Source organism: Phalacrocorax aristotelis, chromosome 1 (assembly GCF_949628215.1).
Source record: "Phalacrocorax aristotelis chromosome 1, bGulAri2.1, whole genome shotgun sequence".
Lineage (NCBI taxonomy): Eukaryota > Metazoa > Chordata > Aves > Suliformes > Phalacrocoracidae > Phalacrocorax > Phalacrocorax aristotelis.
Window position 1 is genome coordinate 190,543,330 of NC_134276.1, and position 144,179 is coordinate 190,687,508.

At 38.3% G+C, this 144,179-nt stretch overlaps 1 protein-coding gene across 2 annotated transcripts; it reads right to left on the minus strand.

Moving 5' to 3' along the window:
- Positions 1–6,876: 6,876 nt before the first annotated feature.
- TFEC (transcription factor EC) lies at positions 6,877–77,098 on the minus strand. 2 transcript variants are annotated; one of them, XM_075081105.1, is made up of 8 exons: positions 77,035–77,098; positions 46,687–46,938; positions 44,314–44,409; positions 26,353–26,467; positions 25,430–25,486; positions 20,926–21,001; positions 12,787–12,934; positions 6,877–11,836 (listed from the first exon to the last, which is right to left on the minus strand). In XM_075081105.1, exons 2-8 carry the CDS (start codon positions 46,798–46,800, stop codon positions 11,456–11,458), a joined length of 987 nt encoding a protein of 328 aa, XP_074937206.1. In that variant the 5' UTR covers positions 46,801–46,938; positions 77,035–77,098; the 3' UTR covers positions 6,877–11,455. The 2 variants fall into 2 exon arrangements, with proteins under 2 accessions (XP_074937206.1, XP_074937207.1); XM_075081106.1 differs by lacking the exons at positions 44,314–44,409; positions 46,687–46,938; positions 77,035–77,098 and adding an exon at positions 37,714–37,798.
- Positions 77,099–144,179: the final 67,081 nt, after the last annotated feature.

Consider the following 144,179-nt stretch of genomic DNA (forward strand, 5'->3'; position numbering starts at 1 on the left):
GGAATTAGCATGACTTTGTAAAGGTTCTTGTAAATTGAGCAGCAGCCATCACTGGCAATAAGCTGTTTTCTGCTCTAGTCAAGTATCTTTATTTAAATATTAAGGAAGAGGTATGACCTTTGGCCTCAAAGATCACTATGATACAGCAATAGCACAATCTATTAGCTGTCAATGAAGTATTATGGCCCTGGCTCTCTCAAGACACCTATTTGTGGACAGTGTTATAATAACCCTTCCATTAGGCATCCCCAAGGCAAATAACCTTGGCTTTAACAGAGTCAGTTTAAAATTCCTTAGAGTAACATTAAGAGAATATCTGGTTTGTGTCAGTTTAGGATCAACTACCAGCATTAGTCCCCTTCTGTAAATTGTAAGTAGCTGTGGATTTATTAGAATTATTTTATACATGCCCACAGGTAAATATTAAATACAAAGGATGTGAAAACTCATATTGCTTTCTACTTCCTACATGGAATATATATAGATTAATAGATACCTGACAGGTCTGAGCATTTTAAAACACGATCCATTTTCTACTGTATACATTTCATTTCTTTTGTTGATGGAAATTACACAGTGCTACTAGAATTAAATTGCACCAAAAAAAAAAAAGAAAGAAATAAAATAAAACGGTAAACCTGATAAAAAGTAGTCTAGATAACAACCCTGTGAGTTGGCACGTCATCCTATCTAAATAGTTAGGTACAGCTACAATAAGATTAGGGGACTGTCTAAAAAGCTGAGACATTTTCACAGCTGTGTCTTGTTTGTCTCCACTGCATTTCCCACTCCTCAGGTATCAGTATATTTAATACTCAAAGTTAAGTCCAAGACCAAGTATTTTTAAACTTGTGGGATGTTCAAAACAAGTCTTTTCTTCAGGTTTCCTCTGTTGTTTAGACAAAATAAAGCTGATTACGCTCCCCTAATATCAGCTGAAGTGCTTTGAAAACTATAAGAGTTTCCCTACTTATATAAAACCAGCTAAGGTTGGTTTTTTTGCACCTTCTGCAAGAGAACAGCTCTAAAGCTACGCTCCTTCAGAGGTAACAATCAAGGCCAAACTCTATTTAAGTATTTGGAAACTCAGAGGTATCTGCAAGTATTAAAAATAAACTACTAAAAATCCTATTAACATTTCAAGTATTTTGGCCAGTATACTGGTCATAGTATTTCCTCTGAATCCAGCTTAAATGTGTAATACAGATGGCTTTTGTTGCTGAAACACACAAAACAATTGAACTGAATGTTGTGAAATCAGAAAAAGTTTAGCTGGTTCTACAAGTACAGCTTCTACAAAACTTTATTTTCTGTTGACTTTTAGCAGTAGTAGATCATTCCTTTGGCAGGAATAAAAGCATTCATGTGATGGGAAACTACACGAGCAGTCCCCCAGTGAGGTTCAGTGCCTCCACACCTCCTCCCTGTCCCCAGAAGGGCTTTGATGGAGCCAAGACAGTGATGGATCCCCTCCAGCCACTGCCCCCAGGACTCCTCTGCTCAAGGAAGGTTTGCACATTGCAGAGGAAGAAAGCACCTGAATTAAAGAAACTCAGTGCTAAATTGGCCAGTTCTCTCTGCTTAGTTTTGAAGAGTCCCCTTTCCACCCTCACCACCTGCAGTTCTTGACCTCCTTAGAGGGTTTTATAGGAGGAAGACAAATAAAGAGAAAAAAGCTGTGGAAGCAGTAGTCTACCATGCTGTGATCCACCTCCTAATGGGTGCATTGGGATTTATCCCCTTGCCTAACAAAGGCAGAAGAGACAACTTCTACCTGGGTCATGACTGGAAATATTTAAAACTCTGATGCAGAGTCACGCTACAGCCAAGAGTATTTGGCTGCTGTACAAACGCCATCACTACCCCTGGGCGACTACCCTTCAGGACCAATCCTTCCAGCCAGGGAGCTCTGCTTTCACCCAGTGGGTCCTGGCACGGCAGCCAGCCACGCCAGCTCCCGAGTCAGACTGGACAACACCAAAATTTTGCAACAGCTCTTGGCCCTGACATTCTCAGAGTTAGAAGCTGTGGGTCCAAAAAGTACAACACAGTGAAAGATGGCCTCACCTTCCCTGTGACTCTGACAAGCTTATTTCAAACCAGTGCTAGGAAACTCCACAGTTTCAAAGCGAACAACTAAGTTGAGGATTACAGCAGTTGTCTTCAAGTGTTCAGTTCTCACATATTGCACACTGTGAAGGCAATATTCACTGTCAATAAAGGGCACTTGACTTTAGGTTCATTCTCCCTTTAGCACTCCTCTTACAGTGATATTGGATACAAAGCCATTTTCTTTCATAGGGCAATACATGGCAGAATCTAGGATGTAATTTAAGGGGCTCCATTGATATCATAAATTACCAGAAGTCTGCTGAAGCAGTTTATGAATGGCAGTAAAAGTCTGAAACTGAATTACATCATTAGAATCAGGCACCACATACATGTATTATTATTTATAATACAGACCTAAGTATCCCCATATTTTATAGACGAGGAAGATACCATAGGACCTTGTGCTAAATAGTAATAGGACTTCCACAGCCTCTTAGTAGCAGATGTGCTCCAATAATGGAACAGAAAATTGATGTTTATGAAGTTACTTCATAAAGGAGGAAAGACACCCTGGTCTCAGCCTGGGAAAGTGTAATATCACTGCAATGCTTTCTACAAGGTCAGTTCCTTGTGCCACTCTCTGAGTAACATCTTTGGTCCATGTACCAGAACTGAATTTGAGGAGGACACTGAGGATCTTCATTATTTTGGTACACAGAATCTGTGTCCATATTTTAGAGTACATATATAAATCTGATTAGGGCAATAGCTGTCAATCAGATCGCTGTCTCTGTGCTTTTAAATTCTCTAGCTGGAACAAGCACTTCAAAAATACAGTTATGCAAAGACAGAAAGAATTATAAGAAAGCTGTAGGCTCACAGAAACAGTCTGTGAACCATCCCCAATCACTTGTTATCAGTTTGCTTAAGAATTTAGTTCCCCAAAACAAATTAATGCATGGCCTGTACTGAGACTCCAGACATCTCCGTCAGAAAATGGGCTTTGAAGGGGAAAGACCAAACAGGCACATTTTTACAAATATTTTAATGTGAAATATACTTACTTCTCTGCCTTGCTACACTGGCAACATAGGACATGAAGCTGATAGCTGCAATAATAAGCATTTTTTATTGGCCTATCAAAAAGATAATTTTGTAAGCTCAGGCATAAAAACCTATATTTAGAAGAAAGTCCCCAGTAAATACAACAGGCCCTTGATGTAATGTCTGCTCCCACCCCACCAGCAAGGTTATCAAGAGCAGGCCACGTGCACCTCCTGGTAACACTGAAAATTGCTGACAGCCAATAACCATCCATTTTGGGATTTCATGGGCCTAACAGAACCAAACATCTATTTATTTCTGGATTTCAATACACTGAGCACCAAAACTAAGTTAGTTCCTCTGAAATGGCAAGGCTTAAAGGGCAAATAAGTTTATTTTCATTCCCACTCTTGGTAATATTGAGGATCAAGATATGTAGAAGACCATTTCTGGTCTTTTAAATTATCACATAATTACTTGTCACCAGCAGTACATTGGCATTGTTTCACAGCTACCAACCTGTTAAACCACTGACCAACCTGCCAGGTTCAGCCTGAGGCAGCAGCTGGTCTCTGACAAGCACGAGGAGCTGATGCTCCACAAATTTGCACCAGCCTCTGGAGAAGGAAGAACATAAGGATGGGAAGAAGGATTATTTGTGGTTTATCCTCTAGAATTTGGCAGTTTGAAAAGGAAGAGAATGATGTGAGAGAAGGGGGTGAGGAGAGGTACTTGTAACTTACCCCAGTGGAAGCTGCAAATATCCTGAAATAAGCTCTTTTCTTCTCCTGTGGGAAGGGACAGGCTCTGCCAGAGCCCAGCCCAGTACTCCTCTCCCTGCTTTTCAGGCTGACGTTTGCCCTTGAGCAGAGAACTTCCTTTGGGCACACCAGATCCCATTAGTGATATTTTGGGATCAAGAATGTATTTTCTTTTGTTTTCCATGCTCCTTAACTTCAGTTGTCTCAGGCTTTGCTTTCACTTGCCCAAAGGATGCTCTACCCGCTGCAAAAAGCAAGTCAAATTTAGTGTAATTTAGAGTGTAAATTCCCAAGTGGTGACAATGCCCCTTGAGTGTTTATTGCAGAAGTCAGTTCTCTGATCCATGCTTACAGCTGACCGCGCTTACTGTACTTTGCAATAAGACTGAATTGCTTTGCGTCAGTTTGTTTTTATAGCGAGCTGGCTGTATATATTAGCTGTCCTGCAGTAAAAATGATGGAATGGTATTTCTGCCATGGCTTTGGGTATTCACTTTACACTACAAATGGGTCTGTAGCAATGCAGGTTCCTCCCCATAATGATAGGGAAAGATGCCCATCCCACGGATCAACTAATTGATAAAAGGACATTATATTAAGAATTTTTAATGTTACCATCTCATGTTTTAAAAAGGCACATTTCCTTTAACTCAGTTTACTCCTGGGAGAGTAAATATGTCAAATAGTTTTAGCTAACAGATTTTTTCCAAATTCTGTATATTAAACTTAAATAATTTGGAAACTTTTGGTAACTGAAGGCAAGTCCATTACAAGTAAACACAATGTACAAACGTTCATGTAAAATGCTTTAAAAAAAAAAACAACCACACAAAATTCATGTTAACCCACCATTAACACAAAATTAGTGTTCTCACAGGGTTTGTAGTAGGGAGAGCTCTTGGCCTGCACTGGGCTTTGGCTACCCTCTTGTTGAAACCCTGCTCAGGCTCAGTGGGAGGAAGCCTGGGAGGTGGGCAGAGGAGGTCAGGCACGTTGCCAAATCCTTGCTCACTATCATAGGCAAACAGACTGTGTAACCTCAGGTTTGTACTTATGGATTTTGATCCTCTGAGCAGGGTTGCAAGGTGACCCTGCTCTGGGTTTGAGGCAGGACTGTGAGGAGACCTGTGCCAGCTTCGAGGAAGACATCCAGGTGGAAAGTGAGGCTGGGGAGAGGTGTTCCTGCCTGGAGAGATGAAAGGACAGGGCTCACCACCAGAAGCTTTGGTCGTTTGACTCTGCCAGCAGCGGGACTGGTTGCAGAAAAGAGTGATTGCCATCACAGCCGCCTGCGTTGCACAAACACACAGTCCTGGGACATCCTTGGGGTATCAGTGCGGGGTGACTTAGGGCACATAAATGTTACATACTTGAACTCCAGAGGCCTGAAGGAGAAAGTAAATTTCTAATTCAAGGAGTAAATTTTTAAAATGCAAAAGCACTTTGAGGGAGCCATTACTTTTTGAATGGTTCCTCTTTTACAAACACAATACCCGTTTAGGAATGTTTACGTTTTGATTCCAGAAAACTAGTAGATATGGTGTCACTTGAATCAAGGCACTTAACAGAAAACACTGTTTATTGCCTCCTTTCACACAAAGGGAAGTTTCCAACATTAATCTATCTGCTAATTGCAGCAAACTGTGATGTAGCTTTTTGGATAACCTAGAACAAAAAAAAATATTTTTTTTTAATAAGTGAAAATTAACATTTTAAGTCCCACATAGAAATCAAACAGGAAAAGACCTTCAGTCTAGGGTCTAGGCGCTGATACAAGGAATGTTAGATTTTCCAAGGAAAGAAGACGATTAGGGTAACTGGCCATCCAAATCTTTTGAGGTCTACCCTGCCAAACCCTGATATGCTGCTGTAAAATCAGAGAGTAAAAATAATAGTAATGAAACTTTCAGAGGAAACTACATGGCAGGTAGGGATGGCAGCATGCTATAGTGCATGAAAGAAATTAATGTATTAGCCACAATTTTATCACTAACTACATATACTTAGGTACAGAGATCTTATTTGGGGGAAAAATGCCGTTTGGAAAGTAAGTGAGATGATATATCTCAATGTCATTAAAAAAAATACTGGTTACTTATGATTTGGGGCATTTCCCCTTCTTATACAAAGTGTTGCCTATCAAACTCATGAGCATATGAATCTTTCTGATTATACTATTGTTCAAGCTGCCTGTTCATAACTCAGCCTCTTATTCCATTGTAATGCTTGAATGATTCACATACAATGTTTCCAATCCATTTTTCCTATCTCGTGAAACTTTTTAACAAAATGTTAGCATTTGCAGGCACCAGATGTTTTGACATAAGGAGAAGCAATATGTAAATTTTAATCCATGCTAGGAACAATAGCCTGGAGGCACCTTTTTCTTATTACATGAATCATATACTTAACCACAATGAGGTGGATTATATCAAAATCATCACCGCCCTGAATATAGAACACTTGTCTTGTGGTTACCAATTAATGAAACTGATATATATTTAACTTGATGGGTACCAGTGATTTAACCAATAAGCTTTAGCATACTTCACTGCTGCAGCCTCCTTTATAATTAGACTCTTGGTCTGATTATTATCACAACTTCATATGTTTTCCCCTAATCTCCCATTGGTTGTCAGTACAAATGATGCTGACATTAAATCTGTTTGTCTGTCAGTTGCAAATATCACTACTTTTAATCAAGCAGTGTATCACATAGTGCTTTTCTAATCTCTGAAATAACTTTTGATTTTATTTTCTGATACTGTTTATTTAATCATTAAGTGTCTGAGTCTGCAACAGGCTGAGCATTGCCTTTCTTCAAAGAGAACTGGGGACTCTCAGTCCCTCACAAAGGAGCTGAGTACCTTTTATGATCAAATCCTAAGTGCATAATAAATATGTAAAAAAGCAAAGCTTCTTTCCATGGCTAATCACTGAACTTTAAATAAAATTTATAATAATATTCTGTTTTAATACTGATAGGGGTGTCTTAATGATTTGATGCAGTAAAGAGCCTGGAGAACATCTTTATTACAAATAGAATGCTTATCTGATGTACACAAACAATGAGCACTATTTTACATGAAACAATGAACTATTACAAAACTACAGCTGAAATATATATTACTACTCCACAACTTTTGCATCATTTCATGCACAGAAAGCACCAAATATCTTCTGAAGAAAGCAGCACTTTTGATATTAGGAATTCAAAATGCAATCCAAATCCTTACTTAATTCATTAAGTAAGAGTATCTTTTAGTGCCAAATGCTACCTAATTATCAGCTTTAAGAAAATGTTTTACATCTTAAAATACAATATTCTGTTTATCCTAGATTGTCTGGGGAACATCTAGTACATTAAAAGGTTTTTGTAGAGCTTCTTAGTGATTTAACTGATATCATCATGCCTGCTAGCAATTTTGCAACATTCTGAAAACACTTTCCATAAATCAAAGCCTTAGCAGCAGGAATAAGCAGATGGCAGGAGACCATATTAAAGAATGTATCAATTATTTTTATTAATGGGAGGCTACTGGATCATGATGTATCATAATGGACTAAATGTTTAGCAGTTGTGAAGTGTTTTGTCTGTTAGGTATCTCAGATGTTCTTAGCGGATGTTATTATATTGTCTTGTGATGGCATTCTTTGAGGGACTGGATAGTGAAGTTTCACAAGGGACATATAAAAAGATGTTTTAATTTCAGTCCTTTAATTGTATTCATATAATAAACATAAAATACCAGCATGTATAAAATGTAATTTTAAAAAGATTTCATGTACAGTGCATAATAAAGGACATTCTATCTGCATACATTGACTTAGAAAACAAGATACGGTTAACAATGAAAAATAGCAATTATTATAAAAATATTCTACAGTCTCATAATAGTAATGTAAATGCCTTTACTTATCTAAGAGACTTAACATAATTTTAAATTACAATAATTTTACATCCTCCATTCATATATACAGCCCTATTAAAGTCAAAATGTATTATAATAACAATGTTCTTATTAAGATTAAATGACTGAATTATACTTAGTTATTTTACTATATAAAGCAACTGTGTTCCTGTTTGTTAAAACTGTTCGCACTTTCTGTAGCTTTTCACACTATCCATGCTATGCACAATGAAATAATTTAGGTTTCTCTTCTTAGTATAGTATCTATATCCATTTCATGAATTAAACAGGATGTTAATATTTCAACTCCCTTTCCTTTTGTGTAATTATCAGTCCACTCTTTTGTGTATTCTGTAGGAATATGTCCACCAGCTTCGAACAGCTGTTACTGAAAACAAGCAAAAACTCTTCATTTAATACGTCTTGACAAAAATAGCCGGTTCCCCTTACCCCCTGCCCTGCTTGAGGTCAAACTCCATACGTCTTTAAATTCTTTTCTAGGCCCAGAGCCACAGACATATTATGTACCTCTTTCATGAGATTTCCTTAAACAGATCTCTGTGGGAAATAGCTAAAAAGTGTATTTCGCTTGCGCCACATTTTAGTCCAATAGAACTCACTTGGGTAGAAAAGAAATTCTGCCTGAGGAAGGACAGCAGGATTTGTCCCTGTAGCCATGAAATCCCTTTCCTCTGTGCAAGATGGTAGGACCACGGTCTGCTCTGCTCCAACAGTCCTCTCAGCTTCCCAACAAGCTCACCAAATCTGGGGTGGGAGAGGGAGCACTTACTCCAGAAAGTCTGGGATATGGTTACCAGCACACACATCCAAATGCCTTCCGTACCACCTATTCACCCCCACAATGTCCTAGATTACTGTTTCTTGCACCCTGCCACTTAATTTTAAGGGTGATGTTGTAATACACGTTATAGTTATTAGCTAAATTATTAATTCTGATTACTTCCTATGAGAAAAAATGTAATAGTAGTGAAACAACATCGCCATAATACACACCTGCAGGTGTGGATACGTTTAGTGTTTTGGGCAGTGGGGTTGGGGATTTTGTGTGAATGAAGAGAGCTTGAATATGCTTAATGATAGATGCAATGGCGGAATATTGCAAAAGAAGCATTCACAATTTTCTGTTAAGTTTCTCATGCAAGAAGAGAGAAAAAATCTGGTGCTTCAGACTGGAGCAATTGTCAGAAGGATGAAAATCGACTTAAAAAAATTTAATGGAAACACTATAATGGTTTTTATTAGAACAGTGCTTACAGAAGTGATGAAATTCAGGAAGTTACTTAAAGTCAATATAGTTCAGAAGTATGGTCTAACTCCCGTGTAAAAGTTCAATGGGAAAACCATGTAATACATTCATATTTAATTTCTTTTTCTCCATTATGAGCAATCCACACTGGTGTATTTAGAACTAATGTATTAGAAACTGCAGTACAAGGACAAATGGCATATGCTGTCAACCAAGTATCCCCTCCTTTCATCAGTTGAAATGCATCCTACACGAGACATAATGTGGGCAAAAATTTTACTTTTAATTTATCATATTTTGTGTTCAAATGTCAATATTAGCTAGTCTTTGGTAAAACTATGACAAAGTTGTTCCTCTTCTTATAGAAGCACTCCAATCAAAATGCTGATCAGTACTATCAGTACTTTGGTTAATTCTCAGGTGCCGTTCCACCCCTTTTGTCCACATTAAAAAAAAATTACCAGAAGGTGGGTGTTGTTATTATTTTTAACCATGCAGTGGAAGCATATCTTAGCTGCTTCTGAGGGTCAGGTGTGTGCTGGGTTGTCTGGGACCCCACACATGAGTAACATGATCAGTTCTGTTCTGTTCAGCTTACATCCAAGTAGTTTGCATAGGCTCATAGAAATCCTTGAGTTTCCTAAAAACATAAATATTCTTGTGAAATTGGATACTCCATCATCCTTCATAGCCATCCAGACATAATTTATTATCCCACTGATAACTTTCCATTTAAAAAACTACTGTGTCACTATCTGGGTTGGTCAGGAACGGGCTGCAGCCCTGGAGGAACACAAACTTCTCAAGGACTGTGAGGAGGACCCAGGTACCAATAGCAGAAGAGGCAATAGGAGGAAACGATTGCTCTGTTCTTGGGTAATAGGTTTAAACACTTTTTAAAAAGTTAACACAGAGACAACAATCCATTTTAATCTCTTCTTACTCTTTCCAATCCTGTGACACTTCTGGGCCATGAGGCAGGCTCAGTGACAGCAAAATTAATACACACTTTTGAAACATATTTTGAATCATTAGAGAACTCCCTAATGTGATCTTTTGGCTCTGGTTGAGGAAAAGCTATGAAGAACCTGTGCCAGCTTATTTTCCCATGTATTAATATTACAATCAGAATGATTGCACTTAATGTCCTCCAGGAACATGCATCACCCTCCAGAATTTCACTATGTGTAGAAATGATATGCCTTCTACCTGCCCTCCAACTGCCAAGCCTTTACTGAGTCATCAAAACACATTTTCTGAACGCCCCTTCCTAGCAAGCTAGTTATGAGCAGCAGAGCATCACATCAACAATTCTTCAGTTTGAAGAGTCTTCCTCTTCAGCTTTTCTGTAGTGAATCCAAAGCCAAATTTGAAATGTTTGTTTCAAGTGTATGCAATGGGAATCTTGCCATTTCCCTCCATTTCCAAATGGATTAGAGGCAAGCATACAGATGGAGTCCCTTTGGAAAAACCTTACTGTGCTGCCAAAGGACACTGAAAGTGTTGTCTAGGAGCACACTGTCATGTTTTTGAATTCTAATCTCTTCCACACAAAAAAGAACACAGTTTGAATATTCTTGGAATAAGCAGCTGACATAGCACTGTCACTGGTAGTGTTTTTTTTAACTTGTGCTCGTTGTAACACAGAGCATTTCTATCAAATTGTACATCCATACAGTCTTTCTGCTGCAATGTCGCATCTTTTTCTGAGTTTGTTTGAGTCTCTGTCATTGTGTTAGTTTCCATTTTTTTTTCTGCATCATTAAAATATATATTAAAAGCCTGTTCTTTTTCTACAAAGGAAATAAAAAAAGATGGAATTCCATGAAAAGTTTATTGGATTGTCTCCTTTTAAAGAGAAGCCTATGCAGTTTAAATGTCATGCTCACTTCACTTGTATGAAAGCATTGCCATCTGTTTTTTCAGATTTAAAACCTGTAACATCTCTATAGTTCCCAGCTAAAATAGTTCCCTGTTGCTTCACATTTTGTAGAATTTTTAGTTATATAAAAAAAGAGAAATTAAAAAGTGACTAAAACTCATGTTTATAGCAGAGAATAGTGAATGCAGATTGAAGGGAGAGTTTGAATACACTTTTATAACATGGGCATTCCTTTTGTGGTAGCCATTCTCATAGGGCTGTAAAAAGTCATGGAACAATAGTAAAAACATGCCAGTGAAGAAGGATTTGTGCAAATGTCAGCTGCGAACAGAGGATGTAAATTTGGGACAAAGTGATATGAGTTCATGTCCATCTCAATTTCCTGTGAAGTAAGTGCTGATTTAAACCCTTGTCATGTAGTAACTTATCTTCACGGTGGCTCTCCTTATTCATATTTAAAATAAGCATAAACACCATGCTTATGTTCAACTCAGTCTTCTAGTAAGTGGTTTAGAGAAGTATGAGGCCCTTTCTGCTTTTATAAATCATCTCCTTCATCTGTGCTAAAGCTGCTCCTCCTGCTGCTCTCCTTCGATGCGGCTGGGGATGTAGAGGACAAGAGTGGGTCTGTTCCAAATGGTGACACGGTGTCATCCAGTAAAATTTCCTCTAGCCGTTGCTCTTCTTTTAAAGCTGCGCTGAAGGACAAATCCGTGAAGTGTGAAAGTGGATCAGAAAAGGCTGTAGATCCATCGCAAACATCAGAATTTTGTCCATGTGCCAGAGGCATTTGTTGAGAGTAGTCTACAGAGTTCTCCTCTGGATAAGACTGTTGCTTGATGACCTGTGCAGCTAAATCGACAGCACTGAGTGAAGACATGACTGGAAGGCCGTGTGCACGTGCCTGGATCTCTAGTTCCTAACATTTTTAAAAAAAACAGTTAGATAATGACTTTAAAAGACAAAACAGTGTTTTCAGAACTATCGCAATAAGTCTAAGGGTTGTACACGCAAATTAATTTTACCTTTTGTCCAGTTGTGAGAGCACATCTTAAAATATGAAATTGTTAATCCATGAACATTTGCCACTCGAGTATTTTTATTTCCCTTCCTGTCATTAAGCAACTGTCCTACAGGAACAGGAGGTAGGGCAGCCTCTTTAAAACCATTGCATACTGAATCCAATAAAGGTGACAGAAGAACATTGCAACTTTCTCATTTGTTGTCCACTGCTATCCAGAGGAACAGAAGATACTTTACTTGATTATGCTTATGATATACAAATATATGTGTAAATCACCATATATAAGGTGATTGATTTTAAGTCTGTCTGTCTATCTATCTATCTATCTATCTTTCTATCTATCTTTCTATCTATCTATCTATCCATCTATCTCACCTTCATATGCGTATGTATTCAAATCCTGCATTTCAAGTCATGCAGGACCATATTCTGCCACTTCCAGATGTTACATGGCACACTATACCCAAGGAATGTGTGAAATCGTTAAAAGGGAAAATGAAAATGCTAAAGGGAATTTTGTGCCCAGTATTGATTTTTGGCTGCAGGGATATATATTTTTCTTCCTTTTTTTGTCTTCCTCTGGCTCTAGTACATACATAAGGAAACTCTTTGTACAAATACTTTACTAACTTTCCATGCATTCCTTTATGTAAGGTCTAATTATCAAAGGAATTTCCTAGAAATCTAAAAAATACCCCCTTCCCAATATACACAGCAATAAATAGGGAAAGCCAGTTCATTTTTAATAAATGTCATTTGGGGAAAAATCATATAGATTAATAAAGCTTGATGAGGGGTAAGTACTGAGAAAGCTTTGTAGTTCATGGCAATGCTCTTATACAAACCTGAATTCGGAGTAGAAGTCTTCTGTTAGCATGCTCTAATTTCTTCTGCCTGTGTTCTAATTCTCTGGCTCTCTGTTGTTCTTTTTGTAGCCACTTGATGTACTCCACTGATGCTTTTAAAATAGTTCCTTTGTTCCAGCGCATATCACTGCAGAATGTAGAGATAACCTTTTCACAATTGTGCATGTCAGCAGAATTCATAAGAACTTACAAAATCTTTTACATTAATATGAAATAATGATTTACATGACTATTATTCACTCTTAGATATTATTGCTTCTGAATGGAAATTTTAATAGAATAGTTAAGAAGCCCTTATATAGTAAAATTAATCCCAGAATGAAAATAAGTGTCAAAAGAAAGTAATAAAGTGACTTTTTGTGGAAGAGCTAAATGCAATATCATGATTCTACCATTACAGTTTTTATATTTTTAGTGAAAATTGCTTTTATTATTAACTCTAAGATTAAAATCTATGTGCAGTATTTCTGCATTAATGAACTAGGAAATATACATTACTGAGGACTTAAGCCTAAATTTTTAAAGATCATTTTGAATATACTACTCCTTTTACCTGACTTACTAATGAGGTTGCTTTTATGCTTGTTGAGAAAAAAACGGTCTGTGCTGAATGCCTCTCCTCATTGATGATAGACCAGACAAATCACACTTTGGTAACCATAATTGCTATGGAATGACAAAAATCCCATTCAAAAATCTTGAAACAATATAAACCAAATTAAAATCCACAGCTACATGCAGACCCTAACTCAAATAAAAGCCTTGCAAAAAAATAAGATTAAACTTGTCCATCATTCAGGAAAACATGGTTTAACTTCCAGCTTACAACGAGTCTTACTAACAACAGTAGACTTGTTCAAATGCATATATTTAAGGACTTTCATGTACCCTTCTATCGACTTTCCATGTATTCCTTTATGTAAGGTCTCGGAGGCCTTGGAACAAGAATTAAGTTTGTTGAAAGTGTTTAATTTCTAATAAAGTTCAGTATTTTATGATACAGGATGGGCCCACTACATTAAATATAGACAGAAGGGTTTTTCCAAACTATGCACAGCACCGCAAAATGGCTTAGACCAAGCAGAAGATTGGCAGAGGTTCTGGTCCTTTAAAGCAACCTGAAAAGGGAAAAGCTATTTAAACCAGTAAGACTGAAGTTGGGAGTAACAAGTAATCAGATTAGTGCATTATTTTTTTGTACCTATTTGGAAAACATATACACTGCATTTATAGAGTAAAAAAAATATTAATTATACTCTAGTCAATCACTTTCCATTATTACTTGATTGCTTTAGTTCATGAGACTTGCTCCTACTCACATGTGCACCTCTGGAGAGTAGAACTGTGATCTGGTGTGGATTTGCTGCAGAAGTGCCTATGCTTTACATTCAGCCTCTCAGAGTAAACACCTAAGGAACTTTGCACCCTTACCCCAAGGCTAAGCACCCTTACAGACCACCACTAAGGCAGTTGTCTTCCTAGTGAATGCACAGGGCAAAAGCCAGGCAGGTACAGGGTTTGGGGACCCAGACCACCCAGCCTTTCCTGAGGCACTGTACTAGGGATAAAACCTTATGGAGCTGACAGCTTTAAAGATGCTCAGAAGAATATGCAAAATTATTTGTAATTGTAATAAAGCATCACAGTGTTTAACCATATCCTAGTATTTAGTTCATTTGCTAGAGATTTGGGAGAACCAGCTTTTTGACCAGATAGGGCTCAGATTCACATCTCTGTCCTCTCTGGGCAGCACGCAAACCGTGGGGCTCCAGCACACTGGGACTTCCCCTCGCCTCAGTGACATGGGCCAGGAACGCACAGCTTTTGGGATTAGAAGGAGAGGAGGTCAGAGAGAAAATAATTATTGTCTCAGACCCTGCCGGCTACAAAGCCAAAACATCAGAGGCTGTGCACTGAAGTGGGCATGTTGTCTCATTTAGACCATCCTTGGTCAAAGAAACTAAAGCAGAGGTAGGAGTGGGAGCCAAGAGCAGAACCTGTCTCCCTTGTGACAGCTGAATCATCTCTTGGCAATTCTTCTGCCTCCTCCTTCCTTTCCCTGTACACCTTGCCCAGGAGGGAGGACATAACATTTTCCTGCCAGCATCCCATGGACTCCCTCCTAGGAGAGGGCTTTCTCCTTCCACGTGGGATCCCTATGTTCAAACTGTAAAGGTTAAGGGAATTTTTAGTACACATGATGCTTATTTTCTGGACAAATCTTTACTGCCATCACCACATTATTAATCTTGATTTCTTCAGACCTCGAGAGGCAAAATACTGAGCGGTCCCTCCTCTACGCCCAAATTGCAGTGGAGCTTGAAAGGCAGCGAGGTGCCTCTCTGCCTACACCAGAGCACTCCTGAATAAATCAGAGCAGATGAAGTTAAGAGAAAAACAACATTTCAACCCGGGAATCTCCACTGCCATCTCAGATATGACCTATACGTGCTATATCCAGCTCAGAATTACAGTAGGCTTTTGTTTTTATTTCAGGTGAAAACAACTGATTCAGGACATTTTCATGGCAACTTTGAAAAGCGCTACAGTGACAGAAAAACCTATGTCATAAACTCTGGAGAAACACGATCTGCATAGGTAAGGCGGGTCAGCTCCTCTGAGCATGTAATTAAGACAAAACCAAGCCAGTTTTGGACTGATGGTCTGAACATAAAAATGTAGCACTATGAAATTAGAAATTAATCCATAGCTGGCAAAATGGAAATAATTAAGACATGCAACAGCAGGAGAAAAATATGCATATATCACATATGTGGCAAATATGTCATAGTGATTTCACAAAAAATCATGTCAATTATAAAATATTATGAATTCAAAATCTAATTCAGACAAAAATATCTTTGTTTAATTTTTCTCATTGACGTATGAATTCATGGCTGTATTTGGCATCTTTTTGTGATGAAAGTTATTCATGTTACACATAATTGACAACCTTTGTGATATTGCTTAATTTTAGTTCATGTTACCTTGAGAGCTTGAATTTTTACATATATGGTAATGATATTTTTTCTCATAAGTTGAAATAAATCTTCACTAGAGGGCTAATTCCTGGATTCAGACTGCCAGAGAGATGGATCTGGTCAGCGTCTGCATGAGATACGTATGAGTAGGTATCTCTTGTGGTAGTATTTACAAATCTGAGACACAAAACCATCATGGATATCTAGGATGAAAATGCTGTGGTTACTATTATCATTTAAGAAACTGTTATTTTATTGTGTATGTGTGCGTGTGGCTGTGCGTGTATCCCACATATCTTCTACATCTCTACACATATATACATATACTGGTTGGTGTCTTATTAAATGAGGAATACTGAAGTTAAATCTTCCAATGTCTGAAGGCAACACAGCAAAGGATCAGCTGGTGACCTTAGAAGTAAATGTGCCTTTCACTCCATGTCTCTCTATACCAGGAGCAAAAGAAAATACTGAAGATGTCTGTGCTGGTTCTGCATTGCAGACACTCTCCATCCATTTTAGCCCAGAGCACCATACAGCAGTCACAGGACTATGGAGAAACAGAGGCTCCATGCAGATGTGCAGGGTTGGAAGGGCAGCAGTATAACCAGTAAAGATGAAGGCAAATAGCACAGTACCTGCATAGCAATAGTCTGCAATGCATCTAGCGCTGCTTAGCAGGCAGGCAAGCAGATTCATCTATGATGGGAAGGAAAAAACACCTCAGCATTTGAAAACTGATTAAATCCAAGCACAGAAAGTGCATAAGAAGAATTCAGAAATTCTCTGACCAGTCTTCTATTATTCCTCTGAAAATGATGCATTCTAAATTGGGTGCAAATAAAGTTAGCTGAAAAATTATTAAAGTGGCACTAGGAAATTGTTTTTTGCTCTTAAGAGATTGATATGTTGTGCTTGCTCAATATATAATACAGATAAAATCTGAAATGACAAGGCCTACAAACCCATCTGAGAACCTTTAAAAACTGAGCAGCCACTGGCAGTTGTTAGTCATTTCACTGGAAACAGCTTTATAAGGACAGACAAAACAGTTGCATTTATAACTCTTTTGAACCTACAAAGTTCGATATGGAACAACTAGTCTTGGGAGATGGCAAGAATTCTTTTCTTTCACTGCCTATTAATTCCTTTCTTTTTTTTTCCTTATACTTCATTTTTATTGTCAATACCATGGGAAACTACACGTGAAACAAGTCAGTTGAGAGCAGTAAGAAGTTTTGCAGGTCTGGTCATCAGCAATGACCTCTGCAAAGGAGAATTGTGTCTTTGTTTCTGTGTGTGAATTTGGTACAATAATTCAAAATTTTTAGCAAGCTAGGCATGTGTTATCATCTAGTTTATTTAAAAGAGATCTACCACACTTAACATGTTTTACATGGACAAGTAACAAATAAGTAAAAAACACATTGTGTTTTATTAGTCCCTGAACCCTATCTCCTCCTAACTTTGCCAGTTGAATCTTTCTACAAAGCTCAGATGCCCAGACCCAAACATGTAACTCTAGGAGAGTTTCTCATTCAGAAAGGAAGCATAGCCATGACACTGATCTTCAGCTCATTTCCATTAAGGTAACTTGTTGAAGTCAAAGGAGCTTCACTAGTTTACACAAGTTGAACTCCTGTAGGAAGGACAAGAGCATCTGATCATCTAAGATTGAATCTAATTAACAAAAACGGAGGTTGGTAGGGGGTGATAGTCACGGAGTTTGCCAGCCACAGACTATTTACTAGTAATAAATACATCTGTGAAGTTGAAAGTGTGTTTGCAGACCATTTCTTTCCCTACTTCTGAGAAATTAGCTTTAAACTATGCTTGCTCAAAGAAATACTTTGAAACCTTTGTACTTGTTTTGATGACCTGCACAATTACAAAGTGTATTCTCCTGAAAGGGGTACCAAGTTTCCATTTTATAATAGGATGAGTGTACACAAGATTTTCCTTTACAAGAAATGTGGCCATGCTGGCTGTTAGTGGGTCTGTCCACAGACAACACATGGGTCAGGCACAGGCAGAGGTAGAGAGCAGAGGGAGAGCGAGGCCAACCCACAGCGGTTCTCACATCCTGGTTCTGTAAAACGACTAGAATTCTTAAAGGAAATATTTTTTTTCCTTAGTATTTCTGGCAATTCTTGTCCAGCTTCCATAAAACATTTCTTGAATAGGCATTTCCAGACTCTATCACAATGTGAAGTCCTGTTAACCACCTAAAACTGGGTTCTGAAAAGCTGAACACAAAGGAATCATGAATGGAAAGGTAGGTATATTTAAAAAAAGCAGGTTATGAGTTTTTCAGCAAAATATGACTGGGTATTTTGGGCCTTTTTTTATTCTATTTTTGAATTATTCTGTAAAATTGTTTTGCATTTCTGAACAATCTACCACTTGGATATCTAAGCACTGAAAATTAAACAAAAGAGTCAAAGTTCTTTGCAACTTATCTCCATTTTCTACTGCTGATGAAGTGAACTTAAAACACCCATTCATTTAAGCAATGTAATCCACACTTTTCATAATTAAATTTAAAAAAGAACGTGAAAAGAATAGGGGTTTAAGCCAGTCAAAAGAAAGTCCCTGAGGAAGCTCTGCAGGAGCCAAACAAGTCCACTATATAACTAACAAAACAAAAGCGAAATAAAAACCCCACGCCCCACTTCTAAGAAATATAAATCATAAAAGGTTCCCAAGTAGCATCAAAAATGTCCTTTTCTGTTCCTGATTCTGAATGCAATCTTCTCGAAGCAAGCCTACTGGGACAGGCATGCTAACCACAATGGCTTAGTTATAGTAGTATTTGCTCTTTAATGCAAAGGCTGATTTGCTTCACTGTCTTTAGTCCAAGCATCAGTAAGGTTTCTCCTTTTCCAGCTAAGTTCCCACTATAAGAAGAATCTTCTAAAATCAATATATGAGGTGAAAATGCTATGTGTGATAAAATATTACAGATAAAGTATTGTAAGAGATAACACATCTCTTTCTTTCAAAGAAGAAGAGGGCATATTGGGGGCACAGTAAAGTGTTATAAAGGAAAAAGCAAGAACTGAAAGAGAGGGTAAGGACACTGAGTTATGATTCGGCAACACAGGACCATACCAGAAAGAAATAATAATTTTGATCTGCTCAGACAACAAAACAAGCTGGTCAAATTAATGTGTTTCCACCTACAAATATATAAAATGTGTTTACATTTCTTTGGATTAATTCAGTCTGGCACCAAACTATAGCAAAGTTATGTTATAACCTAGTTTTTCAAAAGCATCCTGCACCTTTTCATGCCTTTTTTTTCTGAATACAAACTTGAAAGTCTTTAAAAAGGCCTATTTTGAAAAGGAGGGCTGATTACCAGCCTTTTGAAGACAGCAGACCCCAGAACAAGAGACACTTAAATTCACCTTGTGCATTTGTAAACATAAGCCACTTTGGGGCTGTCACACTGTTGAACTCAGTCATGGGTTTGCAGACTAAAACAAGAAAAGGTGATATCTTCAGGATCCATACCTGAAACTTTTCCATCAGGCAACAACACCAAAATCTGTGGGTAGAATCCATCATTCACTTCCTAGAGCAAAGTTATAGGTCCAGATCATACATTTTAATAAGACCTTAAGTGATTGCTCTAGGTATTAATGTTCGGAATAGGTTCATAAACTAAAGCTAAATCCAGATCAAAGCATGTAACTGAAACACCTCTGTAGGCAACCAAAAATCGCAACTGGAATTTGTACCTCTGTCCATTTCTAATTGCAGTATATCTTGCTTCCATTATTGCTTTATAGCTGCAAACCAACAGTGCCATCCACTGTTTTTCTGAGAAATCTTTCAATTATTTGCCCAAATGGTCTTGAATACTGAAAGATGCACCAGCAAAAGTAAAACTCTTCTACCACTCTGTGTTTACAATGGATCACATGTGGCCAAAATTGTATTTAGGTACTTAAAGCACTTCTTAACTCAGTTGTAATACCTAATTCTATATTAATAACAAGATCATGCCCATTTAGCTCATCTTGGGTGGATACTGTAGAAGGAACTGAGCTTGTGAATGCTCTAAAATTGATGTGGTATGTTAACTTTCTCTCTGGTGATTTCACTCCAAGTGGCCTGTTATGCCAGCCTTCTACTTATGTAAGTCTCACACAGCTTTATATTGTTATAGAAATCCTTAATATAAAAAAAAGTTTCTTAGTCTTAAGGAAAAAAAAAGGCTGAAATATCAATAGATGTTTTCATCTGAAGTATCATGCAGGTCTGTATTGACATGCAAATGATAAAGACAAAATCTCTATAATCAATTTTATGCAAGTCACAATCATGCTAATGCATGGTCTTAAGGCTTCCCTGAGTGACATGAGAAATCTAAGGCTGAAGTTCAGCAGTAAATATGACACTGAATTGTTATTGTTAATCCTGCAATAGGCTTTCCTACCGAGGCGGCTTTTTTCATATTGATGACAAATATAAGCTTTAAGGGAATGCTGGTATAGATTAAGCAATATGCATTTTGTCTTACTGTAAGTATATGCATTAGTATAAAATGCTATTATTATAGCATTTATAGCAATTATTATTTTTATCCTTGCATTTTAAGACTGTTGTTTTCCTTGCACTGAGTGGAGAACTTTAGAAAAATGCTTAGACTACAGAGCCTTAAGCTGATTTTTTTTTCTTAGGCAAAGGACAGAGTGACAACATGCATTTTGTTTTATCCCACTAGAGGGCCCATGGCAAGGGCTGAAAGCATCACTCCTTCTCCAGAGATGCTACACAATTGCTCCCAGGGACAGAACACTGGACTTTCTGTTGCTTGGCTTATCTTGCATTTTTCTTCTTTTTGGTTTTCTTTGGGTTTTGTTTTTTTTTTTTGCTCCCTCATGTGGCAGTCTCTCTTAAACACCCTGGAATTGCTTTCATTTTATTAACCTTTCACATAAGTTTTCCCAACAGGCACCAAAAATCTGTCAAAGGTTTGTTACTTTGACAGCCTGATCTGAGCCAGTGACCCAGCATGGAAGATTTTGTCTCCCATTACTCAATTCTATAGCCAGTATATGCAACTGTCTGGATTTTTTCCCTGTATTTAAACTATAAACATTATTATAGGAAAGACTGTTGAACTCACGGATCATTAGACTTGGGGATGAGTGTGCCAAGCTCCTTGATTCGGTAATTAATATTATACCTTCTTCTTCTCTCAACTGTTAAAAAGAAAAAGTTACTATTTTTATGGTGAAATATTCTTGGAGAAATTCAACATAAAACATTTTAGTTAGTTAAAAACAAGTTAGTCAATGTGCAGAAAATTTCTTCCTCAAACAGAAATTCCAACATAGTCTCTTACCTGTCTCTGACTTACTCTTAGGACAAACTCCATGATTAGTACCATCTCTGTACCTTACCCTACACGTAGGTTTCTCCCCCATTTACAGATAGGCTCCTAGAGAATGAAATAGCCAAATATTGTCTAAATGTGAGCTAACACTTCTTTTTTTTCTGATGTTTATGTATCCTTTCTCCACTCTGCTCCCACACAATGGAGTTTTCAGCTTAGTGGAGTTTGCTAATGACTTCAACAGGTCCACAAGACAACTCATCCAGCATTTCGTATTTTGTCACAACTCCTGTTACAGATCATGGTTAACAGCTTCTTTACCCCTTGTATTCTGTTGTCAGTGTTGCAAACCACAGAGAGGACATATCTGCAACCATATCCTTTCACCAGAACTGAGAAAGACTGACCAGAAACACTTCATCTCCAGCACTTCTGTTTCCTTCAATGATGGACAGCACAAATGTTTTTACAATAACTTTTAAAACACACAGAAAATAAAGAAAAAACTCATTTCTGTATTTAAATTTATGCTTCTCCTAAGACAAACTATGTATGGTATCTTGGTTTAGTTAGAAAGATAAAAGAGAAGATAAGCCTCTTAAAGTCTGTTTCCCCCCTCCCAGCTCTCAGTCTACTTTATCAGCATTGGACTGGTATCCACGCTGGAGTGTGTGCCCCTTCTCTGCACACCTTCCTGCTTCCCATTTCACTAATTTAGAGAAAATTCTTCTCTGATTTCTCGCCAGTTTTTCTGCAGCTGCTTTTATATGCAGGAACCTCACATTTTCTAGTGGATAGGCCTGAAGGACGTCTCGTTGTGTCAGGGGATTTCTTGTATGTACCCATCTCCTGGGTAGCCTAGTTATGGCAAGACTGAAAGACAATGTGGAAATCCTGTACAAATGGCCAAAAGTTCTTTTTCTATCAGAAAAAAAAAATGTTTTGAGGAGGAAGAAGGGCAAACGCTGTAGGAGTCCTGTTGTGGTTCTGCTAGTTGTCAGAAACCAGCAGTGATGTTCCACTGGCATAAACTTGAACTTTAGCCCACTCCCTCCACATTGTACCTTGACTTAATCCAGACCTCACTGAATAGGCAGGATTCTGCTTTGGTACATCACTGGCATTGCACTGAGCCATTTCTGTTATTCCATGCTTCTTGGAAAACCTTACCTTTGTCTTGGTATGCTAACGCAACTATACCCTGTCAGACCAGAGCTGAGCCATGTAGAGCAGCCTAGAACATGGATGCATGCTCCCCTCATCCACGTATGGAGATGTGCACTTAAAGTTGGATGTCCTAATTTTGAATATAAGTACAAAAAGCCAGTGCTTAGAGCCTGGTATAGCTAAGTTAGAAATGTGCAGTCAAGGGAAGCCCAGTGGGTCTTCCTAGGCTGACTTCAACCTTCTCACAGTCATGTGAGCACATCGTTTTCAGTCTCAGCCCCACCACATAGATCACTTTTAGTTCCTTACTTCCTCCAATACATAAGGGTATTTTTCTTCCTGTCTTTGTGAGGCTTTCAGGTTTGTGCAGCAGTCAGCCATTTCCTCCCGAGCTGATTCCAGCTCAGGGAACACCCCAGGTGTTATAATTTACCCAGGTGAAGCGCTCTGCCTTGGTGAGACGTATTATCTTGTCTTACTCTCTCTAGAAACAGGAATTTCACTCAACAGATTAAAGCATCTCAGGTTCTGTAGTCATGATTCACATATTCAGGAGACAGGGTTGTAATCCTCCTGAGCATACTGTTAAGTGACCTCTTCATCCCATTGGCATGAATGTGCTGTATCTTGTAGGAGAGCACAGTGTATGTAAGCACATAGCAACCGAGCAATTTAAAAGATGTATTTCAGTTATGTTGGCAAAATAATGGCAGAGAAAAAAGAGTTTAAAAATGTGCATTAACTATACAGTCATATAGCATAATAGCTGTTGTTTAATATTTACAGTGTAGAAAATCTCTGCAAGAGACTTATCAAAAAATAGTCAACTAAACATTGGCTATAAAAGAAGGCAAAGAAAAATTCTCTTTACAAGTGGAAACTTACAATATTATTTTTATTTTATACTTTTATATTTTTTTCCTGAAAATAAACTCCAAAAGATTATGCTAGTGAATTAGGGGGAAAATTTCGAAGCTTGGAAAAGTGTTTCAACAGAACTTTCCTGATTTACGTCTGTTGCAGTTGCAGTGGTATCCTAAGTTATCAGTAATATTTCAAGTACTAAATTATATAAAAACTAAGCCAGAAAATTAATTTTTTAACTACATGGACAGGATAACCATATAGCAAGCAAACATTACACCCTTAATACTTTATTGGGGGGGGGAGGGAACCAAGCACAAAACAAATACATTTAGTAATGGTTTAAACTCTTGCTGTTACAGGAAGAAGAGGCTCCATTTTTTAGATCTAAATTCCTTTTCAGCATTTCACTGTGGATCTGGTCTTTCAAAAGTAATATTTTTCTAGTTCTTCCTTGGTATGAGGAGGTATAAGAATATTTCTGTAAAATGTAGACCTTAATTCAACCTGAAACATTAATGTTTGTAAAAATCAGGTTTCAAAAACTGTTTTTTCAGATCATGTCTAAAAAATCTGGTACTGATAAAAGAGTAAATCACACTAATAAATCCTTTATATGTAATGGATTAATATGTCCAAGCCATCAGATAGTAGAGCTGTCTCCAGAGTGACTTTGAGCTCTGAAGTATACACCTGGAGCCAAACCAGAAGAGATGTTGCAAGTCTGCATGCCTTCAGCTCAGCTGCCAGTGGTGAGGGACATTTCTCAGTCATGTCTTCTGTGTTCAGGAAGGATGATCTCAGAGCCAAAATGAACAGTGGAGGCAACGGTAAGTCCTAGCATCCCTAATGCATATGTGTGCCTGTCTTTTCCCTTCTCACAGTTCTAGACAACTCCAACCAACTTCCTTTCCTCGTCCAGCAAAAACTCCCCATTCCTGCCCAAACAAGAGAAGCAGCAGCTGCCCTGGCACTTCAGAGAAGATGTGTTAGCAACAGGCCTAATAACCTACATAGTCTATCTGTAATCCACAAAAATATACAGACAGAAATAAGGATGCCTTCTGGAAAGGCTAAGAAGCAGAAATTTGACCGCAGTGGTTGCTAGCACATTGTACCAGTGGATGCATACTTCCAAGTAGATAATTTCATGCAAGTAAGGCCATAAATCCCTCTAAGATTAACAGAATAGCCAAAGAACAAGGATATAAACAAGAAAACAAAGATATAAATAATGACTATTAGTTAATTACCAGTTTAGGTTTAAATTCATGGAATCATAAAATATCTCAAGTTGGAAGGGACTCATAAGGATTATCGAGTTCAACTCCCAGACTATTTCTGTTGGAAAAAAAGTGGAAAGGAGAACTGGAAAATGTAATTGCTTTATTCAACACTTTTTAAAAAGAATCCTTCAGGGTTTTTTATTCCAAATTACCCTTTAGAGGGAAAAATTGCCTAGTTTTATAGGCAATCTTCTTTCAGCAATAAAAATGATTTATTTCCTACGCTGGATAAATCAAAATGTTGTTTATTTTTATGAGTTTAATATTTAGACACTGAACTATGAATTTCACTATGTTAAAAGCCTAAACCACAGAAGACTATTCCTCTAGAACTGAAATGCCTAAAATCTGTAGGTAGCTGCACTGTTGTCCATAAAGGAAACAGGAGTATACCGCAGCCTACAGAGGTTAGGGGGCTTGTGTATCAGAGCAGAGTCAGAGCACCATGAGTCTCACCTAGTCCTGCGCTGATCTCCTTTTGCAACATACAATTTCCACAACTTTAAGTGCTTAACTAGTGTTTAGAGGTTGTCTGATATCCTCTGTACATTTTTTTTCCTTCCCATCACCCACAGAGAGATACAGCCTCTCACTTGGGTGCTTCAGTAAGGTGTGAAGACTCTGGATTTTCACTGTTCTGTTTTCCATCATCTGCCTCCTTTCTTGTCTGTTTTGCACTGTAGTTCTCAGAGACAACATCAAGTAAAGTGTGAAGGATACATCTACAACTGTAGAGTGAAAACATAGTAGCAGGAGATGATATGGAAAGAAATTAATTACAATATCCTAAGTATTTTGAAAGACAAAAGTCAAAGACAAATTAATTTCAGGGAAGAAAGCTGTGTTTGCAGACTTTCAATTTGATTACGCTGCTAAGATGCTGATCTAGACGAGTAGAGGCATGATAACTAATGTATATTATGTCGGCATTCCCCATATATTCCATTTAATGAGATGGAAGATGAACATATACTTACTGAGGTTGTGGTTATCCTTTTTTTGTCTCTCCTTTGCCATTGCTCGTGTATCTGCTTCTGACAGAAAGTAACATTTATTAAAAGAGTCCTTAAGTTGCAATTCCAGTACTTCTTTCACCTTTTCAAAACGGCCTCTTGTCACAAAGAGCAGCCTTCCAGTTTTTTTACTTCATTACTCTTTTTATTATTAAACAAGATCATAAGCAAATCTATATTCTACCAGTACTAAATTTTTGAGCAAGTCTGGCAGGTTGCTTAAGATTTTTTTACTGCACAATTTTATTTAAGAACATAGAAATGCTATGGAAGGGTATTTTTCTCCAGTTTGCTGTATTTTACATTAGGATAAAACTTACAATACACTAATGTGAATATGGATTTGTATATCCCATAATGCAAGAGTTAATCAGATTTGTTAGATATTGAACAAACTCACTGTTTCCTCTGAGTGACACTAATAAACTGTACATGGTTGTTAGCATTCTTTGGATTAATTGAATGTAACTTTTAAAGTTGTTAATCCACTAATATAGATTTACCTTGAATAGCCTTATTGTAAGGTTTTAAAAGAACCATTTGTTCTACCCTGGAACAAATTTAATGGATGATAATTTATTTATACCGTTGATCAGGAGCCAACATGTGGAAGAATCCACTGTGTTTCCTAAAATAATTAGGTTTATTAGAAGCATGATGTTATAAAAAACAGAAGCAAACATGGTTTCTGAATTGCTTAAGAGGAGCACAGAAAGAAAACATTTCGCTTTGGTCTTTGTTCTTTTCCTTAAATGAAACTACAAACTTCAATATTCTCAGGAATTTAATTATGGACATCTATTTTATGGGTAAGATTTATTCAACTTTTAAGAGAAACACCATCATTTCTGAAATTATAAAATACTAATATCTTAGCGTTCTTTTACCTGTGAGTTCCCTTTTTACTGGTAGATTAGCTGGGCAAGAAGCATTTGTGAGACCCATATTAGCTGGTGCCATTCCCTGGTCACTGTTATATATATCCAAAATGCTGCTAGATAGCTTAAGGGGTAGGGGAGGAAATAAGAATAAAAGAAAATATTAAAATAAGTTAAAGACTTAAAAGATTAAAAAATATGATTCAAAGAGCAAACTTCTTTGAATACGAGTCTGGTGTTCTTTAGAAGGAGCTGTGTACATGAGTCTAAAGGGAAAGCTTGCCATTATGTAGCGTTAAGTAAAATTGAGAAGTGAAGGGTCACAGTCTGCCACTGTTCCACAAGCAACTTTCGAAGTGCTGTTTGCTTGGGTTTCAGATGCAGACTGATGGCAGGATATAGCCCCCAGTGCCTGGTTTTTAATTACTTCTATACAGTATTTTCCAATAACAGGATTACCACAACTGCACTTCAAACATGAATTAGGTTGAAAGTAAAAATAACCTTGCTGGTTTTGACCTACTCCCCAGTGATTTTTTAACCATATCACTAAACTCTGAACTGATACTTCATACTGTGCCTGGTCTAGCAGTATAAAGACTCAGTGACCCAGTTAGATGCAATAGTTAAAATTAGAGTGGACAGAACATCAAAGAATATGCTTTAAGGAAAGAAACTGTGCTGTTGTCAGGATAGACCAGATAACTTAATGGTTTTAACATGCATAACATATAGAATCATGTATACCATTATCCTTATTACCTTCCAAAATGTAATACGTTATTGAAATAAACCCATAGAGCGCACTTCAAGAGAAGTAAGGCTAAAGTATGTTTCTATGGATTCCAAATAATTACCCAAATATTACTTTGACTTGAATAATTTCACACATCTGAAGTAACTAAAATATGTAGAAGTTTAGTAAAGAACAGTTCAGGCTCTGCTCAGTTTCTATGATCATATAACCAACCTTTCAGCATTGATCATTAGCTTATATATTTCTGTATGTTCATGTGAAAAGAGTCCAAGTTCAGGTTCAGAAAAAGGTTTGTATTCTTACTGCCTTCTAAGACGATAAGAGCAACAGTTGGGGTTTTTTTTCATTTTATTATGCATACAAAATTTGTGCAGACAATTATTTTTCTTTCAGGGCCAAAATACAGGACTCAGACATTGAGTTTGGGTCCACCTGGCCAAGAAACAAAAAGGAGGAAAAAGTGGGTGAAAAAAGTGAGGAAAATTGTGAGTAAAACTACTGACTTGAGACAGAAATTAATGAAAGGAAATAAGGAGTAATTTAGGAAAATTGCTTTTCATAGACAAGAAAAGATGTTTTTACAGATCTGCACCTATGGATCCTGAAACGCCCTGGCATTTTTCAGTCAGGTCATCAAGACACCAAACATAGGTCTGCTGGGAACCAGTTTTTTTTAGAGTCTAACAATTTCTCTTCTCATAGAGACTGTGAGCTTCACCACAAGTTATTCTGACTGGAGACACTTTCCCAATGACTTGCTCAGTGTGAAATTGTTCCACGGCAGCGGTTGCTATATTTTTACCTTAAATTTGAAATTGTAAATAAGTTTTATTATAAAATATTAATTTTACTAAATTAGCTAATAACTTTAGTAAATTGTCTGAAAAACTGGTTTATGTTAAGTTCTTCTAGTTGTATAACCCACAATGAAATGAAGCTATCAGGATTCTTTTTGAATACACATAAATAAAATGCTTATTTTTAAAGTAATTTGCAAAGGTTTATTACTTAGGAGAACAGACAATTCTCAAATACCATTAGAAATCATAACACCAAGTCAGTTTGGAAAATCTCCTTACATATTTGATCTCTCAATGAAAATACTTTTTTAAAGAATGTTTGGAATTCGGTTGAGTATTACTCAAGAACAAGCTATGTTTAATATGCAGGATTTGAACGCTAAGCACACTCACACATTAAGCACCTTTGTTTCATTCCTTAGTGGTAAACTGACAAGTATTACAGAATTCACTGGCAGTTTTAGCTTTGCATTTTCTTTGTTCCACGGATAGTATAACTATACTACAAGAGTGAACTCATATTAGCTCTAGACACATATTTAATGACTTCCTACATTCATGTAAATGAATTTGGCTTATTGAAATTATATGAAAACAGAATTTTCATATTTAGTGCTGATTTTAAAAACTGAGACTCAGTGTCACTCCTACACTTACTGCAATGGACTTTGGATAAGGCTGTTATGTGGGTTAGGCTATCATTTTTGTGAAGTGCTTGGAAATAGTAACCACTGAAAATAATATGATCTAATAAATGATCTCACAAATGAGAAATGCATATCTACCACATTTTTCATATTTCACACAGTGTGTATGTGAGTTCAATAATTTGCATTAAACTGGTGGCAATCTTTAATTTATGAGATTATCAATACCATTCATGAAAAAATCAGAATTGTAAACCACATTTTGACACAAACCCATGAGATACATCAATGATTACTTCTAATTTTCAATCAGTAATTAATCTTTATCCTTGAAATATAGTTAAATTTCTATAAATTAAATTTCTTTAGTCTTTTCACAAAGGTGTGAATTCAAACAACAAGGCCCAAATCCAAGAGAAAAGGTCACGAATGGCCAACGTAGCTGGTAATGAAAAAATAATAGCAACACACCTGAAAGTTCAGAAGAGTATGAGGGTTCAAAAGAGGGTGAGTAAACTCAAAGCCAAAGGTGAGCATTTTAACTGAATTTGATTATACAGTTGATAAAGTTTCTTTCATCTAACTCAGCTGCCGTTGTCTGGAGTGATAAGGGTTCATACGCCTCCTTCCATCAGCAGAACTGCTGGGGCAGCATCCTGCAGAGTCAAGGATGCAAGCAAGTATCTGTCGATGGTCTATGTGTGGCTGCACTAATACTTCCATAGAGCAGTGAAAGTCATTAAATATTTTCCCAAATGTCCCATATCATCTTTGTTTCATACAGACGGTCTCCAGCATTTTTCCCCTTATCATTCGGCAATTCGGAAAGTAGAGTCGTAACTCCGTGTGGAGATGATGAAAATGAAACCCAAACCCAAGTCATTCATCTACTTATAGCTACAATCCTATAACCTTACTAATTAAAATGATTTGCATATATGTTAATCACTAAGAGTGTCAAAACCAGAGTTCTGTCATGCTATTAAAGAGAAACTTTGTTCTAATGTTAACTGTCCTAAATTATTCTCCAGAACTTGGACATCAGAGAATAACCCTATTCAACAACACTGTCACAGAAAGCCTACAAAATTCTCACTCATTTCCCTATCTGAAAGCACTAATTTCTGGGGTGTAGAATCTGTCTTTCCAATTGAAACACTGAAAAAAAGATATGACCATTTTTAATAATCCATATGTAGGGTACTCCTGGGGGAACAGAGAATGGTAGGTTTGATCCTCTAAGTCTGTCATCATCTCAGTCAGTGCATTGACGGATTGGATAGCAGAGTAAACAGCTTACTCTTCTGGCCGTGAAAAGGACACACAAAAAAGGGTTCTTCATACCTACATCCCTTCCAGACTTAAGTTTGCTGTCTCCCTTCAGCATTTGTCTGGGTGATTTTGCTCAGTACAAAAGCAGTTGTGCCAATCGCACTAAATGCCTTGTTCTTCCTGTGCATTTAGTAGAAATCTCAAGTACGTTGTAATGGCCACTACAGTAAGTGCCTGCTCTGTGGATAAAGCCACTGGCGATCTCCCTTTGACACTGCCTTCATTCTCAGTTAGCCAGCACAGCATTTTCACACTTACAGTAGGGCAAAGTGGGTATAAAGCACCAGTAAATTAGACTACCTTTGACGGTTGCTGTGTTCCTACAGAAATGGTGTCACATGGAAAAATTTGTTATGAATTAGTGTGTGAGGAATAATGCACAATGTCAGGATTCAGTATCAGGAGAAGAAATAGGAGGTGATTAATCTGAGCTGTCTTGGACACTCAGAGTGAACTGAATCACCTCTGTTTCTTCTTATTGACTCCAAAGAAAGCCTGGGGTGACTTTTGCAGGCTTTCCACATGTACCTTCCTTCACGAAACCTCACTGTGCTCCTAATGTGAAAATTTCCAAATAAACTAGTATTTTAAAAATTACATAAGAAAAACAAAGCTAACAAGACTGGATCTTTCTTGACAAATAATCACATTTCAGATTATGGGGGAGTTTTAAAAATACAAAGTCAAAAATATATCAAACTATTTTGTGGAAACTCTCTGCCTGAATTTGCCCTGCATTGATAGGAAGCATGGAAAATCCCAATGAATTTCCTTGCTAATACTACTGAAACCTGAGAACAACCTTAAAATAGAAATTGGCCAATTTTGATCCAACGTTAGGAAGGTACTTTTTTCATCTGTCAAAACATGAAGCTCTTTTATAAAAGTAGACATCTGGGAAATAATTTATTTTTAAATTCTAAAATTAAAATATATCTCAAAATACACTATAAAAATTGTGTGTCAAAATATATCTAGTTGTTTGGGTATTCACTAAAACTGCATACAACATAATGTAATTTATTGCTACAATGTCACGTAAGCAGGGAAAGTTTTTGCAGTCCTGAGGCTTCAAATAGCTTCCAGTTCTACATTACAAGATAAATATATACATTGACATAATCTTACAAAAACCCAGTGCAATCTTATTAAGACTACAAATCATTTGCAATGGCATAATTATATGATATGTGTACAATGATGATCTTACAATTATACAGTACTGTCAAACCTGATGAATCCCAAAGCACTTTAAAACTCCACCTGATTACACTGCATCAAAAGTATGTTCTTGCTTTCAGCTTAGACATGTGGAAACACAGACATTTGGGTATGAAAATTCATAAGTCCCAGGAAATAATCTATTTGTCCCTGCAGGTGTCATGAGCTATAACAGTTCACACCTGTGTTGTTCTGAGAAGTCCTGGTAAGTAACATAATTTCCAACCTTTCCATTCATGATACACATATTTATTTATGTGTGTCTGAAAATTTAGATGCAAGTGGCTTGTAACGGGTGAGCCCACACATAGTAAAAATAGCAGTGTATAATTAGCCATTTTTCCTGCTCTAAAATGCAGCCAGCTTTGGACAAAAGATTAACAACCTCTAACACAGCAAATGGTTAAGTGGGAATAACCAGTGACAATGTGGTACAGGAAGAGAATAATACCATATCTAATTAAAACTGCAAGGAGAATTAAAGAAAGCAGACTGTAATTAACAAAGTTAACATTTGGCAAGGACACCGAGGTTAACGTTCTTCCTTTTGTATAAAGTGTCATGGGATCTTCAATGCCTGTGTGCAAAGACTGGAACATGAGAATTTCCATTCAAGGGCCTCAGTCCTGAAAGATGCTCAACTTTGAAGCTTAGACCAATTATAAAAGCAAACTTCAGCTGAAGTACCTGAGTGAGTGCCTGGCTCGAGCTCAGCAGCACCTCGCAAGAGCCAGTGACCTTGTGCTTACTGGCAGTATCCAAGACAAGTACTGTAAAGGCCTCATCCAGAGGAGCTTGTTATATTCAGTGCTTGGGTCTGAATTGCTATGGAGGCAGGATTGTGTGGCAAATATTAAGGATTCATTACCCACATGGATGTCTAGCAATGGACAGCTGTGATCATGATTTGCAGTCTCTAATACCAAGTCATGCTTTGTTCTTTTAAAGGAAAACAATACTAAGCCAGGAAAAACGTCGCCTCATTAAGGGAAGTAATGGGGTATTCCAAATCCCATAGCATGGCAGCTATTGGCAAATGCCATGTAATTTCAAGGAAGACTTAAACCAAATGGCATTTCCATCATTTCCATATCTTCCAGGAACAAAAGAGAAGGATTCTTAATACGATAATAAAACATATGGATAAGGGTTGCATGTGCCTGCTTACGGGTAGTCCCTAGACAGCTCTATGCCACCATAGTGTTCACTTACCTGATCACATACTATTTAAGTATTTTTCCATTTTGGCTAATCTTTGCATGAAGTGTTTGTATTACGGAAACATTCAAGTCTGTAAGGATCATGGCTCTATCACATTCAGTGTTGCACAACTAGAAAATAACAGCCCAGCCCTCTTCCAAAGTCAGCTAGACTTTTCTTGATTTAAAAATTCTGCTGGAGGTGTTAATGCCCAGTTTGGACTAGAAATCGTTTCCTAGATATTGAGTTCATTTAACATATCACCAAATAATCCATTTCATAAACCAATAATACTTTGTCTAAAATCAATGAGGTTTCATATATCCAATATTTTTATTTAGAGTATGTTCCAAAAGATGAACAATTGAAAATTATTGTTAAAAAGCATTCTTTTTATTTCCATTCCTAGACAAATTTTATTTTGGTTTTGTGGTCCTTTAACTTATACAGCTCATTGTTTAACATCCCCATGTGATTATCGTGAGGCATCATAGCTCCCTTAAGCCTTTGGTTTGCTAAGCTGAACAGGCCATGCTTCTTTAGCCAGACTTCCCATGCTATGATATGTCCTAACAGGCCTCTCTCTACCTTTCCTGCTTTGAATTAGTTTTTCTGAAGAGAGGACACCTTTATTTGTCGAAAGCATTCTAAAAGTTTTGTACCCAGTGAATTCCGCAGTGGATATTTCTTTGTGTCTCTTTGAAATCCCTCTTGTGATGGATCCCAAGATCATATTTATCTCCTTTTTGCAGTCCTATCATTCTGATGGCTTATAGTCACCCTCTGAGCAACTAATGTAACCAGATCTTTCTCTGTCATCTCCAGTTAATGAGCTCTCAGCTTACTGCAGACATTCCTGTTATTAGTATTTAAATGAATGACCTGGCACTCAGTACTATTACATTCCTTCCATTTATACTATTCTGTCATCATAGTCATATAATTCTTCCTCTATGACATCCTCATCCTCCTTTGTATTGGCAATACTTTCTACTTTTGCTACCTCAGTACATTTCATCAGCATAAAGGATTTTTTTGTACCAAGGTCACTAATGAAAATATTAAATAAACTGAGGCTCAGGGTTGATTCTTGGACCACTTCATTAATATGTCTCTTTTAACAAAATCTTTATAACCTCTTTAGCTTGGTCCTTAGCCTGAAAAGAATCCTGTTCAGTTACTTTCTATATAATCTGTGTTGCATTTTACTAATACAGATTCATAAAAGAAGGCTGCAATCCATAAACCCTGGTTTTGCAGGACTAGCTAGAAAGACTAATTCCAGTAGCAAACAGGTCTCCATACACCCAAAAGGATGTCACTAACCATGGAAGTGATAGAGAGTATGTACATTTTTAAAGAGCAGACACCTGACACATTCTGGTTATCTAAAATGGCTCTGGTTCCCTAAAAAGGCTAGGGTAGCAAGAACTTTTCACCAAAGGCAACTGGACTGTCCTGACAGGTCAAACCAATTCATCAGCTAGTCTGCTTTTCCTGTCCTGTTAGTGGAGGCTTATTTCCAGCTACCATTTCTTCCAGGGTTTTATTTCCTTGCAGTTACATTCACAAGCCTAAGTGTATTACCAGAAGAGTCAAGACGCCCCCAGAAAATATAGAGTTCAAAACCAGACTGTCTCTGCCAGAGGTCTTCATTCTGCCCAGGTCAGAAGAACCCATGAAAAAGAGGGCATGTGGGAAGCAAGCTGCAGGAATAGTCCTGCTAGCAGAAACTTCTTTTGCTACTCTCTTTTTCAGAGTTAATAACTGCAGACATGCAACTCACGAAGTGTGTCTACATGCCCGTATTTCCTGCAGTAACGAAAATATGGCATACATCCAGAGCAGCTGATGTGCAGTACAGGCAGTTCTGAGGATCGTTTGCCCTATTACACATGGTCAGACTGCCTGTACTGCACCTACAGACTTGGCAAACTCAAATAACAGGGAAGCTTAACACATGCTGCTTTACTTGTCTCAGGAAGACACTACGTAGCTGCCTAAACTGAAAGGTTGAGTCCCATATCTGCAAGAGAAAACTTCCTTTGGTGCTTGGTAAAAATTAGTACTTGCTCAGACTGCATCTAGAATAAAGTGTTCACATGTGAAACATTAGTACAATACTTTATTCTTCCCCTCCCAGGTATATCCCACTTACATCATGTTCCTATGAACCTAATTGATAGCATCACTTCATAAAACAGTTTTGTAAAATAAGGTTTCTTCTTCTTCTTAGCTGCAAAGATATGTTAACATCTATCCATTTCAATGTGGTTTTTGCTTATTCATTTTAATTAAAAAATCAAAGCAGGAATTTTACAAAGTTTATATACTATTATTCCATATATGCATCCCAAATGTAGAAATCTAAATTTGGAACTGTGTCCACAATTCATTTTACACATCAGGTAAAAGTTTGTTTGGTATTTGTGTTACTGGGGTGCAAAATATAAAAACTGCATACTTAATTCCTTGTCATTCCTTTTCTGTTTGTTCATTACAGGTAAACAAAACTATTTTTCAATATTTGAAGTTTGCAGATGAACTTTAAAATGTGCACTGAGTTTGGCCAAATAGAGAGTTGGTCAATAAGTGTACAATAACCCAGTCAATGCAAATCCATTTTCTAAACAGTAATATCTGGTATACTGTGTGTTTCCAATTTTTGACAACAGAAAAACTGGGGTAATTATTATATCTTCAATGTGTGTTTTAGTAAATCATGACCTTTCTTCTAATTCAACAGTACTGTGGACAGGATGAATAATCTTGTGGGTCAGTACAAGTCCTGTACTCAGAAGACTGGGTTTCAGCCTCTGGCTTTCTTTTGCAATTGCTGTGTTGCTCGAAGAAAGATGAACAACATAAGCTGCGATATTCTTTTTCTTTGTAAGGATGTGTTTACACTGTCAACTGTCATAAAAGTTGTAGTATGTTGGTTTTAGAGTCTTGAACAAGGAGATCCCATTCACAGCTAAATGTTTTAGGTCCTTTTGTAACTGCAATACAAAATACTTAGAGTTGAAAATAGTCTTTAGTAATAACGAATACCCAAATGGTCCACTTTGGTTTTTTTATCAAAAGCGAACAGCAGAAAAGCAAATGCTTCCCTTTTCAGACTTGTTTTCATTTGAACAGATTGTATCTCCTATATTTATCTTTAACATGGTTCATAATTACACACGCCTCAACCATGGACTTAATGTTCAGATATATTATATTATATATTATATATTATGCATGAAAACAGGTTCATTTTTTATCTTCAAATAATGATCATCAAGCTGGTTCATTATTCATCAGAGAAAAATGAACTCTGTTCATATTCCCAGTTACAGTACATTCCTGCCCTGATCATATACATAGAAGTCCATTGTCTAGATAAATGTCTGATCAAATATGACCAAGCAAACAAATCTTCTGGAGAATCAGCCTTTTGTAAGAAAGCTCTTTTCTTTTAGTTATCATCTCTTAATAATATGATTTTAACTGTTCTTGGCTTTCCTGGTTACAAAACTAAAGTAACAGGCATGGACCAAAAGTGAAGTGACGTTGGGCTAGTCATCATCCAACTTGCAGCTGGAAATCAAAGGTCACAGGAGTACTGCCCCACTAACCTCCAGGGTCTGAAACCCGAAGGTGACAATTAAATGACAGCTCTGTTAGCTGTTTTACTAAGATTATTTCACTGGTAACACCAGCTAACACACTAGTTCCTGGTTCCATCCAACTTCTATTTCTCTGGCTACCATATGTAAAGGTGTATACCAAATCATTCAAATTCTTCCTCTAAAAACAGTGAACATCAGCACAAAACCACAAGAAAAGTGAAAAATTGAGGCTGAGGGACAAGTGAAAACCAGATTTTTTTGCAGGATTAGAATATGGAGCATTTTCTCTTAAAAATATATTTTTATATACATAATATGCTTTCTATTATATCCTCTTACGTTTCACATACCACCTAAGTACCTGAATACATTACAGTGAGGTATTTACTGATTTCTGTGATCTAGTGTGTTAAAATGGGTTAACATGCACCACGCAGAATTTTGTTTTGGCTGGAATTCCTTTCTGTAGTGTTTGATCTCAGATATATCCACCATTGTTTATTTATAGTATAAATATAAATGCAGAGTTAACTACTTCATAAACTACTGTACACATATAGTAAAGGTCATAGAAGGCCTTGGCTGATGGAGGTGCTAAGAAAAAGAGTTGTATCTTTCCGAAGTATATTTCTCAAAATGGCCTTCAAGAAATCTCTCTGTTTTCCACAAATTAGCTTTATCTTGCAGTAAGAAGCTTGACTGTGCTGTGTCTGGAGAACAAAGTGGCCACTGTTGTTGCCTCTGAGCTCAGAAGTCTTTATTCAGCATATGTAAATGCCATTGATGGAAATTTATAAAGTTCAGCTCCAGAACCGATTATAAACCTATAGAGACCCCAGGGAGCTTAATGTAGCCTTCTCTATTATCTGTCATCTGTTAAGGACTTCAGGTCTTGCATTGCTGCATACAGACAATAAAACAAGGCATGCAGCAGAGGCTGTGCATCAGGGCTTTGGGGTAAGAAAAAATCTGCCTGGTAGCCCCAGACAGCAGAAATTTGCTTACAGATCTTGCTGCACAAGAGCTTATAATTAGTGAGAAGTGCATATTAGGAGAATTAGAAACTTGTTTTATCTATCCTTTTCTCTTACCATTGTTCAACATGTGTCAAGCCCTGAGATGAAGACCAAGTTTGTAAGTACTTACATACAAACAACTGTAGATTTTAGAATAATACTTCCATTTATGTCTATTTACCTTTCCAAAAGTGAAAAAGAGAGAGGATAAAAGGAACTTTTCCTTCATTTCAGAGTTAGGAAAAAATCTACTTCAGTTGCATGAAGCTTTAGTTCTGGCTCCATTCAGCCAGAGTGGTCTACCCTCAGAACAGAGAAGGGTTATTAGACATTGTGCTGTTAGAGTGTTAGAGAGAGAGCTGAGCTATTTGGGCATTTTGCACAGCTTTTGAGTGTTGCAGCTATGTAAAAGTGGACCACAGTTCTTCTCCTGACCCAAAGTATTGTATGCTCTGTGCTATGAAGACCTTTTCTGCAGCACGAGGTAAATTGCAAACACTCATACCCAATCTATTTGGAGTACTCAGAGCATGAAAGAGAGCTGTACACTGCCAATTTCAGCCAGAAAGTACTATGTCATGTGAAATACTGAAAACAAACCTTCACCTGTCACCTGTATTCAAAACAGCAGTGGTAGTGGTAGCAAGACACTTCCAGCTGCAGAAAACAGGCCTGAGTAGTTCTCAGTTTGCGCATTTCATTGTTAGTTCTCTGCAACTCAAAGACACAGTTTCCTATCTAGCACCTTTATACTATTGAAGAAAGACAAAGAAAATATTTGCTCACCAGTTTTATTTTTGAGGAGTCTATTATTTCCTCAATAGCTACCGACTGTTCTTTCTCCTTCATTTTTTCTTTTTCGTTACACTTAGAAACGATACCGGGGAGTGCTAGACAGAAGTATATATACTTAGGTGAACTTTGATTCTTCCTTGGACTTTAAGACTAATCTAGTGTAGAATGTGATTGACAAAGCATTTTCATTGTTGCTATGCAGCCTTTTCAAGTTACCCAACCTAAGCAAATGAGGTTGTTAATGTTTACTCTGGCCCTTTCTCTACAATGGTTTGGAACTTTAGTAGATTTTATAAACTTATAAAGGTTGCCAAATGACATCAGTATTCACTAAATAAAAAATACTCATGATTATGCAGCAGGGGGCTGCCTAGATCAGCAGTACTATATGCACCTCTAATGGAAACTTGGTTTTACTTCATGATTGTATAATCACAGTAATTATTGAATAAAATACTTTGGAGGATACCTACCTGAATTCTTTTTTCTGTATGCTTTCTGGGAAAGGGACAGACAGCAGTTTTTGTAATCCATCCAGATGTTAACCATCAGTGTTTGACAAATAATTAATACAAACACAAATTATTAATGCCATGATGAGAAACTGTGACCTCAAAGACCTTGTAATAGCAATGAGATTTCACAGACAGACTGCACTGTCCTTTTATCCATAAATAGTGTCTCCGTAAAATCAAATGCAGAGCTAACAGATTTAATCAGAACTTTATACCAGCTGTAGTTAACAGAATCATAAAAATTAAAGAAGGAAAACATCTCTCCTGTCCTGATCTAACCTCTAGTCCATGCCTGTAGAGCACAAGAGTTTTTCAAGTGCCAAAGGAGACAACCAAATACAAGTAAGCCACAGGGCAACTGAGGATTTTCTCCACAAGCTGTTTCACTGCAAGAGTGACAGAAGTGGAGCGATCCCAAAGGAATTGACTCCAAAGTGGACTGGAAGCAGACTGCAGCTCCCAATCTTAGTGAAATAGTGTGTTGTGAATGTATGAAAAGAAGTGACGCAAGTGAAGCAGCAAAGCCTCGTGGGATCCTTCAAGAGGTGACCTATTGAAAGGCAACACCTTTGCGCAGCACTCCCTGCGCCGCTGCCATTCCCCACGCCCGGCTGGCCCACCGCTCAGCCCTGACACCCAACACCTAGCAAGAACCCTGCCTTTCGGCATGCCCAGGTTGTTTTTCTTCCCGTCTCCGTTAGTGATTCTTCTCTCTCCCAGACTTTACAACCAGTCAGTTACAGAGGCCTGTTAATGATTACATGAGAGGCCCCTTTATCTTACAGACAGCCACCTGACTTCTTGGAAAGGAGCAAAACAGTTGTGAAAGCTGAGAAGAATCTATCTACACCTTCCCTTGTTACAGTGCTGGGCAACAGGGAGCTCCTTAGCGTGCAGAGGGAAAGACTGGCTATCTTGGATTCAGAGTTGTATGGAGATGGCCCAGCAAATGAACAAACCACACAGGTAGTTCATTCTTTCTTTCTACCCTTATTCATAATCAGATGTACCAGACAAGCCAGATCTGTGTTGTTCTATTTCCTCCTACACCACTTAACCAGGAGATGACTAGCAATGGGATATGTGGGATCTCTCGCCCCTTAGCTATTGCTTCTAATCATAACAAATAATAAGAAATTATTAATCAATATAATGGTTTAATGTTATGTAATTATTCTCTGATTATCTAATAATTAAAGAAAGGTTCAACTGAGGTGCAACACCATTTCATTAAAATTGCACTGATAGCAATAACATTTTTTTTAATTCTTCTTTTCCCAGTGTATAAATACCATGTATATTAAGTCAGATTCAAAGAAGGACTGAAGAAATTTGGCTGGATTCACAGATAGACAAATTTCCCAGCAACAGATTCATTGTCTGTGACATCTCTAAATCTCTCGGGTGATGTGAACTTCAAAGCATCAACGACACCATGATGATTTCAGTATGCTGTAAGACCTGGAGCTGTTGAAGGAATTAATGTTTTTTCAAATCTTTAAGTATTTCTTTCCTTTAAAGGAAAGAACAATTCTGGAAAATATTTTGCAGATTTTTCATTTAAAATAACTTCTTTTAACAGCTAATTGCTCCACCTTTGTCTAGGACTACCAAGGCTTTTCTATTCCTTGAGAAAGAAAAATTCTTCAGATCACACTTATGGTGTATTTATCCATATATAATAATAAAATTCATGTTTTCTATTGGTTAGAAACCATTGCTTTCAGGAAATATTCCTGCTGACTAGCTCATTCAGGGGAATAGTTAAAGAAAACATTTCTTAAATATTATTAATAAATCAACATAGAAACATTTTTTCTTGGCTCTATTTACTGCTGGAAATGGTAAAAAATCAAGGAAAAGGTTTTACATAGAGAAGCTTTCCATTTTCTCCCAAGCGATCCAAAACAAACTGCTCCATTTTGTTTAGTCATGCAATACCTACTGCCCCAGCAACAGTGACCCAACCTGATTCAACAGATCACCAGCTGGGCCTCTGTGGGGGACCTTTTGAACTCAGTTTTATGGTAGCGCTCTGCCCCAAGCACTACTCTGAACTATGACAGGGCCTCTCTCCCTGGGCTTCTTCAAGAAGACTTCTGAAAGCTCTCGTTTACTTCTGCACCAGAACAAAAGACAATTTAGAACCCTTGGAAATGTTCACAAAATTAAATTATTTTCCAGCCTGTCCCACCCAGCATGGTGCAAGAGAAGCCTGTGCCCTTGCAGGACATTAATATCTTCTCATTTTGTTCTCATTCCAAGCCAGTCAATCTCATAATGCTTTTGATGTAAGTTCTAGTGGACTGCATGTCAAGTAGAGGACATTATCCCAGTAGCTGTACAGTGATTATCTGGGCTACCGCAGTTATTTCTGAATGAAAGTACTGGTAAAATGCCAAATGTTTTCAGAGATCACTGTTGTGCTTGCTAAATTACTGGGTTTTCTGGTGAGTCCTAGGGCTGTATATATATATTAGCAAAACAAAACAACATTTAGTAACAAGTAGAAGTTCACTAGGTCACACTGTCAAATCCAACCCTGAAAAGAACACAGATCCTGTTTTTTAACTCTTCAGTGTGACTAATGCTCTCTACATCTCCCTTGATACAGCACATTTCTTAAACTTCCCATTTTCGGGTATTAAAAGGAACATAGACCACAGCTTTTTAGAACTCGCCCCAAACTTTTAATGATGGTGTCATATATGCTTTACGTTAACAGACCTGTACATATCTACATTTCCTATGTTCTGAGCATCTGGAAGTTAATAAACTTTAAATTCGTTACAGAATATTGAATAGACTGAGGATTTTGAATGAGAATGAGATTCTGATAAAAAAAGAAAAATGTTTACTTTTCAAATGTCTGTACCATATCTGGCATACCTAATATTATTTAGCTCATACTCACTCATACACTCTTTGTTTCATTTTTTTAATGATTCCTATAAGGTCATGAAGAAACCTGCCGCTCCTAATACAATACTCAGAGAAGAAATTGATTTCTTACAATATAGATAAATATGTTGCTGTCTGTTAGTAAAGAACCTCATATAGCCAAATTATTATGACAAGGAAAAATGACTTTAAATTGGTGTCGTCTTCAAGCTTTATTTATTAAATCCTACCTTCACCATGGTGAAAAAACAATATTGATCAAGTAATAATTCATAAGAATAGTTATTATTTGATTTCAGCTATGTTTTCTGGACAAAGATATAACTGAGTTTACAAATACTTTCAGAAGAATCAAGACCTCTTGCATATAGGGAGGACCTAATCTTATATTTTAACTCAACTTCTAAAAATATTAAAAGTAGGTTTCTACCAGTAGGGTACTGTTAAGAGTAATAGAAACACAACCAGAGAATTCCCTACTTTGAGCAGTTCTTAAGTTGCCACCCAACACCAGAGAGTTTTACAAAATTATTAATTTGGGACCAAACACATTAAAAGCCAGACAATCTGCTCTTCAGAAGCTGTAATAATTTTAATGAGAGATGGAGCGATGTTCTTGTTTTCACTTCTCTGATTCTACTAATACATGATTGTAATTCATTAATTCAGGGTCAGACAATGAGCCTCTGAGCAATTATTCACATGAGTGATCTCATAGAATTCAATGTCCTCATTTAATGTGCCATTAGAATGGTACATGGGTGCATCTAACTAAAGCAAACATTAATTCACTGCAACACAAAACAGGTAGCACTGCAAAGTCTCTAATCTCAGCCACTGTCTATTGAGAAAAATGGGAAAAGAAAATTACTTCATGAATTTGGCTTTTTCAAGAAAACATCTTGCTGAAGAACTCCCAAGCCTTCTACCATATTCAGAAAACCAGGAGACTCAGATTTTTTCCAGAATTTTAGACAGACTACTTTGCACAGTTTAGGCAATGCCAAGAAGGGAAAAAATCTAAGATGCAATCCTAAAAATATTTAAGCATTACACTGGAGAATTCTAAGGAGGAAGCAAACACCAAATCAGCCAGGCGTATGGGCAACTCAGACTCAGTTGTGATCTCACTTACTCTATGTTGATGGTAGCCACCGTGGTCAGGCACCTTGTGGAGAAGTACATAAGTAATATGAATCTCTGTTTAAGTACAGCACAACCCCAGTTCCTCTTCTCAGATGAATTAGATGTTCTCTCATTCCTGATCATGTCTCCTAGTCCAACACTGTTGTATTATATAAATTTTTAACTCAGATAAACAAAATGTCATTACATTTAATGTGATTATGAAAAACTGGACCTAAAGAACACATTTTCTACCTGTCTATCTTTCTCTATTGTACAGCTTATGACCAAAATTTTGTGGGCAGGTTTTTAGGATGTTGCCTGAAAGATGCCATAGAACTCTGAGTCACAAGCTAAATACCTGAAACCACCTCCAGCTGTCCTTTTCTTTCATATATTTTTGGAGTACACATTGCCAAAAGAGAAGACAGAAGAGGTAGAGACACCGGTTGACTGCTTCTACATGGCATAGTTCACATGCATTTTTGAAGGCAGGCTTCATTTTGCCATCATATTGCACAGAGAGATTTGGAAATACATGCTATGCCCTGGCTTACCTAGCAGCCCTGGGATTTCCTCAGCACAAACAAAAATCTAAATCCAATTACATGGCCCACAGGCATTGCAGAAGTCTCAAATCTTTGCAAGTAAGATACCAGCTAGGCCTAAAAGTCACTGCATATTTGATAAATTTTAGAGAGATATGTCCTTCATGGCTGAAGATAAAGGCTAATGAGGCTGGAATTAGCATAGATTAACATCATTCAGTTTTAAAAGGTGTTGAGGGAGTGTGAGTCTAATCCAAAACCCAGAATTCATGCCTCTCATCACCATCCCACAGTACCACACCTGAAAGGATCCTCCCCTGCCTCATGTTAATTTGAGCCAAAATATTAATTCACTCCCCAGGGAGCATTTCTTTGCTATGTTCTGTGCTGAGATATGTATAAATCAGACTGTATTAGTTCTGTAGCTGGCATGCAAATGCCAGGTATTCATGGAACTATTAATTGCCATTAATACTGGACTGTATAGTGGGCAACACAGAGGCATAGAGATCTTACCTCCTAATGTATTTTTGTAGCCAGTGATGTTCTGTAGTCAGAAAAAGATGTTCCTCCAGTGGGTGATTAAGAGCAAGCACCTGACTTTGTAATCTGAAATGAACTTTGTAGACCGTCAAAACCTATGAAAATACTTCTGCCTTCACCAGACTGAAGTTTCCCTTTATCAGTACCCATTTTAAGGCCCTGAGGACAAAATCTGTGGGAGAAGGTTCCCAAGAGAAATTGGGGTTGAGAGAACAAAGAACAACCCTTCTATAAAGTGTGTTGCATTACAGTTATTGATAGATGTTCCTTTCACAAATAATAACGCTCTATGCATGGTTGTATCCAGAAAAGGTCCGTCCTTCCTCTTCAGATGTGTAACATAAATGGAAATGTAGGTAGCCTTTGTTAATCCTCTGTCATTTCTTTACAAAAGGCATTACAAAATTATAACAGTTTGTTACAATTATTCCTATCAAGCATTTAACCTGAAAAGTGAGATTTCTCATCTTTGTTTTTAAAATTATTCAGCTAAGTGCAAATTGCCTTTATGAAAGTCAAGAAATAGAGACCACCCTTGCTTTAGCGTAAGACACTGGAGAAACCACTGTACTGTAGAAACTATTACACGAGGAAGCTTTGACTTTTTTAGATGAGGTAGAAGGATCTTTAAGCAAGACTTTAAAAGGCCGCCTTCTAGGGTGTAAAGACTCCTCATATCCATAGTCCTGTATGGGAATTAGTACCTCCAGTGGGTTATGCACTCAACCTGGTGCTGGGCTAGAACCCCAAATGATATTCAGACCACTTAAAACAGCTGTGTCCCGCCACATTGAAATGCTTTCCTGTAATATTTCTTAACAAAAAGACAAGCAATTGAAGAGAAAGGAGAATAATCCACTGATAGTACTGCTTTAGCCTCTGAAGTGTGGCATGTGCTTGAATCACTCAATGAAATTCTCTGTTATAAACAGCAAGATGAAATTCCACAAAATACTTACAGTTCTTTGCATTAGTAGAGGAGTTTCAGAACAACCTATCCCTTCATCATTGAAACTTGACTCCATATTGATTATGTCTTCAATCACCTCTTCCATCTGATAAAATAATATTGTAAGACCAATTACTACAAATAATAATGGAAACAATGTTATTCTGAAAATAAAGAGGAAAAAATCTTGAGTATTTATTACATCAATAAAACTGAATTTCAGATGTTTCTATCTTAAAATTCAAATCATTCAAGCACTTTTACACAATATTCACATTTTTTCTTCTTGTGAAAACAGCTTTTGTGGTTTAGTAAGTTACTTCTTTCCTCCCAAACACCAGCCCATTCCCCTTTTTTAACCCCTTATTGCAACACGAAGATCAGATGACAGGAGTGCGTTGCTAAGTTGTAACTGTGATCTGTCACCTTCATCAAATGTGTCATATCCACAGTGTATTGTTGCATTGGTGCAGGAAGGCTGAAAGGAACCTGTGGTTCTGCAAGATCATGAGTCACTCAAGATTTGGTGTTACAGTCTGCTCTCAAGATTCAGCAGGCAGAGGTTTATGTTGTGTTTGGCAGTACACTGGATACTCCTCTAGCCAGCCTTCTGGTCCCGCATTTGTTCTAATCTGAACCAAAAGCTACAGAAGCAGATGGAATAGATAATTAATTCCTTGGGACGAAGCGGTGAATACTTTGCAGACATATAGACATATATAGATTTGGACAAGGTACAGCATGAGTTTTCAATGATAATTTTTGTCTGGTTCCATTCACAAAATAACTTTGGGAAAGATCCCATGATGGACCTGTCACTGTTAACTCTACCATCTGCAGGAGCAGTAGACTCGAACTCTGACGCTTTGCAAGCAGCTCTTGGGAGCTGTCTGAAGAGCTGTAGCTGAAGGAAATGTAGAGGGTCCTCTGCAACAAAAGAAACTATCACACGGACCAGGGACCTTTCAACACAGACCTTTAGGCAACATGGCCCAGCACAGCTTGTACGTGCACTCCCCTCCCTCTCCAAAAACCAGGCATGGGCTGTCCAAGGAGTTGTGCCCAGACTTATTTAGGAAAGTGCTGTCTGGGCCAAAAGGATGTCAGGAAATGCCAGCAATTAGACAGTATGAATAAACACAGTCCAGTGCACCAACATGTGTGTTGCCTCTGTACTATTTACTAATATACCTACAACCTACATTGAGCCACAGGGCACATCTGCACCTAGGGAATTATACTGTGCCAGTCATCTCCCCAAGGCTTTGGGGTGGGATTATTCAAATTATTGGAGTAATGCCTGCAAGGACCTTGGCCTATGCCAACTATCACTCTCCCAGTCATCACCAGGCACAGTTCAGGACAGTGGTTTATAAGCAGCCGCCTTGCTCTCGAGGACACAGAATGGTATTAGAGCAGGCACCGGATACCCAAAGTGCCTGAGAACAGTTCCAGCACATTGCACTTGCCAGCACAGAGGTGACCATAGAGGCCTCCACAAAGGCCATCTGAAACAATCTTTGCAGACTAGTGACTCCAGCAATCTATAAATCTGACATAAACTATCAGTTTTCAATGCAGAAGGAATGGAGGGGCCCCAGACAAGCTCTCCAGGAAGTGTTGGGTTTATTTTTTTCAGTTTCCTCATGCTTAGCTGCATAATGTCCAAATGCTCAGATGGGTCACATTGTATTTGTAAGATTCCTCTGTTCTGTTAAAGCCCAAGATATGATACAGCCTCTCTATTCCTTATTTCTGTAGGAATTCCCCTTTTACCTAATAAGCACCCTGTCTTGAAATCTATTGAAGTATTAAAGGCCATAATGATCTACATCTCACACTGGCTGAGAATCTGACATTGTATAATAGCTGTACCTCTATTAAAATCGATGGTGGCACTAAAATTAGCATATCTATGCCAATATACCTAAGATAACCCATATATAAATATATCAGCTAACTGAAAAATGAATGAGCTATTCTTTCAGTTACATCTTTAAGGTAATCAGTATTTAACTTTTTTTATGCAGCTAGGATACTACTTTTAGACAAAAATAACTCATCTGGAAAAAAAGGCTTGCATTGCAAAGTATGTATTCAAAAAACATACAGCAATATATGATACATAGATAAAAAGATGCAATACTACATTTTAGCTGGCAGTAATTTAGAAGCCTGATCATGCAATAAGCTATTCACAGGCATTCAAGGGGATGACCCACATAAACCAAAAAGATTCAGGGAGCAAGTGCTGCAACCGAAGGCCCCATGAAAGTAAAGAAAGTCATCTCTTGCCCACTACCAATATAATGTGGGTCATGTAATGTTTTTGTAGAAGTACGCAAAGCCCATTTCCCCGTTCCTTTTGCCTGCCCAGCCCTACCGCATTTTCGTGTTCTCCTCCAAGGGCCAGCAACTTGGTAACAGGGCTTTCTGGTGTGCCAATATCGCTGATGGGAGGCATGTGTCCGTTTCTTAAAATGGAGGTCACTCCCATGGGCTGGATTGTGTGGGAGTGGGACAGGGAGAGCGTCTGGCTGGACAGCTTGGTATCAAGGGTCAGGTACTGCTTCACCTGGTGCCTCTGGCTTTGCTGTATGTGGTATCTAGACTGATTTTCCAAGTGTGTTTGTACCTGAGAAGGAATGGAAATAAATGCTAAAGTTTCAAGTTGCTGGTACCAGTATTTGCCAGTATGTTCACTTAAAAAGCTTCAAAACAATAGATTCAGTTTTAATAACACTTCGTTAGAATTGTATTAACCTTAAATCTTTTTTTTTCAATTTTTCACCCTTACACATTTATTATTGATGTACTATTTTCCCCTAACACAGCTGAATAAAACTTCTGAATAATTATCAAAGAAAAATAGAATTAGAAAAGATAAACACAATCCTGAGAAAAGACCAGAAGTATGCTATACATTTTTGTCTTCTCATTTAGAAATGATCTCTGTTGAAATCACTGATCATTACAACCAAATCTACAAGCTTTTATGTACTCTAAAATTAATATCACAGTCTGTTTATTCTTTTGTACTTGAAACAGTAAATAAACATATAAAGAAAAACATAATCCAACCAACCTCAATTAATATCAACAGCAGCAGACATTCACTCATACCTAAATCCACATTTGGCTCACCTTGTAATAAGTACAGTCAGTTAAATGAGGCATCGCTGCACTTTTGGGGGGAAAAAATAAAAGAAAAACAAAATAAAGATTCCAAGCTATAGTCCTGGATGACAATTCACTGTCCTGAAACCGCACAGTCTTCTTGAAGTGCCTCTCGAGAACAGTTCACTTTTTGAGTTGTTAGGACTTTATAAACTGAGTGGTCATGCCAAAATGGCTAATTGAGTAAGACTTTGGCCATCCTTTGATTACAGAGATTGACAGTTGCTACTTCAAACAGCTCCCATTTCAGATCAATGTCACATTCCTGCAATTTAACTACCAGAAGAGCACTGCATACACAAACCTTACTGTCATTTCAGCCCTGTGGCTTTCTCCTCTTCCTATGGCATGACTGGTCACAAATTTCTTGTAATAAATTTTTCTCAAGTGGCCTCTATGTAAGCATGATTAATATTTGTTGAATAATAGCAAGACTTGCTTTGCAGCTCTTTTTTCTCAAAAAAAAATCCAGTCATTTAAACAAACTTCTTTTTAATTCCCTAACTTATATAAGCAGAGATAAATAGCCCATAAAAGGGGATTGCATTTAAATTAGCTATATTTTTGTGCAATATTGCACTATCTACTTTATTTTTAATCATGTTATGCTGGCATGTCTAGAATTATTTTAATTATGTTTCTTTAAAATAATTTTCTAGTCATATAAAGAAGATTAAGCCATGCAGTAATATATATAATATTAATTATTTTGATGTAAGCCTTAAAGTTATTAAATAATATTCCATTAAAATGTTGATATAAAATCTTAAATACACTGTTTAGATTTTCCCGTTTTATGTTAGGAAGGTATGCATCCTATATAAGGTTTTAAAAACTATATGTGTATTTGGGATTCACTTAAATCATTATATTACTTGTTTTGACTGAGATCTTTGTGTTAGTTTTAGAAAGTGTATAACGTACTGTTCAGTTCTGATTTGCCATGTGTAAGGATACATGTAAAGCCATCCGAAATCATTTGGATTCTTATGCATTTATTTACTCCTTCAGCCTCAGTAAGACTTAAGTTCATACTGAAAGTTACACTCAAGCAGTTTCTTAAATTATAATCCAAACATGAAATCTATTGCATGCCAGTTTAACAAGAGTATCGATCCTGGGCAAAATGCAGTGTGTTGAGGGAAAGAAAATATGTCCCTCTGTGTTTCCAGAGCAAGGATTTGCTGTGCACCCTCGTTTTCTGCTGTTTCAGAAGCACCCACAGACACTTTGTGCTTGTGCTGGACTCTAGGGTCACTGAATGAATCCACACGAAGTGACCGCTACTCAGACCCTTGCACTGCCTAAACTGATGAAGATCTCTTTCCAGCAATGCAGAGTACTGCAGCCAACAGCTTTGAAGGCACAGCTTCTTTGCATGGCATAAATGGCAGTGGGATTAATGCATAGGCTACAAATGCATCTACTGCATTTCAGCCCAGCTACTTTTTTCTCTTAAAAGAAGATGATCATCACTCTGTAACGAACAATGTATTGTTGTCTTAGAAATTCTACAGCCCTTCCTGAAGCATGAAGTCCAGAATATCAAATATATTCAAATTAAATGGGAAACAAGAAATTTGCAGTGTCCGTAGTCAATACTACCTTGTTCTAAAGTTGTTTCTAATAAGGAATTTTAATAAAGTGGGTTCTGCTACAAGGTGACTGGCTTGCTTTTTGCTTCCTCTGGACTTCAGATTGGTAGCAGCAATCCGAAACCCCTGTGCAGCCCCATTTCTTTGTGAACCACCACAGGGCCATCCCACTGGGGTGAGGGGACAACCTGTGAAAGACAATCAGTGAACTGCTGACTAAGTAAAAAATCAAGTTTATCAGGAGTGCTTATTTTGTATGATATTCTTTCAGTACTTCTATTTTGTCAGTACTGTCCTGAACTTCCACAAACAGGAAAAGAATCTGAAGCTTCACTGATGTGATCTGTTGCTATGGTTTTGCAAACCTCCCAGTCCCCTTCACTGTGCCACTTGCAGTCATTACCAAGCAGAACCACTGAGGTTGAAAAGGGGTCTATGCCCTGATTGTCAAAAAGTACATAAAGTTGCAATCCCTGATCATCTGTATATATCTAATAAGTCTTAGAAGTCAATCCTTATAACAAGAAGTGAAGCACTGTTGAAAGTGAAGCTACTATGTAAAGACAAAGCAGAGTTGGAATCTTATTTTTATAATCATACTGCTAGTGTATAATAAATTGGGGGGGGGGGGGGGGAAGTCATGCTATACCAAAGGAATACTAAGATTACAAAGTCAAGCTCTCAAAAATTATACATGACAGTTAAAACTGCCCATGTAACATGTGTGACTCAAAACTTAATAATTTCATGAAACTCCATAGTCAAGTGTTAAATACCAAGCATGAGGGTTTTATTCTCCACTGGGATGCTGGATAACTTTCATTATCTTATATCAGTATATTAAGTTCAGTTTAGGTTTTCTGAAAATTTTATTAAATAAATGCTTTTAAATAACTGTTCCATAATTAAAAACATTAAGCATTGACTTATTTTGAACTTCTTTTTAATGGTATAAGAGTCGCTAAGCTCTGCCACAGGTTGCCCAGAGAGATTGTGGAATCTCCAAGTTTGGAGAATTTCAAAACTTGACTGAACAAGATCCTGTGCACCTGAAAAAGCAAAAGACATTTAGAAATAGCCAGAGAAATCTGAATTGGTAGTCTAAATATTGAAATTCTGGATAATCATTATTAAGTCTGAGAGGAAAATGGTATCAGGTTAGGGGTTCAGTGAAATAAACGCAAAAAGCAAAATAACTGGAAGTTCACTTCTACACATAAGAAATCCCGCAAGTGAAACAGCCCAGAGCAACATGCACTTTGCTGCTTAGAGACCTTGACAACATGCATATCTTAGTCCACTAGATAAGGCCCTTTCACAGAAACTTTTTAAATAAATAAATAAAGAAAATATTTTTCAGAGTAGAAGCATCCTTGTTTCACTCAATACTCCCAGTATGGTATCCTCTAGCAGTGACGGGAGATTAGTTTTCTAATTCCTCATCTTTTGAGAAGTTCTCATAATCTGTGAGAACATTTTATCAGACAGTATGTGAAATTTTAAGGTGAGGGTATCTGAAACTCTATAGTCTAGGAGTCCTCCTATATATAAAATCTTAAAAGTTTCTTTGGACCAAGGACCTGCAGTGTTGATGCTGACACACCCTTTAGTGCCCCAACAGTCTGAATATAAGGTTACCTTCTTTTTTTTCCTCTCTCTGGGTCAATGAATAGTTAATCATTTGATTAAAGCAGAACAGCTTTGAAGGGTAGACCCTGAGATGGTTTTCAGGGTAAAGCATCCAAGAAGCTGGCAGCTCCATAGAATCTGGGTTCTCGTCTCTGACACGAATTAAGCAGTGTGACTGGATAAAGCATATCTTCTAGCTCTTAGCAGAATGTTTGCTATTAAATGCCTCTCTGCCTTGCTATTTTTTTGTGAAATGGATGACTTTGCTTGTTGATATGCGTGATTTCTGGGATTCCCAGCAGAAATAGGCACCCAGTGACCACCTGACGATCCAGATCCCGACTGAGACAAGCCTCAGACACAGCCCAGGACTTAGTGTTTTCCTCTTGGCACGCCTGCTCTAGCTCTCAAGTATAGTCAGTGACCTGACCCTTCCTGTCAAGTGCTTCTGAAGCTATATAGGCTTTTTTGACTGTTGTGTGTGCAAGATGTAACAAGGTGACGAATTTGTGCAGAAAAAGTGCTGGTTCTCCTCCCAGGCATTCGCTTGCTGTGGCTGTATCCGTGTACTTTAAATGTTAATTATTTCAGATTATTTGAGGAGTGAAGGGCAGCATAAAGTTCAACAATAAACAGATTATCCACTCTCTCCTAGGCACTGCTTTTTTCTGTTATCTGGCTTTCCTAATCATGGTGAAATTAAAGCCTATTCAGAACGAGAAACATCAAGCATGTGGGGAGCCAAATGCATCCAGCCCAAACAGAAATATTTTAATTCCACCAGAACAAAGCTAGAACAGAAATGAACACTTTGAGATGGATTTCATAATCCAGAAAAGATCCCAATACACATGTAACTGACTGTACCTATTTCTATTTTATATCTCTTGTTCTGAGAACAAGAACATAACAGCCTTTCAAAATTACAGATGCATATTTAAACTTCTTCAATTGCTCTTTCTAATTTGAGCACACATCGTCATGTTGTAAAACTGCGGTAGACTTGTGTAACACCTTCTCCCACATTCACACTAATTTTACTTTCATTTCTAATATATTGCACAATGGCATATCTAGGCCTTCAGTAGTATATTTACATAAACGATTTTACTTCCATATTTGCTGATGAGATTTTTTTTCCATTAGTAAAAAATACCTAGCATGACAAAAGTAAGAAAGAGGGCATATTTAGGGGACTAAAGGAGGCATGAACAATGTCAGTGATATTCCAGTAAGTATCAGTGCTACATCTTGTACTGCTATTCCACTAAGGACAAGCAGGAGATACTTGTACTCCCAGGCTGCTTAACCCAACATCAGTCCTGGGAGAAATAATGGGAAAAGTGAAAAGAGATTCAATTAATAAATTATTAAAAGATAGGAATATAATTAATGCTAGTCAACATACTTCTGTGCAAAATAAGCCTTGTCAAACAAATCTACTTCTGTTCTTTGATGAGATTTCAAGTTAGGTTGCCAAAGGTAACGATGTAGGTATAATACACTTCAACTTTTGTGTGCCTTTTGACTTAGTATCATTCAATATTCTAATTAAAAATATAGCACTATACAATATCAACAAAGCATGTTTTAAATGGATTAAGAATTGGCTAACGAGCATGCATAAGAAAGTAATCGTCAAAAGCTCAGCATCAGAAAGAGGGGCTCTTCAGTCATGTACTACTCAACATTTCCCTCAGGGATTTAGGACTACTGAAAAATAAAACCAACTAAAAAGAACAAATAAATTTTAGAGTAGTGATCCCATTGAAAGAAAATGTGGTCCTAGTCATCCAAATACACACCTACATATGCTGGAGGAAGAAATACAGGATGTGACAATGGAGAAAACTGGATGGAGAAAACGCTAGAAGCAATGAGTTTGTAAAGAATTCTGTGTCGTAACAAACCAGCAACTCAGCAGGATTATCCAGGTGATGCTATAGCAAGAAAGGGAAAACGTCATAAGAAAAGCAGTGAATAAGAGCCTAGCTTTACTCTGCTTTTCTTTATGGCTCAGGAGAGATCAATAATGGAATCCTAAAAAATATTTCTACCCTAAACATTTTTAAAACACTGTTTAAAAAATTGAAAGTATGCAGAAAAGAACTATAGAACTAATTGAAGACTGAGAAAAGGGTGTTTCAATGAAAGTTTAAAGAAATTCAGATATATTCTTATTGCCAAATGGAAATTTGTGAAATTTGTGGGAGATGCTGAATGTGACAGGGTCATTCAGCCAGCACAGAAAGCATGGCAACAGCCACTTGCCACAAGCTGATGTTAGGCAAGCTCATACTGGAAATTAGGTGAATAAACAGTGAAATACTCAAAGGAAATGCTCTACCTACTGTTTTCTTCAAATTAAGGGTTGATGACTGTCTGGAAGAGATGTATTAGCCAAATCCAAGATACACTTTTTTCAAACACATTCTTGGACTCAGAGCAGAGCACTAGGATAATAACTGAATGGAATACAAAAGCCTGTGATTTTGGCAGTAATTCTAATTGAATGAGTGGTTTAATAGCCCTTTCTGTGTTTAAATTTTATGGATTTTTGGATCTGAGAACTGGCTATCGTAATAGGAACTTTTTCTTTGTTGAAAATTCACTCTGAATTTAATAAATGTTTAAATTTCTGCACAAAATAATATGCTTAAATATAGGCATAGTATACTGGGCAGAACTCAGTGGACTTCATTACAGTTTGCCATTCATGCCAGAAGTGAATTTGTTCCAGGTTTTTTAATAGCTTTTGAAGTAAAATTTCTCATCCTGATGGGATTGCATCATTTATCATTAGTCCTGAACACAACACCTCTCTGAAAGAGTTTGAGTTATGGGGCTTCATGTTCTTTTCAGCCACTGTACCAGAAAATAAGCATCTAATTATGAACTTTTTAATTATTAAAATGTTCTGTAAGTACCCAAAGAGTCTAATTCCATTTTAAGATAAGAAACACAGTCACAACACAGACCATTTTAGCTCTATTTCTGAGGACTTTCAAATGGATTTTAAGGGTTAGGAAAAAAAAGCATTTTTAGTGATGAAATAATCCTTTTTAACTTCTATTACAAGTGAACATCAGTTGTTTGTTTGTCCTGGTCTTTCTATTAAACTTTTTGAGAAAAGCGTATTTGTGAAATTATTTAATAATAAAATGAAATTTCTATTTAACTTAGCAATTATACACTTCTGTTCTATCTTAAAAACTATCACCAAATAATGTAGCTGTTCACTTTAATGTTTAGTTTATAAAAGCATGTGTGATTATGTCAATTAATTACTTAAGCTAAACACAGTAATTAATTTTTAAATGTGAATATTTTTCTTATTGGAACTTTGATCTGACTAGATGAGACCTTCTCCATTAATATGCATGAAGAGAGAACACAAAGCAAAAGACATCCAGTCTGGCAACTCACAGCTGTGTTTAGCTGATGCCTTATAGTAGCTTTCAAGTTAAGAAAAAATTCTCATGTGACTCTAATGCACTATTTTTCATCTTATTTAACCTTTGACATCATATTCATCAGGAACATATGAATGTTCTTTCAAGGGTGAAGAGACTGAAGAAGAAATTTTAAAGTTCTTTGACAAAGGCCATGTCTTCAACAATGACTACTGCTTCTGTATTTTGGTATCTCAATGTCTAAAAATAGCTGATAATTATAAATATGGGTAGGATGGGAGCAATCGGAAATTCTCCTCCACACTGCCAACCATTATGAAAACCAACAAGAAAGTGGGAGCAAAAGAACTGCAGAAAAGACTTTGCAGAAACCAGTGCTGGGTAAGGAAACTCTCTGCACAGCATAGGCAGCAGAATAGCATTTGTCTCGGGGAGAGAAAGGCAGCAGAGCTCTCAGGGCTGTGGCTATTAGAGGCTAGATCTTAGAGCTAGCCATTTCCTGTCAAATCCCTGTGTAGACGCAGGGATTTTGATAGCATTTCCCTATTGTGGCTTTCTCTAGCCCTCACTGGGCATTGATGGAGCTCAGTCCTTTCAGGTATTTTTCTGTGCTAACCTCCTTGTGCAATCAGAAATGAGTTGGGGGAAGCCAACTACCTGCACTGAGCAGCTACAGAGACATTATCAAAGCAAGCACTTCCATTTGCGCCAGTATACCTGAGACACTCTTGGCTTCTTAATTGAACTCCTGCAGTTAAGATACACACAGCTCTGATGGCTCCTTATCCATCACTAGCTTGACTTCTGAAGAAAGGATCCCTAAGGTCTTAAGGCCAGCTTGTCATGTTTTAAAATAACAATGAGTCTCGATGACTTTGTGGTCTTCACTGGCAGAAAAGACTCAAGTTCTTAACATTGCACTATAAAAACAGCCTATAAAGTTAAGCAAAGCAAACTACAGGAAGTATTTTTACAAAACTATCCCTTTGATTTAAGTTAGAATTTAAGCTGAAAATCTAAACTGTGAATAAAACCAACCACTATAGCTAATAGGCCACACAAGCATAACAGTGGACTGCAATGAAATTATGAAACCCCAGCTACTATCCTCACTTTGACTTTGCACAGTGACCCTGTCCATGCTCTCATTGATTCATGACATCTGTGAATATAATAAATCTTTACTGTTCCAGTTCCTCTTTATTGTTGGTATTATTAAAGGACAGTGAATGTGACTCTTGCATTTGAAGAATGGAAAGAAACTTTTTGTATGGCTAGCTATGCTTAAAGAGCTAGGTCCTATTACCTTTACTTAACTGCTTGTCTCTATCTCCAGAAGTCATTCAAATTAGGTCAGTGAATAAGACACTATTAAATGGAGAAGAGTGTATCACACACATACTCAAGGAAAATCAGTTTTCAATATGAAAAGTACAATCATCTGGTTTTTAGTTAAAAATCACCTGCTAATGAACTTCCACCAATGCAGTTTGTTAGGTCCTTACAGAAGAAACAGAATAGCAGCATTAAAAGTTCTGTATTTTTCAACTGCAACAACTAAAAGAGTTCCATAAAAATTACAGTTATAGCAGCATAGGAAATCTGCAACTAGATTGATGTACTGTATTCAGAGATTCAAGATTTTCTGACAAATATTGTACATCAAAAAGAAAACTACTCCAAAATAGAGGATTGATATAACACAGGCTGATACAGGGATCACAATAATGAAAATGCTTGCAGAGATCAAAGTTTATGTTTTAATATCAGCATTCTTAACTATTTAACTTAAGATGAAGGCACTCAGAAAAAAGATAAAAGATGACTGTATTATGAAGAGCCATATAATCTATTTTCCTATTGGTAGGCAAAGTCTGGAATACAGGTCTAACATTGGAGAGAACCAGTAGGCATGTGTACTACCTTTAGGAGTAGATGAGAAAGTCAGGTGGCTGAACTTCAAAATGAGTGAACCAAAAGAAGCAAGATCACTCGTATAATGGCTATGTTAGTAAATGCCTGAATAGCTTCAAAAGACTCTGATTTGTTCTTTGATTTCTAATTGTTTTCGTTCGACAACTCTCATTTTCTCACTTGTATCTCACTTTAAAGATTAAAAGAACAGAGAGAGAAGTCAGCCTTAAAAAGTGTGAAGGGGGAGCATGGAGTAACAAGTTTCTCATTGTGTGCTACACATTTTTTCTGGCCTCCCAGGTGAGCAGACACTGTATCATTTGAGTTGCAGTGATGACAGTAATATCCCTTCTGTTCAGTTACAGACAGCAAAACAATCCTAGAAGCTGGATCTGAAAAGTGTATTTTCCTGGTATGTAATGGTATGGACATCAAATATAATGTGGAAAAAGGTACTGATGGTAAAATTGTAAGCAGAGGAAATAGTACTTTGGCATTTGAGTATAGTGATATTTCTGAGGGAGGAGTGTGTCTTTTTTGTCCTCACTTCTTCATTCTATTGGACAAGTAGTGTTTGCACACAAATAATAATATTTCTAATGTGCTTTCCAGTAACTTAGTCATGTTTTGGCAGCACAAGTTGAAGAAAAAGACAGAACCTGAACACAGTAAGCTTACCTCTGGTGCTCTATTATTCTTCAAAAATAAAGTGTAAAAGGTTTAGTGATTTTGGATAAAACCACCAGTTTTGCCTATTTCTAATATGAAAGATTCATGACTGTATACCAAGGGGACTACATAAACTTCCCCAAAAAAACTGAAACCCATTGGTTGGAAAGCATGATCGGTTTGTTAAAAGTGGTAAAAATTTCACCACCAGATGACAGCACTGCTTGTTACTGACCCCTTTTTGTGTGTGTCAGTCCTCCATAGTTTTGAAAACAAACTGTACCGGGGCATGCACCCCCCAGCCCATGCACTGCAAGAATGGAGGAAACAAAGCCAGTGGCATAAGGTGGTTTGGTGAGGTAGTCACATCAGGGAAGCTAATCTCTTGGACAAGTTATTTTAAGTCTGTGAAGGGTTATAGCTTCTGTGAAGACACAGACAAAACCAGCTTCAGCCTAAGAAATGTGCCCTCTATTGCTTTCCTCAGAAAGCATTCCTCAGAATGACAAAAAGGGCAAAGGCAGAAGCTTTCAAAGTAGGCTTCTTAGGTTCAGCTTCACAACACAGTTTTTGTGAAATCAAGGCAGCAACAAAATTTTGAGGCAGCTTAGGATCTGGCCACACAGTGTGCTTTCCTACAAGGGAGGCGATTGCATTAGCTGACAGCAGTAGGTGACGTTTCCGTCAAAAACAGGAATGGCGCATCAAGGACGGCTATATGAGAAAAAAGAGGCAAATGTTTCATATCAGTTGTTAAGAACTTTTTTTGTTAAATCCACCCGGTCCATTTTGTGTTCAAATATGTTTTACAGCTGTAAGTGTCAATGAGTCTGACGATCTTTGTGCTTCAGGATGCGGTTGGCATGCTGAAGCCATGGGGCTAGCAAACATTACTTTCAGTACCTGAACACCAGCTACAAATCAGTATATTCTTTCAGCAATACACTTCCACTTACGTTCTGAGACTAGTAACAGTAGACTTACAGTGTAGTAATTATGTAGTCTTTAACAATTTCGTAGGAATTCTTTTTGCCACTATTCTTACAAATAAGAGTTAAAGAGCTTAGCTGCAAGTGAAAAAAAACACCTAATATTACCAGAAATTATAATGAATATAAACTTTTACTTAAAATTGTATAATTTATTTTGAGGAGTTTTTTCTGAACTATAGCTTTGCATGTTTGAGTCTGAAAAGGTACTTTTCAGCATAACACCGAAGAATATCCCCTAAAGAGGAGAAGGGAAGCTGAGAAATCGTTCAGAGAACACTTACGGAGTGCAAGGCTCCAAACACTTATGTTTTGCTGTACTCTGCAGTTGACTGGAAATCTCACAAAAATAACATAATTGGTACTTTCAGTACTGAACCGAGCAAGCAGTCTTGCCTTTTGATGTTTATTTAAACTAATCTTAGTTCGCAACATGTTCCATTCAGCAGTAACCCAATTAGCCAAAAAAAAGAAAAAGATAAGATATTAACACCGTTTCTAACATACAACAGATCAAAATTCAGTTCCTTTTAGAATTACTTGAATTCTGAAATCAGCCTTAAAAACCTTTAGAACAAGAACTGCTGTAGAAACACCATAAGTAGAATCAAAAGGCAGCCCAGCAGAAACAAGTACATGTCCTTCAGTGTTAGAGTTGTACTTTACAGCATTTCCATTTCAATTCAGGTGCAAAAAACATTTGCGCACTTAGTAGACACCACAGAATAGGAACTGGAGGAGTGATATTAAGGTAAGCTCAAACTATTCCACAGGTTTCAGCCAATATCTGCTAAATAAAAACATGTTAATTAACAAAAGATGATTGATTTTGCTGGGATTAATCAAGAGAAACTCCCACTTAGTTTAAATGAGAGTTCCGTGTGAATATGGAATTAAAGATTACTACTGGTAAGTCATTATTAAGAGCATTAATTATAAGCTGTATTGTACAGAATAAGTATTTCAAATGCAATGGTCCTAATGTGGAAAGGAATGTACAAGTTAAAAATAAGTTAAGTTAGAATTGCCTAGAAAAATGATTGTCATAGCTATGTATCTGTGTGAAACCTTTCTGCCCCCCAAATTAATATTTTTGGTTGAAAGTAAGAATATTTAATAATGATAACAGTATTTTAAAGAGTCTTCAGTGTGTTGCCACAGAACTTTCAGCAGGAAAACACGTCGCAGTGTTTGTACTGCAACAAAGTGGTGTGTGGTGAATGTTAACGCTAAAATTTAGCAAGTGAGTTTATTAGTATTAACACATTTATTTAATTATCAAATGAGTTAATTAGCATTTAACAGCATCATCAGTAGGCCATGTTATGGAAAGAAGGCAAACACTAGTCTCTCTGGTCTGCCTTTAAGAAGATGGCAGGTAAAACTCTGATTCCGTCACACATGCTATATAAAGCAAGAACCGATTAGCCTGATTTTCATCACACAGTTAAAGTGCAGAAACACTGGTTTGCCAGCATAGTTACCTACCGGCTGTGGCTGGATTTCTATCAGTTTTATCACCTCTACAAAACAGCATCACCCCAGAGCCCAGGTACCCGAACACAGCAGGGCAAACAAGAAAAGACTAGTACAAATCTGGCCATGAATAATGTATGTCGCTGATTATGTGTATCCAGTTGGTTTGAGGGAGAGAAAGAAGAAGTGGTTCATAAGGGTATTTCCTTAACTCTGGCTGGAATTTCAGTTAAAGAAGAAGAAATGATACAGCACTTTTAAGGAAAGAAACTTCCTATTTGTGTCTTAAATGCATCATTAACCGAAGAATTGATGCTGAAAGAAACCAATATCATCATAATGTGGCCATGTTAGCAGTTTCCTTCAATGGTTCTGTCAGTCTGTCATCAGTGTTGCCATTCAAAAGGCCACAAAGCCTAAACACAGAGGCAGAACTCTTCCTATTGCAATCTTTTATTATCATAATCTAGAATGAGCTAATTATCTTTAACATTAAATGCTAGGGTTATTCTCAACCCAGTTTAGAGTCCCAGTTTACTCAGTACTGTTTCAAAGTAGACTAACAACACAGTTCACCGAGATTTAATTGGGCTCATCACCTCTACCTTGGCTGTATGTAGAGCATGTAAGCCAGCTACATTTTGGTAACACCCTTATTTTTCTCAGTCATGTCCAGATTTTATCTTTACATTGGTGAGCCTCAGGACCATTCCACTGAATTAACGGATGCATAAATACTTGCCAGACTGGGGAAGGCTTTCTTACAGAAAACAGACCAAAAGAACAGTATAGGTAACTGTGGCCTCAGAGCCTCAGACTGTAGCCGTGCTGGTCTCTGAGCTGTTTGTTTGCCTTGTCCCTCCTTCTTTGACCACAGCTGCATGAGTGCACAGCTCACTGTTACAGTCAGGATGGTCTCTATAATGGGCAAGAGTATCCTTCCCTAAAGATTATGAAATCCCACTACTTGAAGTGCAGAATTCCTGCTGTCCCTCCCCACAGTTGGATTGCCATCAGAAGAATTTAGCTTGTCACATTAATCCATGAGTTTCCAGCCCAGCTAAATTTAACCCACATTTTCATTTCCTGAAGCAAGATTTTCATGCCAACTATTAAAGTTTCGTTGTCACTTCCAAAGGTACACTTTACATTATTGTAGATTTTCTCTCTTCAAACACATTTATAGTGCAGCTGAGTTGAAATTTACATTTGACAAGGTAAGTGAAAAGGTCCTTTTCAATTATATCACCAACCCCCCTTTTCTCCTGCACGAAGGTCTCCATAAACCTTGAATGAGAAACTAAGCATAGCAGTATCAACGGAGAATACTCAAGTCACTTGAGATTTACAGATGGCATTATCCTCCTATTTGCTGGAAAGCTTTGAGGCAATGTTCAGAGTAGTGGGAAGAGCAGGAAATGCTGACTCAGGATGAATAGGTGCAAAACAAGAACTGGGTTTAATATGATTACAAAAGAGGAAGACACTATGACTAAGAAAAATTACAAAAGTTAGACCAACTGGCTAGATTAGGCTGATAATGCAAGTAGAAAAAATTAGGGCTCAGTAAAAAGCTATCAGAAGACTAAGCAACAGAAAGAACATTAAGTTCAGTTTCTACTTAGAAGGTATTTTGGATGCCCCTCTATTCCTAGCCAGAATACTTGAAAGCAAAAATAAAACCCTTCATCAAGAAAATAGGTAGAATAAAACTGTGAAGGAAAAGAAAGATGAGTCTGTCATCATAATGAAAACTAAACAATCTTAGAAGAAGAAAAGGAAAACCAAGATAAGGCAATTACACAAGCTGGGAAGTAGACAAAACAATAACAACCAGAGAATGCTGGAACATATTAATAAGAAATTTAGATCCTATTCCAGTTTTCTAGTGGATAGTTTACCTAGGTGCCAAGTCTAAAACTGGCCCTGGCAATAAGCAGCACAAAGCAGTGCTGCCATAATAAACATAAAGGTTTGGAGTTCCCAGTTTGGCACAAGAAAATGTCCTGGGTGGTTATGTATGTTTATGGTTATGTATGTTTAACTATTAAACAAAACAAAGAAATAGAACATGTTCAACATAAAAACAAGCTTGGATGCAGAAAATCCTGATTAGCTCACTTGCTGTATTTACACAGAACAAAGGGTCCTGATGTTACTCCTGGAGCTGAAGAGACCACAGGATTACATCAGCCAGAAAGCCCTTTGCCAGCGTGGACTGGGGATCATACAAAAGACTACCAGCAAAACAAGAAACAGGCTTTTGACCATCTTATGGATCCAAAGTAGATCTAGTTGTTTCATTGCTAGGGTTTTCTTCAAGATGGCAAATTTTGGACCACGCAGTGAATAGGCAGGCAAATAATGTAAAGCCTAAACTGCTTCATTAAAGCAAATCCCAGGCTATCCTCCCTCATAGACCAGAAGGCAGTACCAGTAGTAGGTTCACTGTTTGGAGAATGTACACAGAAACTTATTTGAAATAGATTTTATGTCAAAGTGTGCAAGGTGAGTGTCCACTGTACAAAAACTGCCATGGATGGTAGAGGAAAGGTATCTCATGGAAGAGCAGCCCTGGGCAACTGCTAATTCGGTTACTAACCATACTTCAAATACTCAGAAGTGAGTGACCTGGGAATTTTTTGGGCTGAGGATTTGGTAAAAGCCACAGAAAACTCCATGGAAAACAGTTCTCTCAATCCCAGTATATAGAACTCAATTTCAGTGTATGGGGTGTCCAGTAGTCCTAGGATTTAGACTTCAGTAATAAGTCTGTATTTATAAGAGAGACAAACATGGATATTAGTTTCTTAAACCTACCTTTAAAGCCCAGCGTCTGGGAGGTCTGATATAAGACACTGATTTCTTTGGTGTGACCGATATGGAAAAAAGTCTTTGCATAGAAGCAAGACAGGTTAAAATGATTCGTGGTACCAGTGACTGCTCCACAGTAAAATTCTAAGTCCTGTTCCTGTAGGCTTCATGTCTGGACACTGTCTCTGAAGAAAATATGTGGAGGGTAAGCAAAAGAGAAAGGTCGTAAGAAGGTAAAAACAGAGGGTTACAGTAAGAAGTGGCCTGCACAGCAGTAGGAAATAGACGTCTACATAAAAACCACTGTATACAGAGATCTTTCACACTCTGATCATTCCAGAGGTCATTCCAGATTCTGCTTAACAGCTATACAGTAAGATCAACCAGTATTAAAATAGAGTCTATCAAGTATTGCAGATTAGAAGAACAAGTGACTGTCCAGGATTGTGACCTTCTCTACTAGAGATCAATGGGAATTGAAGGTCATGTCTCCATCCTCCTGAGTTTGAACTTTGTAGCTTTAACAACACATTGAAGAGAGAAGGTGGACACAAAAGCTGTAGTTGATTTGAGGTAGGGTGAAGAAATAAATAAATATTAAATATTAATTCTCAAGAATCATTTGGTTCCTTCCATTTTTCTGTTCCTCTAGAAATTTTTGTGGTTGCATAGTTTTTGATTCCATGGTTAAATAGTTTTTATTTAACCTACTTATTTCCAATTCCCAAATTTCCCCTTAGCTAAGTAGGAGCTTACTTTGTCTCCACTTACTTCCATCTCACTGGGGGTGGGGGTGAAAGTGGGGGGATCGTTTGGTTTTGTTTAATCACCGCTTATTGGTACAAGAATGTCTTTATCCTTGCTAATACCTTTCTAGACCCTGATCCTGCAACTACCTACACTTTTCCTATTTTATCCTACAAAGGGCTTTCACTGATTTCAGGGAAATACTCACGTGGACGATTCCTTGTAGGACTGAAGTTTTAAGCAGTAATTGTCAAGGGCATCCTGCATTAGTGAGCTATGAAAAAAGTCCTTAAGGAGTATACCACACTTTGGTTGTGCAACAAAGAAGTCATATTTTATATCTATTTACGTTACTGAGAATTGATCATAAAATTTTGACTAGCCAAAGGACATGTATATCTTGGAAGAAGCAAGATGACAAGCTGGCATTTCTTGGCTTAAATTAACATTCTTTAACCACCAGACCGTGTTGTGGCTCCACTACACTGGGTTTTCCTGAATACAGCAAAACAGTCATGCCATTCATAGGAAAATCACTCTTTCCACAACACTTGCCAGTAATTTAAATTACAGTGGATTGGCACTTAGGAGTTCTGTGAATTCAGTCCTTGACCTTGCTACTTTTTCCCTATGTGGTCTTGAGCAAAATATTTAATCTATGTTCCTTGATAAATGTGAATAATAGTAGGTTTTTATCACTACTACTATATATTTTTCATTTTGAAAAAAATTTTGGGGCAAGAATTATTTTGGTCCTATTGGGACAATGGCACCACCTCTTCACTGGGACCTTTAGTTGAAACATTTCTACTACTACTAATAATAATCATCATCATCATCATCATCATCATCTCTTACTTATCCCAGTTAAAAAAACAGACTATGCAATTTCATTTTTCAAGGTAAGACATATGGTTTGAACCTAAATATAAAAACTCAGTCTTTTCTCTTGTATGATAACCAGTTAATCTCTGTTAGTAGACTAGTAGTTTATGGACAAAACTAGATATGCAAGTATTTTCTTACCAATATAAGATCTCTTCTCCCAGAGTTCCTGTAACAGCTCATTAGAAACTGAATTTTTGCATCACAAGAAAATTGTTTGCAGCCTACGTTTTTGGGTTTTTTTTAAGTAGTGAAAAATGTTTGCTCTAATGTGTTTACAGTGTAAACACCCATGCAGGGTATTTTGTTCATCTATAAGGGCTTGACAAGAGTATATAGAAGTCTGGATATACTTTCTTGGTTTGTTCTTTTATTGATAGACTTGATGTTTCTATCCTTAACCAGAAATGTCTTGCCTGCTCATGTTTATGCAAAAGAGATTTTTTTGGAAAAGAAAAAAAAAAGAGGTACTGTAACATCAGAAGGAAACATCAAAGGACTAGTGGCAACATCTTAAGGCTTTTATCAAAGTAGTGAGGGAATGCATTAAAGTAACAATATAGGTAGCTTACAAATGATAGGGCTATCAAATTCAACAGTATGTCTGATGAACCTACAGGACACATTTTTACATGCATTCTTTGTTTTAAAAGAAAGAGTGGAACAGTGGTTTTGCTTTTAAAACTGAGAGAAATATTAAAAAAATTTTTAGACCCAGGGCTTCAGGTTGTGTCAATTAATGCAGCTGCAGTGGAGTCTAAGGCAGCCAAGCCCACTTACACTTGGTGACAAGTTACACTTTTATATTTTTTTAAAGTCAGTGTCTTCAACACAAAAGAAAATTATTTGTTTTGGGCTTTTTATTCCTCTCCACTTTTGTACCTATATGAGAGTTGAGTAACAGAATACTGGGATCTGGCCTGATGAAGAAGTGGTGTAGATAGTTCTAGTAGCTCAGAACAAGTCTGCTCTGAAATGGTGGAGCATGTACACAAAATTTCTTTCTGTCAACCCTGCTTCCCAAAAGTATTTCAAGAATCTCTAAGTTGGCTTCACTTATTAGGAAAATGCAATTCGCTGTTTCTTATTTAACCCTAAAACTTGCATTTAAAAAGCTTTGTTCATACAAGTAGCAGAACGATCACCATGTGAAAAACTCCAGAACTGAGTGAATTATACACAGTCTCACCTCGACCCCAAGCCCTGTGTGGAGCACAGCTGCCTGTTCTGTTCAGATTTATGGCTTTTGCAGCCTGCTGTAGGAAAAAATATGGATCATGAATCTAACCTAGGAAGACAGGGATCCTATCCCAGTCCCTGGAGTAGTAGCCAGCTACGAGTCCCAGCTAACCCCAGACCCAGACACCACAACTTGTGGTCCCAGCAAGTCCACTGACTGGTCCTAATATTTCACTAATGCTCACTGCCATTGAGAGGCAAAAAGGCTTCATACTTTGGGGGATAATAACCACTCACCAGTTTTACAGCTAAAATAACTGGGAGTTCATATGTAGCTGGGATTAGAACCTAGTTCTGGCCTACGTGTGTGTGTGTGTGTGTATATAATATATACACTTTTTTTTTTTTAAAGCCCAGTCTCTGCCAGTGTCATACCAAGAGTTTAGAAGTAAACATCAAGACAACATACAGGCAGACATGGAAACAATTAATTTCCGTAAGAAGAGATCTGGCCATTTACTTCATGAGAAGAGTACACGTAAAATAATGTTCTGGGTTTTGTTCTTGCAAGTTATTCCTGCTGGATCTTTATTACAGCAGTTATGTTTTTTGGAACCATTGAACCCTGGTCAAGAAGGACAAGGAAGAGACAACAAAAGTTCAGCATCACTATACTTCCTCTGCATGTTTGCTTCACCCCCCAGTGATGTACCGTGAGTGTGTTACTCTGTGTTAGGTGATGTAGAGATGCTAAGCAGCTGCTTTCTATCGATTTGCAGCTCTTACATGTTCTGTGGATCTGCAGGCTGTAAATTCACAAGCAGCTGCATGTGGAGGTAAAAAGCAATAGATAAGAATTAGCATAGGGACTTGGAAATAATGGACAGAATCATAAACTTCAGCTGCTGGAGTTTTACTGCAAAGCACAGAATTTAGAAAAAATCTGATTATTTGTATTTACAGTGTCATTTTTATTTCCTTTTTAATACGGGCACTGTCTTTTTCAGTATAGTGTGTGACAGAGTGAGAGTGTATCTGAGGCTGGTAGCAATGCCTATATAGCCAGAAAGCAGAAGACTTTCCTGGGTCAGGAGGCCAAAATTCAGAAGGTAGTTATCATTCCTGAAAGCATAACACTGAAGCTCCTGGGAAAATCAGGACATTTGCTTATATGCATCAGGTCTTCAGACTGATTAATGCTAACTACAGCAGAGATTTATGGACGTTTCTTTCTAATAGCTCTTCCGTGATCCCAATACAAGATGATTTTCATACATCCCAACTCTCTCTTCACAAGCTCTCCACCCATTTATACTACAAAATGTCAGCAGGCCAAAGTTGACCATTAAACCTTATTATTATTTATTTATTGCAATACAGCAGCAGAGAGGAGCCATGGTAGAGCACAAGCAAGGAATGAAAAGGGGTTCCAGGCCATCATCGCCACTTATACCTACCTCCTACCATCTCGGCAGCCCAGCACCTACAATCCACTTGATCCCTGCAGCTGCACTGCATGGACACTCAGTAGCCATGTTGTTCCTAAAAGCCTGTGATATATCAGATACCCCTCATGCTATACAATTCTCAAACTCAGAACAAAAGTTCAGGCGAGTTACGGGTTGCTCAGGAGGCACAATCAGCCAATAGTTGTAACCACCAGCTTTACAACGTGGCAGATTTTCTGCTTTTTGAACATGACTAGATATTTTTGAGCTCCCAGAGTACGACTCTGATTTTGAAATAAACTCTGAAAGTCTTGTTTCTGTAATACTGGTAAAGAATCCAATATATAAAAACCTCTTTGTTAAAACTAAGGAAGTCAAAAGGGCTGAGAAATTTGAAAAATACCCATTTATGTCTATTGGAGCACTTTATTAGGATCTCACAGATTTATGAAAGAAGTAATAATAAATAGAGCTCTGAAATAACAAGAAAGAGAGCAGGACTGAGAGACTGGGAATACACATTCAGGGCCTATTAATTGCCTTGCTATATGGTCTTCCGTGCTTGTAGGAAACCATGTTTTAGACACATTCATGGAGATATCCAGCAAAGATCATGATACTCTTTCCAGTAGGATTACTCATACACCTGCAACAGCTAATGAAATAATGTCAACTTTTTATGAATATTCAGAGTGCTTTTGTTAATAAAAAAAAGAAGGCATTATAATAGCCAGCCATTATGTAGGCTGGCACCAACAGTTCAACTTTTCTAACAGAAAAAAAAAATTGTGTGTGAATTGTATTGCTCATGAAAGTGAGACAGAAGTAGGCAGAAGGCAAGCAGACACCGCAAACACTTGCATCCCACCTGAGGCTCCACCTGGAACACCAGTTATTCAATTACCAGGGCTTACCTCTACAGTCCACACAATCTTATGCAGCATTTGCACAATAGGACTATGTGGCTAAGGACTAGTTAATATATGTAGCCAGTTTTTCAAAACTACAGCACATTTGTGGACCTACATCTTTCAGCATAGGAATTCTGAAAAAATAACACTCAATAAGATCAAGACCAACAAAAAATATTGTCCACTAATAGGCTTAGATCCAAAATGTTATGCAAAGTCTTACATTCCCACCACAAGTATATCAACAGGGATTCAGTTTCTAAATGTATCTAAGAGGCATGGTAAACATACAAAGGCACAGTGACTCCTGCTTAAGGAGTCACGCTGAACTCTAGAAGAACAGCTCCTGTCATTCTAGAGAAAGCAGTGTGGATAAGCTGCTATTTATGAAAAAGGCTGTCTCTGGCAGTCTCACTTGCCCTGCAAAAGGTGGTTTTCATTTCTAGATGAGGGAATTCTGAATTCAGATACCTAAAGAGGTGTAGATACCATACAGCTGAGCAGGCAGTGCCTAACTTGAAGATACCTGCCACTCCCTTCCCCCTCCACCCTCCCTTCCAAATGAGAGCTTTGTCCCTGAGCATAGAGAAAAGGCAGACAGACAGACATTTAGAGCATTGAGAAGATTAATTTATATTTTTTTTCTAATTGGAGATTACGCACTTATCAGAATTCCTCCTCATGACTGAATGAACTGAATTAAATTGCAATGACATAATTATGTAATATTCTATTTCACAAAAAAGAAGTCTACTAAACAGTTCTCTATAAATCAAAGTGCCTATTATTATTGGTGGGTTTGTCTCTTATTCTGACCTTTTCCATAAATATTCTTCCTGTACAGGCTATCTTTTCAGATCCAGCCCTACCATGGTGCTGATAACAGATCCCACAGCGGGAGATGACCAAGCTTTAGGGCAGGTCAACACAGCTGACCTTTACTCAACTGTAAAAGAAAATCTCCTTCCCATCTTTCTGTTCAGTAAAGAATGAGTAACTGAAATAATCTTAAATGGCAATTTATAGAAAGAATATATAAAATATACAAATACATATGTATATATTTCTCTCTGTTTCTCATACATGCCTTCCTATAGATGGGCAAACACACAGAGTGCTTTTAAAGCAGAGAAAAAGACTTGTGGTTTATCTCAAATCTCTCCATGCACTTGAGTTTCTCATCTTATTACATTAATTAATCTTATTGGCTTCAACATGTATTTTTAATATCCTGAAATGAAAAAGTGAGGTCTATTAAGATTACTGATACTTCTAAATTAGCCTTCCCCTCAAACTGAGACAAAAGTCTGCCTTCTTTGTGTGCTTCAAACTATGAGCTCAGTTCCCTGCTCACTCTCACCACTCTTCCACCAGTTAGACTCTGTAGACAACAAAAGCTTTCTTAGAACAGGGCAAGAGGAGTCAGCCCTACTAATCAGTCAATAATCAGCAAATACAAAAGCTGAGAAACACAGCTTTAATGAGCATAAGACATATCTAAATAAACCATACCCAAGCACCTGAAGTAAGTACATACAGCCACTAACTACTCATGCAGTCAAAACTCTGAGGTGGGTCAAGCACTATTTAAATTCCTACCAAGTGAAAATAAGATGCAAAAACTTCAAGGGCGACTTTGACAACCCTAATGAACGCTGACTGACACATGGAAATAACAATCCTGACATCACTTCACAGAATCATAGAACCATAGAATCAGAGAATGGTTTGGGTTGGAAGGGACCTTTAGAGGTCATCTAGTCCAACCCCCCTGCAGTGAGCAGGGACATCTTCAACTAGATCTGGTTGCTCAGAGCCCCGTCTAACCTCACCTTGAATGTCTGTAGGGATGGGGACTCCACAACCTCTCTGGGCAACCTGTGCCAGTGCTTCACCACCCTCATTGTAAAAAAATTCTTCCTTAAACATAATCTGAATCTACCCTCCTTTAGTTTAAAACCATTACCCCTTGTCCTATCACCACAGGCCCTACTAAAAAGTCTGTCCCCATCTTTCTTATAAGCCCCCTTTAAATATCGAAAGGCCCCAGGAAGGTCTCCCCAGAGCCTTCTTTTTTTTCTAAGCTAAAAAAACCCAACTCTCACAGCTTTTCTTCACAGGAGAGGTGTTCCATCCCTCAGATCATTTTTGTGGGCCTCCTCTGGACCCGCTCCAACAGGTCCATGTCCTTCCTGTGCTGAGGGCTCCAGAGCTGGACACAGCGCTGCAGGTGCGGTCTCACCAGAGCAGAGCAGAGGGGCAGAATCACCTCCCTCAACCTGCTGGTCACGCTTCTTTTGATGCAGCCCAGGATACAGTTGGTCTTCTGGGCTGCAAGTGCACATTGTTGGCTCATGTCCAGCTTTTCATCCACTTCCGAGCTTGTGGATGGAGCAAAATATTCAGACACATGACCTTTGAGAGTTGTGTTTCACTTTTTCTTTAGAACACTCAGTGCAAATGAACTACTTACAAGTACAGAAATTCACCACCTTGGAAAGCTATATTGGGTAAAAAATACCATAGACAGTGGCCACACTCAGGAACACTTCTAGCTAGGTTTCCAAATGTCAACTTAGAGGGGGAAGTCTGGACATAAGACAATCTTAACTCAGGCATTAAAGACCATGTGCAGACATGACACACGAAGCTAGCATTAAATACATGTTTATGCTATCCTAGACATCTGTTCAGGCACCTGGGGAGTAAGGAGCTTTGAATTTCTTTGTCAAAATTAAATTAATTAGCATGCTAACTCTCATAGATGCAAGTGACCTGTAACATGAATTGCATGATAGTATTCATTAGATTTTTTTTTATCCTGCTAAACCTGAAAATATGCACACTTTAAAAAACCCAGCAAAATGTAACACTGACATTTAAGTCAGAGAACAAAGGCCACTATAGCAGAAGAAAGTTAGGATCACTCTCTGAATCTCCTTTGTCCTGGACACAGGGAGCAGCTTCATGTTCTGTACAGACACAAGTACTTTAAGGAAATGTGAGAGTCAGCAGAAAGAGGAGTCAGTGTGGATCTTTATCATGCAAAGAGAAACATGACTGTTCGATGCAAACTGATGAGAATTACCCTGCTTTGTGAGCTTTTGTGCATACTCTCAATCCCACTGTTAGTTTTTATGAGGATTACAAGAGTTTGGCAATTTATTAGTTCTTATCATGTTACATTATTCTGGTCTTTCTAGAAGTAGTTGAACTATCACTTCCACCAACTCTAATTATATATTCTAGAAGCATTAGTGTAATTTGAAAAGCAATGTGTTTGTCACGTCCCATCATCTGAACAAGAAAGCTCTATTCCATGCTCCAGTTTGATCACTCTTTAAATAATTTTTGTGGTAGCCAGTAAAACCCAATTCCTAAACATACCCTAAACACCGCTGTGGACCTGTGTTTTAATCCTGTCTCATGAATTAAATGTATATATACATCTCTAGTCAGAGTTTGTTTTGGTCACTTAACCTTGAGTTCCCATGGGTTTTGGATGAATCAGGCTCAGCTTAGGCAGCTCAAGATAACATAATAATGGAAAAATAGTCCAATTTATCTACTTGTCTCAAGTAGTGTCCATTTTCAGGTATTCAGGAAAAGGAAAGGAAAATATATGATCATGAGGGCAGCCATACAGACAATCCAAATAACAATGGGATTCACTGAGCTGAAAGTTAGTGACTGGCAACTTCCAGCTGAAAGTTAGTGATTGTGAAGTAGGAACTTCTGAACAGGAGCTCTCTGAAGATGTTTTACTTTAATGTTCCATAACATTCATTTATGAATATTCCTCACTTGCACAAAGTCTGCATATCTGTAGTGATAAATTCCACAGGCATATAAAGTTATGTTCAAAAACCTTAAATAACAACAACGTTCCTATGACATTTTTTATTTCATTGACACTTTTCCTTGCACCTGTTTGACGAAAAGGAGCAAAAAAGCAAGGGTACTCCCAGACTTTCAATAGCTGATGAATATGTATGCCTTTAAAGCTATCTTATTTAATATAATTTCATAAAGTTGTTTAAATTTTCCAAGTATGAAACTATGATTGTCCTCATTGTCACGCACTCTTGGCAGAGCTCCCTAACATAAAACTGTAACATAATTTCTCCTCAGCTAAAATTTAAAATAAAATGGTAGTGGTATGAATTCAGAAATAGGAAAGTGGAGAAAAACAAAGAAGTCAATAGAATTAACATGAAAGAAAATCTTTAAAATTAAAGTCCTGGGAAAAAATTGATAGAAAAATGTTTGTGCATAAAAATAGTCAATTTTAAACAATATTCAAACAAAGAGAAAAAAATTGTTTCAATTATTTTCTGACATAAATAACTGTGGTAATTCCAAAAACTGAATTTACAAGAATTAAATGTTGTCATTATGTATGAGGTTACATTATTAAATGTAACAGGAAATCTACAGTTTGGATCTAACCCTGTAGAAAGGCTTTTTATCATTTAAACATGATTTGAAGGAGAGGGAGGCTCTCCTGCATGTTTCTGTGTTCTATTTCATCTTTAATTTAACCCTTTGAGCATCTTGCAGAATGAACGGGAGTCATGTGCATCAAAGAAAAATATAAATTTTATTAATTCAGTTTGGGTAAAAAGTCGGAGTATTTCAACTTGCTATCATGTTAGTAACTATAAAGATAAACTAAAATTTCTGTTGGTATTTATAATTGGTTGGACATCTTTTTCAAGGACTTCACTATAAAGCATGAGAAGCTACAAACCTGATCAAACAGCTGTAGGCGCTAAGGTAATATATACACTCCCTTTACCTGCGAGAGCCACAGGTAATTCCAGAATTATTTACTTTTCAGTGGAGACAGACAGTATTTAGGTTCTCCTTTGCTCAAGGATTCTTTTAAGAAAGAGTAACTTTCCCTCCAGCCACTGAACAGCTCATGGGTGCTCTGAGCAGCAACCCCAACATCATCCACTCCAAGAGGGAGCAGAAAACACCCCAGAGGAATTTGGCACACATGTGGCAGAGTCAATCCCAGTTGCCTGTGGTTCCCTAAATAAACTGGGAAACAGCTAAATACTGAGATATGAGCCTCACACCTATCACCACCCACCTCAAGATATCCCTCCTTGAGTGGGGTCTCAAGCACTCAGATACCAGCAGCAGGAATTATTTTACCCCTACAATATTTATGGAAACAGAACTTGAAATTTTCCCATGCTGCAGTAGAAAGGCTTTGTTTTATCATCATTAAATATATTAATGCCAATGAGCTACAGATGTTGTCAATTATAGGGCTTTGGAGTTATCCCACATGAATAAGGTAAATGACCATCCTTATCTTTGTATGCTGGTCACACTGACTGAGATCATGACTTGCTATAACTCATTTCATTAAATCCTGAGATATAGTAGTTGAGTATCTAGATCCCTTTAATTAAAGTTTATATGGCATCATAATTTATACAACAAAAAATTGAGCTGTCTTTACCAAAGTTCTGCAAGAAAGATAGCCTAACATCAGCAATTAAAACTGAACAGAGGCCACCCTTACATTGAGTTGACAGTGGACTCTAAGAAAAAGTAGTCTGAGTCATGCCATTATTGCTCAAAGTCATTACATTTCACTGCCCTATTTTTAGACTTTTTTTTTTTTAAATAGATGTCAAGCCCAGAGACTGAAGATTGAGGAAAGATAAGATGAAAAAGAACATTGAAGTTTTTAATTAGAAGACTCATTTTAGAACAGGAAGGCAAAATTTACTTGGTTCACAGGTTTAAGTAAACATCTGGAATCCTGGTGTTTTTAAATGTTATTGACATCCTTCTTTTAATTTTGTCCTACAAATCATCCCTAATTCTCATCTTTTGAGTCTTCCGTCTCATCCATGTTTCTGTTGGGTGGTGAATTGCCTGGTTTTGAAACTATTTTCACTTTGTTTCTGCTTTCCCTGCTTTTTTTCCCAGTGTGGGACGCATCTAATGTTGAGGACTGTCAATATAGTCCACTGACCCCTTGTATTTACATTCACATACCACCTATGATGCAGCTAAAGCAACTGCATTTCTGCAAAAAGCAAAATTAGAAGAATATTTCATGCTTATCAGGCATACTGATTACATTTAGCCAATGGAAATTGATAAAAAGTGCAAAGTGATCTGAAAGGTATTTACACATTTCTAACCCATAACCTGTGTGTAATAAATTATGAATTTCCTCTTATAGCACTTTCATTGTCAGTTATTCATTATCATTAATATGTAATAATCAGAAAAAAATCCCCTTGTTTATTTGGCCATTTTCAGATCAGTACAAGTGAGAAAAACTGCAGTAGAGTCCGTTGCTGAACTGGTTTGCAGTGGAACTGCATTTGGGTCACTGTATCCATTAAACTGGTTCTGAAACTGGCTGCAAAACAGGCTGAACATTTTCTGAGGGCCTGTTTATCTTGCAAAACTTTCAGCACTTCCTTTTTCGGATTAGGCTGTGAAGCGTGAGAAGTCTCCTCTCATCCTTCCTTCTCCCCTTCCCCACCCTCAGGCTTTTAGTTATTGCTTAAGACTCTGGCTTAACAAGGAAGTTCGGAGGAGCATGGCAAAACTAGTAACAGACTAGATTAAAATGGATCCAAGGTACATGGTGAAATACTTTGTCTCAGGACAGCAAGGGTATATTCCCATGCAGTGACGGGGTCACTTTGGCCAATTCCTGCACTTCTCTGTGCAGTCCTTCTGCTGCACTTTTGCCTGCCTTCCCTAGATAAACGATAAATTCTTCAAGGCAAGCCCTATATCTTGCCATGTATTTTTACCTGATGGGATTCATCTTGCCCAAGTTTAGACACTTCAAAGTTAGACATTGCTACCTGAGATGATCCTCTCACTGGAGAGAAATCTCCAGGAGATGATTTGTTTGACCAGCTGTAGACAGCTAACTGAGGTCTGAACAGAGGTTTCCTGAGTTCTCTCCCCTACCCCGTTTGTTATGAAGGCAACCTGGCATCAGTAACTCAGGCTAAGACATCCAACTTCTGGACACAGACATGAGAGCACATAAAGTCTCTCTAATACAGCCTGTGTGACCATTTAGACATTTAATACAACCCTAAGTAAAGTTTTGTCTGAATTTGGTCGGATTTGCTTTAGTTGAGCAGATTTACTCTTCATTTCAAAGTCACAACTCTTTAAACACCCAAAAAAGGGGAAAATTATTTTCTGCTGCAATATCTCACTTCATCTCCTAAAGCCTTTGCAGCACATCCAGCCATGCCGGGAGGTGAAGAGTGGGATTCCACTCATGCAAAGGTGGGCAGTTGGATTGAACACCCTCTGAAGAAAGGAGGCTTTGAAACATCCTGTGAAACTGAGGAAAACAACAAGTATTTCCTACGACGTGTAGCCTGAGATTTGAGAAGCAGCTTCCCCTTAAACTACACTTAATTTTTTCCTGAAAGAAACATCAAACCAACAGGTTTTGAACACACCTATATAGTCTCTGCCAAAATGAAAAGTTGATCCCAATAGGTATGGCTGGTTGACCAGTGAGGTCATTTTGCACTTCTCTGTGCCTGGTTTTGCAAGCACTCCTTTACTGAACCACGTATAATTATCACTTGCAGGAAAGAGTTTGTCCGGTTCCCAGTCTTGTGCTGACAACAGCCTGCAGCCTTCTGCTGCTTCCTCTGCTTTCACGACTCAGCAGAATTTGTCCCATTGGAACAAGGCTAGTTACAGGCAGATGTGACCACGACATTGCTCAGACCAGATTACCTATTGTCTAGAAGGGCAACATATTGGTGCAGTCCCAAGAAGCCTCCAAATGTAACAGAATGACTGTGAAAAAAATCCTGGGCCTCTTCCCACTTGCTCACCACTTACTGCTTCAAGGTGGCTTTGCAGCACTCTGGTGACAAAACCTTCCTATGCCTTTGTGCAAAAGGATGTGCAAAAGAGATGCTCTCTTTCTCTTCTGGTGCAGGGAAGACAACTGCTAGGGAAAATTTACAGTCTTGTGCACTGGCAGTACAACTCCATAAAGGTGAAGCAACTTAGACTGTTGGAAAAAACACGGCACACCAGGGCAAGGCACAGCTCAAGGGAAAACTTGCCTTTCACTGACCTGGTTTAGAAACTTCTAATTTGCACCTTGATTTTCCTAAATGCATTTGCATTTAAAACTGTGTACACCCTCACACCTGCATTCATCCAACACGACCAGCTATCCGGGAGCAGAGCACTTAAGTGCACGTCTAGTAAGCAAGTGTTATTCCCCAAGGCTGGTGGTCACATTTGTCTTCTCCCACTCAGCAAAGGTGTTGGGCATTCTTGAGGTTGAGGGGCATGCAGGATGTCAATATCAAGAGAAAAGAATGTCTTCAAATCTAATGTTGTTACCATTAGTTTTTGCTATGTTTCTTCCATATAAATGCATGTCGGTTCCAGAATAGTTGTTTTGGATTAAATTAGGGAGTTGTGTCCTCACTATGTCTAAAACAGGCTCTGTGTTAGATCTTGCTTCTCCACAAAAGACAACTGGCTTAGCCCAGATGCCAAACTTCTAGAACAACGCAGATAAGAGGAGCTAATAGGAGCAGCTTTATAATATGACTTGGGATATATAAGTATGGATTTTTAAAATTTACCTTGATTTAAAATTAGCTATCTAAATTAGTACTCAGTCCTATCAGTTGCCACAGTAGTACCAGAATACATTTGTGTATAGCTCTCTAAAAGTCAATTGCTCCCCTCAGCACTGCAGGGAGCATATTGACTTCGATGTGAAATTATAAATTCAGGATATTCTTGAGAGAACCACAAAAGTGACTCAACAATGCCAGTCCCCACTGATCTTATTGTAGACCATGCTCTTAAATCACTTTCAGGCTTTGAAAATTCATCTATATTTTGGACATCTAAATTTGAAAGATTCGTCCATGACCGTGGAGGAAAAAAACCAAGTACGATTAAATTCTTTAGATACCAAATAGTAATTATAGGTTTGAGAGACAGAGAGGCGTTATTGTTTTTTCCCTTAGATCAGTGGTTTTTATTTTCCTTTCCCTTGAGGACAAATCATCTATATTTAGAATCAAGTTTTTATGGTAGAGAGTTTAATCGTGAATAAATATAGCTGCCTATATATCCATATACATGGACTTAACATCTGTACATACATGATTGTTAAAGTCCCCATAGTTCTAAACATTATTTCATAATTAAAAATAAAATGGAAGAGGGGAAGGGGTAAACTACATAATGGAAAAAGATGATGTGATGTAAATATTTTTTGAATACAGTCATGCTCTGCGTTTGTCAGAAAAACTTCCACTGAACTACAGAAGCTTTGTGTAAATAAGCAGTAAAGAGCATGTACCATTTTATATAGTACAAAAAATTTAATTTTATACAACTGGGAAATTAAATCTTCTTGTCTCCTCAGAAAGCAGTTTATTAAGTCAATGGTCTAACTTAAACCCGGTTAGCTATGGTGCAATGCTATGGCTATAGAAGTACAATAGTCTAATTGTAATGCAGTCCAAATCCAGATGGCATTGAAAATATCTTTTTAACCAACCAGTTCCTGCCACAAAAATACACTGCAAGTTCAATGGCAGTTAAAATAGCAGTTAAAATACAAGCATTAAAATCGATTATTAATGACTACACAGTTAAGCCCTGTTGTGCAGTTGCTGCTCTCACACGCTCCCACCGGGAAGCAGGGTGCAGGCTGCCAGGCTGGGATGGGCGCTCAGGCTCTTCCCAGGGCTGCACCACTGCTGCGAGGCCATGCACCCTCTTCTGCAGTCCCTGAACACAGGTTAGACCCTGCCAGTTGTTGTCCCCACTACCAAGAAGCAGAATGATCCCTGGAGGCAGGTACTTGCCTGTCCCCGTACTCACCCTAGTTCTTTACCCATTCTGCGGGTGTCAGATGTGACCAGCCTGCTGGAGGTCAGTAACGCCGAGGGAAGCAAGCACCCAGGGGTTTCACAGATCCTGCTTCCCTTCCCATGAAGGGTGGGGGCAAGGTTCGCCTCTTAAGGAACTACTAGAAATTTGGTTCTATATTTGACTTTCGATGGCTGTTAAAGACAATTGCTCAGGGCAAAGTTTGCATAAGACCACGTTCTCCTCACAAACAAAACATGTTTTTTGGAACTGGGGTGGAAAGTTTAGCTATTACATTAACAGCTTTAAAATTCTCAGTAATATACAAGAAAACTTGCCCCAAAAGCTATAGCATAGTAATATTCCATGTACCAAGACAAAATTAATACGAGATGAGATGACTCTTTCATCACAGCAGGGAGACTCGAGAGAAAAAGCCCTGAATATGGATCAAGGTTCTGGGTATTTAAAAGGGCAACTCAGGTTTATGTGGTGTTGAAGACATGTTTATCTTGGATTGAGATTAAAAAGTTCTGTAATCAGGATAGGCTCTTGTAATGCAATGATTTCCTCCAAATTGTGAATAACTTGAAATTATGCTAAGTCCCCTAAGGCTTTTTTTTTTTCTCCTTAAAGTAGGGCCTATATGCTAAACCCTTGAGGGAGGTAATTTTGTCTCTTTTAAGCCCAGTTTTTATAGCTGTTGTGAATGCTATGGGCATATTTGAATCTTCACATTCAAATACTTTCAAAGGTGGGAGTTACATCCCTGAGCCCTCTTCAGGAAACACCCATTTTCTCTCATGCTGTATTATTCTCTGTGTAACAGTAGATTAAAGGATTCATCTAACCCTCCATGAGAAGCAAGAACTGGGATACATGAGCAAAGACAGATAACCTACAAATAGCACAATGTTTGCCTTTTCTAATTATTCTTTATTTGAAAGACACTAAAATCCTTTGAAGGGTCTCACACTCACAATTAAGTTTTTGGTGCATTGCACAAAACCAAAAGCAAGGGGGCTGAAGTTCAAACAGCAGCTCACAATTTTTAGTAACAATACTGAAAAACGTTAATAGTGCCTCTGATCTCACCAAGCAAGAAAGACATCCAATATGGCAAAAAGTTATACAGGAGCAAAACCAGCAGAGATAAACCACTTGGTCACTGTCCACCTCAGACACTGAAACAGAGCTGCTTTCTCTTAAAGCTGCTGAAGATGCCATTGCTATTCTCACAGCATTGCAAAGCTTAAAAAAAAATTGTGGGACCTGCACTTCCCTTCACCTGAGCTCTGCTCTAGACAGGGACAGCCTAGGGCACTTGAAAAGCTGAGATGGATTCAAAGCTCCACAAACAAGAACATGTTCACAAAAGGGTTTGTTTTTTCATGAGAAAACCTGCTTGGACCTCCAGCCAGAGAAAATTCTGGCAAGTGATATAAAGAGCATCATGGAGGAGATCAGGGTGGCGAAGGGGAAAGAAATGGAAACCCTAGTCTTAGGGGAGAAAGGAGAGATGGTCTAGTCATTCCCTTCTTGGCTGGCCGATGACACGGTAGCAGATACAATATCTAATGCATTCTCCTCGCATGTTTCTTGTTGTGACTCCCACCTTACTGATTTTCATGAGAAATGGCTGATCAGGATGCTTTGTTCAGCATCCTTGTGCTCTCCAGCATCCTGCCACCCTTTTCCCTGAGAACCAGAAATGATTCCTTATAATTTGTTTAAGGAATACCCTTTGCGAGAAAGTACAAACATTATTGATAACAGAGGTCAGCTCCCTCCCTGCCCAAGCTATGAACATTTCCTTTTTTCACTGTTAAAGAAATAAGTTAAAATGTCATTACTTTAATATTCCCCTGCTACATAAACCTTTCACCTAAGAATATCAAAGGGCTTTGTCCTGGTAAATATTGTCATCTTTGAAAGACTTAGTAATAAAGTTGGTATATGACAGTTTAGGAATAAAACTCAGAAACACAGATTGTGATCCCTGAATCTATTACTGCCATCCTATACTTTTCCCTTTCTGGTACCTAAAAATTTGAAACAAAAAAAATAATTTCTCTCCCAGACCCATTTAGCCCATATTTTACTAATAGTACCGGTAAGGCACTGTGCAGTGGATAACAGACCAAAAGAAACCCCACCAAATGAAGATTACAAAATCATGTCTAAGAAGAGCCTGGATTTTGCTAAGTTTACAGCCTTTGAGATATTCAGGCATGTCATGTCAGCCAAATGAAGACCCTACTTTAGAAAGCATCTGATTTTTAGTCAAAGACACCTAAGGCTATGCTGAAATGCCTTTTTTTCAGGGAACAGTGACTTGAATGGAAGCTCAGCACTTCCCTGACGGCAGGCCAGTATGGATCCAGCACTGGGTCCCTTCCTATGGGAACACCAGGCAGAGAGACCTCTTTTCAAAGTCACAGTTGAAAGTTGAAACAGCATCTGACCCTCCGCAACCAAGACTCCCCTCTTCTTTGCAGCCTTCGTGTGCTTTCTATTAGAAACAATCACAATCAGGGGTATTCAAATTCTCATCTGCTAAACGTCCTTAAAAGCCTGCAGTTGTTCCTGTTCTCACTAAAAAGACAGGAACTGAGCATGTTTGAGACAGGACTGTCCCTCGGCTCCTCTTCCTCTGCCTTTCCCATATATGGTTAGTTCTGCTATCAAACCTAAGCCATTTTCAGTGTATAAGAGTAAGTGTGATCATCAGGGGTAGAAAGTATTAACTCCCCGTGCGTTTCTGGGAAACTTTCTGTGGGATAACAAGTGTCCAGGCAACTGTCCAGGCACTTTCAGCTTGCTGCCTTTTATCTGAAGAGGAAGAGAAGATGTCAGGGCCAGGGGTGCAGCTGCTTGCAGGAGAACGAGAGCAGAGAATAGCCTTCTACGATTGTTACTTCCAGGACAGAGGAGAAAAGCAGGGGTTTCCTGCTGGAAAGGATGCCCCCAAGGGGTCCAGATCCCACATCCCAGCCTGGGATCCTGACTTGTATCCAGCTGCTACGGTCAGAACTCCTACCCTATATAAGGATAAACTTTCTTTCGTAGTCACGTAAAGGGGAGCTATTTAGATAAGCCCCACATCATAAATGTATTGTGATACCCAAAGTGAGAGCAGTGCTTTTCCCTGCAAGAGCAGCTGCTCTTTTATGGAGGTTGATAGGTGAGAAAATGGAAAAGTTTTACATTTCATTTAAAATTGAGCCACAGAGCTTTCTAAATCAATATCAGTGCCCTCAAATCTCAGACCAAAAAATACCTGTCAAAGGAAAAGAATGACTGTTCTCATCATTCTAGCCATCAAAGTTATTTTGATCAAGTCTGTGTGTATTTTTAATAATGATTTTCCTTCTCCCCTAAAGTCTTGTTATTCACTTGAAGGTAAAATTATACAAAAAGAGGAGCAACTTTCTGAGAAAGTGTGAGAACCTCTGGGACAAGATCAACCAGTATTTTGTCAGCTCAGGATCTTGAAATATACATGTGGGAGAAGGCACTGTGAGTATAGCTCTTCACAATACAAATAATTTTTAAATATTTATTTTAACAATATATAACGGTGGCAAGACTAAAATAAATTGTAGTTTACTGTATGCCATCTTTAACATTAATTATTGTGAAGATGATATATTTATGACATCCATGTCCCAATGTGAATAGATGGAAAAGACTTCCTCAGTGCTATGAAAAGCCTCCATTAGAACTAGAATTTGAACTTAAAAGAACATCAATCCTGAAATTGTCTCAAAGTGTTTCATATATCGTCTAAGCCATGTGGAGAATTACACAAGAAACCTCTACCAAAACCAGCTGGAATCAGGGACAGGGGAAAGCAAACATTCTGACTAACAGCTTTGTCACACTGTAGCACTCTTCCTAGTGCAAAGCAGTGTGCTACTTACAATATTTAAAATAAAAAAAAAAATCTAGGAAGTATTACTTAGAATTTATGAAAAACAACTATTCAATTTAGAATATGTGCTAATAAAGCTTTTCCTAAATGGGAGTACTTTTGTCCATGGCATGCACAGTTATGGATAAGGCATGTATTCTAATGGATGAATCTGCACGAAAGAAGACAACAAAGAACTACTACAACAGATCGGTGACAACATTATTTCAAACAGTACGGGTGCATTTAAAAGCAGGGAGGCTGCTGGTCATGCATCATATGTATAGCTGTATTTATACACTGATAAATCACACCTTTATTTGAATATTTCATACATTATTCTCAGAAACATGACTAGGATCAAAATAAGATCTGATAGTTGTATCAGACTGTTGTATCCTCTAATTTTATTATTTTTTAAGAATCTGCTTTATGATTTCACAGTTACAAAATACAGACCTCTTGAAATGGAATTCTGCATAAATTTTGTTCAAGCTATTTCAAAATGACAGCGATATAATGGAGATCTGAATCTGACCTGTACCACTTAGGCAGCCAATAGTCGCACCAGCAGCTACCTCCTAACAGACTCATCAGAGGTAATGGGAAGTTTTTAGATTGTTGTCCATAAGAATATGGAGCACAATGTGGTATTTAAAACATTTACAGCATCTTGCATATTTGCTATGAACCCAAACTCAAAATAACATCTCTTAACTTAAAAGAAAAATAATTTTACATCTATTTGTGCTCATAAGCATGCTTCTAAAATTTAAACTACTTCTTAGGTTTCTCAAATACTAAACCAAAAGGGTGGTTTTTAACCACAGTGCCATGCAGTTTTGAACTGTAAATGCACTTGTATTTAATGTGATGGTAATAAAATAACAAACAACATATGCTATAGACTGTAAATAGGGAGAAACAATCACAGCAAAATGAAACAGCAAAGCAAAATTACACATCATTCACTCATTGAAGACGGCTGCTCTAATATTTTGCTGCTTCTTATAATCTTTATGAAAAGCTATTCTAATTAATTAAATATCTCCTCATCAGCTAAATCAACATCTTACGACAGCATTTACACTTGAAACAAAACAGAGCAGTGGAGATTCCATTTCTGATTTTGGCCAAAATAAAAACCTCAAACCCCCAAGTAAAAGTTTGCGGATCTGGAAGATATTTTTACAGATTAAAAAGAATTAATTTTCCTTTTACTGCAATGCCACAAAAAATGGGGGGAAAAGCCTCTAAACTGTCTCCATTAGTATGCAAACAATGTCATGTACATGTGACACATGATGTCAAGAATTCTATTTCATTTCTTACAGTTGAAGGAACAGAATATAGATGCTGCTGTTATAATAGGGTTTGAAGTGGAGTTATACATACCTGCCCATACCAACTGTATTCCAGCATTGTAACCTCAGTGAACACCAAGTCTTAGAAAACTCAGAGCAAATACGTGAATACCAACTATTTCATGTAAGACAAAGCCTATGACTATGCTGCTACTTTCCCTTTCGAGGGAGTGTGCTACAGTCTACAACTTTTTGCTTAGCCACCAGCACTGCTACAATCATAGCTTTGTTGAAGTGTTGTGCTCTTGCAGCTAAGACCTGTTGATAATGAACCTGAACCCATTATTTTGAGTCAATGAATTGAAAGAAATAGGGCAAAGAATGAAAGCCACAGGGCCAATTACCAGCATTCTTTGATGTATTACTTGCTAGCACCCACCAAATCACTTTGTGTCTTTGTCTTGATCCCCTCTGTTATTCATTAATTATTCTGGAAAGGTTAGAGTTCAGATAGCTAATTGCACAGACAGTCTTACTTGGTGGGGATTCTCCCTACACTGACACTTTCCCCAACTGTGCCCAGCCACCTTGTATTATGCCAATTAATCCAATTCTTGGCATTTTTGTACAGTCCTCCAGGTTCTTTTAAACCTTTGCCTAAAATGTTTTCACTCAGGCTTGTACAACAGAGGCTGAAGAAGATTTGGACGGATAATGTTTTACAATTGTCTTCTTCGTTCTTTGTGGAGGTCACTGGCCTTAGTGACCCTGTTTTCCTTCCCTCATGGTTTTCTCTTTATTTACAAGCACAGTGTCTAGTATTTTTATTGCATATGTAGAAATGAGAATGATTTTAGTTTTTCATTTTTCCTCTCCCTGCCCCTCCCCACTCTTCATTTTTGACAGAAAGGATCTTTGTTGAATTGAGAGGTAGATATTGCTTCATATCTTAAGAGACAATTTCTAGGAACAGTCTTGTAGTTAACGAAAGGAAAATATCACATTTCTGTGTTGATATTAGCAATAGGAGTACTTCCACGTTCAAAATTTCATAACAAAACAGGAATAAATTGTAATCATGAGAATGCCAAAAAGAGAGATAAAAACTTTCTGTTTGTCAATTGTTTATGGGCTTCCATTTCCAGATAATGCACACTTAGGACTCTTCATTATCAACCAAGATGGGTGCTTCCTGGGTTTGGCCACTAATTCCATGTTTGTTATTCTGCTGCCACAGATACCCACATTCCTGCTCCTACAACCCTAGAAAATTAGAAACTTGGGACAATAGTTTTGGTGGCACAGATCAGAAGGGGCACAATTAGGACCAAGCTTATTCACAATTAGATACACCCTATCTTTTAGGTAGTTCCACTGCAGGCAACATCAGTAATTTTTGGTCTTTATAGTCACTTCCATGTGGCTGGGAACTGTGAAATCACAGCTTTACCTGAAAAGCTGGAAGCTAAGGATGAGAGGTAAAATGGGGCCCTCTGAGATTCAGTATGCACAGACAAGAGGTCCTTTAAGAAAGTGGACACTGAAAGAAACAGAAAAGAGCAGCCACAGAGAACATGTTCTAATTATTTTAAATCCTAATAATAGGCACTTAAGTAATTATCCAACTATGTAATTATTGTTTTTCAGAGATACCAGTTACTTTATAACATTGTACTGCAGATATTAGAGTGCTTAGTAAAATTTTACCCAGGGAATGTCATCCCTGAAATACACTGACAGACATTACAGTGAGTTAAATGTGAATACTGAAGTCCAAGGTAGGGGAAAAAAAAAACCCAACATTTTGTAACAAATCTGTTTAAAAAAATTAGCAGTGTTTTAGCACTTCAGGTGATCTGACTGCTAATCTCCATTTGCAGATAACAGAAATTCAATATCCTTCAAGCAACCAGGTCAAAAGTACAGTTCAATAATTACAGGAGTCATATATAAGAATCTGTAAAACACCCAGGAGTATAGGGCAGTTGAGGAAGATTAAGGAAAGAAAGTTTGTTTATAGATTTCATTTTTCTGCCACAAGAATCTAAATAAGCTTAAGATGGTTCTTCTTTCCCTATACAAAGTCCAAGCAGAAAGTTATTAATTACGGTTCTGTGAAACTAATTATACTTTGCGTATACATTCAGAACCACTCAAGCTCCATCTTCAGGTGAATGTTGTGCAAAATCTTTCTGTTAGTCTAAACAAAATACTACCTCTGACCTCACTTCTCTGGACTAGTGCAAAACTCATCATCCATTAATTCATATTTATTAAGCATTCAATTTCAAACTTGGTTTCATAAGCTACATTAGCATCAAAACTACAAACCAAAGAGGCCTGTGAAGTAATTTATTTCTACATAGTTGTGCCCATGCATAAAATATGGATCTTTCACACTCCATGACTTGACTTTTTCCCCATTAAATAGACAAAACATAAGGTTTCTATCTCATTAATAAGTAATTCAGGTAAACCAGATATAAAGTAATTTCTCTTCTAACAACAGTAATTTTTTAACATCTGAAAATAAAGATAGCTTATATAAATAAGAGAATGTTATCTAACTCTAAAGCAGAAGAGTACCTTGAGTCTATGGTGCAGATTTGGGCTTGCAATACTATAAAGTTAAATATTCAAAAGGCTAAAATATTCCCAGAAAAATTGTTCCTTAAAAGAGAGGGAGATTTATGCCAAATCCATAAACTGCCAAAATTGATTTTGGAAAATCTAACCTCTGATTTCTGAATCTCTTGATAATTCTGAATATATCACATAAGAGAGGGAACCACCATATATTGTGTTATCAGCAGCTGTGCTGAGGAACACCTTTGCCAGGTAAAGGAGGCTAGAGCTCTGGTCCTCTGGGATCTAACCTCAGAGAGCTGCTCACAGAAGGCTGTCCACAGCTCAGCATTTTGCTGCTTTATCCCACTAGTTTCTCCTCTCTCACTTGGAAACATAGCTGGCAAAACTACTTACACTGCTGTTAAATTAAGGCAGTATGACAGACAACCCCCAGCTGTGGGGGCATCTGACCACGCAGGTTGATGTCCCACTCTCCTGAACCACATCACAGCATTTAAAGCAGGAATGAAATAACCCACAGTGGGGCAAGATGGTGGAAATTTTGCAGACTCTGTGCACCAGATAATTAGTATACATCGGTTTACAAAATTTCTAAATATTGCTTTTCTATGCTGAAGGATGCAATAAAATATAGCTTGCACAGAGTCCTAGTTTTTAAGGAAGATTTCATTGTTACAGAAATACTTCAGGACTTTCCAGACTCCCCAGCCCTACTCCTTGAAGTGAGCCCCAGAGCTGAGAACAGCTCTTTATTTCAGAGAACAGTCCTTTATTTTGGATGTAGCTCCAGCTACTTTTTTAATAAAGAAAAGTAAGACTTGGCCAGCAGCACTTAAACAAGTATACATCTTAAATATCTGCATTGAATGATTACTGCTATCCTCTCCACTTTTTTTCTGTATTGGTGGATTTGACATTGAGACTTCAGAAGTCTGAGATGTGCTTTCTGTCAATAAAGTCCTTTTTAGCTGTAAGGCCCTTAAGGAAGTGGTTCGCTATGTCTGTATAATGCTTCGCACACTGGGGCACTGATCTGGTTGAAGAAACCAGAATTACCCAATAATGCCTGTCTACGAACTCCTTCAGTCACGGCTGAGGTTTCTGAAAATGCTCTGTTGCTGAGGTCAAGAGCAATTCCTTACAACATCCACTGGACCAGCCCAGTGAAGGAGTCTTTCAGAAGTCCCTTCTCATGTGTAGTAGCTAAGTTTGGAAGGCTCCTAGACCCCTTTCTCTATAAATAAAGCAGTATGAAACAAAAATTATTTCCTCCTTGAATAATCAGGAAGAACAGAAATTCATATGTGAATAGGCTTATTATAGCTTACAAATCAATATTGAACTCCTAAATCACAACACTCTAATAAAGGGCCTCCCAGACCCATGACATAAGCTGAACTTGCACTAGATACGGAATACAGCAGAGAACTGGGGTTGATTCCCTACAAGAGCAATTAATTTGAACTTGAAGAAAAGTGCAAACAGCAATAGAATTGCTTGGAGAAAAAGTCCAAGTTACTCTCACCTAGACTCTTAACTGTATGTAAATTATGTTGCCTTGATGGACTTAAGCTTGAGTATCTGAACCTTGTATGAATGGAGCATCATTAGGCTAAAACCTCCTGTTTTTCCGAAGTGGAAGCAAATATCTTCTCATAATATAATATATAAGATTCATTAAGAACTATATCAACCTTCTTCTTAAATTCATTTAAAATGCTGAAGTCCAAAGTTAGCTTTCTGCTAAAACAGCAAGAATATTATATGATTCTGAAAGTAGTCACATTAATGCATCTTTCTTCTTTCAGTAACGCAATTCAGAAGTCAAGCTTTTTCCCTGGCAACCGCAACATTTTTTAGATCCTTTCTCTTTGCTAATAAGCAGTACCTCTCATTTAAACAGTGGCAAAAGCCTACCATTCTGTTTTAAAATTATTTCCATTGATTAGGAACTTTGTCTGAGTAATAATTACAGGAATAATAATAATTATTATTATTATTATTATTATTTATTATACATTTTCCAATAACTTTCTGCACTGCACAGGGCTCTGATGAAGTAAATGAGACACCTCAAGCTTTCAGAGGAAAAGGATGTCTATTTTCACATGTGGAACATTGTAAGCATAGCAACTAAATACAAAACCTGGTTCAAAATTCAGCACACCAGTCAAAAGCATTGATTTGTTACACTACCTTAACAACCTGCAGTACAAAAATAGACACAGATGATCAGCCTCAAAATGAGTGTGAGCTGAAGAAATATGATAAATAAAATGTAGCAGTTTTCCCTCTTCTCATGACGAGATTACCTGTACATAATATAGATTGAATGTTGCATATTAACAAGCTGGTCCATGATTAGTGAAACTAATACAGTGCTGTTTCCCATGGGTTTCTGTTATATTTCCCTTAAAGGTTTCTTTCCCAGGACTCCCAGTCAACATATTTTGGATTGTTTCTCATGATCACTGCACTGCACCTTCCAAGCATTGACCACATCTGCTGCCTGGGAAAGGAGCTTGCAGCACACGGGCTCCTGAGCCAGAGCCCCCATAAGCCCAAGAGCCCACACACACCAGCTCCCCTTGCTCACAACTCTGTGCAGTCAGGAAGAGCTTTCCTTCCCTGTGGTATAATTTTTGCTTTTTTCCCTACCCACCTGTGGATTTCCATGACACCTCAGGGCACATCTTTTGAAATTGGCCTGCAGGTTCAACAACTATTGGGATGGAAGGAAAGAAAGGTTGATGATGAGCAAACAGGTGGCAACTGCCATCAAAAAATGGCACATTTCTTTGGGAAACAGTGGCTAAAAATGATCAGGTATTGCCGCCTTGGGAAAGTGATGGATGCCACTTTGACACTGAGCCTCCCAGAACACTGCTTCACTACAAGGCCTGTTCAAAAGTTTCGTATTTATTTAATACAACACAAACTGAAGAAGCACCACAGACTTTATCCCCATGGGAGAAAACAGAAGAAAACTAGAGTCCCATAGTATACTTCCTTACAAAAATGAAAATCAAATCTATTTATTGAATCTGATTTCATAGAATTTTTAGGGGTTTTTACCCAAAATACAAAACTCTCCACTGATTTCAGAGAAGTTACAAAGTCACCATGGTATCCTTTGAATCTCAGCAAAGCTACAGGCTACAATACCACATGTCTACAATGATATGAAGACGAGACAATACAGACGAATAATAATCTTTAAGCAACTATTATTCTTTTGAAAAAACATTGCATTTTTTTCATAATGTGAAGAATTCTTGTGGAATAACTCCCTAATTTTAACTTTAACTGAAAGGTAAGAATAGGTAGGATTGAGAACATAAGTTCAGTGTTTTTAATATGTAGCAAATACCAGTCAGAAAAGGTAGAAAAGGTTTTAGGCAAGGGCATGTATGGGAGAAAAATTCTGACACAGTAAAATGCTGATATTAAAAATACTGGAGGGGAAAAAAAAAAACAAAAAAAATCCTTGAAAATCAGATATGAATCCGTCTACACTAAACTGGATTTTCAAGCTGGTGAACAGAAGGTCAAATCTTTCTACTAAGTTTCTGAAGTATTAGGATTTGTTCAAACATACCATCAGTGTCTTGTATGATCTAGTTGCTGACTAATATCTAATAACTGAAATTATTGTGACTTCCTTACTGAAACACATTGCATTAAAGATGTATATTGTACTTGTTGAAGTCTTGAAGAGCACCATTTAATACTTCACCTGGGAAAATTCCCTTTTCAGTGAGTATTTCTGAAATACTTTCTGAAAGAACTAACATGCATGTTGAGCTTAAGAGCTGCAAAGAAAGCCAGTGAACCTAATGGCTGTATATGGCCAACAATGGCAGCAAGGAAACTGCATAAGAGACTAATAACATGCTTATATTTAGGCGAACATTATAGAGCTATAAAGAAAAACCACTTTCATCTTCCAACTGTGAAAGAAATAAATGTAGAAAAAAAAAATTGGCAGTGTAGTTCAGGTTAACTACACGAATGTTGTTGACACATCAGAGACATTTAGGTATTACTGTTGAATGAAGAAAATTATATATTCACCTCTGCGCTGGATAATTTGGCACTCATTAACTAACTGAAGTCATGGAGACTGCATTTCTAAGTCATGCAGGCATTTTTGAGAATCTCAGCTTAATGTGCCTCATCTAAGCATCTGATCTAGCAGTTTAATTTTTAATGTCTATCTTCTGCAACAATAACCAGTGGGTCAGTTCTAGCCCCTAGCTTTCTTTTTTTAAATACAAGTGTGAATGTAGCAAATACTGTATAGCAACGACCTTAACAGCAATCGTATGGTACTTGTTTGTCTGACTACTAGGTTCTATGTGTGAGGGAATCCTTGCTTCTGTACTGAAACTGTTGTTTTTCCTCTAGGAACAGCCAGAGATTAGACTCTTAGGTAGCAGACATATGGGGGCACTAACTGCTCACATGCGTATTTACGGTGTCTTACACAATGGACTGACACTGGGCCACTCCTCACAGCTTTTTACTTTTATATACACTTCCACACATTCACAGGCACATATAGAGGATATTTTAAGCAGATATATGTATGCATGGAGAGGGTGATATGCATATTTATATATTAGGCCATACCAGCTAAGGAGAAAAAAATATTGGCAAGAGTCTACCGTTTCTAGTAGATTCTTGTTTTATTCTTTTGTCATTTTTGAGAATGAAAGTCCAGTTAAGCCTCATTTCTTCCAAATCCATGCTCCATGGAGAAGTGTTTTAGTATTGTTTTTTTTTAATCAATGGGCATAATGCAGAGAAAGAGGTTTCTATCTGCTGAGGATCAACACATTTTTAGAAGCAATACTGCTGTTATCACAAGAGTAGCCCATTAACTGTAGCACAGCAGTGAGGGAATCACTTCTGAAGTGTCACCAGCACTTCTTTTGGTAGAGAGTGTGCTTAAAATAGCCCTGTATACATGGAAGCCTGAGTTGGCATAAAGATTTCAAATAAGAGTACAGAAAAGTTTTGTGGATTTGTTTGGGTTTTTTTTTTCCTTTAATGTGTGTTCAATTTTATTCACACAGGCACAGGGCTTTAAAAAGCTGGATTCCCCTTACATTTTATTACCTATGATCCAAAATAATACCTTCCATGGCATGTTTTTTTAATAATGATTTAAATACAGATCAGCAGAGTGTCTGATCAGACTGTCTCTTGGAAGTATCGCTGACTGGAATGCTTTCAAAATGCTTGCAGAGCTATTTTTCTTTTTGAACACAGAATGATTCTTCTTGTAACCCTAGAAATGCTGCTTTTGTAGACTGATAGTAAAGTTCAATAAAATCAAATTGTTTCCAGTGGGCTTTGGAATCGGTCCCAGGTCTTTCAGTTTGCAGGTGACAATCCTTAGCCAGCCTGCAGAGAAGCTATATTTGTTTTATTGCAGAACTACTGTTGAAAACATTTTTACATTGTGAATACTCCACATCATTAACACACAGCATCTAACATTAAATACTTTGTCTCAGATATTGCAAAATATCACATTTGCCGGTTCATCTTGTCCTACTTCTACCAGTGGTCAGCACCAGAGAAGCAGAAGGCTGTAAGACGAGTGTAGTGTCAGGCAGGTCATAAAGTTGTCCATATCACTATCCTAAAATACAGGCTTTAGCATCCCACAGTCATTTGTGGAGCAGTATTTGTTCTAATGAGTGCTGATCCTGCTGTGAAAGAATGAAGTACATATTACTGACTTGAAGGGGAGAAAAGTCTTCATGCTTTACTTGGATGTAAGAGAAGTGGACTGAGTCTCTGGAGGAAGATCATCTGGGTTGCAAGAAGAATGGCTCAGTGGTTACCTGCTACATAAAGACTTCAAAGAGTCTGGTGCAATTTCCTACCTGAACATGGGACCCTGGATAATTTTGAGCATTCATCACAAGTAACATTCATCTCTATGAGAGTTTTCTACTCTAAGTTAAGAAAGTGTGTCTTTTGGACAATAGCAAGAGAAAGGACCTCCAGAAAGTGAATCACCTCTGAGAGCCTTTATATAAAGGCAGGAATATTTTTCATTCTCTTACCATTCGTCACAGAGGGAGACTCGAGCAGCTAACTTTAATTAGACACCTATTATTTACATGACAAAAAATCTGGATTAATTTAGGTATTTGAGGTAGCTTATACTACAAGGAGCAGAATTTGTCTCTGCATCCTAAATTTTCGCCTGTAAAATGCAACACCTTCCTCAGTGAGACTGTGGGGGCTGAAACTTTAAAATTCATATGATGTTGTCAAAATGCCAGCGGGGGACAGAAAATTGCTTAACATAAACAGGTAGAAAAGGATGCTGGAGGCAATGAGACCCAGCCCCCAAAAGGTATGAACTGAATGTTTGTATTCTAATGTTGTTGGCATTTTTACTTGGGGAAAAAACTAGAGAGAGGACTAAGTTTGGAGGTTGAATGAACTGGATGATACTTAAAGCACTCTGTATTAAAAGCCTTTTAACTATTAATATTACCACTTAAGCCACAAAATCCACATTTTCAGTAGAAAAAGTGGATGATGTTGCTTATTTGTATTCAGTCCCACTGAATTTTTCAAGGCATTTTTCAAGGCAAAATTCTCACTAAATCAGTTGGAGGTGGTTGTAGCAACATTCAATTTTCTTTCGTTCTCTATGTGTTAGACACCATAGCTTATCTCAAGACCTAATGCAACCTATTTTTAATTATTCACACCCTTTGGCCTGTAACTGTAATCTGCCTCTTCAATATTAAAAAGGCAGGGCACGGTTCAATTATTTATGGTTTAGATATGAAGAAAATATGGAGTCTGTTCTTCTTTAGAAATATGTCCATGATTTGTAACAGCACTAATGAAAGTTACAAGCTTATATTTATCATCTGGTTCCAATCCAGTTTTAGTTTCATAAATTTCATAATTGTCTATGACTATAGTCGTATTAATGCACCTCAAAAGTTACTAGACCTGCATGGACACCAGTTTTGGACCAACATTGCCACGCCTTTCAATGCAACAAACTCTGCAGTAAATTAACATAAAATATTAACGGAAAAATTGGCATATAGGTAGACGAAGCTTTGGTTATCTGTATGTTGGTCTGAAATGACAGGGCACAGAGCACGTGTTTAGCATTAAATATCTCACTCTGGAACAAGCTTTGCTCCCATTGCTAGTTATACATTTTGGCTACAAAAGACCAAATGACTTGTTTAGACTACCCGCAATGTTCATGTGATAGACAACAATTTCAATAGAAAAAATAAGCAACGGCTATCACATTTGATCACATCTAATGTGATATGAATGGTGGAGATACAGTATTTCCAGCTGTGTCCTTTTTGCTCTGCTGTTTTCAGTGTTTTTCTCTCTGCCTAATTTTTCATCTCTTCTTTACTTGCTTTCTATGTTTTGATCTCTTTGCTTGTTTATGCTGACTTCCAGCATTACTTCTTACCGTTTCTCTTCCTCTCAGGCACCTCTTCTTTTTTTTTCTGGTATTTGTGATATTTCAGCAAGATACAGTTCTGAGAAATATAGTTGCTACTACTATGCTGCTGGAATGACTCCTGTGTTGTGGACTCTGTCCAGTTTGATCTCAAATCATTCATTATAGCAGTCCCAAAGTTATAATGGTGAATACGCACTATAGGTATGATTAAAGCAAGAGTCTGTAATTCCCATTGAAAAAAATCAAAACAATGGAGAAAATAAAACTTACTTACAGAAATTCTTCATTAAGTGGTTTTTCAAATATTTTTTAATTGGGTAAATATTATTTCCAAATTCCAAGTCAGTGGCCATTTTTCTTTTCATTTCTTTGACCTTTGAACAAATTACCCATGTCTGTCTTTGAACAACTTATTTTAGGCAAACAAATGTACTTGTTTTGGGGATCTGAAATCAAAGGGGTGGTCTTTGTCCTGGGTGGTCTTTGTCCTTATTTTCAGTCATAAGCAATTAATTCACCATTGTGTGCATATCTTATGAGACGTTCTGCTTTAAAATCACAGTCATTTAAAAAGTACTCAAATCCAAAACATCATCCAAAACTGGCACAATTTCCAGCTATCTGCAAAATGCTAAATGGAAGATTTGAAACAAAATAGCTCATGGGTTAGAATCTTGTATGCTGTATTAGCCTTGAGCAAAGTTTCATGGTGCAGCTACTTAACCTACAGGCAAAATTTCATAACGGGAATACTGAAAGACCTGTAGCTATAACCAGTACGACTGGGCACCAGTATAATATTTCATTTATACTTCTTACAAAGCAATTTTTGTTAATCTTGCTGCATGAATGAAAAATCTCATCCCATAGTCTCCAATTCACTACCCTCATGAACTCATAAAAAGGTCTTTTAACCACTGCTGTGATTTTCAAGTGGAAATAATAAAATGGCAAGAGTTAAATATTAATATTCAGTTCTTGCATTGTGCCTTTCTTTGATACCAATTACAACTTGAACTTCACCTAACTCAAAAAGACTGCAGACTTCACTCGATTAGCAGTAATAGGATTAAAACATAGCTTTGGAACTGAAGATTTAAATAGGAAAAAAAACTTGGCAAATGTACACTACATGTACCAAATTAATCTCAAAATAAATATGCAGCCCTGGGTGAAATAAGTGGAATGTGGAATGCTAGAGGTGTGGGGGTTGTTGTGGGTTTTTTGCTTTCTTGACAGCCTCTGCAGGTTGCATCGCTTTGAAAACTGTCATGGCTGTAGAATAACAGCATGTTTATCCTTTAGGTTTATGGACACTAGAAAAAAGTTGCTGCCATTCACAACAGGTATTCTCCTTTGAAGAGCAGAAAAGCCATTTCTGTCTGTTACACTTTTCTTCATTACCAGATTTGTATGGTTCTCAGCTCTGTGAAACTTAAGCAATCCCACGGATGCAAATTATTCAAATATCTGTCTCCTGAGGAAGGATAAATATGCCCATTTATAGGTGAAAATTGTTATTGGGACCAAAGCTATGTTTCTATACCACAGATTTGAACAGCAGGCAACTAAATTTGTGGAAGAGAATTCTTGTGTTATTTTACCTGTGCTGAGTTGTTTGTGGTTTATTTCGTATTTACATTTCATGAGCAATTAATCACTTAATTTTCACTGCATTTTGAGCATTAGCCTTTACAGTGTCCAATACAACACCATAAACTGAAGACACTTTCCATTTTAGGGAGTACATTTGACTCCTGAGATAAAATTGGAATGTCTTAAAGTTCTCTGTCAAATCAAAAATTGCTTGACCTCTGCTATTCAGAGCCATTTGTATCCTTTCCTCAGAGGCAAATATGAAAGATTTACACCATGTTTTACTCATCAAAAACTCATATAGCAGGACATTTGAAGTATAGCTAAAGAGATCCAGAACCAGCTGTGAGTCAAGACAGATGGAAGCGACACACTTAGATTTTTTTTTTATTTCCTTCCAGCTAGTGGAGAAATCAAGCCCAGAATTGGCCACAGGTTTCTGTTGACAATAACCATGTGCTTCATTTCTGGAAAAATGAACTTCAGGAAATACCAGAGAATGACTAAATGTCCTTTATCAAAATAGTACAAGAAGATGCTACAGAGATTTGGAAATGAGCATCAGTGGTTGCATATTTTCAAAATCTGGCCCTAATATTATGACAAATAGCAACTCCACAAAAGAAAAGAAAGGGTAGTACTTTCATGGGTAAAGCTGATTACCCAAGAGGGTTGTTATGGACTGCTTTGTATTTAAGTTCACTAATAAAAAATTCTCGTGGGACTGGGTATAACAACAATCAGTATGATGTAAGTTGGTGTAGTCAAGATCACAACATGACAGAGATCAAGGGTTCAGAAGAAACAGGTTTGGCAATAAAAGGAGCAGAAATACCATGATCTAGATACAGAGAGATACCTCAACTCATATGGGCTACCAATTGCAGCACTACAGAGTACCAAGAAAATGATCTGTTCAGCTCAAGACCTTCAAAATAAGGAAAAAGTGTGCGATCCATTGAATCAGATTGGCTTCAGCCTCTGTTGTTTTGCTGGACTGCAGGTAATCACAGATAAATCATGACATCCTGACACTATCTCAATCATATTTCAGTTTGATTTCAACTACCTGTAGAGGCTATCTGGAGTTTCCATTAATTTCAATCCCTTTGCCTTTCACTCCAACAAAAGAATTTAACCTGAAATCAATTGATCTATAAATTGCAAGGATTGTCTGTTTTTTGTAGCAGACATTTTTGATGTCCTGCCTCTGAAAATGTATTACTTTCCCAAGTTTTGAAGTGCTAGCCTCCACGGGTCCTAGATCTTTGCTCAGAAAATAATGTACAGAATCTAATTCAATTATAATATAGCTTTAAATTAACCTAACCCATCTAGCGCTGCTCAGAAAGTAGATAGGCCACTTAATTAGACAGGATCATCTCTCTCATGGTAAAAACATACCGAACTTTTGGAGATGGTTGAAAATAGTTTTGAATTAATGCATGAGATGCAGTACCACCACTGCAGGGCTAGTAAATGGCAGCTGAGATAGCAAAATTCTTCTTCTACACAGCTGGATCACAACATAGCTCAGAGGTCTCCAGCACATCCAAAATAAAAATCTCACTATCTTCTTTCTAGAGTTTGATTAAAATTCCCCCTTTATAAAGCAGAGAATCAGCTTATCACCGTCTCTGATCTGTCCAACTACAGAAGCGGCCAGCGCATGAAAAAGAAAGGCTGTAGAAGTTGATCTGGACAGATTTAGAACCAATAAATCCCACTTTGGTGAGGAGGGGAAAAGGACAGGATGAACACAAGGACTCCAGCCATTTAGAGATGGTTGTCATTCTTTACAAAGATTAAGGGACTTGTAGCTCTGCATTCCCATATTAATTCAAAGGCCAGCTATTGTACAAGCTGCCAGAGTACAGGCTTCCAGACACTGCACTTGTGATCAGAGCCTTAGGCTAAATGGGCTCCCATTTCTATGCCAGATTTTTTCTGGCTTTTGTATGTTAACTTTACATGGCAGGTACGCAACACTGCTAAGATCTTTAGAAAACATTTGAGAACAAAAAGAGCAATAAATGAGGGCAATTGAAGAGAATTCTTTCAGGCAATGGCCAGTTTAGTTGTACATTGGAAGAATATAACCATATGAATATTTTTCAAAACAAGAAAGCTCCTATAGTAAGAGATAAGAGTCAAACTGTTGGACAGCTTGCACACCTAATTTGCTTAAAGAGATCTACATAAACTGCAGAACAAATGAAATAAGGCTCACAGAATAATGCCTGAGGACACAAGGGGGTTTTATTTTTAACACATTAATACAGTTGAAAAGAAAACAAATAATCCTGATTTTTCTAGGGAGGTAAGGGAACCATAAACACTACAGGGACTTTGCCCCTAGCATCCAGTGATTTACATATTTTTTATAAAAGTCAGAGTTGGTTTGAAGTCACAAGAAGTAGACCAACCACTGTTAAAATGATTACTTTTTCCCTGTTATGCCTGGGTCCGGTCTATGCCATCAGATTCTCACTTTTGCGAGCAATATAAAATTCAGGCACAATTTCCAGTTAAAAAGGAAACCATTTCTTCTGGGTCTTCATAACAATCAACAGCTTCTTTCCTTAATTACTTTTTAACTTAGTGACAATTATGATATCCAAAGTTGGATATCGCCAAAGCACAGCCTTTATGCATTTGTCCTAATAAATGTCAGATGAAGCTCAGCTGCTCACTTCAGCAGATGCTAATTTAGGCTGAATACCACCAGCTGTTCAGAGAGAGAATTTTTGCTTTAAATAAGATTAATCTCACAAATGAAGTCTGAGTTTCCTTCTTATAACAAAGGCCATTGGTTATTCATTACATCTGAATTACAGGTTTAACAAACACTTGCATAAGAATCATTAATATCATCTGTTACATAATTATTAATGCAGTGTATAATACTTAATATCTCAACAGTCAGGTCTCTTCAAAATCCAATTACCATAGCCCTTGTCATAGAGCCTATGACTGCTGTTTCAAAGCTTTTTTTTCCCTAGTGACCCTTCAGCTTGACTACTTCTTGCTTGGCTGCCATTTGTCAATTCAGGAGTAGTATGACTTTCAAGTCAAGTATAGACTTATATCGGACTCCTAACTCCCATCATAGTTCCTATTTTTCCACTGAAGTCAACAGGAAGCTGGGAGTCCTGTTATGCTTTTAATCCTGGGCCAGCATTTCCAAAAATGTTGATCTGCTTTGTAAGTCTGTGGAGCTGATTCACTTTGTTGCAGGTGACAAGAAAAGGACCCTCCTTTCATTAACACTGGAAAAGACTGTACACCCTCAAGGTAGGGCCAGCAGCGTTTGCAGTATAGTTCTCTACGTTACAATTGCAAAACCTTTGTTAATTCCAGTTGGGACCTGTTAATATTCCCCATGGGCTTATCCCTTCTTGCAAATGGGTTCTGCCCTATTTTTACCACCCATTTTGAAACATACACTGAACAGCACATGACTGTCAGAAGTTTTACAGGACCCTCTCAAGCTATAGTTTTATTCATAAAATTCATATGCTTGGGAATGGTGGTGGGCACTGAGCCCAGAAGTCATGGAAGCGCCCATATTTTCATCAGTAAATGCTTTACCAACTACAGGAACACAGCTATTTGCAAAATGCCAATTATGAACTGTCCTGGGACTTTGTAACTTCCAAACTTCACTGAGGGAGAGCACTAGTTGGCTTAGGTGAAAACTGTGCCAAGAACTCTTCTAAAAGTTGCTGGGAGCATGACTGCCTGGACATGCCTTGGACATACATACATAAATGTACTAGTGTGGGCAGCCACCTCACTACTGCTCAGGGTTCTGATCTGAGAATACATGGCAAGAAATCAGGAGATCCTGTGATTAAAGCATGACTATTTTTCTTCTTAGACCTGTCTTCCACACTTCTTGGCCTCCTTCAAAGAGTTACAACACACCTTAGACTGAACCATCCTAACAGTAGACCACTTCAAGTCCTTAAAGAATTGCTACCTGTGATTCTAATTTTGAGTCAAAAATCAAATTTTGATCCAGCATTAATGCTTTCTTCAGCTGATGAAGGTGATGGACTTGTTGAACTTACTCTTTCAGCAGCAGTGACATCAGTGATTTCCATGCTACGGGAATTATCGCACAGAAGTAGGTCAACAGCTGTGCTCAGATGTGAAGAGTGTGTGTAAGAATAGACATGGCAAAAATAAAAAGGTCTAAAAAAATGACAAAAAAAATGATGAGGTATATGGGAGGAAGAATGAAGACTGTGGACTTTACACACTGTAAGTTTAAAAAGAAGAAGTCTGTGAAGTTTGAAAAGGAGAAGAAAAGAAGAGATATTATAAAAGTCCACAAAATAATGAGTGAGTCTGAGGATCCTACACAGGTCTCTATTTATTTCCCACTTACCCATATCTTTTGGTCTCCACTCTGCTCCTCTCCTTCCAGATCTTCCAAAATTTACTTTGCTCTCCTTCTCATTTCCCTTTTCTTTCTTATTTCTGAACCCCTTCACCTCATCTCCACCTTTCCTCTCGTCTATATAATCTTTCTTATTATATAAATATCAATATCAAATATAAGGATTTTAGTAATATCAATAAATGTATTACATTAAAAATAATAGCATTATAGTCCATAGAACTAAAAAGTAGCGTATTTCAAATTACTGCCATGAAACCATCTATGTGAATTCAGTGAACACACAGACAGTTGTGCTCCCAGAAACTGCTTCAGTAAACAGTTCAGGAAGACTTAAAAAGCATAATAACCTCAATTACTTTATGTGTAGTAGTTTGACATAAAATTAAATTTTAACCCTCAAGCATCAGCTCATCAAGTAGTTTTAAAGTGGAATCAAGAAGTTTTGAGACTTCTATCCATTCTCTGAAGCAAAGACATAGGGGTGGAATTCATTTGACTTTGTGTGTATGAGAAAATGAAGATGCTTACATCCAAGCTGATTATCTAGACTTTTTTTCAGTCAATGGGGAGAAAAAAGGCAGTTTGAGGGTGCGATCCATCTTACTTGAAAGTAAAGGCCTAAGATAAGCGAGATAAATTGGATCCTTAAAGGACCTGCTTGCCCCACTGGTTACAAAAAGTCATTAAGGCATCTAGCTCGGATTTAGACACTTGTTTCAGAGATAGGGGAGATCCCAAGGAAGGCATTCTGAAACAGATTATTGAGATATACGGACAGCTGATCTATTCTAGCTTAAGTATTCTTATGTTCCGGTGTGCTGCTAATATGCCATTTACACAGGAGTTGTGGCCTGAAGCAAAGCCCTAAAATGGTATTACAGAGACAGATGAGATATAGACCCGGATCTGAAAAGGAACTTCTTGGATATAGAGTGCATCTTCATGCTTTCAAATGATATATTTTTGTGGGAGTAGTAAGACACTGCCTTTCTGTTCTCCCTTTCATACTGTCTCCTAATCTGTCGAAAATCTGTCAGATTATGTGTCTATCCACCAAAAACCAAATTGGCTTTAGGAAGTGATTGCATTGTTGTATGAAATGTGGGAGTCACTGAAACCAACAGAGGACATCAGAAAAGGAACTGGAAAGATATCAGTGTAGCAGATACTGGGTAAAGGAGACTCTTTACATGGGAAATACCAGGCAGGCAGCACAGGCGTTTCAAGTATAATATATTTGTGACTTTCAGAATACTTTAAAAAAGCCATGACTTCTCTCCTAGCAATTTCTGGACTGGACCTGTTCTGTTTTTAAATATGAAGTTTGCCTGCAGAAAGGTTCTAAAACAGTAAGTATTAAAATTAAATCCCAGCAGCTTTAAAACAACTACTTCCAAAAGAAATGTAGCCATTTATAGAGACATTTGTGAGAAACTTACCTCCAAGTCTTCCTCAGTGTCCCAGGTCACTGCAATAGTACTATTCTCCCTAGCCATTCATACAGAAGATCATAGTAGGGTGGGGATTTTACACTGGTTAACAGACACAACATTATATAGAGCCTTTCCCAGTACATGCAGGCAAGCAACGCTCTGGCCTCACTGGGAGCTGTGGGAAAATATTTATCAAATATCTAGCTTGTAGGTGTCTGAAATCAAGTGAAAAGATTCTTATTCAGGGATTCCAGCTTCAGCTTCCAACAACTGTCCCCTTCATACCTTTGCTAGGTGTATTGGAGAGCCTGTTCACAACATTTTGGTATCACCACAGCTGCTGGTGGCTTTTCTGCAGGTTGCCTTTAAACTTCGTGTTACACTAGTTAAACAGATGGTGCTCCCCAAATCCTTCATGACAACTTAGATCTTTTTATACTTTAATAATTTGCTGGACTCTGTCTAGTCCTTACCTTCTTACCAGTTTCTTACTAGATCTGGGGAGACCTGAACTGACACAGCATCCAGTAATGGTCAGACCAGCCCCAAATACAGAGATAAGCCAGTATCCCTGGTCCTATTCAATCATTATTTATTTATTTATTGAAATTTTTAGATATACAAATTTTATTAATTATTTTGCTGCAGCGCTGCTCTGGCAGCTCATTTCCAGTTGATCAAGATCTCTGACTCCCAAGTCTTTGACAAAGTTACAGGTTGCCAGGATAAAGTCCCCAATCTTGTTATGGCCTGATAGAGCTTTTCATTTTCTGAAGGTGCATTTTTTGTACTTCTCATCAAAATACACATTATTTAGCTGTATACACAATCTGACAGTTTGAAAAGTCCACGCTATTCTATATCAGAGGCATTTTTCTGCACTCTCTTCCACTCCTTCAACAAAGAAGTCACTTACACATGTAAACTGTTTTCAGTAATTGATAATATATGTATGTAGCACTGGGCCAAGAACTCATTCTTGTGCTACTCCAAAGGACCACGTTGAAATCAGTAATGATGCCCCATTTCCAAATCCATTTTCACATCTGTCCGTTATTTAGTTTATTAATCCAATTATTGCATGAAAAGTTAATTTGTCATGGGTACTAATCAAACACCTTGAAGAAGTCTGACTATATTATATTAACAATCTTACTTCTATCAAGCAAATTTGAAATCAGATCAAAACACATACAAAGTTAGTTTGACAAAATCAATTTTCCATAAGCCACTTTATCTTTCTTTCATTCTTTGTTAAGCAAGTTCCATATCAGCCATTCTTTTGCTATTTATGATTAATAACCTGTTAACTCTTTTAAAATACTGCCATAAAATAGAGTTCTTCCAGTCATAACACCCTCTCACCAGGGAATATCTCTTGGTTTGAATGTTTGTGTTTTAATGATTATTTCTATTTTTAGGAATTACAATTACTATAATATAATATTGCTCTTTTTACCTAAAAGTCACCCATGGTCTTTACAAAGGACAGGCACAATCCTGAACTTGCAAACACAGAGCCTATCACTGACAACAGAGAGGCATGCCAGGGGAAACAGAGAGGCTGGAGAAGGAATATATATATTAATCAAATAATTTAACCTCCACTCAAATGTATCCATTAAAGAATGAGATAGGGAACAAGATAAGTGGCAACCTGAAACGCTAAATAATTAGTTTGCTTTCAGTGATTGCTTGAAGAATAAAAGACACTAACATTTCCACCAAAACTAATATTTGATAAAAGTCATTCCTACAGAAAATAAATTTTCCTTAAAAGAGTGTTCCTAGTCATTAACTAAGATGAATTTTGACTAAGATACTGGAACACTCTGTGAAAAGGGCAGCAGAGTGTGAACATGGAGAGTAGGAACCTGGCCTTTGCCCATTGACTGAAGGATGGCATTTCTCACTACATGTTGCCCTTGACCTGATCAAGCATTCATTCAAGAGCAGAAGTCACACTTTTTGAGTCACAAATTACATCCTACTTTCCTCTGGATTTTCTTTCAAAATCTCCAATCCACATGTTTGCTAAAGCCAAAGTTTTTTAGTTTATCGGGCTTACAAGTACTGCAGGAGAAAATCTGGTAGCTCTTTTACAGTCTCTGGTATTTCTATAGGTTACCCTGCCTTCTTGGAGAGTATAGATGACCCTCCTTGATCATCACAGAAATTAACCTGGATCCAGGTCTGATAGAACAAAAAGAAAAAGACCTCACCATGAGGCCTCAGACTTTGAACTCTCTTTCTCCGGCCTTTGCTACTGGTTTTCTAAAATACCAAATTAACCCTTTCTTGCTACCTTTCTAAATCCTTGATCTCAAAGACAGTGTTCTCAATGGTATTTTATGGTAAAGCTTCACTCAAGATAGATTCCTTGTTAGTGCTTACTCTGGGCAATGAAAAACTGCTTTACAATTTTTTATCATTTGACTGCCATGCAAACGTGCTACACCTATCAACATGAGAACTTCTGTGCATGCAAAGAAAATATGGAACTTTTGGAAAGGTATAATGGTCTGTCCTTACATGCTGTTAAACCCAAGTTTCCTCCTTAGATTTTATAACCCCTCAGAGATTTATAATTCCTCTATTCTTTTCAACAAATCCCTTTTCACCTTCCAGCCAGCCAGCAAAGGACAGATACGCTTTGCTGTGAAGCCTCCAGTAGAAAAATTACTCAATCATAAGTCTTGCTACAGAGCAATGACAGTCAGTCCTTAATGGCATGCTGGCAGCACAGAAATGGGTGAAAAGAAATCACGTCTAGAAGTCAACCTGTCTATAGGAATATAACTTAAAACACTGCTATTTAGTTATGGATTGTGCATGATTTCTTGTCTAAAACCTGAAACCTGCCTTTGAAAAATTCCTCTGGTGACCTGATCTTCTTTGAGACCTTTTGAAGATGTTGCTTCATGTCCACCCTGACTTCTGTACAGGAATATTTTTAGTTTTCTCTATTTTTTTTCCCTCCTTCTAGTATTTCTCTCCAGTAATATATGACTTCCTACGTCTTTTTTGTCATTACTTCTTTTTTCTCTCTTCTCTTCTTTCGTTTCTTGCTATTTTTCCCCAGTCCTTCCAGTTTCCCTCTCTCTCATTTCTTTCACCAGTTCCCTCTCCTATCCCCCGCTTGCTTTACTTTTCCTCAGCCCCCTCCTCACTTTTTCTCCATCTTTTCCCACTTCTCTTTTCCTTGTGATTTCCAGCCTGCAGAGAAGTGCTATCCCCACAGGCTCTTCAGCACCCTTTGATCACCTACTAGCCTCTGCAAGCAAGCTCCTCCAGCAGCTCCACCTGCCCCAGTTAACCCAGAGACTCCAAAGGGCTTGAGATGGACTTGCCTTCCAGCAGGAGCCAGAAGAGGGATAGCGCTGCCCTGAAAGTTGAAGCAGAGGATCAGTTTGCCAAAATGAGGAGATTGGCAAGAAGACATGGTGCCAGCCACACGCTGCCTCATTTATGTTCCCCCAATTAAAGCAGCCTGTAGGGAAAGTAGCACGCCACTGTAGTGCACTGGTGTACTGACCCCTCTGAGTGCTTGTTAGCACTCACCATACTCAGCATTTCCTCTCACTGATTGATAGGACGACGTGTGTGTATGGCAGAGAGCAGATTCATTACAGCACATTAGCCAGACAGGCAGACAAATGCCTACAGGGGCAGAAAAGCTGTAAGGAATAAATAAAAACTTTACTATTTTTCTTAAACTGCTTTTCCCCAGGCTACGGTGAGGAATACTGGAGGAACAGGAGAGCGGAGGGAGCCCAGAAAAGAAAGGGGGTGGCAAGAACTGGAGGGAAAGTTTACTAGCAGTCAAACAAAGTTTTAAAATATTCATTGTTGGATTCAGAGCTTGAATAGTAGCTGAATCTCTACTTATTCTTATTTTCCTTCCCACTGCTAAATGAGAAAGAAAGGCTCAGTGCATCAGACACCAAACTATCAGAACATTCCTGATGTAACATCTCTGAAATGGCTACCTATCTGCTCTACTCACTACAATTAATCATTCCTCAGTTTTAAAAGTGAAAAACAAACTAGTATCAGCCTTTATCAACAGCTGCCACCATGTGGTATCTGAAATACCACACTTCCCATTCAAATAGAGAGAAACATGGTGTTGTCATCCGATCTGTTCAGTGATGGTTTTTAAGTATCCGTCTGTAACGCGCAGCTCGCAAGAGATGACACGGCTGATGTGCAGCAGCTCTGCACCCCTGTGCATGCCCTGCTGAGGCCAAGGAGCAGGCAGCCTGCGTGATATTGGCCCTGACACCGTGGCCACTCTACCAAACCACTTCCCTATTGTTCATCCTTGGAGCTGGGAGACCAGTCCACAGCGCAGGACCACCCAGGTTGTTAACAGCAGTGCATGAAAAAAAATGTATTTCCAAGTGGCTGATGCCAAAAACATGTCTGCCAGTCACAGGTTTACCAGGAGCAAGCATCCTCTCTCCCATGACGTGAGAAGCTGCCTGCTCTGCCCCAGGGCGAGGGAGCAAACGTGGAACTGCTGGGCCCTATCCCTGCTCCCTGCCGGCTGGACCTCAGCTTGTGTGCTGCCTGGAAATACAGCATGATGTGCCAAGACAACTCCAGAGACATTCCACTATCCAAAGGGAAGATGGAGTACAAGTAGTCAGCCCCAGATCATTAGAGAGTTGATCCTAAGATTAATGATTCAAGGAGCATGTTTTAAGACGGCAGCACGGGGGCAAGACCTAGTTAGTTAATGCCCTGGCATTTACTTGCTTGAGCCCTACGTATTTTTTAGAACATGTTAAATCCAACAGCTTAACTCCTCACCTCCCTCATGGATTTCATTTAGGTGTACTTCTAAATGAGCTAATTATGTTACAATTAAGAATAGCTTTCTGCAGATAACACAGCATTCAGAAATCTGCTTTGTAAATATCTGTTGGTAATATAGGTACCTCTGAGATTGCTGGAGCTTTGTCTGATGAAAAGCGTGTTCCCACTGGAAAAAATCCATTGAACACAGGATACTGTGAAACTGGCATATGACACTGTGAATAATGTACATGGGCTTCTTCTTGAGAGGCTGTCCACTCTTGATCCTGTAGCTTTCCTCTGAGCTGAAACTGTAGTCCAGTCAGTGCCTGCAGCATTGCTTTATTTCTTCCCTTTCCACTATTAGCAGAGCTGAAAAAATCACTATAAAACACACACACAAAATAGAAGCAGCAATTTAATTTCTTGCACAATATACCTGTACTCTTGAAAAAAAAAATCCTTAAATATAAACCCAAATTAATGTTATGGTTATAAGACACCCATAAGGACACAATTCCTAACATGCTACTGGAAAAAAAAAGATAAGAAGAGGCAGTTGGCATTCAGTTAACAATCATGTTTGGAGGTTTGTGACTGACTTTGTTATTCCAAGGGAAGCCAGGTACCAGTCTCTTGGGATTAGGTACAAAGGCGAGAAAAAAGTGGACATGTATGAATCTCAAAGGTGACTGCTGGGTGAATAAAACAGTCTGTTTTCTGTTCACCCACTCTTCCTCTCAGTGTGCAAGTACATTAAAATATGTCAAAAGGAAAGCCATTTGCTGGGGAAAAATAATTCAGCTAAAAGTCAAAATTTCCAGCTGGTGTATTGCCTTGGTGTGTGCAAGTGTGCTAACAAAGTGACCCACACATCTCACTGGATGAAAGTTGGTATCCTTATTAAAGTAGAAACAAACACTTGAAAATAGGGACAACTGCCAGTTATTAAAAAGAAAAAAAAAGGGGAAAAAAAAAGGACCACAATTGATATGAGACAAGTCTACATTTTTCCACATTCTGTTTCCTACTTGCTGTATAGCAGATACAATATATATTTAAGTAACCTCTTGAAAAGTAATGAAGGTGAAACTGATTCTGTATGCAGTAACCATTCCCATTTGCTGGAGAAATTGTGTTGCTAACAACCTCCACATTACCATTCTGTGTTTAGAAGAAGAAATATTTTCACAGTCCGGTTTATAAACTGCCACATACAACACAAGGACTGGTTCTTGCTAAGAGTAACCCTTTCAAAAGTGAATAGCTCTGGGGAATAAAACTTTATATCAGAATTACTCATGCTAGAAAGGGTTTGTAGGATCAGCCTCCAACCCTTTAAAATAAAAGCACTTTTATACTGGCATATACTGCCTTTGCCCCCAGGAAACACAACGAATCTAGACACCATCCCTAATCCACTACAGTGTGAGCATTTTTTGTAATATGAACATCATGAGACATTAGATCTCCCGCTCCTCAGCCCAGGCCTTGGCAGAAAGCACTATCAAAAAGCAAAAGCAAAGTAAAAGCAGAAAGCAAAACAAGGGAAGTGGTACACCATGGCATGAGCCGCCTTTCGTTTATTGATGATGTGATTTTCTCCAGGAAAAAACAAAAGAGTAAAGAAGATTTTCCAAAATCTCTAATGACCACAGCAGAGTATATTATGATGAACTGTCTGAACCACAGAATCCCATCGTGGGTGAGGTTGGAAAGGACCTCTGGGGATCATCTAGTCCAACTGTTCTGCTCAAAGCAGGGTCACCCACAGCATGTTCCTCACAGTCATGTTAGGTTTTAAATATCTCCAAGGACAGAGACTCCACAATCTCCCCAAGCAACCTATTTCAGTGTCTGGCCACCATCACAGTAAAAAAAGTTATTTCTTATGGGAGAATTGAAATTTCCCCCTCTTCAGTTTGTGCCGATTGCCTCTTGGCCTCTCATTGGGCACCACTCTGAAGAGCCTGGCTCCACCTTTTTTACTCCTCCCCATGGGGTATTTATACACATGAAGGAGATCCTCCTGAGCCTTGTCTTCTTCAGGTTGAACAATACCAACTCTCTCAGCCTCTTCACATAACTCACATACTCCAAGCCCTTCAGCACCTTTGTGTCCCTTTGCTAGACTCGCTCCAGTACATCCATGTCCCTCTCATACCAGGCAGTCCAGGACTGGACCCAGCACTCCAGCTGTCACCTCTCCAGTGCTAAAGAGAAGGGGAATGATCACACCCTTAAATTGCAGGTGATGTAGTGCTGTTCCTGATGCACCCAAGGAGAGGCTGTCGGGCTTCCTTGTTGAAAGGGTGCATAGCTGGCTCATGGTCCACTAGGACCACCAGGGCTTTCTCTGCAAAGCTGCTTCCCAGATGGTCAGCCCCAGCCTGCACTAGTGCATGCAGTTATTTCTCCCCAGGTGCAGGACTTGGCATTTCCATTTGTTGAATTTCTTGTGATTCCTGTCACTTCATTTCTCCAGATTGTCCCCCTGAAGAGCAGCACAATCACCTGGTATAGCAATGAGTCCTTCTGATTCCCGGTTGTCTGCAAACTTGTACTCGGCTCATCATCTAGGGTATGAATGTAGATTTTAAGTAATATTGGTCCCAGTCTTGACTCCTGAGGGATGCCACTACTTACTGGTCTCCAGATTGCCTTTGTGATGTTGATCACAACACTTTGATCTCAGCAGTTCAGCCTATTTTCAACTTACTTCACCATCTACTGTCTCATCAATAATTCCTCTGTTTATCTATGATTATATTATAGGAGATAACTTCAAAGGCCTTATTAAAGTCAAGTTAAACAACATCCACTGCTCTCCCCTTGTCTACCAAGCTTGTCATCTCACTGTAGAAGCTTATCAGATTGGTCAGGCTTAATTTTGCATTTTCCTTAGTCTGCATTTTGCTGTTGATCTACCTGTAGAAATCCTTTATGATGCCATTCATGTCCGTCTCCAGATTCAATGCCAAAAAAAAATCCCCAACCACCTTCAGCCCAGAAGTGGTCAGGCAGCTGGACTAGATGATCATTTTAGGTCCCTTCCAAAAGAACTATTCTATTACGAGAGGAAATGGCCTCAAGCTGCACCAGGGGAAGTTTAGGTTGGATATTAGGAAAAACTTCTTCACCGAAAGGGTTGTCAGGCATTGGAACAGGCTGCCCAGGGAGGTGGCTGAGTCTTCATCCCTGGAGGTATTTAAAAGAAGGGCAGATGTGGTGCCTGAGGACATGGTTTAGTGGTGGACTTGGCAGTGATAGGTTAACAGTTGGACTCGATGATCTTAAGGGTCTTTTCCAACCTTAACGATTCTATTCTATTCTATTCTATTCTATTCTATTCTATTCTATTGATTCTATTCTATTCTTATAAAATGTAATTCATTAATTTAGCCAATGTTTCAATGTATATCAACAGTACCCTTTAAAATGTGTATTATGTTTCTGATGCTTAGCCAAATGCCTGCTTACAGTCTTTTTAAAATGCATTTTATGAACCTGTTAAACTATAATAGCCATTAAGTAGCTGTTATGAGCTAAGATGTTACTACATACCCAAGAACATAAAAAAAAATTTAAAACATTACATAGAATATTTTTGGTAGTGCCAGCAGCAGTGGAGAAGAAGAAAGTCTTGTAGATTTTTCCTTTTGATAAAGGCTTTTTCAATGTATTTCTTACTGGCTAATATAAACTGAAGAGGGGGTAACTGTAACTGAATAAAAATGTAAGTTTTAACATTCCAACATCCCCTCTTCTTTTTGCTCACAAAATAAACATCACTGCTAAAACTTATTCCAGTAATGTTGACCCCTGTAATTCTCCACAGAGCACTGCTTGAGTGTCCAGAATAAATGTCAGGACAACGATCTGGCTTTGTTCTTTCAGAGCATCTTCAACTAAGGCTCTGATGTAAATACATCACAAAAACTACAGGCCTGCTTCTCACAGCAGCCTCTTCTAATAGGTACAAGCAAGAAGGAAAGCTGAGGAACAGTTCAGATAACTCATCCCTGCTGATTCAAAAATAAGAAATGTGCTGTATCTCCTAACTGCAAATGTTGCTCCTTTAGCCACAAAGAGTAAATGGTTAGTCCTTTTGTACACAGCCTTTGATCCATTGTGCCTGGATTAATTGCCTGCTTTGCGGGTACCTACGTAGTCAAATCCAGACTAAAGCTCAGCAAAAACCAAAGTCTTCCCATGTTCCCCGAAGGTCACCTTCTTCTTACATTTGAGCACCAGGCTGCCTCAGCCATGGGACTAGCTAGAGTTGCTTCCTAGCTGTTCTGCAGTGTGAATGGGCCTCACTGGCCCTCTCTCTTGTTTTGGCCAAACTACTCCCATGGGAAGTTCTGAAATATGAAAACTGAAAAGACGGCTGTAACTGCCCCTTCCTGGTTGCTGCAGTCTTATCATGCCTTTTTGGTGGTCACACTTGCATACTAAGAACCTAATCTTGCAGTCCTTTTGCAAGCAAAACTCCCTATTGACTGGTTTGTCTTTGTATTAAAAAATTTACTGGATATGCAGAGCAGCAGTTCTGAACAAAGGAACTTAGTCATTTTTCTTTTAGTTTTCTCCTTCAGAAATACCCTAAGGCAGTCATCTATTTCAGTCAATGGAAGGCTGAAAACGTTCAATCAAAAAAAAAAATCTATTTTTGAGCAATAGAAACATAAAAGACTTCTAAAGCCACAAATATTATTTTTGTACACATTGAGGACCAGATTTCTTCACATTTCATTGACATTTCTGTTAACTCTTTGCTTGCCAACTTTTTGCCTGGAGCCACTTCTCACAGTGAAGGAATCTATGCTTATTAAGGAATGCATATTTATGAACCCTTACTTAGATTAGTAGGGGAGGAGGAGGACAGTCACATATACAAATGTATAAAAGGCATACAGATATTTAAGTATAGTCACATTTATAAAAGTTTCATTTATATCAGCAATTTCGCAGTTAAAAAAGTTAAAAGTAAGTTAAATTAATGTTTTGAAACTGAAATCCAACCTATATGATTTGCACAATAGCTAACAAAGAGCCAAACAAAGTTAATCCTACTGAATTTTCAGCCTCATCTCTGTGCCTGGGAAGATCATGGAACAGATCCTCCTAGAACCCATGCTAAGGCACATGAGGCACAGGGAGGTGATCTGAAGCAGCCAACATGGCTTCACCAAGGGCAAGTCCTGCCTGACCAACCTAGTGGCCTTCTATGATGGTGACTGCATCAGTGGACAAGGGAAGAGCTATGGATGTCATCTCTCTGGACTTCTGTAAGGCCTTTGACATGGTCCCCCACAGCATCCATCTCTCTAACCTGGGGAGGTACTGATTTGATGGGGGGACTGTTTGGTGGATAAGGAACTGGTTGGATGGTCACATCCAGAGGGTAGTGGTCAATGGATCAATGTCCAGATGGAGGCCAGTGACTGATGAGTGGTGTCCCTCAGGGGTCCGTACAGGGACCAGTAAGTTTAATATCTTCATCGATGACAAAGACAGTGAGATTGAGTGCACCCTCAGCAAGTTTGCAGATGACACCAAGCTGAGCAGTGCAGCTGACATGCCAGAAGGACGGGATGTCATCCAGAGAGACCTCGACAAGCTGGAGAGGTGGACCTGTGAGAACATCATGAAGTTCAACCAGGCCAAGTCCAAGGTCCTGCACCTGGATCAGGGCAACCCCCAGTATCAGTACAGGCTGGGGGATGAAGGGATTGAGAGCAGCCCTGACGAGAAGGACTTGGGGGTACTGGTGGACAGAAAGCTGGACGTAAGCCAACAATGTGCGCTCGCAGCCCAGAAGGCTAACTGTATCCTGGGCTGCATCAAAAGAAGCGTGGCCAGCAGGTTGAGGGAGGTGATTCTGCCCCTCTAATCTGCTCTGGTGAGACCCCACCTGGAGTGCTGCATCCAGCTCTGGGGTCCCCTACCTAAGGAGGACATGGAACTGTTGGAGCGGGTCCAGAGGAGGAACACAGAAATGATCTGAGGGCTGGAGCACCTCTGCTATGAGGACAGGCTGAGAGAGCTGGGGTAGTTCAGCCTGGAGAAGAGAAGGCTTCGGGGAGACCTTATTGTGGCCTTTCAGTACTTAAAGGGGGACTATAGGAAGGATGGGGGCAATCTCATTAGCAAGGCCTATTGTGACAGGACAAGGGGTAATGGTTTTAAACTAAAGGAGCATAGATTTAGATGTGATATAATGAAAAATTTTTTTACAATGAGGGCAGTGAAACACTGGCACAGGTTGCCCAGAGAGGTTGTGGAGTCCCCATCCCTGGAAACATTCAAGGCGGGGTTGGACGGGGCTCAGAGCAACCTGATCTGGTTGACGATGTCCCTGCTCACTGCAGAGGGGTTGGACTAGATGACCTCTAAAGGTCCCTTCCAACCCAAACTGTTCTATGATTCTATTAATGTCTACAGACATTTAAAATGCAGTTTGCATCTTCCCATGCTGATTCCTTCAGAACTGATCAAGTAACAGCATAAAAAAAAAAAAAAGGAATACCTTTTTCATATTTTTATTTTTATGGATAGTTTGAGGTTTTAGAAATTTTCTAGTCAGACCAACAAGTCAAAGAGATCCAATGGAAACAAAAAATTTTGAAAGCTGTGTTAAAAATAAAAGTATGTATGAGTTATTTAAGATTTTTAAAATCTCATAAGAATTTTGCATGAAGGTTATGTTTAAATGAAAGATAAATACATACTGGTTTGGAAATATCAAGGGTTTTTATCCAAAGAACCTCAACTCTGATCTGTAGCAATGCCAAGCAATAAATGTATATTTATGTTGATAGCAGTTTAGTCTTTGAGACTCCAGTAAGTATTAAATTGATTTTTAAAAATTCAGTACAGTTTATGTAACTCAGAGTCTGGCTTTTTTTTTTTTATTATTTCTGGTTTGAGTGAAGCATAACATAGAGAAATTCTGGCAAAAAAAGTTTTACATTTTACAAAAGGGCATAGGGAAATAAGTAGGATGAGTTAGAATATTAAATGATGAAGATAATGAACAAGTGGGCTTACCTGAGAATTGGAAGGATGATTCACTAAAATAGAATTTCAGCAGTGTGTAAAAGGAATATTGGTGCAATAAAAGACAAGAATGAGAACAGGTCAGAGAACTGCATTGAACTATAAAGGGGGACACCCAGGAGATTTGGAATTACACATCCAGGCACATCACATTATGACTCAGGCAAAAGCCTTGCTGTAGAACATTAACACCTGAGAATCACACCTAGAATAATCTAACGAGCAGTACATATCTTTTTGAGACGCCTATACCAGAAAGATTAATAAAGGGGATGGAAATTAAACGAAGGTAAACACCAAGCATTGATAAGGGATTTAGGAGCTGAATTATGAAGAAAGCTGGAAAGAATTACATGACAAATACCGTACTTTTAATATTATATTTATGAAAAATATGAACACTAAGAAATAAACAATTATTATAAGAAGAAAATAAGTTATCCTTGTAATTATGTCATTATTAAGAATATTAAGCAGAATATTATAACTATTCTTCATAGAGAATATGAAGCAACAGGGGTATATTGTCCCAAAGAAAGTGGTATAATCCCCATCATTTGATTCGTTTAAATTGAGACTTGGCAAAGCATTAGTGAAGTTATTGTACAGTAGGTCATGATCCTTTATTGGCAGGGGATGGACAAAATGACCTAGCAAGTCTTTTCCCTCTCAATCTTCTTTGATTCTAAAAGGCTCTAAGTCAGATGCTTCCATCATTTGTCTACGAGATCAGCAGAGCTCAGAGCTACCACAGGGAGACCCGTAAGGGTGAGGGTGAATGTAGACTTGGCTAATAAAATATCAGAAGCCCATAACAGTCAAGAAATTCTTTCTCTTTTATTGTTATAAATATATATGTATCTTCTTTTCAGGGTTCAGTGTGAATGACTGCACAGAAAACTAAATTTTAAGACATTGAAAGGCAAAATAAGTGTAGAGGTCACCACTGCAGAGGGATCAGGCTGGAGTAGCAGCAAAAGAAAATGTACAGTCCCCTGCCATCAACTTTTTGAAAATGCAGGTCTCAAAGGTAAGGCAGTAGCAAGATTTCATGCACAAACTTTTTTCTTCTTGATTACCATTCACATAGATACAAGTTTTTCAAGAAAAGTTCCTACCGAAAGCTTCATTGCTGCCCATCTATGCTGTTTCCAGTCTGTCTTTAACAATTGACAGTGTTAGAAAGTAATGTTTGAGAAATAACCTAGAACCAAAGAAAGCTATTTCATTTGAAGGTGTTCAGGAAAATTCAATACCCTGACGACAATTATGATTTCTTGTTATGAAGGCAGGAGGTGGTGAGACAGGGCAGCAACTACTGGTTATAAAGGTCTGTAATGCCTGGGTCTGTTGTGACCATAGGGTCTGGCCATCAGCCCTCAATTTCACTGAGGTCTTCCTACCTCCACTCTGTATCAGAAGTGTGTTCAAATGTATTGGGTGTTAGCCTCACAGCATGTGAATGGGACAACTAAATATTACTGCCTACACCACCGTTAAGGCTGTGTGTCATGCTGACCTTGTGTAGAAGTGGCCAGCCTAAAGCACAAGTGTAAAATGACACAGAGAAAGGGCAGCATCAGGAAGCCTCCAGCTGATGACCTACAGAAGTGGAGGTGACTGTGCATGTAGTCACCCAATCTTGCCTCCTTCTTAACCTGAGGAGAAACCCCTGTGGCTTGCCGCCAGCTACATCTGAAGGAAAGGTTAATGTTAGTTCTTTCTTAAACTGACAGCATGTGTGGATCCGATGTTCATGCCAAACTGTTAGAGTTAGACACATACAATAGTGGTAACAATGTAAGGAGAAAGAGCTGATGAGGTTTTTGCTTAAAAAACTGTCTTACAAACCTCTTAAATTTCTTTGAAGCATGTGGAAAGACTGGAGGCAGATTGCACAGTTCACAGGGTCTTCCAAAAGGCTTTTAGAAAGTTCCCTCGCCAAAGGTGGCTAAAGAGAACCATGGTGCAGAATAAGAGAGCTCCTCACCAGGACTGATATCAGACTGAAAAACATGAAATCAAAAGTAGGGATAAATGGTCAGTTTTCTCAATGAAAGAATAGAATAGAATAGAATAGAATAGAATAGAATAGAATAGAATAGAATAGAATAGAATAGAATAGAATAGAATAGAATAGAAGTTTCAGTTGGAAGGGACCTACAGCAATCATCTAGTCCAACCACCTTACCAATTCATGGCTGACCAAGTCAAAAGCATATTATTAAGGATATTGTTCAAATGCCTGTTAAACACTGACAAGCTTGGGGCATCGACCACCTCTCTAGGAAGCCTGTTCGGTAAAGAAAGTTTCCTAATGTCCAGCCTAAACCTCCCCTGGCACAGCTTTGAACCATTCCCATGCATTCTATCACTGGATCCCAGGGAGAAGAGATCAGCACCTCCCTTTCCACCTCCCCTCCTCAGGAAGCTGTAGAGAACAATGGGGTCAGCATCCTTTTCTCCAAACTAGACAAGCACAAAGTCCTCAGCCGCTCCTCACAGGACATGCCTTCCAGCCCGTTCACCAGCTTTGTTGCCCTCCTCAGGATGCATTCACAAACTTTCACATCCTTCTTTAAATTGTGGGGCCCAGAACTGCACACAGTACTCCAGGTGCGGCCACACCAGTGCTGAGTACAGCGGGATAATCACCTTTTTTGACCGGCTGGTTATGCTGTGTTTGATGCACTCCAGGATGTGGTTTGCCCTCTTGGTTGCCAGGGCACACTGCTGGCTCATACTGAGCCTGCTGTTGACTGGCAGCCCCAGATCCCTTTCTGCAACGCTGCTTTCCAGCCACTCCTCTCCCAGTTTATACTTGTGCCCAGCATTACTCAGTCCTAGGTGTAGAATCCAGCATTTGGACTTCATTGTCCAGCACTCAAATCTATCTAGATCCCTTTTTGCCTTTAGCAAAGGTAGGATGGAGGTATCATTAGATGCTCCAAATATTCAGAAATAGTCTCTTTAAAACTGTAGAGAGGAAAGTAATAAAATTTGCTGGTTATTGGAGGCAGTATAACTGAAAGGTGTCATGACATTGACTGAACAATTGAAAAATAGCAGATGAAATTCACTGTTAGCAAAAATTCTGTGATGTACTTGGGGGAACACATTCTAACTTTATACACTATTGGCAGAGGCTCTTATGGAACTAGTTGTTACCATTTAGGAGAGGGGTTAGAAGCTAAAAATTTCTCTAAGATGGCAAACCTAATGGTCAGTGGCAGTCAAACTAGCAGACAAAATCTTAGAAACTACACAGAAAACGAAGTAATGTCATGGATTAAATTCAGTGTATTCATACCTGAAATATTGTGTCCTTTTTGTCTATCTGTGTAAAAACAAACACAGAAATGGAAAGGTGATAGAAAGAACAGCAAAGGTGGTTGAGGGTATACTATGAGTTCTTTGTGAGGATCAAGTAAACAGACAAAATCCTCCATCCTGGAGAAAAGACACCTCACGCAAGATAGGATACAGGTACGTGTAAAACATGCATGGAGTGAAGAAGGTGAAGAGAAAACTCTTCATACTTTTCATCAGTTAAGAAGTAGTATCATCATGTCCATGATGAAATGACCACAAGACAAGCTCAGAACAAACAAAAGGAAAACATTTTCACTTCTGTCTAAACTGTGGTACTTTTCGTCAGAGGATTACGTAAAGAAGAAATGGTTACATAGGTTTGAATGTTGCTGGGTTAACTAACAGAAAAACACCAAGGGCTATAAATTGCAAAGATATCATACCTCTGGCTCAGCAATTACCTGAGATGCAGATTGCCTGAAGCTGGGATTGTTTCCTGGAGAAGTATGATTGCTTTCTCTAGGTGTTCTTTGACTCTTACCTATGCATCTGCTACTACTGACTGCTGAAAACTGGGTACTGAGCCAGAAAGATGCCTGGTGTGATCCACTATGGTCAATTATTACATTCTTACAAGGAAACAGAGAAGAGCATCTCTGGGGAAATGGGATTGTTTCCTGTGCAGTGTACATCATCGATACCTTTAACAATCAGCCAACTGTATAAGGCCCCATTGCACCAGAAAAGTTTACAGTTTAAAGCCTTACAAAAGGTATTCATATATCCCAACAGCTACCAAAACTCTTTCAGGCACCCAGTTGTCATAAATTTCATTAAGCTTTAATGTGACCAGTAGGACAATAAAATCATTTGGCTTCTCTTCCAGAATGAAATGTTTTTCACACCTTAGCAAGCCATGCAGCTCCCACGTTCTCTGTGCCATAACAAGAGGAGAGAATTGGCATTGACATAACTTTCAAAGGCCAGAAAAATTGTTGCACAGGAGCCACTGAAGCACAGCAAGGTTAAATATAAATGTGTTTCCTGACTTTTGGCATTAATGGCTAGCAACCAACAGCAAACACATCAAAAGACTAATAGGCACTTCAGCTCAAGATGACATCTTTAAATGCTTCCAAAATTGTTTTATTTTGGGGGATTCAGTAAGGGTGGCTTTTATATTGAGGATAATGGAGTCCATCCCCACCATAACTTAATGACCTACTGAAACCTTTCTTTGTCCTCCTGTCATAGCTACTGCATGTCACTACTAATGACATGCAGTAGCAACATAACCCAAAGGAAATAGCATGCAAGGAAGAGGTAACATGAAAAAATTAAGGGAGCTCATAACAAGTTATAACATACATAGCAGGTTTTTATATTTTTTTTTTAAACTAATGCTTAAAGGGATTGCAAAGTTCTTGTGAATTTGCAAACCTGCAGAGTAGCCTCCAGGGCATTTTACTGGATAACCCCAACCTTTCAGAGACAAAGACGTGGCAGCTTGGACTGAACATGGAAAGAAGTACATAGGATAAGCTCACAAAGTCTTTGGCAAGGTAACAGCTATTTTTTCTATTTTCCAATGTATAACAACTAGATATTGTCACCTTATTAGCATTACCTTTATAAGAATAACCTAAACCTACTTGTATTCTATGATATTGCTCTCTTCAAATTTTGTTGTGTTTTTTGAATGTGTACATGCACACTCATGCAAATACATGTATATTTTCCACCCAAGGTGAAGTGCATCGGAGCCACCACTGGTTTACAATCTAAACTACATTTATTAACTAACGTAATCCTGTAGTGTAATTCTAAGGAGAGTGTTTCCATAACAGAAATCCCACTGCCTTTCAGTAGGGCATGGGCTCCTCTGTCAGCAAGAGGGTTTGAAAATTCCACATCAGTGCCTCTTCCTGCCTTCAGCATCAATAGCAGATTCTGGATTACAGGTTATAAAGTCTCAATAATTCCTTCAAAGGAATATTTTAACACAATAACAGACATCAGAGACTATAATATGATTAATAGGGAGCCTCAAATCTCCAGCTCTGGAAGCTCTCAGCTGTCACAGTGCTTGCCAGTGTTGGAGGGTGTTCAGAACCTCCCAGCAGTTTTAGTTCCTTGGAGTATTTGTCCCTGAGTCCTTGATACTAATCCATTCTCTAGACTACAAAAAATAAATAAAGTATTTCCTGTTTTTTTAAATCAAAGATCACCTAACTTTTTAGCCTGAAAAACACGATAAAATGTCAACATTTTCCTTTTTTTTAACTTATTTTCTCTATCTTCTTCAATTGTACATTTGCATATATGGTATTTTTGCAATAATTTCATTAATCACTCACGGATATCTTACAGACTAGCAACAATTCACAGTTCGTAACTGAGAAATGTTGCCTTGCAGCACTCAAAGTGGAAATGAAGACAGCACAAGGCCAATTAGTATATTAAAATGCTGATTAGTACTGTCAATTTTGTTAATGAAAACATTAGGGACTCTGAATGCTATGTATAGGCATCTCTTTAAAAATATTATAGCTGTTGTAAATAATCATTCTGGATATTGACATTGAGTGTGTAGTTTGATTTGTAAAGTTTCTTCTCAGTTTGGGAAGAATCTGTTTACATGCTGAGATTTATGTTTCCAGCCCACAGACACAAAACCAGATCTGGTGATTATCAGTACAATGGCAACTCTCCTGTGTGAGGGCTGCTGGGGGCAAGATGATCCCACTGTGCTGGGCACTTCAGCCTTTGGGAAGCGGCTCTTCATGGCTATTTGAAGGAAGCAAATTTCACCAGCAGTCTAGAGTCCAGAGATGAATAATGTAGTTCTTCAATTTAGTTTATTATTATCTTCCATTTATATAATTCACTAATCAATACAGCTAGTTATGCTTGAAAATATAAAGGCATGAACCTTAATAATACAACCTAACATGCTTAAAGAATTGTATAGCACCATAAAAGAAATTAATGCTTTTCACCAACAACAATAAAGAAATAAACACACAGTCCTTTGATACACTTGATACCGTCAAGACAATAGTGTCCTGTCCAACCCAAACAGATGGAAGAAGTAATGTCTCTTTCCTGATTTGTGGCACCACATCATGAAGCCCCTGATTCAGCAAAGCAGCAGGATTAGTTTACATTAAGTGCCTGGGACTATATAAGGCTTACAGATCGTGAGGAAGGCTCCACATAGCCCTCTCCATCTTCATTCCCAGAGCTTACCTGGCAAGATAGTCCACCTTTGCTGACAGTCTGCATGCATCCTAATCAAAACTAGGTGTATGGACAGAAACTCTGATTCTGGATCCCTCCAGGGACTGCTTCACTGTCCAAACTGACCATTTGCAACCTTCCCAGCCCTCCCACGGCCAGACAATGGACACCACCACACTGCAAGCACAGTGACACACTAGCACAGAAACATCTTACTAAAATCAAAAGGCACAACATGTGGTACCCTCTGGAGTTCCCACTTCCACCCAGAGGCAGTCACTTTTATGTTCATGTGGATGCCTCAGTACCACAGGGACAGGCCGCTTTCTGACTCAAAGTGGGCCTCCTGCAGTCCCTTGGGTGTCCCTTCAGTACAGGCCTTAGGACCTCCTACGCAATGCAATGTAATGTTCTCCATGATCTCTGTTAGAATAAGGGTCTGTCAGATGAACGAAGAACGAATTCAAGTTTCACAGACCGTCTAATGAAAATACATTGTATCCAGTACAGAGTATGAATTTCAGATCAGTCTGACAGTCTCTCTTTATCCAAAGTATATCTAAAACAGTGTTATGAATCCACTGAGTTCAATAACTCTACAATGTCATGGAATAAATTTTTAAAAATCATGGTTTGGGTTTAAGGTCCTTAACTCTACAGACTTTTTTCAGTCTCAGAAGAGCCAAAAGCTTTTTTTTTGGAAAAGAGATTGTGTGAGATACTATTGTATTCACACAACTTGAGGCATTAAGAAAAAAAGAATAGAGCATAATACTAACAAAAATACCTTAATCATATGTACAGTCACACTACTTGTTAGGAGCTGCTTTTCTGAAGTACACATCTGGCTGTATTTTCACACCAAGTATTAAACTTTTTAAGGCCAGATATTGAGGGACAAGGGGAAGAGCAAATAATACTTTCAACAAATGGGTATATACAGCTGATAAAAGCTGCCAATGACATGAATAGTTGTTCCATTATGTCCTGAAGAGGCCTTGCACTCTATACCTTTGTATAGGAAAAAAAAAATAACAGGTCATCATGCTCTAGACCATGGGCTAGCCTGGCAGCAGCCAACCACAGAAATTCAGAGCAAGGCAGAAGCCTGTCATTCTTACATTTTCACTGAGAAATCTGTAACAAGGTGTGCAGCAGACCTGCTACCAGAAGCACAGTTGCTACATATTAAACAAGATGCAAAGCACAAAAATTCTTCCAGCGGACAGCCTAAACTACACAGTGTGAATACCTTCTGGCCAGTTTTAAGTTCCTGACATTTCTCAACGTTTCAATAGCTGACTTTCCTGCTTCTATGTTCTCCTCCATCTCCCTGTCTCTGTACCAACGGGAGTCCCAGAAATTAAGCTGAAGCATCTCTTTGGTCTTCTTTCTGTGACCTCCAGCAGGCAAACAATCAGCTTTGCAAAAACTGTTCCTTAGTCTCTACCACTATATGCTGGAGCAATGCTCAAAGGGATACAAGAATTTTGTTGCTCTGGTTTAACAAACCCCAAGAGATTATATGCAGTCTACAACTATTGATCTAATAATCTGGGATTTTTGTTGCTGTTGTTGTTGTTATGGGGGCTTTTTCATATATAAGAGCTTTCTGATCCTCAGTAGCCTGCTGGGCAAATGTAAAGTACCATCTCCACCTCATGGTAGCACAACTGCTTTTCAAAGAGAGAGCTATAAGAAGGTTTAACATTGGCCTAAGGTAATTTCTCCATAACCTTGCTCTCAGAAATGATTGTGTTTTCTTCTAGAGAAACATGCAGATATTTGCCTCGGGCCATGTCCAGGCATGAGAACATATAGATCACAGACAACACAAACAGTTAATAGTTCAGAAACAATCACATTGTTAACAATTTTAGACAATCTAAACAAGAGATGCTGCTTGTAGGTTCACCAGACTACACAGATATTTTTAAAAAACTTTTAATGCAGCCAAAGTATTTCTTCTTATAAGTTTCAGGATAATTTGTATTCTAACATAACAACTTCAGGCATTGAGCATAATATCACTCTCTAAGGGTGCCCTATCCTGACAAATGTATTTATTTGTGACGACTTGCTTGCTTGCTCGAGACCTCTTTTCCCCAATGGTAGGTGCTGATATGTCGACAGAGGTGGATGGATAGACTCAGTGCTGAGTTATGTTACAGAGAGTTATGTTCCTGCATTCAGAGCTTACTTCTCAGGACACTTGATTGCTCATAATTCTACTCCGATCTATGATGTTGTAAAAATGATATATGCAATTTTGCAGCTTCCTTGCTAGAAAGTTATAACATCTGCAAAAACTATCAAACTTTAACCTGAACAAGATTATAAATATCATTTTGTGAATACAGAAAACCGCTTTAGAGGAACAAAAACCTGATGTTTTTACCCTCCTCTTGTTACACATGCTTCATTTTTGCCTTCTCACATTTGAAGAGTCATGGCTTATGAATAGAAAAGCATCTCCCCAGGTAGCTGAAAAGACTTAGGGATTGTGGATACTATACACAGTTTCTCATTACTCATATTCAAAGCTTAGAGAGTGAACAAGGGTTTACATGCAGGGCACGGCATCCCAGTTTTAAAACTAGGATATGTGTCTGCAAGTCTGAGAAAAAGAGAAACAGAAAAATGTCTGAAATTTTTATTTAATATTGGTAGGACAAGTGTTCTGCAGTAGATTGGAAAGAAATACAAGCAAATGCCACCTAACTTCTCATACTGGTTAGTGTTGATACAGTATGTCCATGGCACCATGTAGCACTTCTCTCTCAACTCACCCATGATCAGCCATGGCGTGAGACTCAACATTCTAGAGAAGAGGATCAAAGCTTCTGACTACCTGTAGTTATGACTATTTAAATGAGCCCTAAGACCAGGATTTTAAATCTTAGTGATGAGGATTTAATAGATGCCACCAGTGATGCATAGTTACTACATTTAAGCTACCAGTTTGAGTATGAAATTGGCAGCATCACGCTAATAACATCAGTTATGAGGATCTTGAACATTCTTTATATGTCTCACTATTTGCCTTCCCTCTGGGTCTATCTCTTCTGTCTTATTATTCTCCCCAAGTAATATTCTTCTGTGCTGGATTGACAGGGATAACAGGCTGATACTTTTTACTCGGAGAGTTTCCTTCTTGTTCTTCTTCTGGAATACAGTTTATTTTCCCATGACTGCCACAAAATGGAAGTTTGGCCTCCTAAATTACTGGATCTTATGTCAGCCTAGAAGGCCATTTACCTTCTCGTACCAGGACCCCTTCAAGCACTGTGCTGCCCTTGCCTCACTGCACTTTGACTGTCTATTAGGTTGCTTCTGTGAGATTTCTGAAAGATTTTCTCTTCTTTTTCACCTTTCAGTCTTTGAGCACGAACCCGCAGGACTGCATGGTAGGAATGCACAGACGGTCCCAAGGACAAGCAGAATTACTCTCGAAAGAAGACTAAATGTCACCCAGATGCTCTCTGCTGATGGAAGCGGAGATCAGTGCTCCAGTCTGGGCACTCTAGAAACCTTGGATCTAATTAAGTGATTGATTACACATACACTGTTGTACTATAAATAAACATCAAGGTTTAAATATTTATATATAAAAATAAACACCAGTAGAAGAACCATTTGCTGAGGTCTTAAGATTTATTCTGTATTAATTACAGCTGCTACCTTTGACAGAATGCTATGATTTAGGATCCTCTTTTTTAACCTGTCTCAAAGTACCCATCACTAACGGGTTCTTCACGGAAACACATTTTAGAAATGGTCTCTCCCATTTATGTACAATGCACTGCCTTCTAAGAGGGTTGCAACCTGTGACACATAAGAGCTTTTTACAGAGAAAAGCAGCACTGTGCAATAGGTTATAAAGTGAGAAACCCCATGGATGTATTTTCTTGCAATAGTTGAGTTTAACCAATCCATCTGGAGTTCGGTTAGGGTACAGGCCTTTGCATTCCTACCCCTGCTAAAACTACCATGTAATCTGTGGTGATTGCAATGAAACTGAATCTTAGGTTTATATTTCATCCAAACAATAACTGAGCAATGCATAATGTCTCACAGCTCCCTATGGTAACACTGGTACCTTCTTAATATAACGAATTAACCATTCACTAAATCATTTCCACAGCAGCATACAGCACCTAGACTGTCCTTCTGTATGTCTCACTGTCAGAAAATACCTTTGATAAGTCCTGGCAAGATCATAATGCATGCACAGCATGATAACACAGTATGCTATTTAATGCCGTGCACAACAAGATGCATAGATGTATACATCTGCTTGCTAAGCACTGCTCGGGTGTAGTTCACTGGAATGGTATGTTTCCACTGAGTTAAAATTTTAAGGAACAATCCAACAAGATGTGGGGTAGACTGGATTTAATCCACAGACATTTGGTACCACAGACATTTCCTTTAGCAGACTGTTTAAAACACGGTGTTCTGGAATTGAAAGTTCCCAAGAAACCTTCTCTGTATTATAGGGATTGACCATCATTTTTCAAGATTTGCAGTAATACTTGGTCCAAAATGGCACATAAGTCTGTTTCAGAAATATTGCAGACTTTTGTTTACTAAAATAAAAAGAAATTCACACTTGAAACCAAAACTGGATAAAATGAAGCTGCAAAAATAATTTTGATACAGCTATCAATGATTTTTCTGTACAATTGATATTTGATAAAATTTCAGAAAAGTTATGTAAAGATATGAATTTCACAAAATATTTCTAAATCTTTTAAATAAAACGCTTATGTAAGCACATCTTAAGTCACTTTCCAAATGAAGGAATATCAAATATTTTTGAAGACACTGAAATCAAACTATTTTGATTAAAAAAATAAAATATATGCAGGAAAACCATAAACTTATTAATAGATAGCAAATCACTAATAGTAATACAAATAAATACTCAACTAGTAATAGCACATAATGTTAGTTATATGCATATTCCATGATACAATCTTACAGACATTTTATGTATCTTTTTATTTTGAGGATATATGTTTGCCATTTCATGTTGATAAAAAAATTAAAATAATGCTTTTGGATGTCATTATTGATTTTGTTTGTTCTCTTTACCCAAAAAAGATTTTGTCAGAAGACTGGTAGTTTAAAACTCTGATTACAGCAAACACGTATATACATTTTTTTCCCAGATTATACCCATTTATTTTATGGCTGTCTAAAATTGTGGGGTTTTTTCAAAACTTGCATCTTTATGTATCAAGGAGCAGTTTTTCATTTTGTTTACGGTTGTGATTTAACCCCAACTGGCAACTCAGCACCACACAGATACTCACTCACTCCCTGTCAATGGGATGGGGTAGAGAATCGGAAGGGTAAAAGTGAGAAAACTTGTGGGTTGAGATAAAGACAGTTTAACAGGTAAGGCAAAATCTGCACAGAAGCAAAGCAAAACAAGGAATGCATTCACTCCTTCCCATGGACAGGCAGCTGTTCAGCCATCTCCAGGAAAGCAGGGCTCCATCACACATCATGGTTACTCTGGAAGACAAACGCCATCACTCCGAATGTCCCCCCCTTCCTTCTTCTTCCCCCAGCTTTATATGCTGAGCGTGATGCTATGTGGTGTGGGATATCCCTTTGGTCGGTTGGGGTCAGCTGTCCCGGCTGTGTCCCTCCCAGCTTCTTGTGCACCCCCAGCCTCCTCCCTAGTGGGGCGGGGTAGGAAGCTGAAAAGGCCTGGACTCTGTGTCAGCCCTGCTCAGCAACAATTAAAACACCCCTGTGCTATCAACACTGTTCTCAGAACAAATACAAAACACAGCCCCACACTGGCTACTGGGAAGAAAATTAACTCTATCCCAGCCAAAACCAGCACATTTACATCAGTAGAGATCTGTTGCAGTCAGTGAAGTTATTAATTCTATTTAATGGCATTTAATTCAGGAACATTCTGTAGTGCCTTATGACAGTTTCCAAGAGCTGCCCACATTTGCTATCAAAGGACCCTACAACACTTTTGCATTAGACAGAGAATCATTAATACTCTAATTATAAAAGCATACTTACTAGTAAAACTGCTCCAGGGTTCCTACATCACACCTTATCAACTGAATCAAAGATTCTTTTCTCCTATCATGTTGATTCACAAAACTTGCACTTGTCATTACTGCCTGTAGATGTACTTTGGGATAATTGAAAGCAAAATTCAGAATTTCAGAATCTCCTTTTCCTTCCTCTCTCTTTTTTAACATTTACTTTTCAGTGCTTTGCTTACAGGCCTGTAACAAATACTGCTACCATGCTGGCTAAAAACTCTATGCATAACAGCTAATTGGCTATCCAAGACATCTTCTTTCAGCAAGCAATGGTTATTGAATAAGATACAGTGGTATTCTTGGAAAGGAAAAAAAAAAGAGAAGAATAATGGGCACTAGAATGGCAGTACAAGAAGAGAAGAAATCTCAAATTAGCCCAAACTCCCAAGCCCTAATCACTGACAGAAGAATCCAGTAAATCAAGGAAGAAGACATCAATCCATTCAAACAGGATTAAAGGTTTAAACTGAAAGCCAACAAACTTGTTAGCCTTTGTGGGAAAAATTTGCATTGGGATATTTTTAGGGGTGAAACAGACAACCAAAATATTTACAAGTGCCTGTTTAGTACCTGATGTGAAAGAGAAGAAAACTATACCACAGAAAATAAAATCAGTGTAAATGCTTAAGTAAACTGATTCATGGGAGACTGTTGCAGGGTGCAATGACCTGGTAATCATTACTATTTAAAGTTGTAAGAATTATGGCTTAAAAATAAATATTTATTTCTAAAATGTATTTTTCAATGAGAGCATGCCTTTGTAAACTAATACATACATGTTTCTTTTGTAGACTTTCAATATTCAGGTTAGAATAACATACTTCAGATGGCGGACAGTTGGCAGTGCTCTTTACACCTGAAAAAAGCTGAGTGAAACCACTACGACAGAGATTTCCTTTCTGATTACGGAAGACAGGTATCAAATTCATTTTCTCCCCTTATTTGGTGGAAAAGGAAGAGACAGGTAGCATACAGTCTGGTTTATTTTATCCTTTCTTCTCTTAACATAGTGATTATAATTTAAAAGCATATGCAATGAAAGAATTAATACCGAATTTCTCTGGCGTGAGCAATAGTCCATCCACACCAGTTTTGTATCACTGTTGCTGATGCTTTTCCAAATGAAATTTTATTACAACTATCCTAAAAAGAAAAAGGGCTGGTTTGAAGAACAGCTCTTTCTATTTTAATGAATAGACATGTAAGTCAATTTTTAGCCAAATTATTAACTATAGCACCTGATTAATGAACGTTATTTGGCATACACTTGTATTCTTTCTTACAGTTAGAAACCTCTGAAAAAGGAGTTTAGAAATCATGGTTTTGATAACTATTTCTTTCACAGGAGCAATTGTTTATCTGGAGTAAAAACCACTGTCAGTTGTTAGTTACTGTCATTTTTATAATCATTGGCAACCCTGAAGCCATTTCAGCTGTGAGATTTCTGCTAATGACACCCACAACTTAGAATAATTATTTGATTTACCAGTATCTTCTCTCTGCTAACAGTCTCTCTAAATATCCTCAAGGAAGTTTTTTTCCAATAACTGCACTGTAGTATACATCTCATTTATTAAATTTACAGTGCACTTCTTCAATCCTAGTCAGCATATACAGTATGCCACAAATTTGAATAATGACATTCTGTGTGGGATTTGTTATTGGGCTGGAGATATTTGACCTGGAATGCCATTAACTTAACTTATACATTTTAAAATCACGTTTGAAAGCCTGCAAAACTAAGATTGTAGTGAATTTAATTTCAAAGTCATTTTGGATGTCCTTTCAAACTGTATGTGGTAATCCTTGATTTTTGCACTGATGCTAAATGTTAATGAACAGAGCCGCAGTGTACCATTTCACCTAGAGCAATGAAAACATTAAAATCTCTTTAGAAGACTGAATAAAACTTTATTTTATAAATATAATCCTTGTTGAAGCTCTACCATTTCACTGTACTTTTGAAATAAGGGCACATGGAAAATATGGAAGAGTTCCTTTGAGATAGCTAACTAAAGCTACAAAATGAGCACAGTACAGTATTTCCAAGGAACACGGTTCAAAAGTTGTACGATTACTACTAAGGTTGTTTTATTCTTTACCACATTTGGAACAGGAAGTCTGTGTTGTTCTTGAAGAATTCTGAAAAGCAATGTCACAGTCTGATGACCTCTTCTCCTCATTAAAACGTTCCCAAAGACAGCTCTCTGCATGATGTTTTGTAGCTTCAGCAGCCATGAACTAATTTGTACCTCTTATTTTGATCATGCACTGGTGAAAGAACCAAACAATATTTTTCTTTAAACACAGAGAGGTCTTTCAACAGCTCAGCATGCACTTCTACCCTCTTTTTAATCTTGGAGCACCTATTTATTTGCTCTTTTCACCACTAAATCTTCTTTGCTCCTTTCTGCCCCCCTGCAAAGCTGCTAGTTAAAATCTTCAGTGTTTTTTCTTCATAGGCTTAAACCATTAGAAGGGTATTACCATAAAAAAGGAGACAAGGACTTAGAGACATGGTGCACCAGAATTTGCATTTCTAATTTTTAATCCAATTAAACTAAAATAATATTTATTTAGCTACAACATTTCTATAATGGGTATAAATTCACTAAAGCTAATGGAAAATTTTCTTCCTGGAGGAAATTAGTTATAGGTGCTTACTGCAATAACTGATGGGTTCTGCATACTGAGTGTCTCCAGATTTTGCTTATAGGAAATTAGTATTCAGGTAGTTGATGTGTTTATTTTGCACACCTTCTTTTTTGTGTGTGTGCAATTCATTATGCAAGTTGTATTTTTTGCTCTGCATAGTGGATTGTGGATGCAAATTGTTAGAAGGTACTGTAAGGGCATTAGCTTTTAATACATAAGGCATATACCTGGAAAGAAAGGCTGTATGGATTGGCAATTTGCATTACAACCAAGCGTGTTTTTTTCAGACAGCTACTGAATAAAAAATTATGGTGTTATCACTTGTATTTCTTTTTCAATCAATACATTTTAATCAGTAACATATACTTTGTGTACAAAGAATACATTTTGTAAATCCAAACCTATCTAAACCCACAGAAAGCCTGTTTCTGCTCTCACTGATTTTGGTCCAAGCAATGAAGTCAGCACTTCTTTTACCCTCTCTCAGGCTTTTCTAGTAAGGAGAGAAGGCAGTCCAGGACCTCTTGGAGAGAAAGTGCTAAATCTTGCCTTTTAAGGGGAGAAAAGCTCAGTGTTCTGACTCATGAGCCCAGGGATAGCAACAAGATGGGAAATTCCTTGCCCAGCAGAATGCTCCCCTGCACCTCTGTATGTTCTGTGGGCACACAGCCGGCAGGGGCCATGCCACGCCTGAGCAGACCCCCTGTCCTCAGGGACTGCCAGCATGCGGCTACTAGAGCACCACTTATGGCATCTGGAAAGATATCCACCCTTCCTGAGGGAAGCCTGCTATAAACCTCCATTCTTGCTCTCCCATCCTGGCTACCTCTGTTTCCAGAACTGTGGGGTCCAAACTATTCAGGGTAGTAATGGGCTCTGGGAATGATGGAAAGGACTGCAATAACACAGGAGCAGCATTCCCTGTATCCACACCTCCCAGTGACAGCTCTTCATCTGCAGAAGCAGGTGGGAGAACTGAGGCTGAGGAATTTATCTCACTAATTTATTTAATATTGTACTGGATATTTTCCAGAAGAATGAACCATGCCATTATTTGGAGAAAATGAAGCCTCAGCCAGTTAACCATTCCTGATTGCTGCTGTATATTCCACAAAGCAAGGAAGTTCCTGGATCTAAGGTATGATGTTCCAATCTAGAAGATTCCTTTTGACATTTCATTCTGATTTCTTGGGCTGCAGAGAGTTTCTCAAAAGTTGTCAGCCAACTCTTGCGTTACTCTTGGTGTAAATGCTTCAAATCCAAATAATTTTAAACTTACAGGAAGACTTTCTACCTTGCATTCTAAGAGGAACAGGCATGTAAATACCAATTATATTTTTCAGTATTCCAACAAAATAGGCAGAATTATATTCACAACATCCTTACTTATTTTAAAATATCCTATGTACATGTATGGATCAGTGAGTGGTCATCAAGTACCCTCTTGTTAATATGTTTTGTTCTGTATTTCTACACATAGAACAATGTTTTATTCAGTCCTGTTCAGAATGAAGTTAATGTTCTTCTACCATATTCCTCAGGAGACAATTTCATATTATAATATCACTCCTCCTATCTTTATATGAATAAACAAGCTTTGTTAGAGGATATAATTTACGCACTTGACTTTGACTGGCCTTATGTTTTTCACAAGAAAGAGAAAGATTATTGGATTGGATTTTATCATGGGGTATTTCTGTTTGATTTTTCACATTAAGGCTAAAATAAATAATATAGCCTACATTAAAGCAAATTCTAGCCAAAAAAAAGGCTGTTTTGTGAACACATCTCCAGCTGAAAATGGGCTGTATACCATTAGACTGGTCACCCCATCACACTCTGGCAATTCTTATTATAGCATTTTTCTGGAGCAACAAGACTTTATTGTGTTGGAGAAGGATCAGATTAGGGAACATTTGAAAAACTGGATGTAAATAAGTGTATGTGACTTACTATCATGTCATTGTGGGGCCCCTCTTGATTATCTTTCCTGAAAAAAAAGAAAATGCCACTACTACGTTCAAGAAGGGCAAGAAGGAGGATCCAGGGAAAACAGGCAAGTCAACCTCACCTCAAGCCCTGTGAAGCTGATGGAGGAAATTCTTCTGGGAGCCATTTACTAAGAAGTTAAGCACAGGAAAGTGACTGGGAATAGTCATCATGGATTTATAAAGAGTAATATGACTACCTTGGTAAACAAGAGGAGAACAGTGGATGCCTATTTCAACTTCAGTAAGACTTTCAAAAGTGTCTGCCATAGCACACCCATAGACAAAAGGATGAAGTTCAGACTAGACAAGTGCACAGTGAGGTGGACTAAAAACTCTGAAATGCTGCACCCAAAGTGGCACAAAGTCTGGCTGGAGGCCAGTCTTCAGCAGTGTCTCCCAGGGGTCAATACTGGATCCAATATGGTTTAACATCTTCATTAATGAAATAGACGATGGGACAGGCTGCACCCTTAGCAAGACTGAAGAAGATAAAAATAGGAGAGTAGTTGATACGCTAGATGGTTGTGCTGCCTTTCAGAGGGATCGTGACAACCTGGAGAAATGGACCGACAAGAATCTCAAGAAGTTCAAGTAAAGGTAAATAGCCCTGGAGAGAAAAACTGCATCCACTAGTACAGATTGGGGGATGACTGGCAGGAAAGGAGCTTTGCAGAGAAGGCCCTGGGTGTCCTGGTAAACAATGAGGCGGCAATGGGCCCTCATAGCAAGGAAGGCTAACAATCTCTCCCGGGCTGCATCAGAAACAGCATCACATTTCCTGCAAGTAAAGGGTGTGATCTCCTGAGCACTGGGAAGGCCACGGCTAGAGTGCTGGGTCCAGTTCTGGGCTCCTCAGTGCAAGAGAGACACAGGTGCACTGGAGGAAGTACAGCAGAAGATGATGAATCATAGAATCATAGAATCAGTAAGGTTGGAAAAGACCCTTAAGATCATCGAGTCCAACCACTAACTATCACTGCTGAGTCCACCACTAAACCATATCCTCAAGCACCACATCTGCCCTTCTTTTAAATACCTCCAGGGATGGAGTCTCCGCCACCTCCCAGGGCAGCCTGTTCCAAAGTTTGACAACCCTTTTGGTGAAGAAGTTTTTCCTAACATCCAACCTAAGCTTCCCCTGGCGCAGCCTGAGGCCATCTCCTTCCATCCTATTGCTTGTTACTAGGGAGAAGAAACTGACAAAGATGGTGAAGGTATTGAAGCATATAAGGTACATAAAGAGGCTGAGAGAGCTGGGACTAGTCAGCCTAGAGAAGACTAAATGCCTGATGCCAGTAAAAAAGATAGAGCCAAGCTTTTTTCAGTGGTGCCCAGGGACAGATCCAATGGACAGTGGGCACAAACTGAAATACAGGAAATTCCGATTAAACATAAGAAAAAACTTTTTTACTATTCAGACACTGGAGCAGGTTATTTGGGGAGGTTGTGGAGTAACCATCCTTTGAGATATTCAAAAGACAACTGGACATGGCCATGGGCAATATGCTGTAGCTGGCCCTGTTCTGAGCAGGGAAGGTGGATTAGGTGATCCCCAGAGGTCCTTCAAATTCAAATATTCAGTAATTCTGTGTTTTTTCAGTGCAGGTGAATCAAAGACATGAGGAACAACTTCTGGGACAATGATAAAAGTTCTGAACTAGTTTCCACAATCATGGAATAATCCCAGGGGAGCCCTGTAGCTGGCATCACTTGCTGTTTGGATTATAACTATTTACCAGACAGGGAGAGGCTGTATTTTCCACCCTGAAAACATACAAAGCTCTCTTAGTGTTGGGAAGGGTGATGTCAGTGGACTGGTGTAGCTTGTTCATAGCCCAGGTAACCCAAATAACCGCTACTAGGTTACAGAGGTACATCAATTTTTTTGAAGATTTCTGTAGCTTTGCAAATAAATTTACTCACAGCTAAAGAGAGCCTACTGCAGCAGCAATAGGCTGGAATTTTGAAATGGAAAAACAATATCACCCCTGCTCTGCTGGAGAATTACCCTGTCTCCCTTCCCTAAGATCTGGTGTTTATATTACAATCTCTGCTTATTATATGATCTTCTGGCCAGTTAATACCACCTAGCTCTAGATCTAAGGTAGGAATTCTCACCACAACTGTGTATGGTGTAGATTATTAAAGGTATTTTCCTCAATAAACTAACTTTCCGAGTTTACTAAGGCTTAAACTTGTTAAAATGTTTTATTCCATTGAAAAATCACAGGTTATGATGAAAGTATCATAAGAGTATGACAAAACTGAGGAAGTTTCTGTAGTCTTCTGTTTTCCCTAGAACCAAGGCAGCTATTGAATGTGAGACAGAAACAGCCCCAGCTGGACTAAGCAGCTGTTTATGACTGCTGTGTAATGGTCATGTTTCCATGCTATTTCCTCTAACTGTGGGGTTAAGGAGTACACTTTGTTTATGAAAGACAGGCTTTGCGGAAAAAGATGACATACTGTACACGAAAAACATACATCCTTGCTCAACTGCCAGAAGAGGCAAGAGGCGCATTTAGTATCTCAAGAAAAAGGCAAAAAGGAAAAAAATAAAGGCAAAGTCATAATAGGGACCTGCTAGAAATAACCTCATCAGAAGGACATAGAAGAGTGGGGTTTGGTGCTTTTTTTGGGTGGGTTTTTTTAGCAACTGATAGAAGCATCCAAAAGGTGCCCTCTTACTTTTACTAATGGGAGACTTGAATTATACACAGATACAGTGCTGGAAAATAATGACAGGATGAAGAAAGTCCAGTAGGCTTTCAGGACATGTTGAAGATAACTTTCTTTTAGGAAGATGGGAGAGGGTACTGAGAAGCTTGCAGCTGTTTTAGAACACTATTAGGGAGGATCTGGTTGAGAAGCTGGAAGTAGAAGGTAATTTCCGTTAAAGTGATTACAAAACTATAGAGTTCATAAATCTAAAGAAAGGGAGGAATGAGAGCAGCAGAATAAGGATAACGGAGTTCAAAAAAGCAGACTTCATCAAACTGAGGGAACTGGAAGGTAGGGTCTCTTGGGAAGATACTCTAAGGAAAAAAAGACTGCGAGAGAGTTCACAGTTACTGAAAGGTACTATATTAAAGATACTATGGCAGACTGTCCTGATGCAAAGGAAATATATGGAGCACAGTAAGAGACCGATATGGGTCCATCAAAAGCTCTTTAAGGGCCAGGAAAATAAAAAGGAAAGCAGAAAAATATAAATATAAATACAAAAGCAAGAACAAGCTACAGGTGCAGATGTAAAAGAGACTATAATGAATAGGATGCAGCATAGATCAAAGTGAATATGTTTCACCTAACAAGAAACACAAAATGCAACAAGAAAAATATTTTAGAAATGGGAAGATGGCAAGGAAATAATGCCTATTGCTTAACAAGGAAGGAAAGAGAACAGCAGATGGTAAAGACTGAAAAGTTAGTATCACCTTTGCTTCAGCACTCACAAAGGGTGAGATTTGGTCAGATATTTGATACACACTGCACTTACTAAGGCTACTGAAACTGTCTTAAATATCATTCTTGCTAGCAAAATACAAAAATACAGAGTACATGTAGATAAACATCATGAAATAGGTGTGTAACTACCCAGGAAAAAGAAAGCACTCACAAGGTAGCTACCAGAAATTATCTGTCTGTCAGAAGATATCAAGCGACAGGCTGCAGACATCCATTGTAGGCTGCATTCAGTATGTTCCTCAACACCTTGGATGACTGACTAGAGAGCATATTTATAACATTTGCAGAGAAGTTTGAAGTGGGACAGGCTATAAATACTCAGCAGAAATGGATTTAAATTTTAAGCAATGTTAAATGAAAGGCATGGCTTGAAATCAACATGATGAAATTCAACATAGGCTAAGTAAAGTGCTTAGTAAGGAATATTCAAATGCATAAATACAACAGGGGAATAGCTGAAACTATTAGCAATATAGCAATACTGAAAAAAAGACTCTGTGCTTTCAGTGAATGAGACATCTAATTTAAGTCAAGAATGTGATATTATTGCAAAAGGACATTCCAGTATGTATTTTGAGGAGCATCATCTACAAGACATGAGAGTTGTTCAGCATAGGAGAGATGTCACCTAGACTACAGTGTTCATTTTTGGGCACTGCAACATAACACAGAGATTACCCCTACTTTGCGAGACAGCCTAGCAGATAATAAGAATGTAAGAGATTTAGGATATACGATCTGCAAGGTATGTTAAAAGAAATGTTCTGTTTTAATAAAAAAGAAATCTTTTAGAGGAAACTTGGGAATATTCTTTCAGTACATGAAAGGGTTTTATAGCTAGTATGACAACCCACTGTTCTTTATGTCCTCTGCAGATTTGATGACAACTAAAAGGATTAAGGTTTGCTACCAATAAGAAGCCTTTAAGGATGAAGATAGTTAAGTGTTGAAATAGGCTACTTGGAAAACATCATCAGAGGTTTTTAGGAGCAGGTTTGATAAAGAGAATGACAAGGCTGAAAAATCCCCAACACACTACCTGGTCGATCTCCCCAGTATTGCCCTGTACTAATTACCCTACCTTGACACTATTATATGAAGATTTCACTAGACTGCTTTTCATTTATTCTTCCAAAAACTTTTCAGCACCTCCAAAACCACTTATGAGGTGAGAAACATGACAAAATTTGCAGTAACTATAGCCAGCTTCTTCAAATCAAGCAGCTAAAATGCTAGGAGTGTTTTAAACAGAACAGAGGTCAAAAGGTTACTGCCTAGACAAAAATATTTTCAGGTTTCCATCTTTTAAATAATAAAAAATTTCAGGGCCCTCTTTTTCAACAGTTACAAGTAACTTCCTTGGCAAGCAAGATTTTCTTATTTTCCCAAGTACAGTATTGGTTATCTTCCTGCCCTAGCAGTAGTCTGTATCAGCACAGTACTTTGACAAATCTGTGACTGAGAAGTTTCTGGAGGTTTAGTCAAAATCTGTACTTACCAGACCTGGATTTTTATGTTGTGCTACTCTAAGTGCCATGCAAAGGCTTTTCACATTAATCAATTCAGAAAACGTTAGCTTTTTTATTACCTAAGCCAACCAATTTTTAATAGGGCACAGATCTCACATCATACAAGTCCAATGTTTTAAAAGGAACCAGGCATGCTCTTGGGGTCTGCACCAGCCCTCAGTAGGTCGCATCTATGCTACATGTGGTTTTATATGACTCTGTGTCACTTTGATAAACCAGTCCTAATAACCCCACTTCAGATTTTTCAGTTTTTGCAGTCAGTACGTTATCTTGACGGTAATCCAAACCACCCTTACCCCAGGGAACATATTTTTCTTTTCCTCAGATAGAAATAAGATGCTATTAATATATCATTGGGCAAACAACTTAATTCTCCTCAATAAGCTGGTTCACCAGATGCTGAAACTGAGTCTAGAGGGAAGTAACACTTAAATAACACTCTTCCATAAGGAATAATGCACTATGCAGCTTGCCTAAAATCTCGTCGGTCCTAGAGTGATAATTTAAGCCTTTCTGTTTTCTCCAGAATTCATTAGTGTCGAGTCCCAGTAACACTAGCAGGGGAGTGCTATAGACTGAACATCTTGTTTAGCCCTGTACCTTGACAATGTCTTCAATTTCATGAGAAGTTTCCCCAGTAACTCATCTAAGAGTTAGAAGGTCTGACCTTAGTCATCACCAAGAGACAACCATCTGCTTGCAGGACTGATTTCTCTTCCCTTTGATTTAATGGAAGGACAGACTCTCCTTCTATTAAAGAGATCAGCTGATCCAAGAGGGGGTCTGCTTACAGCAGGAAACAATCTCTGGTGGCATTTGGTCTAACAGAGTCTGATTTTTTTTCCCTAATCCGCTTGCAGACACCACTAGGTCCAAATTATTTCCTCTTCAAAGGTAATTTCATCAGAACTATAATGCCTCAGTGTGAAATAGCTGAACAACACACCAAAACTGTAGTTTGCCTCATTTAGCTACATAGAGACCTTAATAGACTGGTTCTCACTGGAGTAAGAGTTTGATTTAGCTATATTCTGCATAATCTTGGCAAATCTTACATTTCTCTTAAGCTTAAAATTTTACTTAAATAACTGTCAGACTTTCACTACTGATTCTTCCTCTAAAGATGCTTTTATTATCCCCTCAGCCCTTATAAAATCCAGGATGCAGGAAGGAAGATTTCTGAGGACAATTCCTAAAACAAACAGCAGATCAAGTTACAGTTTATCCCAGTCCCATAGATGCCAATACCTAAAATTTTAATCTTATATTGAGTCTCTTCATTTGCTGATCTTACAGTAGAACTCTGTAGTCATAGTGCCTAATTACACAATTTCCTCACAAGTCTCTGGAAAACAGTGGTCAGGACTGGTGAGAACCTGGCTAGTGTAACCCATTTTGTGGGAGAGAGGATTATCAGTGTGTTTCTCTGGAGAGAGGAAGGCCACTGTTTTAGGGAATTAAGGCAGCAAAGTTCACCCCTGCTTATGGATAACTCTTCCTCAACCTACTTGCCTTCCTGATTACTCGTTTTTATAATAACTCCCAATGGGGAAGGCTCAGGGCTTATGTACATTTATTTGACTTTTCCCCTTTAAAGTAATTGTAGATTTTGCCACTCTGAAGAAACACCTCAAAACCTCTACACTAAAATAAAAAGCTATGGCACCATTTCCTTTATCTCTTGATGCACTGAGAATATTATAGTATAGACTGAGTAAATTAACTTGTTCCTCAGAGGAACTGCTATCTGTTTCCTGGTTCTCTCAAGTTTCAGCTCCAGAGTAACCCAGTTCTTCCTTAAGGTGGTTGTTACACAAGTTACGTTCCTCTACTTCTTTACAAAGTCACAACCCAGTGTCCCTGTCTGAAACTGCTGCTGCTGTTGGCCCAAAAATGTAACTGTCTTTCACCAACAAAAATGTAAATCAACACGTATCAGTGGTGTCCTACTTCCCTACAGGGCCTTGGCATAGCTCAATTTAGCTACACTCCAACGTTATATCCCTGCCCACAGCAGGGGAGTTGGAACTAGATGATCTTTAAAGGTCCCTTCTAACCCAAACCATTCTGTGATTCTATGATTATATCATAACACCTGACCTCCCACGCTTTCTAGTCTGAAGCCTTGTTTAGGACTAGGTGGTCCTCTTTGGCTTTGGCTCGTGAAATCAGTCTCGGGCTGCTCCCATAAGCAGTGATTTGGCATATTACAAGCCTGCATGTGCATACCTGTGTGGGTTGGTTTGTAAGTGAAGTGAGATAGGTAGGAAGATGGTTGCTGTGTTTATTAAATATTATTTGGCCCATCCCTAATCATAATGGCAGGTCAGTAATTGTTTTGATACTACTTCCAAGCAGTTTCTAAAACCTGCAGGCTCCTTCAGTTGACACATCTCCAGGTATGCGGGTCTCACTGGAGACCATGCAAGTCAATATGTCACTTCCTGGGGATTTGAAATTATTTCGGACAAGGACTCAGGATTCCGAAACTGTGGTGAAGGTAGTCAAAATAAGCATCTTGCTCCCTAATATGACAGTGCAGCTCCAAAACCAAGTTGAGCTGTAAGGTCATGTAAAAAAAAGTCTAAGTTGAAATGTAATAACACTGATAATATTAGTGGTAAAAATCTACTTCATTGATAGGTGTAATTCTGACAAAAAAGGAATATTTGAGTGACTTGTATGTACTGTTTTTAACATCTTCCACCCAAACATCTTGAAATTAATAAAATATTTGGCAACTATTATTTGGTAAGTATTATCTTTTTTTATTGCAAGGAAGGAATCTGAAATAAGTTTAAACAATAGACTTGCCAAATAAAACTATAGAAGAAAAAAAGGTAAAATAAACTTCTGCATCCAAAATGAAATTAAATTAAATATAATCTATTATTTAAGGGCAAGTAAAAAGACATAGTTGGCTCTTCTAGAAATAGAAAACAGTTTTCTTTTGTCCAGAAACATTTAATTTAGGGTTTAAATAGAGTGAACCTTTGTTCAGTCGTGTGAGTCCTGATTTTGATTTTACAGTAACAGTAGGCAACCTTCCTGGTGTGTATTGTTACTATTTTACTTCTTCTCCACTAGATGTCCCCAGAATGTCACATTACATTTTGCTTTCACTGATGGTATCTTAGTAATTTGAAAGGGTATACGCTTCTTTTGACGTGTATGTATTAAGATATCATGATTAACGACTTTCGCTTGAGAGTTTGTTTTATCTGGAAGATTAGCAAGACGCAGATCCTCAAGGACAAAATAATTTAATTTTCTGCTTAAGATACAGCAGCTTCCCACTTTAGAAAGCAATTAAGAATCATGTATGCTTTCTTCTCTGAAAATATTTAAGCAATCAAAGCCTTAAAACAAATTAAAATCCTTGCAGTAAAAATCCTTCTATATCAAAAGGGAAGCCTTAGCAGGTTTTTTTCCTGTTACTCCATTACTTTCAAAGGATGTGTAACAGTTGCTCAGACCCGTTCACAGTTGACTGAACTAACAGCAGGAGTCTTGCTTAATTTGAGCTTTAATGGATCTTTAAAGTAAGATGAGAGCAAAATCTGGAATGGTCACAATATAATTTTAAGCCTTTCCTACCTCCCAAAAATGGCCCCTGCAACAAAGCATAGGAGGCTGGAAACAAAGCTGTCATGTTAGACCCTCAAAGCAGGTAAGCTGAGCTAGAACTAATCTTGCAATACTTTGGCTTTTCTGAAAATGCAGTAAGCTCTGTGAAGCTTTCAGGTTTTGCACTCACTCAGCTGTAAGTGCATCCTGCCACAGCGGAGCAGTGAAGTGGAGGGCCGTGTGTCTCTTGCATTCAGGGATGCAATAAGGACTTCTAAAAGGTGCCAGCGGGTCTCTAACTGAAAACAGTCAAGCAGCATGTTTCTGACTCTCAGGGCATCAGGCAAAATGTTAGTGCTGTGTAGATGAGCAGTTCCTGTCCCAGAGAGAAAAAAATAAACCAAAGCAAGTACTCTGAGTGACCTTTTACTCTGCATCTCACACACATCCCTGGAACAATGGTAAACACTGACTGGGGGTCCACAACCTTCGGTGGTTTCACAGCACATCAGCAGAGCCACCAGGACTTACTGTGACAATAAAAGGCATAATTTTGCCAATACTAACAAAGAATAGATGTAAGAAAGAGTGAAACAAAGCCAGGTGCTCTTGTTGACATGCATTTGCTACAGATACTTAGACATTCCAGTTTCCAGAACTCAAGCGAGATGCTATTTGCTACCAGAAACAGGCTTTTTTGTCTTTTTTGTTGTTGTTCTTTTGTGCAAAAGGCTCTAAAGATTTTTACAGTGGAAAACCAGCAGTCTTAAAACTGAGCTGGCTGAGAAGGAGGCTGAGAGGCTTTTCCTGCTTTTTTACAGCAGGAATCTTGGAGGGTTTGTGCAGGGTTTGTTTTAGGAGAGACAATTAAGTGTCTAATTTTCAGCTTGTCCCTCTCAAAATAATTTCCTCTGTAGCCCTGATGAGCACTGCTGTCCAAAAAACGGCTGAAACAACATTACAGGATTCTGGGAAGCGAAAAACAAGCAGTCAAAAGTGGAGTAAAAGAGAATAGAGTGAAATATTTTCAAAACTTTCTGTTGTTTGCTTTCTCTCCATTAGCATGTAAGCAATGAAGGGATTCCTCATGCCAGGGAAAATCTTCACTGATGCCATTAGAGCAGCTTTCCAGTCCCCTTAAGCATCAGCAGGAGCTGAGCATCTGGCCCATGAGAAGTTCTCGATTGCTGTCATTTGCAGCAGCTTGTGCCCAGGGTTTGGTACTAACCTGTCACAAATCAGCCTGAATTTTAACAGCCTTAAACATTTTCCACACCCTGCCACTTATATAGCCCTGTCCCTTGGCCACTGGGTTGCGCGTGGGCCCGGCAGAGCTGAGGCCTGGGGGGTGGGATGCTTTCAGTGTCTTGGGGAACTGCTCAGAGCCACCCTGGCGCTGAAGCAGGGACGCCATTCTGTGGCTGGGCTGGGCCTGAGGAGGCTCCAGCCCCGCTGCCTGCCCTTGCCCCCACCTTGATGGTGCTGTGGGGAACAAACTCCCACTTCGCCACCAGCCTTTTCCCCAGGGGACAAATGGGCCCCCAGGGCAGTCTGTGCCTGCCACCTCCAGCTATGGGGTGAGCAGCCTGAGGGGCGGCAGGTGGCCCTTGGGAGGAATGGCCATGCTGCCAAAGCTCCACCACACGCACTGGGTGCCTGGGAGCTGCGGCATCCTCTGTGCCCCTGCCATGGCGGGGGACAGGGACACAGCAGCCGGGCTTTGCCATGCCGGCACAGGGCAGGCGGCATGGAGGAGACGAGAGTAGCAAGATGACGCATGGATAGCGAAAGCAGGCTTGTTTCTGCTCTGCTCACCCTGTCTCACCAAATGGGGCAGTTTCTCCCACCCACAGCAACGTGCAGCCCCAGTTGCCTCTTGCTTAGGCAGAGAAATCACACACAAAAACATCAATATCACAAATATCTTGAAAATAAGTAGCCATCCTGGCTAAACATAGGCCAGATGAGATCCCTGGTTCTTTTTGTTTCATCCTTTTTTAACTCAGCCAGCTGGAGCATTGTGTATCCTCTTCTACGTACAACTAGCTGAAGGCAGCACCTTGTGAAAGGTCTATGTGAAGCAGAACTAGTTTGGTACTTCTTCGCTTAGGCCTCAAGCAAACTAAGCCAAACAAATTGCAATAAGTGGGTAGGGCATTAGGCCAAAAATCACAAGGGCTTACAGCACAGTTTTACCGCTGGCTTCCTGTGTCACCTTCAAGTCACCAAAGAGCTGCCTGTCTGAGCATCCCTGTCTGCAAAGCAGAGATAATACTCAACCGCCCTAATTCTGTAGGAGTCCGTGAGAGTGTATCAGTTTCTAGGAACTAATCTTTTTTATACATTCTGCATGCTCATTTTGTCTTATAATGACTAACAAACTCTCACAGAGTGAGGTTAGCTGCCACAGAACTAAGTTTTCCCTGAATAATGTGCAGAGGTTTACTTTTACCTCCTCTGCACCCAAAAATTCTCAAAAGCATCTGAATACCTCCAAAACTGAGAGTGGAGGAGGTCTATGATTGGCTGGATTTTCTCCAAAACCAGGACAAAGTATCTGAATTGATACAGTTCAAAATTTCTCTGACTTTTTTGTGGCAGAAATAGTGTTCAGAATGCTCAAAATGTAACTTGCTCACAAGGGATGTTTGACAATGTAAAAGGAGAACATTTCCTCCCTGAAGTTCACGTGGTGGGCTGACTAAAGCTCTCTGGGGGTTCCCCTTCTGCAGACTTCAAGCAGGGGAAATATCACCAAATATATCAGATCATCTGTTTTATTCTACTCTTTCCTATCTGCAGACTATATAAGGTCCTATGAGGTTCCTCTGGACTGGAACTTCCCTTTGATACCCCAAAGAGTTCGTCTGGTGGACAAGGTAAAAACCTCAGCTTTTCTTTTTGTCTTATGCTGCACTCATAAATTTTTCCTTCCCTGTTCCCAACTTCACTGCTCTGTCCTGTCCCTGTTAGAAAACCATATGCTTTCTCCATGCTTCGAGTGTCCTGGTGCCATAAAGCAGGGAAAGTTCATTGACTAAATGGGCCCACTCATTATCCTCTTCTACAGACTTGAGCTCTGCCTTATTTATCCTTCTCATCTTTTTCCAGACTACATTCATCTTGCTGAAAGTTCATGTGTGGTCTAAGCTCGCCATCTAGGCTCCTTAATGGAGACATAGAAAATGATTCATTTCATCTCTGTTTTAAAACTTCAGAGGATAAAACTATGTACCTTGGGAGGAGTTTTTCTACCTCTTCCCTTCTCTCTCTCTCTCTAGAGAAAGTCTAGACAAGTTTAGACTGAACACTTAACACTTCTTTGTTAAAAATTAGATGGGATGACTTTCAGTACTGCTTACCAAGTTTCCCCCTAAGTAGCTACTCTGCTTCTCCACTGTCTAGTATTTTTGGAAATTGCGGAGGCTTCTCAAGGAGCCTCAAAAGGAAGGAGTCATTCCATGATTTATACGGCTTGCTAAGCAGTTGATCCACTGAGCCAAAAAAGGACTGGAAACACTATACAGTCTTCTCGCCTGGAAAAGCTTAGTGTTGCCTACCATGTCTGTGTCTCTGCAAAATATGGGATGTTTGGAAAAAGGGGATACATTACCTCCAAGAACCTCCACCATCTCACCACTTCACCCCTCAATAATTACAGATTAGGAACCAAGAATACACTAAGCTAACTTGCACTCTCAAAAAAGCCACCCAAATTGTCATAACTCAAGACTCCATGCACAGGCCAAATATTTAACACTGCAATGAGTTTAAAGTTGTGCCATAGATTGACATGCATATATAGCTCCAGGATCCTGTATGAGGAACTACCAACATGAATCTGTTTCGTATGCATATGTGACACCTAGTTGCATATAGGCCTAAGAGGTACTAACCCTTTCTTGTAGGAGACTCATAGAAGTCTTTACTGGATCCAGACCTCAGGAAATAGGAGGTAATCTTTCCTTACAATCTGCTGAAACAGAAGAATTTTGTTCTTCTATAGAGGCAGTTGAAAATATCATTCACCCTTACTGATTTTTAATTTCCCATCTTTAAACAGCATAAACAATTGAAATACAAATAGGAATACGAAAATGCAAAGAAGACAGTAAATATCTTGTTATATGTCTATTTTTGGTAATAAAAAGTCATGTTTTGTTCTGTAAACACTCATATAGAGGGTATTTTAAAAATTCCCAACTATACTCATAAATTGTATAACAAAGCCTTCTAACTACATGAGACCAGTTTACAGAATCTTTACTGCTCTTGTTGTTTAAACCACTATAATTTCATAATATTACAAGGCATTAAAGTGTATTATGACACAGAGTTCAGATGGGATTGGGTGACTTTCTCTCTGAACTCCACAGTTTTATCATATCTTTTTATTTTTTATAGCTCCTATGTTCCTGAAAGATAAAGCTCAAAAAAACCTTGCCATGCCTAGGATTTTAATAAAGTGTTCAGAAAAAAATGTTATTAGCACAACCTGATAGATGGTCTGAACCGACACTCTTTCTCCTGTCAAATATAATACTTCTTCCAGAACAGACCGTGTTCCTATCATGGAAATAATAAGCCCTTATTCAGGAAGATTCTTCATCAGTTGTCCAGAGTAAAGTTGGTAAAGTTATTGTGTTACTCACACCTTCACTCTCTAAGTCTGTGTTTAAGTGCTGGAGAAGCTGAAGCATTCTGAATTTTAATTTCTGGATAAAATATTAATTTAAATTGGTTTTGTTTTAAAAAATAAATTTCCCTTAAAAGTTTGGTTTTAACAGCTCTGTTAGTTACTTTGCTAGGAGTTCCTTCTGAATGTAATTCTCTTTTCTAACACAAAAGCTGCCAAACCATTCAGATGTTCTGCCAGACCTCAGGCAGGCCTCAGACCCTGTATTAAATCATTTCGGTCTAGGAGTGCACCTTTAAAAGATGCTCGGTTTGCTTATTTTTTTCTCTTTTTTTTTTGATGGAGATTAAAATATTCCCAAGAATTAACAGCAGTGAAGAGGAATTGTTAGTAATATTCTGAGAGTCCCTAAAAGCACTCTTCAAAGACCAAATAAATGCATTTTTGGAAAGGCATAGCACTGGGCAGAGAAAATCCTTATGATCCTTTAGGATCGTAATCGCACATTTTAAGGAATACAACACAAAAAAAATTCCACAGGAATACTGCTGAAATCTGCAAAGTGCAATATAACATTATAATAATAATGACATCAACAACAACTTAAAACTAACTTGAGAAATGTATAAAATCAAACTTGGGAAGGATGGTGTTGACACCTTATCTGAGGGACGGGCAGCGCTCCGACACAAGCTGACACACCTTCTATTTGTTGTTGACTAAACCAACAAAGGAAATAGAGCTCCAGGTTTTCCTTACTATCAAGGAACAGGAACACATAACATCAGCACCTCTTGGAGAATTGCTGGGAGAGCGGAATAGTAAAATACTCATCATCAAGCCTTTTAGAACACACAGAAATCTACTCACTACTGGAAAATCTCTACTGAACTCTGAAGAAGTAGCCAGCAATACAATCATAAAATAAAGTGTAAAAAACGGCATGCATCTACTTTTACAGCAGGCCATATGGATTAAAATGCACTGCTACAGAAGTACTTCAGGTAATGACTGTTCAAAAACTGTCACGGGGACTCTCTCTGGCTGAGGTTCAGCTCAAGATTAAGAAACATCAATTTGGGTGCCTACATGTAAAATCCTCAGTGCGTTAGGTATCTAAGCTTCCATTACAGTTAAGGCAGCAATCAAAGAGCAATTCAGTTCACCCTGGAGTAGCTGGTCAGTTGAATCACTCTCCAGGCAGCTCCGACTGTATTGACCAGATCTCCATTGAGTTTAGGGAGTTTAGACAGATAGCTCACAGGTAGACACACAGCTGTCTGAATCCCAAAACAAATACCATCTCCTTAAAGGACTTTAAAGCATGGTGTTATGGCACTTCCTGAGTACCGCAGAGTTTCATTCTGTTCCAACCTGTTTCCACTAAGATTCAGCCTGGTCCCTGGCTTGGAAGAACAACTTAAATGCTGTATGCCAATCAGGGTATGCAACTGCTGTTCTTCTACCCTTTGTGTACGTGACAGGATATATTATTTAATCATGAGATCATATACTGTTATTTTTTCCCTCAAATCCTGCTTTATTCAGTGCAGAAGCCTGATGGTGCATGTGATAAAAGGAAAATTTCAGGCACAGAACAAGAGGATGCTGCACACCTCTTTGAGATCTCCTTCCACGGTTCTCATACGATTTACAAAATCTTGTTCTGGAGTATTTATCATGTTTTTTGCCATTGTATTCCTCAATGTTGACTTCTCTCTCTCTGCATCTGTCTCTCCACTTCTCATTATTTTTTTGCAGGCAATCAATTTTTTTTTCCCCTCTTTGATTCTAATTCAGACCATCCTGAGAAATACCTTACATGTAGAAGCTGGATACCTCAGTCCAGTCAAAACATTATCAAAAACAGACAGCAAGGAACTGATCTGTGAGGCATTTTCAGACTACATCTAATGTGCTTAGATATCACTGATTTCAATGAAAAATTACATCAGTCACTTTGAAAGAAGCACAAAGAAGGCTCTAGCAGTGACTTCTTATATTAAGAAATTATTACAGTGCTCCAAGAATTGTGAAACCAAGCTTTTGGGGACCTCCTCAGTCTACTGAGTCTGAAACCTACAACCCACAACTTCCCAG

Coding starts and splice junctions, on each gene's coding strand:
- TFEC (XM_075081105.1), bottom strand. CDS start 46,800: ATGGGAGTGACCTCCATTTTAAGAAACGGACACATGCCTCCCATCAGC. Junction 44,410..46,686: donor GAGGAGAACACGAAAATGCG/GTAGGGCTGGGC, acceptor TTATTTTATCAG/ATGGAAGAGGTGATTGAAGA. Junction 21,002..25,429: donor AAAGGATAACCACAACCTCA/GTAAGTATATGT, acceptor TCTTTTTAACAG/TTGAGAGAAGAAGAAGGTAT.